This window comes from Arachis stenosperma, chromosome 8, assembly GCF_014773155.1.
Source record: "Arachis stenosperma cultivar V10309 chromosome 8, arast.V10309.gnm1.PFL2, whole genome shotgun sequence".
NCBI classification, from domain to species: Eukaryota; Viridiplantae; Streptophyta; class Magnoliopsida; order Fabales; family Fabaceae; genus Arachis; species Arachis stenosperma.
In genome coordinates, this window is record NC_080384.1 from 32,491,937 (window position 1) to 32,636,115 (window position 144,179).

General features: G+C 32.9%; 10 protein-coding genes across 14 annotated transcripts; 6 read left to right on the forward strand and 4 right to left on the reverse strand.

The window, feature by feature from the left end:
• Positions 1-9,014: 9,014 nt before the first annotated feature.
• On the reverse strand, positions 9,015-10,139 carry LOC130945813 (protein FAR1-RELATED SEQUENCE 5-like). The gene is made up of 2 exons (XM_057874509.1): positions 9,787-10,139; positions 9,015-9,450 (listed from the first exon to the last, which is right to left on the reverse strand). Exons 1-2 carry the CDS (start codon positions 10,137-10,139, stop codon positions 9,015-9,017), a joined length of 789 nt encoding a protein of 262 aa, XP_057730492.1.
• Positions 10,140-20,027: 9,888 nt separating this feature from the next.
• On the forward strand, positions 20,028-27,594 carry LOC130946773 (aconitate hydratase, cytoplasmic-like). The gene is made up of 20 exons (XM_057875616.1): positions 20,028-20,613; positions 21,047-21,151; positions 21,308-21,468; positions 21,575-21,667; positions 22,318-22,503; positions 22,601-22,762; positions 22,941-23,085; positions 23,168-23,310; positions 23,412-23,468; positions 23,566-23,645; positions 23,722-23,797; positions 24,284-24,469; positions 24,597-24,664; positions 24,783-24,901; positions 25,053-25,174; positions 25,713-25,811; positions 25,917-26,396; positions 26,695-26,793; positions 26,914-27,156; positions 27,250-27,594. Exons 1-20 carry the CDS (start codon positions 20,331-20,333, stop codon positions 27,316-27,318), a joined length of 2,976 nt encoding a protein of 991 aa, XP_057731599.1. The 5' UTR covers positions 20,028-20,330; the 3' UTR covers positions 27,319-27,594.
• Positions 27,595-55,594: 28,000 nt separating this feature from the next.
• On the forward strand, positions 55,595-59,910 carry LOC130944188 (protein DETOXIFICATION 40-like). The gene is made up of 5 exons (XM_057872377.1): positions 55,595-56,082; positions 56,168-56,799; positions 58,793-58,849; positions 59,128-59,572; positions 59,673-59,910. Exons 1-5 carry the CDS (start codon positions 55,756-55,758, stop codon positions 59,736-59,738), a joined length of 1,527 nt encoding a protein of 508 aa, XP_057728360.1. The 5' UTR covers positions 55,595-55,755; the 3' UTR covers positions 59,739-59,910.
• A 7,505-nt stretch (positions 59,911-67,415) lies between these two features.
• Positions 67,416-72,118, forward strand: LOC130944291 (glutamate receptor 3.7). Its single transcript, XM_057872557.1, has 6 exons — positions 67,416-68,098; positions 68,634-69,976; positions 70,089-70,366; positions 70,564-70,595; positions 70,800-71,206; positions 71,414-72,118. Exons 1-6 carry the CDS (start codon positions 67,849-67,851, stop codon positions 71,834-71,836), a joined length of 2,733 nt encoding a protein of 910 aa, XP_057728540.1. The 5' UTR covers positions 67,416-67,848; the 3' UTR covers positions 71,837-72,118.
• Positions 72,119-79,831: 7,713 nt separating this feature from the next.
• LOC130946444 (glutamate receptor 3.4-like) lies at positions 79,832-84,718 on the forward strand. 4 transcript variants are annotated; one of them, XM_057875199.1, is made up of 8 exons: positions 79,904-80,015; positions 80,109-80,200; positions 80,755-81,085; positions 81,557-82,893; positions 83,003-83,280; positions 83,381-83,412; positions 83,542-83,951; positions 84,071-84,718. In XM_057875199.1, exons 3-8 carry the CDS (start codon positions 80,767-80,769, stop codon positions 84,512-84,514), a joined length of 2,820 nt encoding a protein of 939 aa, XP_057731182.1. In that variant the 5' UTR covers positions 79,904-80,015; positions 80,109-80,200; positions 80,755-80,766; the 3' UTR covers positions 84,515-84,718. The 4 variants fall into 4 exon arrangements, with proteins under 4 accessions (XP_057731181.1, XP_057731182.1, XP_057731180.1 ...); XM_057875198.1 differs by having other exon boundaries at positions 79,832-80,200; XM_057875197.1 differs by lacking the exons at positions 79,904-80,015; positions 80,109-80,200 and adding an exon at positions 80,227-80,622.
• Positions 84,719-85,828: 1,110 nt separating this feature from the next.
• LOC130943816 (glutamate receptor 3.5-like) lies at positions 85,829-87,818 on the forward strand. Its single transcript, XM_057871844.1, has 2 exons — positions 85,829-86,018; positions 86,539-87,818. Exon 2 carries the CDS (start codon positions 86,550-86,552, stop codon positions 87,666-87,668), a length of 1,119 nt encoding a protein of 372 aa, XP_057727827.1. The 5' UTR covers positions 85,829-86,018; positions 86,539-86,549; the 3' UTR covers positions 87,669-87,818.
• A 2,729-nt stretch (positions 87,819-90,547) lies between these two features.
• LOC130943817 (uncharacterized) lies at positions 90,548-92,116 on the reverse strand. The gene is made up of 3 exons (XM_057871845.1): positions 91,930-92,116; positions 91,329-91,408; positions 90,548-90,995 (listed from the first exon to the last, which is right to left on the reverse strand). Exons 1-3 carry the CDS (start codon positions 92,041-92,043, stop codon positions 90,917-90,919), a joined length of 273 nt encoding a protein of 90 aa, XP_057727828.1. The 5' UTR covers positions 92,044-92,116; the 3' UTR covers positions 90,548-90,916.
• A 4,334-nt stretch (positions 92,117-96,450) lies between these two features.
• Positions 96,451-100,048, reverse strand: LOC130945814 (uncharacterized). The gene is made up of 8 exons (XM_057874510.1): positions 99,962-100,048; positions 99,794-99,892; positions 99,564-99,712; positions 98,702-98,978; positions 98,473-98,576; positions 98,247-98,420; positions 97,269-97,329; positions 96,451-96,579 (listed from the first exon to the last, which is right to left on the reverse strand). The coding sequence occupies exons 1-8, from the start codon at positions 100,046-100,048 to the stop codon at positions 96,451-96,453; spliced, it is 1,080 nt and encodes a 359-aa protein (XP_057730493.1).
• Positions 100,049-113,568: 13,520 nt separating this feature from the next.
• Positions 113,569-119,921, reverse strand: LOC130946372 (homeobox-leucine zipper protein HDG2-like). Of its 2 annotated transcripts, none has more exons than XM_057875098.1 (12): positions 119,571-119,921; positions 118,556-118,885; positions 117,758-118,044; positions 117,567-117,684; positions 117,291-117,479; positions 116,344-116,799; positions 116,160-116,261; positions 115,715-116,090; positions 115,351-115,622; positions 115,170-115,265; positions 114,715-115,092; positions 113,569-114,107 (listed from the first exon to the last, which is right to left on the reverse strand). In XM_057875098.1, the coding sequence occupies exons 2-11, from the start codon at positions 118,679-118,681 to the stop codon at positions 114,727-114,729; spliced, it is 2,388 nt and encodes a 795-aa protein (XP_057731081.1). In that variant the 5' UTR covers positions 118,682-118,885; positions 119,571-119,921; the 3' UTR covers positions 113,569-114,107; positions 114,715-114,726. The 2 variants fall into 2 exon arrangements, with proteins under 2 accessions (XP_057731081.1, XP_057731082.1); XM_057875099.1 differs by having other exon boundaries at positions 118,544-118,885.
• A 13,591-nt stretch (positions 119,922-133,512) lies between these two features.
• Positions 133,513-135,073, forward strand: LOC130945815 (uncharacterized). The gene is made up of 3 exons (XM_057874511.1): positions 133,513-134,291; positions 134,333-134,558; positions 134,858-135,073. Exons 1-3 carry the CDS (start codon positions 133,513-133,515, stop codon positions 135,071-135,073), a joined length of 1,221 nt encoding a protein of 406 aa, XP_057730494.1.
• Positions 135,074-144,179: the final 9,106 nt, after the last annotated feature.

A 144,179-nucleotide genomic window follows, 5' to 3' on the forward strand; every position in this document is an offset into this window, starting at 1 on the left:
TTTTGTTGTGGTGTTCTAGGAGAGGAAAAATTATGCTCAATGCCATTTTCTTCACAAAAAGTTTCAAAAAGATTGTTTTCAAATTCTCCACCATGATCACTTCTAATAGATGATATATGCAAATTCTTTTCATTTTGAATAACTTTGGCTAATCTTTTGAATGCTCGAAATGCATCACTCTTGTTTGCTAGGAACAAGGTCCATGTAAATCGAGAGTAATCATCAACAATAACTAAAGCATAGTAATTGCCACCAAAGCTCATAGTCCTAGAAGGACCAAATAAATCCATGTGCAAAAGTTGTAATGGCCTTGTTGTTGAAACAATGTTTTTGGATTTAAAAGAGGCCTTTACTTGTTTTCCCTTTTGACATGCGTCGCAAAGGACGTCTTTTTCAAAACGTAGCTTTGGTAAGCCAATTACTAACTTTAGAGACCAACTTGCTAAGATGGTCCATGTTAGCATGAGCTACTCTACGATGCCATAACCAAGTTTCATCATTTTTACTAACAAGGCATTTCACATCATTTGAGGAAACTTCATTTAGATTAATCATGTATACATTGTCAACACGGTGCCCAATTAGCACAATTTCATTAATGTCTTGCCTTTTTATCAAACAACATTTTGAATCAAAGGTGACTAAGTTTCCTTTGTCACAAAGTTGGCTAACACTAATGAGATTATGTTTGAGACCTTTGACAAGTATAACATTATCTATGGAGGTAGAAGAATTTTTACCAACTTTTTCAACGCCGATTACTTTGCCGGTGTTGTTGTCTCCATAGATCACGTTTCCTCCGTTTGTAGGCTCTATTGCGGTGAACTTTGATTCATCACCGGTCATGTGTTTGGAGCATCCACTATCAACATACCAATTTGTATCCTTAGCTCCAACACGTACCTACAAAACAATTAAAATTGGGATTTAGGTACCCAAGTGAATTTGGGTCCTTGATGGTTAGTATGAGCATAATGCCCATAAGGTGCCCATCTCGTATCTTGACTACGAAAGTTTATATGTTTAATTCTAGTAAAGCATACGGGTGCTATATGACCTACTTTATTACAATAATGACATATGACATTTGGATTATGCATCCTATGCATGTTTCTAAATGGTTGCCTAGGTTGTTTCCTAATGCAACATCTTTTGATCTATATGCATTGTGATTATAATTTCTAAATGAAGCATGTTGAGGAGGATGTTTAAAGGCTTCATTCCTTTTAGGCATGCTTGCCTTTTGGGCTTGCGGTTGCCTAATAGGAGTTTTAGTATTTTTAAATTTTCCTTTTTCAAAACCTAAACCTTCCTTATTATGAACATGCTTTTGGTTTTTCAACATTTTATCTAAGTTCTTTGAAGATTCATTGAACTTAGCTAAAGTGTTCTTAAGATTTGTAATTTCATTTTCATGCATTTTACAAGATTTGTATGGATCACTACTTGTGCTATACTTATCTTTTCCAAGATTGATATTCTCGTTTTTCAACATCTCATTTTGTTTTAAAAGATCCATATTCTTTTTCTTTAGGAGAGAATAATCTTGGGTAAGTTTTGTGTACACCTCAAGTAAGGCATCATATTCATCTTGTAAATTAAAAGAAGTGGAGTTGTCATCACTAACCTTTTCTTCGCTTGCCATTAAGCAAAGATTTGCAACCTCGTCGTCATCGGAGTCGGATTCATCCTCGTTCTCCCATGATATGTATGCTTTCTCCTTCTTCTTAAATTTCTTGTTTTTGTCCTCCTTTTGAAGTTTTGGACAATTGGGTTTGATGTGTCCAACTTCTCCACACTCATAGCATTTTGGTACCTTTGTTTTGCTCTTGAAGTTTTTCTTCATTGCAAACTTATTGAATCTTTTTAATAAGAGTGCAAATTCTTCATCTCCTTCTTCTTCATTATCATCACTCTCTTCTTGTAGTGATGTTGTTTTAAGGGCGAGACTTTTCTTCTTGCTTTCTTCACCTTTTTGTCTATTTAGCATAGTCATTTCATAGGTGAGAAGATTACCTCGTAGTTGATCAAATGTAAGTTGATCATAGAGCCTTCCTTCCACAATGGCGTTCACTTTGGAGTTCCATTTTGGTGTAAGGCTTGTAAGCACCTTGGTCACAATTTGTTTATCATTGTATTTTGTGCCAAGCATGCTTAGATTGTTGAAGATCTTGGAGAGTCTTTCAAGAGCTTCTTCAATGCTCTCTTCATCTTTCATTTTAAAATTTTCCCATTCATGAACCAACATAAATACCTTTGATTCTTTAACGTGGTCGGTTCCTTCGTAAGTGATTTGGAGTTTATCCCAAATCTCTTTAGCGGTTTCACATGTAGAGATCTTCATATAATCATGCTCGTTAAGTGCACAATGAATGAAGTTGATGGCTTTATCATTCATTGCCACTTTCTTCCAATCATCGTCACTATATTCATCTTCTCCTTTCGGTACTTGCTTTGAGACGGAGACTTCTCCTTCTTTAGCGCTTGTTGTCTTTGTTGGAATGTGATTTCCATTCTCAATCACTTTCCAAATTCTCACATCTTGAGAACGGATCCAAATTCTCATCTTATTTTTCCAATAAGAGTAATTTGTTCCGCTAAAAAGAGGAGGTCTAGCGGTTGAGTTACCTTCACTAGTGTTGTTGTTGTTAAAGCTTATGCTTGCCATGATCTTTTCCCTTAAACGGTTAAGTCTTTCAAAGGGTTAAGCTCTGATGCCACTTGTAGAACCTATGCACAATTACTCAAGAGGGGGGTGAATTGAGTATTGCAACAACAATGAATCTTTTTGCGAAAGTTAAAGACAATATACAAAAGTGTTATTGTACTAGTATTTTTCCAAGAGCTTAACTCAATTGCTAAGCATTTATAAGGAGCTTTTACTTTCCAATAGTCACCAACTCAAATAAATTGATCAAGCTTTTCACCAATCGGACTTAAGCTATTCCTTAAGTACTTACGAAGCTACTTTTCGATCACAATTTATTTGCTCAAAGGTAAAAGACAATAATATTGAAGAGATGAGTTTGGAGAGATGCAAACGCTATTTAGAGTGGTTCGGCACAATCCTTGTCCTACGTCCACTTTCTTTCTCAATCGCTATTGAGAAGTTCCACTATTGCCAAGCTTCAAGGTGCTCGCGCAAAACCTTTTACAATCCGAGTCCTTAGTTTCTAACACCTCACGGTATATGATCACCACTCGTATACTAACCCACTCCACTTAGAGATACCTTCTCTAAGATTTGCCTTGAGTACTTAGTATATCTCTTTGGTATCCTCACCGACTATAGTGTTTATAACTCTTGACTCAACCTTGGAGATCACACTCCAATTTACAAAGTGTACAAGAAAACAATTCTTAAAGAATTGTTGAGACGAAATGAGTACTCTCTAGAAGAGTGTATGATTACAAGTTTAGCACTATTGAACCAATTGATATTGCCCTCTCAAATTGTGTATTATAACACCTTAAAAATGTGTAGAATGAAAGAATATGAACAAGATAGTTTACAAATACTCAAGTATATGAAATAAGGCTTCAATCCATCTATTTATAGACTCCCCAAACCTTAGAAACGTTGGGGAGTTAATGGGATGGAGCCTTTTTGTCAAAACTAGTCGTTTTTTTATGTTTTTGAATCATTTGCATCGATGCATAACACTTTGCATCGATGCAAATGTGTCTTTGAAGCTGAAATTTGAATTTTCAGCTAGGTTGCATCGATGCAAACATCTTTGCATCGATGCAACAAGTCGTCGCATGCTTTGCATCGATGCAAGATGAGTGTGCATCGATGCAAACCTTAAAGAATGGCTTAAAATCACTTCAAAATACTTAGGATTGATCTCAAACTTGTTGGAGTCAATTCCTATGCTTTTGTACCTTTGAAAACAAGTTTTAAACCATTTGGCTAGCATCGAATTGCAAGATGTGCATCAAAACATTTTGTGAGTGTGTGTTGAGAGATTTAGCAATTGGTTCTTAACAAGAAGTTACCTAAGTCCTAAGACACTATACTTGTCTTCAAATGTTGTGGACTTGAGTTTCTTGTTGTTGTTGTGTTGCTTTCAACTCTTCATTCCTCAACGTTGAATGTTGGTTGATCTTTCAACATGCTTGTTCATTCAAGTTGTTTGTTGGTTTGTCTTTCATGTCATTTGTTGGTTTGTCATTCATCAAAACCTACGAATACAAACTTCGCATACAAGCAACATGATTTACAATTGCCCTTTTATTTTTCCTCAAGACATCTAGCAACTTTTCTTCTTGTTGAGGAGTTAGCTCTTTTGCGATTATCACGGGGAGCTTTTGGGCTTCATCAAGATATGAGTACTTTAGGTGGGGTGGTAGTGACTTCAATTCCGTCTTTTTGTCATTATTTGAGGTTTGAGTTTCCGGATGGTTTGTATGGTGTGTGGTGTTTAATTTGCTTGGATCTTCATTTGCTTCTTCAATCATGTACTTCTCATCTAACTTTGCAAGGTGAACTTCGGCAACAATGTTGTCAATTGGGTCACACCGGAATAGAGAGTGATTCTCCGGTGGATGCTTCATTGCTTCTTCTATGCTAAAACTTACGACTCTCCCATCTATCTCAAATGAGTAGGTTCCCGAGTAGGCATCTAGCTTAAATCTAGAAGTTCTCAAAAATGGTCTTCCAAGTAGGATGGATGATGCTCTCTCGGTTTCGCTTGATGGCATTCCAAGGACATAGAAGTCAATCGGAAACACCAACCCTTTGATATTCACCAATACATCTTCCGCGACACCCGTCACGATTATTATGCTTTTATCCGCTAGGACGAATTTTGCCGTCGACCTTTTGAATGGTGGTAACTTCAATACCCGGTAGACGGAGAGAGGCATGATGCTAACACATGCTCCGAGGTCACACATACAATCTATGAATTGAACTCCATTGACGGTGCAAGTAACCATACAAGGGCTCGGATCATCACACTTCTCGGGCAATGCTCCCATTAAAGCGGAAATAGAACTCCCCAATGGGATGGTTTCCAATTCAAGAATTCTATCCTTGTTCATGCATAGATCTTTAAGGAATTTTGCATATCTATGAACTTGATGGATAGCATCAAAGAGGGGGATGGTTACCTCGACTTTCTTGAACATTTCTATCATTTTGGGGTCGAGTTCTACGCGCTTCCTAGCTTTCTTTGCAAGTGTTGGAAATGGGAGTGGTTGAGCAATTTCTTCTTCCAAGGTTCTCTTAGTCTTGGGGGTCTCCTTTGTTGGTTGAGCTTCTTTATTCTCAACTATGACTTGTGGTGTCTCCTCTTCCACTACCTCTTCTACATCTATTCTCTCCTCCTCTTGAGCGATTGTGATGGGATTTGAATCCTTTGCTCCCTTCTCTTTTAATTGTGTTCCGGATCTTAGAGTGATGGCGTTGATGCCTCCCTTAGGATTGGGTTGAGGTTGAGAGGGAATGACGCTTTGGATTGGGGGTTGAGGAGTGGGATTTGATGGTGTATCCATGCGTGCAAGAAGAGCTTGTAGTGTAGAGGTGAGGCCGGTGAGACCGGAAGCAAGTGTGTTTTGTAGTTCCTTTTGGCCTTGGATGATGGTCCGGAGTGTATCATCTTGGTTAGAGGGGGCGGATGAATATGTGAGTTGAGGAGCTTGTGATTGGTTGGGTGGTGGTCTTTGATGTGGTGGTTGGTATGTTTGGTAGTTTTTTTGTGGGTTTTGTTGGTTGTATGGTTGATGTTGTTGGTTGTATGGTGGATTTTGTTGGTTGAATGGTGGCCGGTTTTGTGAGTTGTTGTTCCATCTTTGACCTCCTCCATTGTTGTTGTTGTCCCTATTCCCTTGTTGATGATTGTCTCTCCAATTTTGATTATGATTCCCACTCCCTTGATTATAGCTTCCTCCTTGATAAGGGTTCCCTTAGTTAGGATTGCCTTGGTAGTACCCTTGATTTGGGCGGTCGTAGAAATTATGGGTAGTCGCCAAAGTGTTGTCTTCTTGAAGGCTTGGGCACTCATCCGTGTAGCGGGAATAGTAAGAACAAATGACACACACTTTCTGAGGGACCAATTGTTGATTGTATTGTTGAGGGGGTGGAGAGTGTTGTTGATACGGTTGAGGTTGTTGTGGTTGTTGTTGGCTCAATTGGAGTTGCCTCAAGATGAATGTCATTTCACTCAAGGATTTGGTTAGAGCGGTGGTTTCGCTACTAATTGATACCTCATTCACGATTTTTGGGCGGTTGACTCTTCGTCTCATATGTTAATTGGATTCGGCTAGGTCAATGATAAGTTGCCATGCCTCCTCCGCTGTTTTATATTTAGACAAAGAACCATTGCTAGAGGTGTCCAAAAGAGTTCTATCTTGTTCTCGCATCCCTTGACATATGTATCCAAGCAACACTTGAGTGTCAAGCATGTGATTAAGGCATGCATCTAGTAGCTTACGAAACCGTTCCCAATACTCGTATAGTGGTTCCGTTTCACCTTGTACAATACAAGACATTTCCTTCCTTAGCCTATCCATCTTCTCCGGGGGCAAGAATTTATCCAAGAATCCTCTTCTAAGCAAGTCCCAATCGGAGGTGACTTCGCTAGATAGAGTGTAGAACCATTCTTTAGCCTTGTCCTCAAGAGAGAAAGGGAAAGCAAACAACCATATAGCAACCTCATCGGATCCTTCCTGTCTAGTTGTTGAGCATATACGATGAAAGTCTTTGAGATGTCGAATAGGGTCTTGTGCGGGAAGCCCATGGAATTTGGGTAGGAGGTTGATCAAAGCGGTCTTAAGTTCAAAGTTTGCATTCAAATTGGGGTGAGTTACATGAAGTGGTTGAAGGACATAATCCGGTGCACCCGCTTCCTTGATAGTAACTCTCCTCAGAGCATCCATGGCGTTAGTACCTAAAACAAAAGAAAAGTTGTTAGTGATATTGATGGGAGAATGGTTATTGCCTTCTTTGAGTGACGGTTCAATATTCACTTGTAGTAAGGTGGTTGAGGTGGTGAAAACCTTTTCACCTTTTCCAAACTTTAACCGCTTCCGAGCTTGTCTAATATGAAGCAAAGTTCGTTCTATTTCCGGATCAAAGGGGACTAAGCTCGGATTCGGTTGTGAACGCGTCATGCAATGAAGGAGAAGTAAAACTCATGGTAACGATGAGGGGTTAGTCACTTGAACAAAGAATTACAATGAAATGCAACTATGTACATATACACACATTTACTCTAAACAATAACATGGCACACTAAGCAAATTTCCCCGGCAACGGTGCCATTTTGATAAACGAAATTTATCATGCCGATATAGAATTCAATAATGGATATAATCGTGAGTATAGTCTAATCGACATTCAAACTTCGCATCAAACAATCCTACAATCTATAACCGAGAGTACTAGTCTCCCGAGTCGTCCTCCCTTGGAATTGCTAGAGAATGCATCTTATTGATTAGGAAGCCTTATTATGATTCTTTGAAGGTTTAGCAAAATAGATGACAAACAATCAATCTTTAGAAAGCTTGGCCTAGGGTTGGCATTAGAAATTCTATCCTCATAGTTCCTTCAATGATGACAACAATTAGGCCTTGCTTTATTTAGTTAACCCCTAGGTATAGAGGAAAGTCAAATGAGAGTAACTAACTTGAGTCACAAGTCCTAGTTTTACCTTAGGGAAATCTAGCTTTAGTGTACTCCAAGTCAATTAGCAATTTCTAATTCCAAATCAACAATTGACATAAACTATTCAACTCTTTCTAATGGTCCAAACCCTATGCCAAGTAAGAAACTTTTACTCCATAACTAGTGTTGGCATTTTATCAAACAATTGATGAGCAAGGATGGAAGGCATAGTAAAAATGAGAAAAAAGTAGAATTGAAAGTGCTTCAACACAAGAAAATAGCAACAATTAACAAAGAACAACAATGGAAATGAACTTATCAAGAAATTGATAAAATCCAAAACTACAAAGTTGAATCTAGGATCTATGAGAATTGAGCAATTACAAGCACTAATTGAGATTGGAGAAGAAGATCTATAACATGAACAAAGTAAATTGAGAATTGCAATGGATCTCACCAAAGAGTGATTGAGAATTCATTAGTGAAGAAGATGAACCCTAATGAGAGCTTGGAATCTCCCTCTCTACCCCCAAGAGTGTAACTAACAATAGCAAAAATATCTAGAACAATCTAAAAAATGAGCAAAAGTCCCTTAACCCTTCAACCCCTTGTCTTCTTAAGCTCTTCCCGCCAAGGCACTTCCCCAAAATGAGATCTCCAACTGTCTCCACGCCCAGGTCACGTGACTCTTTAAAAAAAATCATATTCGAGCATCGGCACGCACGCGCAAAGCACGCGTGCGCGCCACTGGGGCATCTTGCAATGCGAGCGGAGGCGCAACGTACGCGCGCGCGCCCATGGGGATTATGGCCTAGCCGCTACGCATGCCGGCTCGTGGCTTGGCTTCTGGCTTTGACTTTTAGCTGCGCAATCCACGCGGGCGCGCCAAGTACGCTCACGCGCCCTTGCTGAAGTTTCCAAAGCTCAATTTCTCATGTTCCTTTCCTTTGCGCCCATTCTCCTTCTCTCTTCCGGTTCATCCCTGCCCTATATTTTGAAACCACTTAACACACAGGTCACGGCATCGAATGGCACCAAGAGAAGATTAGAAATGTATCTAATTTAGTGCAAAATAAGCATGTTTTCATCCATGAGGCAAAAATTAGGAAAGGAACACAAAGTCTTGTATTTTCATATGAAAAGCGTGTGGAATCATTGATAAAACCCCTGAAATTAATACAAGATAAACCCTCAAAATGGGGTTTATCAGCAGCCTCTTCCCTTTTCTTTAATACACAAGATTGCATAAGTTTGCTTACCTCCAAAAGTTGGAGTTCATCAGATGCCTGTCTTAATGAATCTAACACAATCTTGTAATTGTCAAAGACGGAAAGAATATAAATCAGCTTTTGGTATTAAAATGGTTAAAAAATCAAATATATTTAAGCTTATATGTAGAGAGTTACTAGCAAAGGCAAACTTGCATAGCATAGTCAACGTCTTCAAGGGGAGGCATGTCTGCATATGCATCACCAGCATCCTCGTCAATGCTGAGTCCAAGCTTGAGCATCCTGTGAATCCTGTTCTCAAATGTGTTGGGGTCGTCAAGGCTGAACCCTGATGTTAGCAAAGCAGTCTCAAACAATAACAGGACAAGATCCTTCACGGACTTGTCATTCTTGTCAGCATCTGCTCTCTTTTTCAACTCTTCCATGATTGGGTTCTCAGGGTTGATCTCCATCGTCTTCTTGCTCGACATATAACCTCCCATGCAATGAAGCCAACATTGAAATAACCATTTGAATGATTCAATATCTTCATTTTTCATCAAAGCGCATCCAAGAAGTGTTGACTGACCGTGGTGATTCACTCCGACAAAAGAACCACAAACCAAATTATACCTGAAAGAAAAGTACGAGAAAATAGAATTAAAATCATTACATACACCTAAATAATGACTTTATACACCCAAAAACATCCAATCTATACATCTGCAGCAGATTCATAAAACAACACACAAAATAGAATTAAAATCATTAAATACACCCAAATAATGATTTTATACACCCAAAAACATCTCTGCAGCAGATTTATAAAACAACACACAAAACAGAATTAAAATCATTAAATACACCCAAATAATGATTTTATACACCCAAAAACATTCAATATATACCTCTACAGCAGATTCATAAAACAACATTAATTTAGCATCATAAACAAGAACATCATATTACCTATTTGTATTGTAGGTGGTGTCGAATGAAATAACATCTCCGAAATACTCAAAGGTAGCTCTGCTCCTTGCGTCGGCCCAAAAAGCAAGCTTAATCGACTGCTCGTCCTCGAGTTCGAGCTCGTAAAAGAAATTATGATTCTTCTCTTCCATTCTTAATAAGTATTTTCCGAATTCTTTTGCATCTTCTTGTTCCGAAATATTCCGCACTTCTCTCGTGATGTAATTTCTCACGTCTTTTTCGATAAAATTTAACTCGCGGTGACCCCCGACTGCTGCAACAAATGATTGGTAAGTTTTGCTTGGTCTGATACCGGCTTCCTCGTTATTCTCTATTATACGACGGACGGACATGCTTAGTTCCCTGTGCTGTTTGAGCATCTCTGCTTGAGTTGGACAACAAGGATATGAATGATACAACACGACCTTTAAAATGATCCAAGCACCAACATCCTTCAATATGTGTATATAAATTCTTGCAGGACAATTTCAACCAGTTGTGGGATTCGTCTTCTCGGTCGGAGATATTTTTTATTTCCATTTTTTCTCTTTGCTACATGTAATCAATTGATTCTTAATTTCGTTTCCCTTCTTATTTGTGCTCCGAATTCTTGTAAAAAAACCTGCAGCCTTAGCATAGTCCTTGTAGAATTTTGCAGCATCTTCAAGGGTATTAAAAGTCATTCCAACCTTGGAAACAAACTGGTCATCAACAACACAGAGGGGATGCAAAATACACCCAAAAATACACCATGTTAAAAACAAGGATATACTAGAGTTTCTGCACGTCATAAAAAATAACAATTCAACTAAAATACACCCAAATATTCCTAATCTACATCCAAACGACAACAACTCAACTAAAATAATAAGAATAGCCATAAACTGTAAATACACCCAAACTTCCCTAAAATACACCCAAATAGTTCTGATATACATCCAAACGTCTGGTATAAAATGCACAAAATTAATCAAAACTAGTACATTAGATTCAATTCACAGTCAATGTTCACGCATTATTCAGCTAGACAATCATAAACGACTAACTGCATCAAATTCAGATTCAATAATTAACTGAAACTAAATCACACCTCAGGAACTTCATTCGATTCAAATTCAAAATCCACTTCGCTATAGTTTAGCTGATAATATGAAGTTGAATCATCTATTATCTTCAAAACGATTTCAAAGTTTGATTTCAGAAACCATGAAAATTGAAAAAAAAAACAAAGCAAGAAAATAGAGAGAGAAACGCAAGTAATTGACGAAAGAGAAACCAGTAAAAAATGTACGTAAACGACGAATGAAAAGATAAATTAAAAGAAATGAATGAACGAAATCGAACAAAGAAGGCGAGAAATTTTAAAAAGAAAACAAAATATTTTGAAAAAAAGATGTTATATATTCGCGCGTTAATTGATTTAAAAATCTGTTAAAAAAATGCATAAAACACATACCATAAAAAACGCATTTGAGAATAAAAGACTTGTAATACTTGTAAGTATTAATCGCTTGTATGATAAAATTATTGCTAATTTTTTTAATCACTAAATCATTCATAACAACTCTAATTAATATCTCTACAAAGTTCCAGTATAACAAGTTAGCAGCTTATTATTATTTTACTAATTTATAAGCATGCCAACATATGACGTAATTGCGATAAACTCTAACTATAAACTTTGACTATTTTTTTTTTTTTTTGCAATTTGACCAATTTTTACTTGTCAAACAGAATACAATTTTTATAATCTTTTCTCTCATCAATATTGATAAATTCAATTTGTCTTTCTCTTAAACACCTAGTTTGAATATAAATTGTCAAAAAATAATACTCAATTTGGTTCTCAATTTGTATGCGAATTTTAGTTTAATTCATAAAATTTTAATTGTTTTTAAACTTTGTAAATATGATTATGCTAATTTTTTAAATAATTTTTAATATACAAATATTAAAATATTATAAAAGTATCCAAATGAAGTTAAATATTAATTTTATTCTTAGATAAATTTATTAATATTTTAAATTTTTATAAAAAAATAACAATTTACTCATAATAGTATGTATGAAAAAATGAACTAAATTGTACAATTTTTCATTGTACACCAATTTTTCCATTATTTTCCGTTTTTTCATTTACTTAAAGAAAACAGAATCATTAAAAAATCATTTACTTTGAGGGAGCTTTTTTCAGTAGTGAAAGTATCTTAAGAACCTTAAAAGACCAAAATGTAAAATAAATTAGCTAAACTTCAGGGATTAGTTTATGAATATTGATTTTTAGTATATCAGTACAAATTTGGCAGACGTAGATGAGAAATTAAGGTTGAACCAGGACTTAATTATCAATCCAAATAATAATTTATTCATGACATGAGATTTTCCTCGTGAGGCATATGGTAACGGTGTTGAAGGAAGCGTTCACAAGAGAAGACGACGAAGAATCGCTGACATTGAAAGACACGTGCAAACCTCTGTGTAGTGCTTCGACCTCAAGAACTCAACGCTGCTCGTGTTCTCATCAGGCACCGACACGTACGACTGTACGAGTCTCCGAGCTTTGAATTCTGGAAGGTTTGTCGTGCCACATTGGGCACTTCCTAACTAACCCGTTTCCGTTGGAATCTGTTGACGGAAAAATATTTTGCTCCAGCGTCGACGGCAAGCTCATCATGAACAATCCTACTGCCACTGCAGTCACATGCGTGCTTCACAACAAACACGATTTTCTAACGGTTAACAGCGTTTTAGTAATTTTGGGTAGTGTTTAGCTAACACGAATATCAAATTATCTTCGATAAATAAATTTTATTAATTTATGTATGTAAATTTTGATAAATGTGAGTGTAAATTATATTAATTTATATGTCTAAATTTTATTAAATATAAATATAAATTATGTATTTTATGTGTATAAATTTTTATTAATGTAGGTGTTTATAAATTAATTCTAATTAAATACCGTCTCAAAATAATAATATTTACTGGATATATAATATTACTGATTTAATATTATTCTCTTGAGGAATAAAATAAATATTTTATTATGCTCAATTAAATTTCAAATTAAAGTATATTACTAGACTAAATTCTGAAAGTGATCCCCTAAATTTGTCTCGTACACCAATTTTATTCTTGAGTTTTTAATTGCACCAGGTTTGATCTTGAGATTGAACGTTGGACTCTATAAAATCCTCAAACTTATTTCTGGGTTGACTCAACGGCTGAGATAACGAGCTGGTACAGTAGCTAAGATGATGAGCTGGTGTACAGCCACCACCAAGTTAGCGTTAATAACGAGGTGACGTGGAAATGTAGTTATGATGCTCCATAGTAGCACCTGAATGCATTTATAAACCCTAGAACCTCATCTTTTTTTTCTATCTCTGCTTCTTCTACTCCGTTACTTCCTTCTCCTTCTTCTTCTTCTTCCAATTCTAATACCGATTACTATGAAACTTTACCAATCACAATAAAACTTTTGCATACGTGTACTAAATGATGGGGCTAGTCACTCAATAGAGAAGTCAAGCCGCTCGTTTTTAATCGAAAATTGGACAAGAACATCAATGCAGACCAGGTTTGGAAAGGTGCAACTTTAGTACCGATCGTAATAAAATTTTTACAGACGTACACCAAATGATGAGGAATTAGTCGTGCAGCAGAGAGCTCAAGCTGCTCATCTTTAACCGAAAATTAGATAAAAATATTAATGCAGACCAAACTTTAAAAAGTGCTTTGGATGGTTATAAATTGAATACAGAACAACCATATAATCAATAATTAAAACAAACTTCATGGTGGGAATTTATCAAAATACAATAGTGTGCATACTTGAATGTTTCCAAGAATACCAAATGACAAAACAAGCTTAATAACAGGAAGCATATATCAAAAATGGACCTCAATATCACCTTTGCCTATGACCATTTTCACAACAGTTGCTCCATCAATCTTTTTCAAGCTCCCACTGAATTTTTCACACTCTATATCTAAATTTGTTTAGCCTCGTTCTCTACCACTTTCTTCAATAGTATAGATAGTACATTTTTTAAAAATATTTTTGAAAATAAAATAATATTATTGTCTTCATACAAAACCACTTAAAAAAGAAACATAGCAATTTTAATATTTTTTATACTAATACATAAAAAATATATTAGAAATATAATAAACTTGAATTTTCAATTGAAATATTTTTTCTTCCTTTCAATATGTTAACAAAAAACTAAAAAGAAGAAGAAGAAGCCAAGAAGGAACAGAATGTTAGGAATTGTCAGCGTTTGTGCTTTGTTCCGGGCTTCTGGGCTGGACATAGTGCCATTATTGGTCTGCTTCGGTGGCGGAATCCTATTTGGCATTTTGGAACCTTTTTGCTTTTTCAGACTACGGAAACCACAATTATGCTATCCTGCATCGCACCCGCATTCCTCGCCATCGACCTTAGCCTTTGATTTTTTTAGGTGATTATTATTTTTTCTAAAAGAGTTTTGTCTAATTTATTAAAAATAATTAAAAATTAATATTTAATTTAAAATTATAAAAATAAATCATTATTAAATATTTAAAATTTATCATAAAAAATAAATTAAATAAAAACTGAATACTAAATTATAAATATCATAAAATTAAAAAATTCACTTTTTATTATCAGTCTATTAGTAATAATATAAATATTATTATTTTGAATCAATATTAAATAAATAATAGTCTATATTTATATTTATAAAAATTTGTATATATAAAATACATAATTTATATTTATATTTATTAAAATTTATATATATTAATTATTAGAATTTACATTTATATATATTAAAATTTATTTATTAAAAATAATTCAATATTTATGCTAATTAATTATTACTAAAATTACTAAAAATGGTTAACTCCAAAATTTTCTGTTAGTCCATTACTATCCTCTTATTTTATTTTATTCAATCCAATCCATCCCATGTAAATTACTATAAATGGGAATAGTTTGGTTTGGGATCACCAGATCAATGGATAAAGAATTAATTCGCTACCAACATATGAGTGGTGGCATATCAAAGTGGGGATGGTTGAAGAATAAAGCTGAAATTTATCAAATAAAATAAAATAAACTAAAATAAAGAGAAAATAAAATTATGTTGGGTAATTGGTCGATGACTTAAATACAAAAGATACTAGAAAGATTAAAACAAATTGTGTTGATTTTTCTTAATTTTAAAAAGAAAGATAGAAAATAAAATTAAAAATATTTTGACACAACATATTTGTTATATTTGTGTTCTATTTCACTAAATAATTAGTCATAAGAGATTTTATTCTTTTATTTTTAAAAATTAGTGTAAAAAATTAAGAGTTTATACGTTGTTGTAAGCACGAAGTGGCTTTAAAACTATTTAAGTTTAAATAAATTTACAGCACATTTAGAGATTAATTAGTGACTGAGTTGGATAAAATATACTTTGGATAACAAAAATATATGCCATCTCATTACCAGACACATCTAGTGAGTGTACATGTGAATGAGTTGTGGGTGTAACACATTATGTCGTGTCTTAATCCGTGAGGGGGAAGAAATAGTTGAACTATACTACTTGACCACGCCAATTGCGTATTCCTATTCGAATTTGTTCTCTCCAACTCCATGGGATCAAATCCCCTACTGCAGGTTCCTTATTATCAATTTATCACTTTCCATGCCCCCTTTTTTTTTTTATCACTACTGAAATAAAATAGTAATGCTTTGAGCTACTACTTTCCATTACTTTAGATTAATAATTAGAAAATAGATTCTCTTAATTTTTTTCAATTAAAAAATATAATTTTTAATTTTAAATATTTTTTATTTTTTTTAGTCTCACCAATAAGATAAAATGTACAGAAATTAAAACAAAAAATTATTTTAGTACCTTGAATAACAATTTAAAAAAATAATGCGGTGGAGATTAAAGTATTTTTAAATAACTTACTAAAAGATAAAAGATTCTATTCATTTATGCATGCTCATGAAATAAAATAAAAATAAAAAAATCACTTAAATTGGTATAATAGCATTTTAGATATAACGGATATATTTTTATAATTTTATATATGGAAAGTCTCAAATACTAGCAAATATAACAAAACCTAATCGTCATTTAGCCAGCATATATTTTTATATTATTATAATACAAAAAGTTTTACGCGTGTATATGCTATTATAAAAGAATCTCTTTCACGCTCCTCTCTAAAGAACTAGTCGAATATCTCAGTTTTTAGACTCTTTGACAATCGCAGTTTCATTGACAAAGGTTATGAAGCTTCACCTCTCACTCTTGGATAAAAATTCTCTTCTCTATCGCTCATTCCTTCTCAGCTGTAGAACAACTCAGAATTTCACTCTCTCACTCCATATCAATGGTGGAATCAGTGTTAGAAGAACAGAATATTAAAGAAAGCAGTTTCTTTCTCTTCTAATTCCATAATTTTTGTAATGATTTTCATAGTGCATCAATGGACACAATGATGATTATGATTATGAATTTATGAGCTCGCAAATCATGTTATTTTTGTTTTTCTCAATAGAATTTAAATTGAATGTACAGAATCCAAATTATACCTTATTCGATTTTGATTTTTATAATGCAACAATGCACATTTAACGCAAACCAACTGTTTGATGAAATTACTAAGACAGAAAATATAAAAAATATTAGTGTTTCTTGTTTGTTGTTTTGATTTTTTAATGTAATTTAAATTATGTACTGTTGTTGCCTTTCTATATTTCAGTGTAAGGCATCACATTGAAGCATCAAACATACTAAAATTTATTGAACCATAATCTAAAATTTCTATATTAAAAATAAGACATACAATTATGATTTATATATTAACCTTCAAATAATGTTTCATCTAGTTTGGCTTTCTAACAAAATAATAATTTATTAATTTATATGAAATAAGCATAGAAATAATAAGAAAGGAAAATAGATAATAAGACATGATCCATGCTTAATAAAACTGATCTAACCTTAGCTGCTAAGAATTCGAAGTAGAAGTAGAAGCATCAAATTTGTAATTGTTCTATAACAATAAACATGTTTTATAATTTTCTTGAGGTTGGAGTTATATAATTTCCAAGGGTTATAAAAGTGAGGCTAAGTTAGTTTTTTAGGTAGTGTGTGGTCTGCTATTGTAGGGTATTGTTTTGCATTTTCTTTTATACAATTAGTTTCATAAAAGCCTAAAAGTAACCAAAGTAAAAAAGTGCAATTAATAAAGGGATGAATAAACAAAAATTTGGAGAGATATAAAGAGAAAGAGAGAAAAAAAAAGAGATTAATATTTAGTACTTAGTAGTATGACATATTTCTTATGATCTTATGACTCATGATGAATAGTTATGGGATTCAAAAAGGTATGTTATTATTATTTTTTTGACAAAAAGTTATATTCTAATTTTACAAACTAGTTAGTAGTTAGAGAACCTTATAACATTGTATGAACATTAAACAGGGGACACCATCTTTGTAATCTTATAGTTGTGTGTATTGTATTCAACTGAATTAACTTATTTTAATGTGGAGTATTTTGAAGGCACCAAAAAAATTCCAATTAGCAACAATAAAAATAGTAGTTAGTTTTATGTCTCAGCCAATTAGCAACAATTTATTAGAAGTTTGTTAAGGATTTTTATTTATGCAAAAGATTTTTGTTGATTTAATACCTAATACTAATTGAGATATTTTACTCAATACATTTTATATCTATTTTAATGAGATTTTGCACACTTTACTCAAGATACTTTGCATTCATCTGAATGAAATTTTGCATATATGGATCAAACATTTTGTATCCATTTTAATCAGATTTTGTACACCTTACTCAGCATAGTTTGCATCTAATGTAATGTATTTTTTGCACACATGAATCAGACAGTTTGCACCCACTTTAATCAGATTTTGCACACCTCACTTGGCACAATTTACATTCACCTTAATGAGATTTTGCACATATGAATTAGACAGTTTGCATCTACTTTAATGAAATTTTGTTTTACTATTTGATGTATGCTAACTTTTTTACAGGATATGCCCAAAGTTGACATGTGTTTTGGAACCATTGATGATACAAATCAATTTTATCAGAATTATGCCAAGCGCGTTGGTTTTTTTACTAAGATAAGGTTTACTCGAAAAGTTGGTAAAGATAAGGTTCTTAAGAATCAAATGATTACTTGCAATAAGGAGGGAAAACGCAAGTCTAAAATTTCACCAATAAAAAAGACAAATCCTAGAACCAACTACAATTGTTCTGCAATGATTTCTATTAGGTTGAATAAAGAGGGTCTTTGGGTTATATCCAAGGTGTGTTTGGATCATTCACATCCTTGCGATCCGGAGATGGCAAAATTGTTGACACGTAATAGGGAGATGAGTATGCACATGTGTCGAGTCATTGAGAGGAACGATGAAGCAGGCATGAGACCAAGCAAAACATATCAAGTGTTGGGGTGAAGCGGGGGGTTTCTCTAAGATAAACTTAATGAAAAAGATGTTAAGAATTATCTCAGCAGAAAGGTACGCAATGTTATGAAAGAAATGGATGCTAGGAAGATGTTGAAGTATTTTACACGGATGAAGGATATGAACTTTGATTTTTATTTTGATGTTGAACTTGATCACTACCCACTTGATCACTAAATCTCATTAAACTAGGTGTAAACTGTGATGAGTAAAGTGTGCAAAATCTACGACTAACGTGAGTGCAAACTGTCAAATTGATATGTGCAAATTCTGATTAAAGTGGGTGCAAACTGTCTGATTCATGTGTGCAAGAAATTCATTACATTGGGTGCAAATTGTGCTGAATAAGGTATGCAAAATCTCATTTAAGTAGGTACAAACTGTCTGATTCATGTGTACAAAATTTCATCCAGATGGATGCAAAGTGTCCTAAGTAAAGTGTGCAAAATCTCTTTTTAAATGGGTGCATACTCGAGATTCTAGTTTTTCAAGAGTTTTCTAATGCATTTTCTTTCTTGTTCCTGTTTTAGATTTCTTTGTATTTGTACTTCTTTGCGGCATCTTAATATCCAGATCTTTTTCCATTTCAAATAATCATTGCATATTATTAAAAAACATATTATTAACACAAACACAAATAAAAAACCTAATAATCAATTGTATAGTAGCCATTATCAAAATTCTACCACAACAAAGCTCTGTTAACAACTGAGATAATGACATAATGAATTTTTTTAAATATTTATAAATTAAAAGTACCTAAGTTTCATAAACAAGATATGATCAATCAAAATAAAAAAAAAAAATTTTTTTATTATAGAGTGCTTAAAGATTTTTATGAATAGACAAGAAACGTTGAATCATATTTTTGGGTGTCATTATGAGTTTTTCTTTGCATGTTTTGAATGGATACATAATGATGGACACTAAAAAGGAAAGAGTTGCATAAAGTAATAAATGAACAAAAATCAAAACTAATTAACCTTCACATTAACCTTGCAAAAGCATAACGCATTAATAGAAACGAAAAAAAATTATAGAGAGCTGAGAGATGCTGTCGCAGAGAGTAACGCTGCTACTATTGGAGACGCTAACGGGGATAGATAGTAAGCTCAAGAATGCTGATTCGTGTTGAGTGTGCTCCAACGTTGAGAGCAAGAAAGAGGGTGCGCTACAAGAGTGTCAAGAGAGAGAGTGTGTGGGATTTTGGGAAAGAAGAAGAACGTATGGTAAAGAGTGTGTACTCACGCTTTTTATGTGCATTTGGGCTTTTTTTTTTGTTTGGAGCAGAAAAATATTAATGCTGGTTGTTTACTGGTCCAAAAATTTGAAAATTGCTGGTCTCCTAACAGTGTTCTTCGAACTTTATTAGGTACACAATGACTTTTGTGAACAACTGATTCTAAAATTAACCTAATAAAATAAAAATATACTACACTCTTAATAAAATATTGGAATTAATTTTTGTTTGGATATATGAAATTAAAAGGTGATACAAGTGTCTTAAGAAAGAACGTTTTAGAAAAATATTCCATTATTCCCAGTCATGCCCTTTAACGAGACACCCTTTCATTTGAATTCAGAATTATACCAGACAAATCATATACTCATAAAATAAACAAAACACTATCTTGCCGCCTTGAATGGTGGTGATTGAACACGAACATTTCAGACACTAGAGTCATCCACACACAACCCCGGTCCCAACCCATATATATAAATCATCACCAAATTAAAACAATGATGTATAATTGTAATTATTTGTTCATGTTACACTGGTGATTGGTGAGTGCGGTGCCCTGAGAGCACATTCACATGCACATTTACATTCATCGTCATCATCATAACATAAAGTCATAAGATATTAAAAAAAAGCTACACAAACGGTCCACTGCAAAATACATAGAACTTTTTCTAGAAGCAAAGAGACGCAGAAACAGCCCTAGCTAGCTCGCTCACACCACACGCCCTCAAATCTTCTTCTTCTTCTTCCATCATTTCCAATTCAAACTTTCATTGTTTTCTTTTGATGTTTGATGCGTGATCGCCATGTACATGACGGCGTATTCCTCGTCTTCCTCTATGCTCCTCAGAGCAACAAGGACTAAGCTCGTCTCTTCCTCTCTTTCTAGAACCTTCCTTTCTTCTCCTCCTCCTCGCCCTACCGCTTCTTATCGATCCCTTGCCTTCTCATCCTCCGCCACCGCCGCCTTCCGTTCTTCCTCCGTCGCCGCCCGCTGGAGCCACTGGAGGTCTCCCCTCAGCCTCCGCTCTCAGATCAGAGCTGCCGCTCCCGTCCTCGAGCGGTTCCACCGCAAGCTAGCCACCGCGGGTACACACTCTGACTCCGCTCTCCGATCTAACTGATTCGCTCGCAATTCTTCGTTTCCGATTTTTCAATTCTTCTTTCTCTCTCTGCTTTGAATATTATGTTCTGATTATGAATGACGTGAGGAGTATGAGTAGTGTGTTGCACATGTAGGCTCTGCTTTTTTTTTTTCGGTCATCCATTTTTGGCATGAACTGTTTGAGTGACTGGTGTTTCAGCTGCTATTTAAATATTTCGAGTTTCGTTTAACGGCTGCGTGGTTCGTTATATGCGTGTATAATTCAAAGCAGTTTCAAATCAGCTCATTATGTAGGCTTGACAAAATAGCTTTGATATGTAGTTGAATTGCCAATACCTGGTAGTGCTGTCTTCTCTATTCTGACTCTAAGTGCAACACACTGATTCAGCTAGTTGTCTGACATGTTTGCAATTTCAGCTGGTGAAAATCCTTTCAAGGGAAACCTTACCAGTCTTCCTAAGCCTGGAGGTGGCGAGTTCGGAAAGTACTACAGCCTTCCGTCTCTCAAGGACCCAAGGATTGGTAACTTTGCTTCCATGGTCTGGCTGTATTTCGGTTTAGATACATTGTTAAATTGATGTGATTTGGTTAATCAAGTGTTATGAGGAAGGACTAATTTCTCCTTCTGAATATCATTCTCCTTAATGACTGCATCTCAATTTTATGGGTGCCGAACAGATAGGCTACCATACTCTATCAGAATTCTGCTTGAATCTGCCCTCCGTAATTGTGACAATTTCCAAGTGACTAAAGAAGATGTAGAGAAGATTATTGACTGGGAAAACACTGCTGTAAAGCAAGTTGAAATTCCTTTCAAACCTGCTCGAGTCCTTCTGCAGGTACATGCTTGGCCCCTCTATACAGCCAGGGCGTTATTCATATGGATTAGGAAATATTGAGTAGTGGGATTTCTTCTTTTAACCTTTTCTGTTTACCTCTTTGTAGGATTTTACTGGTGTCCCAGCTGTTGTTGATCTGGCTTGCATGCGTGATGCTATGAATAGACTTGGCAGTGATTCTAACAAGATCAATCCTCTGGTACACATCGCTCTTATTTCTTATAACTTTCATGTGCTTTGGTTACATACATACATGTGAAATCATTCCTGGAGGCCACCAAACTGATTTCAATTTTTTAAACACTCATCATGGAGTAACATATGAGCCATGAGCTCATAATTAGTAAGTTACTCTTATTATTTTCTGTGCAATATACAATGTTTTCAATCTTCAATGCACTATTTCTGGTGAAAACAACAAAATTCTGTTTTTCTATTTTAAGTTTTTCCTTCACAAAATTCTAAAAACAGAAAATACTAAAAATGAAAACAACAGATAAAAATCGAAACCAATCTGACACTTAACTTTTACATTGTAATGTTGGCATTTAAATGTTGCATTTTACTGGCTTTACTTCAAAGCTGCTAAAAAGGCTCTGAAATTGGTATAGATGACTAGTGCAGTCATGCATAGCATCTCAAAAGTATTTCCCCATATTTCCCCAGTAATAGGGAGAGTGATTGATTAGATTGAGAACAAATTATGTCTTGGGTTTATTATGAACCTATTTGTTTTATTTGAAAAGTGGTCACCTAGTAACAAACTATTCTAAGTGGTTACAAAATAGAACTTGAAACTAACTCCCTTACCCATTTATTACATTTTTTCTGACTAGTAAGTGTTGGCAGGTTCCTGTTGATCTTGTCATTGATCATTCAGTTCAGGTTGATGTAACAAGGTCAGAGAATGCTGTACAAGCCAATATGGAGCTCGAGTTCAAGAGAAACAAGGAGAGATTTGCTTTTCTTAAATGGGGCTCAACTGCTTTCCGTAATATGCTTGTTGTTCCACCTGGTTCTGGTATAGTACATCAAGTAAGTTTTGAAGCACACATTCAGAATCACTTCATGGAATTTATTTATACATTATTCTGGCTGTTAGTGTTGGGGATTTATGTTGTCTTGATTTCAGGTCAATCTCGAATATCTTGGGCGAGTTGTTTTCAACAATGAGGGCCTACTCTATCCCGACAGTGTGGTTGGGACTGATTCCCATACAACTATGATAGATGGACTTGGAGTTGCTGGATGGGGTGTTGGTGGCATTGAAGCAGAGGCAGCTATGCTTGGACAGGTATATGAATTTCTGAATCCTAACCTACATGTAATGAATGGGTGTTAATTTATCAAAATGAAAAAAAAAAAAAAGAGTATGTTCTTTGAAATTATATGTTTTCTAAAGTCTTATCTCAAATAAGCAAGTGGTTAACCTACGGTGGTGATCCTAATGCTGGGTGCTATGATAATGACAGCCGATGAGCATGGTATTACCTGGAGTTGTTGGGTTCAAGTTATCTGGAAAATTGCGGAATGGTGTTACAGCTACTGATTTGGTTCTTACTGTGACACAAATGCTTAGGAAACATGGTGTTGTTGGAAAATTCGTTGAATTTTATGGTAATAAAATTCTCATTTCTTTCCTTTCCTTTTTTCCAAAGTTGTTTTGGTCTTTCTAATTACCAGTGGCTGTTTTCTATAGGTGATGGTATGGGTGAGTTATCATTGGCTGACAGGGCCACTATTGCCAACATGTCTCCTGAATATGGAGCAACCATGGGTTTCTTCCCCGTAGATCATGTTACATTACAATACCTCAAGTTAACTGGAAGAAGTGACGAGACTGTTAGTATCAACTCATCTGTTATTTGCCTGTGATCTGAATTCTGAAGTGCTTATAGGTGGCAATGTTGTGACTTATTTAACTCCATTTTGGCTGAATATAGGTGGCAATGATAGAGGCTTATCTCAGGGCAAACAAAATGTTTGTTGACTATAATGAGGTAATATAGTTGAATAATTATGCACAATCCTTGCGTTTACCCCCCAGAAGATAAAATGTCCATATTTTGAATGTTAATTTATCTTCTATAAATGCAGCCTCAACAAGATAGAGCTTATTCATCCTATCTTGAATTGAACCTTGATGATGTTGAACCTTGTATTTCTGGGCCAAAGAGGTAAGATGCTACAGTATTTTACATGTTGCCTTGTCTTTCATCATTGATTTGTCATACTAAGTGACACTCTTGACAGACCTCATGATCGAGTGCCTTTGAAAGAAATGAAGTCCGATTGGCGTGCATGTCTTGATAACAAAGTGGGCTTTAAGGTTAGTAGTGCTGTAATATTCATATAATTTTATTACTTTTTGGTTTTATAGGAACCATAGGTTATTTCATTTCTTACAATTTTCATGAAATATCTCTTTGATGTTTGTTTTAAATCAACCTGCTATTATCTTTCCATTTGTTTGTTTACATGATAAATGCTAATTGACTTCTATTCAGTATCACTTTTAAATTTTAATATCCCTGTGCCAACTCATCTTAGATGTAATGTGGTATCCATGACGACCCCATCTAATGGTGGAAGATGGCACGGTGCCGCACCAAAATCAGCACAAGAAACATTTCTATTTTGTTTGTCTTTTGTGTTTTGAACACTGGTCATTTTAACTGTTCAAAGTTGTTGGCCTCAACTTGCAGACACAGAAGCTGCCACAAAACATATTGTAGTGTAATAGTCCATATTTCATGTACTTGTGCTTGATGAGAACCCTAGACAAATTACATCCAAAATATTTCTCTGATTGCAGGGATTTGCAATACCAAAAGAAGCGCAAGGCAAAGTTGCGAAATTTAATTTCCATGGGCAGCCAGCTGAGCTGAAGCATGGCAGTGTTGTGATTGCTGCAATTACAAGCTGTACAAATACATCAAACCCAAGTGTTATGCTTGGGGCTGGTCTTGTAGCCAAAAAGGCCCACGATCTAGGTTTGCAGGTTAGGCACCAATAATAGTAATGTTAGAATCTGCCATGTTTGTGCTTATCAACGTGATGTCCTGGATATGGGCCTCTTTATTTATTCTTTCTTGATATTAATATTGATCTTTGAGTAACTGTGTCAGGTCAAGCCTTGGGTAAAAACGAGTCTTGCTCCTGGCTCTGGAGTTGTTACAAAATACCTACATCAGAGGTTATTTATCCTTTTTAGAATCTTAATTAATTCTTTCATAATGTACTTTGGTATTTGGCTCAATTTGGAAAGAATGTATACTGAATTCAGGTTTGGATGTTTTATACCTTTTTGGCAGTGGTCTGCAAAAGTATCTAAATGAACAGGGTTTCAATATTGTTGGATTTGGCTGTACAACTTGTATTGGCAATTCAGGAGAGCTGGATGAATCAGTTGCTACTGCTATCTCAGAAAATGGTATTTATATCAAATATGATTTCTATTACTGAAGCTAACTTCTGTGAATTCTCTCACAATTATTTCTTTTCTACAACTTTAGGAAAGCTTGTAAACATATATTATGCTTTATATTTCTGTATTTATTTAATTCCTACATTTTCTCATGCAGACGTTGTAGCTGCTGCTGTATTGTCTGGGAACCGTAACTTTGAAGGCCGTGTACATCCTTTGACAAGAGCTAACTACCTTGCCTCCCCTCCTCTAGTTGTTGCTTATGCCCTTGCTGGCACGGTAAGCATGCATAGTTTATATTTCCAGCATGTAGAGAAAAGGTTTTTGGTCCTTGTCTTCCACATTGTCAGATTTTCCATGTCTTGGTAAAGACTAATTCTCATTAGACCCCAGTAACCTAAGATTTATTAAAATGCTAAAGTTGGAAGTAAAAAAACTACAGCAACAACTGAGCCTGTCGCATGCAACAGAACTGACAAGTTAAAATTTTGGAGGCCAATAATAAGTGTATCAATGTGTGTATATTGGTTTTGGTTGACTGTAGTGATATTTTTGCTAGTTAATTAACATTGTGCCTCGTTGCTTTTAACTAGTTGGATACACACTGCCAGATCTTTGGATCTTGATGAACACTGATTGGCTATGCACTATATTTCTGATACATAATGTCATATCTCAGACTATAAGTTTGCGAAGTGGTTTAATGGCCTTTTTTGCTTTAATTAAACCTGGTGTACCCTTTATTTTATTAGGAATTAGATTCCTTTTTCCTCCAGAGTTTAGAAAATATAACATCTGTATTCGTTAAATATTTTAGGTTGACATTGACTTTGAAAAGGAGCCAATAGGGACAGGGAAGGATGGCAAGAATGTCTACCTTAGGGATATTTGGCCATCCACTGAAGAAATTGCACAGGTAAATGTCTTTTTATTTAGTTATTTATTTATTTAATCAGAGATGACACACACTGTAGATGCTTATACTGTGCGTGACAATTAACTTCGATTTTCTTGATTCAAGGCTGTTCAATCTAGTGTGTTGCCTGACATGTTCCGAAGTACATATGAATCTATTACCAAAGGTAACCCTATGTGGAACCAACTACAAGTTCCTGTTGACAAGTTGTATTCGTGGGATCCCAACTCAACATATATTCACGAACCTCCGTACTTCAAGGGTATGACCATGGATCCTCCTGGAGCTCATGGTGTTAAAGATGCCTATTGCCTACTGAATTTTGGTGACAGTATAACTACTGATCACATTTCTCCTGCTGGAAGTATTCACAAAGACAGTCCTGCTGCAAAGTACCTTATGGAGCGGGGAGTGGATCGCAAGGACTTCAATTCTTATGGAAGTCGTCGTGGCAATGATGAGGTGATGGCAAGGGGAACTTTTGCCAACATCCGCATTGTTAACAAGCTATTAAATGGTGAAGTTGGCCCAAAGACAGTTCACATTCCTACAGGAGAGAAGCTTTATGTGTTTGATGCAGCAATGGTGAGTTATGCCCTACCAAAGTATGACATTCTTTTTACTTAACTCTTCTGGTGGCAGCATGATCAAGTTGATATGATGTTATCTGGTATTGATATAATCATTATTTGTTCCTAATTAGCGTCAGCTTACAGTGTCTTGTCAAATGCTTCAGAGCTAATTATTTCACAAATGCTTGCTAATTTGTGAAATCTTTTGGCTCTGTTCTGTGCATTAATCTATCAAGCCTTTCTTATTCAGTTACTTAATGGCAATGTGCTGTTTTGAGTGCTGATCCCTTGGAATGGTTCCCTTATTTCAGAGATACAAGAATGAAGGACATGACACCATTGTGCTGGCTGGAGCTGAATATGGTAGTGGAAGTTCAAGGGATTGGGCTGCCAAGGGTCCCATGCTATTGGTGAGTCCCTCCGTTTAATATTGTGACCTGTGATTTGGCTGGGTTTTCTATTTGATTTTCTAGATTTCTTCAACATGCTGAGACGAATAGTCTTGATGATTTTTCCATGTCAAATGGTAGGGAGTCAAAGCCGTGATAGCCAAGAGTTTTGAGAGAATTCATCGCAGTAACTTGGTAGGAATGGGTATTATTCCTCTCTGCTTCAAAGCTGGTGAGGATGCCGAGACTTTGGGGTTGACTGGCCATGAACGGTACACCATTGACCTTCCAAATAAAATCAGTGACATAAGGCCTGGTCAAGATGTAACTGTCACAACCAACACTGGAAAGTCTTTCACCTGCACAGTTCGATTCGACACCGAGGTAATTCAAACTTTTCATTTTCATGTTTAATTTTCTTTCTTGCTGCACTTATTGATGCAATTGTGATCTATTCTAACACGCTGGTACTTTCAGGTGGAACTGGCTTACTTTGACCACGGAGGCATCCTCCCATATGTCATCAGGAACCTCATTTCACAGTGAAAAACCGTCTGTTGATGGGAAATGTTTAACACTTCTTACCATTCTAGCAGTAGTTGATGTGAGAAATGAGAATAAGTTTTTCAATAAATAGGAAAGAATCCCTTTTTCGAGGGAGGCAATTTTACTTTTTGACATTTCCAGGTGTTTATATATTTAGGCATGTGAAGTGAAACATTATTGAGTACATTGATTCCCGTGATCGGCTTGCCTATTGAACAATGGGAACAATTGTAATTTTTATATAAGCCGGTGCCAATGGCATACGGAATTCGGTCTTTTGAAATTGTTAAGTGGTGGATACTTGATTTATCAATTATTTCATCCACACAAATGCTAAAAAGTAATCATCGTACGTTTAGCTATTCGGCATATAATCGTGTTGGTCAGATACACCTTTCCTTATAACAATGCCCGTTGTAGTAATTTTAATTAAATAAAAATTGAGAGTTGAGACGCATCAACGAGGCTTTCATCCAAAAGAGAACCGTTTCTAAGATAAAGAATAGTAAAAATGAGGTAAATTGTGTCCTAATAGAGACTGAAAACTATGAAGTCGCATGGCAGCTGCATATGTAGCCTCTGATGAGTCTCACGTTGTGCCAGTGGTAGGATTCAATAGAACTAATAAATAATAATGCCTCTTCATATTGGTGGTTTTTTTTAACACAGGAATTTGATAGATATTATTAATGAACCTTCGGAGTTCGGAAGCTGGTCCCTTCGAATGGATATTTGTTAATGACTGAATTTATTAAACATGGGTTTAATAACAGTCATGATGGTGACCGGTTGGGCGGAGCCTCATATAAACACAAGGGGAGAATCCAACCTCCCCCCCCCCCACCAAAAAAAAAATCCCCAATATAACACAATTTTCATTTTTTAAGATTGATATTTTTGTAGTCATGCCAAATCCTCAACAAAGTGTTTTGCCGTTTTTAGCCAAGATCACTCACCATCGTTTTTGTCAGATGATGATGCATCATATACATTAAATTCGAAACATTTTATGAGCAGAAATTTTCATGAACGGCCTAAGTGGTTTTGTTTTATTACGCCAACACATATAGTCTATAGAACCATCCTCCTTACATGATACCTTCATATATATTACATCTCTGAAGTTCTTCTAGTCAAACCGAGACTAATGGGGTTTAAACCTAGAACCTCTGCATACTACTCAAATTACGTCATATTTACAAACCACGTAGAATTCAACAACTTACTCTAATAATAATAAATACGTCAAACAACAACAAAAATAAAAATAAAATACATTCACCGTTTACATAGAACTGTTCATAACACCAAAATTATACCTCTGGAATGCTTTCTAAAGCTGGCCTCCAAGAATTCATGCTTCCATCATGTTCTTCTTTCAACCTCACTCATTCTCTTTTCTCTCATCTTCATATCTTTCAGTAATTGCGCCAAAGAAGCATATTGCTGAGCATCGTTCTCCCTCAGCATCCTTCTCAACTCTTCCTTGTTCACCACCAACCTAATCCTCCTAGTTCCACTTGTACGATCACCATCAGAGGCAGAGCGTCTCTTTACCGGCTCATTCTCATCAGTATCTTCTGCTGATACTTTGCTGTTTCTCATGCAGTTCCACATGATGTTGATTTTAGTAGTAATAATCAAAGGATTAAAGCAAAGTCAACCATATATAGAGAGTGTGGAGAAGAGAAAAGCACATGGAATATCCGATTGTTACGCGTGTCTATTGTAATTAAAAGAAGGGAGATTCTTGAGATGGACTACACTATGAATTATATATTTTTGGATACCCTTTTCGTATTTGTGCTGCATCAATATTTTACTAGTGTTGCCGGCCATTAGTTTTAACTTAACATTTTTTTTTTTAATTTGATGATAGCAGCATTGAAGTTTGCCCTGCCCCTGTTATTATTAGATTATTATAAAATTAGGCACTATATATTTATATTTTTAATATATATTTTATATTCTAATGTGTATTTTATCTAATAGTTGATTTTAGTATTTAATTTTAATGTACACTTATCATGATTATATAATGATAATCACGGAGAGATATGCAACAATATGTTTATCTTGCATTATACTTGAAGTTGTATGCCCTCTAATCAATGCTAAAAATAGTAGTACATTCCCCATGATAGGAAGGCTGATAGCAAATTAGTACTAAGCTATGATTTTGAGTGTCATCCAATTTTTTAAAATTGTTGTTATTATAAATTTTAAATTACAACATTAAATATTAATCTTAAATCCAAAATTTTTCAAAAATAGAGTTTAAAAACTAAATTTCACCTTTTTATTTATTATATTTTATATTAGTGATTTATATTTAGAGTTTAAAATTTAAAATTTATAATATTTATTTTATTTTCTATTTTTTCTTTTTTTAATAGCAAGTTAATTTTTTAAGGAACGCTTCATTCCTTATTTTCTCCTTTAGTATTTTTCTTAAAACTATTGTATAAAACATTCTAACTATACATGTTTTATTAACTTTGATAGTCCTAATTTTCAACCTTTTTTTTGTGAAATTTTACCTAGAATATTTTAATCGTACAGTTTTTAAACCATTAAATGAAAAAATGATATCTCGCATTTGTTTTCATACACTCTTATTTTCTTTCTCAATTTTTTGTATCACTATTTTGTATTTACTTATTTTTATGAAGATGGGAATGGTTTCTTTTTTCCTATTTAAATAGAAATTTTATTTATTTATTAATTTATGTAACAATAAAAAAATATTTCATTATATATCAATTTTGCAGCAGCATAATTACGATAGAAAATAATTTGACATATGAAAAAATATGAGGAAGAAAATGTTATAAGCTAATGAATTTATAAATGAAACGAAATTTTTTTAAAATTCATTCGAAATCATCATTTAATTCATTCACATCTAAGAAATCGGCATTTTTTATGTTTAAAAAGTTAATCTAGGACAGAGTAAGTCTTCCAAAATAGCATAGCTAAAATTTGAATTTTTTTAAGAATTTCAATCACATTAGTAAATTTATATATTTATATTGGGGATATATTGGTAATAATAAGAAATACCGCATATATGTTTTAATTTAGAGATTAGTTCATACATACACAATAAATATATCAAAAACTTAAAATTTTGTTTATTTAATTTAATAGATAATATTTACTCTAGTACATTAAGAGGACTAAATAAATCCTTTAATTTACTAATTTATTAGTATTTTGTTCTATTGTTAAGGTCCACATAGCATGGAACTTACTAAAGCTCAAGTTTAGGGATGACGAAATTTTTTTAAATATGGGGATCTTCGTAGGAATTGTCTTGAATGAAAACTCGAAAATGGAAAATTTTCTCCACATGAATGAGGGCAAAATTTTTCCAAAACAAGCGTGAAGATTTAAGTAGAAATTTTTCTGCTAATTTTTAAATTATTAAATTTATTTAAATATTTTAATAATATATTTTTAATATGAATTTTTTAATAATTTTACATACCATATATATATAATAAAAAATCTAATTCTAATTTTAAAAGTGTATTTTTTTCTCTTCATAATATTAATCCTGCATCATTCCACTCCGATCCACAATCATTCTAAAAGATCAGAATTCTTAAATCCTAATCTCCTAAATTTCACTTTATATTATTGTTCTTTTATATTAAAAGTTATATTTTAAGGTTATTATATTTTATGAATTATGATTATAATGTTATTTTATATTTTTAGATTTATAATTTTAAATAATATTTTATTTATATGTTGTAATAATATTTTTTTATTTTTTATTAAAGTTTTTATATAAATTATCAATATAAAAAAATAAAAAATGGAGTTCTTATTTTTTGCAGGACACGCGTAAAATAGGAATGGGTCCATATTCCTCTATGACAAAAATCAGGAGCGGAGAGGGAGAATAAATCTTGAGACTGAGAGCGAGAATAAGAAGGAGGCATGAGAGGCGGAATTTGAAAAAAATTTTTGAAGGGATCAAAAATTTTAATAAAAAAATTATATAATAGTATTTATATTATAATAAAATTTATAAATATAAGTATTTTATTTTTAAATTTATTATTAATATATAGAATTATATATGGTTAAAATTAATAAAAAATAATTCTGATTTTGATTAAAAAAATTATTTAGAATAATAAGTCAATTTGATTTTAAATAAAAAAATTAATTTAAAAAAAATTAGTTTTTATATAAAAAAAATTAATTTTTGCACATAAAAATTTATTTTAATTTAGAAAATTAATTTTTTTATCTAAAAACTGATTTTTCTTTTTAAAAATTTAATTTTTTATTTAAATTATATAAAATCAATTATAACTTATAAATTATTTTTTAATATTTTAAAAAATTAATTTTACTTTTAATAATATTTATCTCTCAAAAATCTCAAGATTAATTATTTTTATTATAAATTAAATAATATAATACAACAAAACAAAGTCTTAAATTTATAATAAAATAAAAATATCAAAATTTATTAATTTAAACAGTGTTATATTATAATAGTATTAAATTTATAAAGTTGATTTAAAATTAAAATAATAATTTTTTATTAATAACTGATATTACTATTAGTTATATTATAATTTTTATTATTCTAAAAATAAAATAATGTATGAAACTATATAAGAAGCTAAATATAATTTAGCGTTCATTCTATAATAATATTTAATTTGTAACGTTGATTTAAAGATATGTCACTTGTTGTTGATTTAAAAATTTGCTATTTGTTATGTCAAATAGGATTGGATAAAAAATTTGAAAGATTGGTGAAGATGTACATAAAATTCAGATACATAAATTAAAGGAATAAGTACTTTTTTCGTCCCCCAAAGTCTCGGATCGAAATCAAAATCGTCCCGACCTTTTTTTTTTGTTAAAATCATCCTCAACGTTTAAAAACGCTTTAAAATCATCATTTTCCAAATTTTTGAACCAAAATACCCTCATCATCATCATTCTCCTCTTCACCTTCCTCATCCTACCACCTCCACTGCCACCAACATCACCACCACCACCACCACCAAACAGCAACAACACCATACCACCACAACCACCATCAACACCAACACCACCACCACCACCACCAGCATCAAGCCCCTCACCGTAAACCCCCACCCCTCACCCCCTCACCGTAACCCCCCACCCCCTCACCCCACTCCCTCACCGTAACACCCCCTCCCCCCACCCTCACCCCCTCACCGTAACCCCCACCCGCTCACCCCACTCCCTTACCGTAACCCCCCACCTCGTCCTCATTCCCCTCTCTTTATGGTCATCATCATCATCATCAACAGATTTCATCAACAACAACAAATTTCATCAAAAACACAGAAATTCAAATTTCAGCAACAACAAATTTCATCAACAACAACAAATTTCATCAAAAATTCAGTTCACAGAAGAAGAAGAAGAAGCAGTGGTGCGGCGCGGTGCAGTTCGGTGTGGTGCGGCAGGACGGCAAGGCGGCGGTGCAGTGGTGCGGCGGTATGGAGGAAAAGAAGATGGTCGTGCGATGGTGCAGTGCAGTACGGCAGGGCGGCGGTGCGGTGCGGTGCGGCAGGATGGCAGGTCGGCGGTGTGGTGTGGTGCGGCAGGACGGCAAAGTAGCAGGATGGTCCCCCTTCTCTCCCCCCTCCTCCCCCTTTTTCTCGCGGCCTCCCCCAGTTTCTTTCTCTCCCCAGTCCCCACCTCCTTTTCTTCTTTTTTTATTTATTTATTTTATATTTATTTTATTTTATAATTTTTTAATAATGAAGGATAATTTGGTAAAAAATAAAATTGAAGTAAAAAATGACGATTTTATAACGTTTTGTAACGTTGAGGATGATTTTAATAAGAAAAAAAGGTCGGAGACGATTTTGATTTCGACCTCAAATTTTTGGGACGAAAAAAATATTTATCCCTAAATTAAAAGTATATCAATTTAATCAAACAAACTATTTTTTTCTTTAAAGTAAAATTACTAATATTTTTACAAAAATTTTGGGGTCATGGCTCCCTTTACCCACACAAAGTTCCGCCATTCGGCATGCCCCGCCCGGTTGTCATCCTTACTCAAGTTGCTTGAAAAAGGAGAGAGGACTATGGTCTAACTCTAAACCTAGGATGCCTTTTTATTTTTTGGTTAAACAACCAATGATGTCTTTACTCTTCTCCCCATTTTTATCATGGGCTCAGCCCAGAAAAAAAGAATCCGACCCGACCATGAATCCGACTCACCCATATTCTTGTACCCCGCTCACGTACCACCCCTTGAGAAATGTAAGTTTTATTTTGGGCCACTTGATAGCCACATAACGTGGGTGCCACTTTTCTATCCTAGCCCACATCTATTTGCAAGGTGGGTCAATTGAGTCATGTTTACAATAAGTCAAAATTTATACTTTAGGTATAAGGCATGCAGGTCTCCCGAGTAACTTGATGGTAAGGAGCAATAACTCAAACCCAAGTGATCCCGGTTCGAGACCAGCATTGAGAGAGAAGAGAAGAAGAGAGATGGAAGAAGAATATGAGGTATTTCAAAATACCTCTCTTTTTTGCTAGTTTCTATTGTTCCGATAAATATTTAGCTCACTCGTACTTTAAATTATTTAAAAATAAATTTTAATTTTTGTTCATCAAAATTTTCTAGATAATCTAAAATTGAAATCAGTTAGAATCTTATAATTTAAAAGTTTTAAATCTTAATTTAGTCTAACACTTTCCCTCAACTAGAGAAACAAATACTAGTTTCTATTATTCCGATGAATATTTAGCTCACTCGTACTTTAAATTATTTAAAAATAAATTTTAATTTTTGTTCATCAAAATTTTCTAGACAATCTAAAATTGAAATCAGTTAGAATCTTATAATTTAAAAATTTTAAATCTTAATTTAGTCTAACACTTTCCCTCAACTAGAGAAACAAATACTTTAATATTAGTGACGGAGCTTAAACATAATTTTTTAAGAGAGAAAAATTTATATCAAATAATAAATAATATTTTGGTATAGACTTTACTTAAAATAAGTTCGTCTAATCTCATTTAAAATATTATTAAAATATATTTGAAGTCATTTTTCAAAATCTCGTTATAAATAATTAAGATTAAATTTGTTATTAAATGACTCTTTGAACTTTCGAAAATTATATTTCACTTTTTTTCTATAAATTATTAGAGTTATAAAATTATCAAATAAAATTAACATTAGTAAAGTTATATTTTTTTTAAATATTAATCTTTTTCTTAAAAAATACATCAATTTTTTAGTTGTTCATTATTACAATGATAGAAAATTTAAAATATATAAATTATAAAATATTTAAAAAAATTATAGTTAAGATAATAAATATTAAAAATCATAATAATTATTAAATATTTAAATATCTTTTATTAGCGAAAAAATTGGTATATATAATAGGTCAACAATAAAATCTATTGGCCGGTCTTTATACCTGGTTTATTTAAATCTGAAATCTGAAGTTTAATATCTGTTAAAATATTAACAATTTTAAAAAATAAAAAATAGAAAATAAATAAATAAGTAAAAAATTAAAGATATTAAAAATATAAAAATGTATATATATAATTAAAAAATAAATAATTTATTAAATACGAGTACTTAAATATTATAATAAATACAAGTTAAAACTCTAACCGTTACATCTTTATATAAAATAAAATTTTTTGGCCTATTAAAAAACTTATGTTTTTAATTATGTATATTTTAATTTTATCCGATCAAATATTTTTTATTTTTTTTATATAGTCACATCCAAATTTATAATCTTCATTGAGTTTTAGATTTATTATTTATAAGTATCTGAAATTCAAAGTTAGAATACTTAATTGATCATATTCCCAATTAAACCCAATAACTTAATTATATATATAATAAAAAGTTGATGAAATATTGAAAAATGATTATCTATGTAATAACAACTAATCAAGGAAATTTATTTGTATCTACATGCAATGAACATATCCATAATTTAAGTCTTTTTCAAATTGGATTTCCTGTGAATGCAAAGGAGGAGGTTTGCAGTGCAAGGCATCTTTAGATTTAGAAAAAAAAAAATACAATAGGTTTTTAACCTTTTCTCTGTAGATATTTTAGTTTTCGAAGAATGAAAAATACATTCATGTCTCTAATTCCTTTAAAATGTGGACAAATTTATCCTTCTATTGAAGTCATTCTGTTAGGCCCAATAAAAAATGCTGACGTGACTCCTGTAGCGCTAACCTGGTCGTTACGGGATAACACGTGGACTATAACTTCTAAAAACATGACGTATTAGTCCCCACGCACCAAAACGACGTCGTTTCACCTTATTTAATCTCCTTCTGCATTACCCATAAACCCCCTTCTTTCTTGTGTCTAGGGGTGGAAATAGGTCAGGCGGCCTGTCAGGGGCCTACAGCCTGGCCTGTGTTTGGCCTGACCTAGCCTGGCCTGATAAGAAATAGGCCCAGGCTCAGGCTATTAAAAAAGCCTATATTCTTTAAAAGGCCAGACCTAGGCTTTTGAAATAGCCTGTTGGGCCTGTCAGGCTGGCCTGAGCCTGCAAATATATATAGAGAATTTTATTATAATAGTAAAAATGCTATTAGAAGGATTTGAACTTGGGTCTTCTATGTTATAATAATACCTTTATCCACTAAGTCATTTGTCTCTTTAATTATATTTGTGTATTTTGTATCAATATTATTCATAAATTTATTATTTTATATTTTATAATTTTAAAAATTAAATTATATCTTAAATTTAATTATTATTAAAAAAAATAGGCCTATTGACAGGCTTCAGGCCAGGCCAGATTTAACAACAGGTCAGGCTCAGTACTCATTAAAAAGCCTATACCAGGCTACAGGCCAGGCTAAGGCCAATATATTCTATTATAGGCCTGGCCTGTTAAGAGTAAAGCCTGGCCTGCCCTAGCCTGTTTCCACCCCTACTTGTGTCTCCCACGACTCCCACCGACCAAGGAGCACGCCAATTGCCACGATTTCCACCGTCAATGGCACCGTTGATTGCCCTATGCGCACCCTCCAAAACTACTGTATCCCACTACTCTGTTCTAGTCTCATCGTGGCGCTCCTAGGGAAAGACCGCCATCGTTAGTAGTGGTGGCTTGGCCACAATCAAAGAAGCATGATAGAACCAACCTCTACAAGGATCGCTGTCGAAACTCAGTGCTGCCTCCACATGACCGTTCGGTGCTCCTCGCATCGCAACAACGCCATCCTCGCCGCTCTGGATCCAGCCACCTCCATCATGCACGGTGTCCTCTCTTTCCTCCTTTGTGTCGGCGCCACTACCTCGATGTAGAACTGCAGCTTCACCAGTATCGCTTGCTGTCGTCCGACCAATGGCCGCCTTTGTAAACGAGTACGGTGGCTTTGGCTGTGGGAAATTCAACCCCTCCGCTGCTGCTCCGCCGCCCTGGACGGCAACTTCCTCCTCGGCTAGAGCCGTTTCCTCCAAGTGCGCCAAATGTAGATCCTTTGAATTTTGCATATGCAATTTCTGGTAAGTTGCTGATTCTATTTGAGAGCGTATTAATTTTTCTAGAATTATGAGGAGTTCTTACATGTTCTTCATAAATTGCACAATCTGGACCTATTGTGAACTGAGCATGTGAAATTGAATTTGTGCTCTATTGTTGGTGAATATGTCGTTGAATTGCTTGTTGAATATGAATTTGCATAGACTCCTGCCTCTCATTTTTCTTGAAATTTTGCTTATGTTGCTGCGATTTGTTACTCTGTTGATTCTTTGTTTATGTGTTTTGGATGCTTTACTGATGATTCTGGAATTGTTGTTGTTGCATTCCTTAATTCTATATCTTCGTAAACCTAATCTGAATTCTGGAATTGTAGAATTGAAAGTGCTGAATTTATCACTTTTGGATTTGGTGAAGTATTGTTGATTAGTTGAAAATTTGAATCTGGAATCTGGAATATTGGTTGAAAATGCAGAAGGGGATTAAAGTGTGTTTGGAGGGGTGGGGGTAAAATGGCGTCGTTTTAGTGTATGGGGACTAATATGTCTTCTTTTCAAAAGCTATAGGCCACGTGTCATTCTGTAATGGCCAGGTTAGCGCCACGGGAGCCATGTTAGCGTTTTCCATCGAGTCTAACGGAATGACTTCAACAGAGGGGTAAATTTGTCTACATTTTGGAGGGATTAGGAATATGAATGTATTTTCCATTTCTTGGTGACGAAAATATCCGCGGAAAAAAAGATTAGAAACCTATTTGTCCTTTTCTCTTAGATTTAAATTTCGATACTATTTGTTGAACATGTCGCTTACATTTTAATATCAAAGTTGTTGACCAAAACACAAAGGCCTTATTTGTGGAAATACTATAGTAGCTGACGTGTGCCACAAGATAAGATGCATTCACATTTATGAACATCTAAACTATTTGTTTTAGATCGACTAAACCATTATATATATATATATTCGAGGTGATCTGAAACAGAATTGTTTTGGACTTGAACGTGAGGTTCAAATGTTTTTAGATGATCAGTCCAACATCTTTTCTAACAAGGATGAATTCATTCGAGTTGTTTGACGAGAGGTGGGAGTGGTACTTACAAGAGACTCCAATGCTTAAATTAGCAAGGATTTTAAGTAGATTTTTAGAAGATTGGATATGAATATACCTAAGGGTGTCAGTGTATTTATAGTAAGAGTAATAACCATATTTTAGTATTGTTCCACCTTTGGTGGTGGAAGGTCATTCCTCTTATCTAAAAAGTTGTTGAAATCTTCCTTTTAGATAAGAAGAAGATATCTTAGAAATTAGTTGTTGACTTGGATAATTAAGACTGAGTTACCGTTGTTGTGCTCGACCTCTATGAGGTCGGGTAGAAGTAAAAGTAGCCACCTTTCATGGTGGACTTTTATTCTTTTTGGGCCTGGCTTTATGTTTTTGGATTAGGGTATGAATAGTGCTCCTACTTGAATCCGAGCTTGTATGAGATCGGGTTCAAACATTGGTGGATCTCCTTCACGTCGGGTAAAACGCCTTTTAGGGGTAAGTCAGACACTCGACGTATTTTGAAACGTCACGTCTTTTCACACTTTCTTTTTTCGGTTGCCTTGGTAACCGTGCCCGCCATTAATGAGAGGTGTGAAATGACATTTGTGTCCCTAATATCTTATAAATATCCAATTTTATTTCTCTTTTTCTTTTTTCGTTTCTTGAAACATTTGCTCTTACCATTTTTGCTTCCATCTTCATCTCCTCTTTTCCTTTTTTCTGAGTTGTCCGTCCTTTCAGTGAGGTATCTTTCTAGTCGACCTTCTATGACCAACTTTTCTATAACATTCAGATCATAATAGTCGTCAGTAGGATGCCCATATATTTTGTGATACTCGTAATATTCTGTCCGATTTTTGACTTTTTGTGTTTAATGGAGTGAGGAAGTAAAAATTTTCCAGTGTGACAGATCTTCCTGTAAATATCGATAAGAGAAACTCGAAAGGGAGTGTAGTTGTGGTATCTTCAAAACTTCTCTGGGATATACTCCTCGTTTTTCTTTGTCTCCTTCTCCTTGTCCCGAGTTTGATAAGAAAGTTTTGGCTTTGAGACGGGATCTCTAAGTCAGGAGTTTTTCTCCACGTTGATATACTTCTCTACCCGCCCTTTTGCTTCATACAAGGAAGTCGGGTATCGCTTGGATATGGATTGGATCTCTAAGGCCGTTAACCAACCCCGTTATCATTGATTTAGGAGGTAAGTTTTGTATTTTCAAGCAAGCTTTGTTGAATCTTTCCATATAATCTCGGAGTGTTTCACTGACCTCTTGTTTTACTCTTAAGAGACTTGGAGTAAGTTTGACTTTATCCTTCTAAATTAAAAATCTGGTCAGAAACTTTTTTGCCTGGTCATCAAAACAAGTCACCGATCTGGGCGGTAAGTTATGAAACCATTTCATCGCTGCTTTGGTCAGCATTGTCGGAAAGGCCTTACAACGAGTTGCATCGGAGGCATTAGCTTGGTACATCTAACTTTTGAAATTGCTAAGGTGATGTATTGGGTCGGTCGTTCCATCATAGAGATGTATATCGGACTTTTAAATTCCTTGAAACCCGTGCTCGCATGATTTCTTCAATGAATGGGTCCTCCCCTCTAAGAGGACTTTCCTCTCTTTCAGCTCGATTTCTCTGACTTCTTAGATTGACCTCTAATCTCTTGAGAGCTTTTCCTCCAACTCTTTTCGTCGTCGTACTTCTTTTTTCGTAATTTTCTTTCCGTTTCTTGCCGTCGTTCAACTTCTTGCTCGAGTTGTTCTAATTGGCCGCGATGTCCGTGTACGAGTCCCGGTATTTTTGTGGGATGAGGAGGTTCTTCATCTTCAGGTTGGTGGATCTTTGAATGGATCCACCGAGGTGGCGAGTTTCCTAATGTACCTTCCTTGTGGGGGGTACTTGTTCTTTCCTATGGTAGGGGTAACGCAAGTGCTCAATCATCGCTGTGAGGCTCCAGTTCCGATTCAGATGCCGTATGGCCGTCCTTGAATTGATTGTCCGTCATTCGTAGGTATAGACTTCCAGATTCTCCAACAATGGTGTCAATGTTTCGAGGGTTACCTGAAACTGGGTTGCTTTGGACTTGAATGTAAGGTCCAAACGCCTTTGGATGATTTGTCCGACGCCTTCTCCAACAAGGATGAATTTGTCCAAGTTGTTTGACAAAAGGTAGGAGGTGATACCTGCAAGAGACCCCGATGCTTAAGTTAGTAAGGACTTTAAGCAGATTTGTAATAGATTGAGTCTGAATATACTTGAGGGTGTTAATTTATTTATAATAGAAGTAATAACCAGAAGTAATAACCACTTTTTAATGTTGTTTCACCTTTGGTAGTAGAAGGTCGTTTCTCTTGTCTAAAAAGTTATTGAGATATTCCTTCTAAATAAAAAAATATCTTAAAAATTAGTTGTTGACTCAGATAATTAAAGCTGAGTTGTCGTTGTTGTGCCCAACCTCTATAAAATCGAATAAAAATAAAAGAGGCCACTTTTATTGTAAACTTTTATCCTTTCTGAATCTAACTTTATGTTTTTGAATGATGAATATATATATAAAATGACATCAAATTTAGGGTTTAATTTGATGCATTGCGTTAATATTTTTGCACAATCATCTAATCACACTAATGACCAACACAAAGTAGACATATATATTTTTTAGTTTAGCTGAAAATTAACATTAAAAAAATATATATAAAGTTTAATTTTTAATATAATGATTATGTATTTATTAAATTAAAAAATTTAAATCTTTTTACTAATATTAATATTAACTTGTATTTTTAGGATATATATTAACTAAATTTATATTTTATTTAAAAATTGACAATGAATAAATAAATAATTCCGTAATATTACTAAATACTAGTTAAATTATAAAATTTATCTATATTTTTTTTAACAACAAAATATGAACTCAAGATTTTGCTTAAATTAATAGATATCGAGTCTCCTGAACCAACTAAATATTTAAATAACACGGTGATTAATGGTATTAAAAAGCCAATGATTTTTTTTTCTTTTTGGTATTAATTTCATACTTGCATTTAACAATAACACTTTAAACCTGCTGAGGATTTTGCTCTTGCATGGTTTTCATATAGGGGTGGCAGTAGGGCGGGTAGGGGCGGATTTTTGTCCTACTCGATTCCGTCCCGCCGTCCTTTTACTCAAATATTACCCGTTCCGCCACTACCCGCGGGTAGTAAACTGCAGTACCCTAACCGTCTCTGTGGGTACCTGTCCTATCCCTACCCGCCCCTATAAAAATTTAATATCATTTTAATTTTTACATATTCATATATAAATTAAAACAAATAATTAAAATTCATAGATAAATTAAAATACAAACATAAAATTCATACAATGTCATTAGCTCAAATAACTTGAATTTAAAAAAGAAATTAGTATTAGATCACTACAAATTCAACAACATAATAAAAAAATTACAATATTAGATATAAAGTAGTCTTCAATCCTTATTTTTGATCACTTTCCACATCATCATCATTAAAAATTTGCAAATCATGATTTAAACCTGAAAATTAAAAGTGATAACAATTAAACAAAATTAAAGATACTTAATAGAATTAAACAAAATAAAAATACAAACAAACAAAAATAATTCAAGTAATATATAATGACAATAAACATCATATTAGTCTTCTTCACAAAGTTGAAACAAATAATAACACAGCACACCATTGTAAAAGACTAAACAAAGCATATAAATTACAGTATAAGAGAATATAGTATAAGACTTTAAATTATTAGAATGAATAATTGTCAATACTCATTTGTCAATAATAATTTATAGGCATGATTAGGGAGTGATTTAAGATTATTATTCATAAGCACATGACTCAGATGACTCAGATAAACAGAACAATAATAATTCATAAGCACATGATTTGTCAATAATAATTCAGACCTTTTCTTCCTTTGATGCATATCATTCTAGAATGAAAATATGATTGTACAAGAGATAATAAATTTCTGCCAAGACATAATAAACACAAGATAACTATAAAATAAGAACATGATTTGTTGAAATAAGTTTTTCCTTTGATTCTCAATCAATGAAATCATGTTGCCTTAAGAAAGGCTTTGTATTCCACTTGGATTATCATTTTTCCCATTGTCACCTTGGCCATATTTTTCTACAAATTACTTTTTTTTAAACTATGGTTTTGATTAGAAGCCAAATTGAAATACTATCCCATTGACCTTTTAAATTTTAAATTGATTTAAATACTATATGTTAATTGACCACATTGGTTTGTTTTTCTTATTTGATAAGTTAGCTTTTTTATTTTCGATGCTAACAGTTATTAATAAAGAAAAAGTAAAAAAGTTTTTCATCTGTGGGAGTAGAGACATTCTTTTCTCCCTCTGTGTTCTGCAGTCATTACATATATGATTATGAATGTTGCAAATTCCTCTTAACATGATTCAGATAAACAGAACAAAGAGTACCCATCAAATCATCAATATCAAATAGTGGGAAATTAACTCATAGTTACAAAGTTCTAGTTACAGATCTATTGTTCTAGTTCCAGAATTTAGTTGCAGATCATAATAGAAGAGAGAGAGAGAGAGAGAGAGAGAGAGAGAGAGAGAGAGAGAGAGAGAGAGAGACTTACAAATCCAGTGATTCGCAAAACGCAGTGGCGGCGACGGACTCACAACGACAGCGACGACAACAGACTGACGGCGACGGGCTCACGGCAAAAAACAAAGGAGAACGGCGAAGTTCTGCTCTCAGATGGAAGATGGCGGCTAAGCTCTGCACAGATGGAGGATGGCAGCGAAGCCTCTCGGAAGGAGGACGGAGAAGAAGCCCTTCTCTCAGACGGAGAACGATGGCAATCAGCGTATTTGGAGAAGAAGAAGCTGGATGCTCTATTGCTCTCAAGCTCAGTGGCAGCTTCTCACACTCGTCAGTGGTCACTGGAGATTGGAGAAGAAGAATAGAAGATTAGGGTTTCAATTTTCAATCTTAACTTTCTGAAGAGTGAAAGTGAAACAAAAATCCTAGGAGTAAAAGTTTTTTATATATTTTTTATATTTAATAATTTTTATATATTTATATTATATTATATATTTTATATATATATAATATACTCCGGGGCGGGTTCACCCTAACACCGACCCCGCCCCGCCCCGCTAGTGCACCCGCCCCGACAAAATCCGCTCCTCAACCAGGTAGGGGCGAGTCGGGTACCCGCGGATTCGAGTGCTCCTACCACCCCTATGAGCACCTGTAACCTCCACCCCAATAGGGGTGGCAACGGGGCGGGTTTTTGCTCTACCCGACCCCGTCCCGCCGTACAACAACCCGAATAGAATCTGTCTCGCTTCTACCTGCGGGTAGTAAAATGTTGAACCCTAACCCGCCCTTGCAGGTACCCGTCCCGCTCCTACCTGCCCTATAATTATTAAAATCCAATAAATAAAATTAAATTTCAAAATTTATATAACCATCATCACATACATAACATAAATTAAAGTAAAAATTTAAATATGATATATTATTATTAATCATTTACTAATTATTTTACATATATTATATATATTATATATTAAAATTATATATATTATATATGTAGCGGGGTAGGTAGGGGCGGGTATTACCTAAACTCGACCCCACCCCGTCCCTCTCAAGAACCCGCCCCGCTAAAAATCCGTCCCGGTGCGGGGCGGATAATTACCTGTCCCGAGCGGGTAGAGGCGGGGTGGGTATCCGCAGATTCCGGTGGTATTGCCAACAAATGAATGCAAATCTATTGATTTGGGCCCATCTTATCTTATATTCAAGTCTTTGATGGTTGGTTTGGATAAACAATTCAAATAGTTAATTTTTTTAAAAAAAAACTTAAAACATAAAAATTTATATTAAAAATAATTTATAAATAAATTATTTTATATTTAATTTTCTAAATTTGGACAAACAACTTAAGTATTTAAGATATTTTTAAAAAAATTTAAAATTCAAAAATTTATATTAAAAATAATTTATAAATAAATTATATTATGTCTATTTTTTAATCACATAAAAAATTTTACAAAATTTTTTTTTATTTTTATAATTATTTTAAAAAATTACAAATTATTTTAAAAAATATACAAAATATTAATATTTTTTATAATTTAAAAGTTAAAAAAATAACCTCTGAACCTTACCAATACAGGGCCTAACTCTAGCTGGGCTACAATTATTGACCAAAAACATAACTTTGTTCCCAATCAGTGAGTCACATTCTCCGTCCTTCATTGTTCGAAGGTCACCAGTGGAATCCATATATGATTTTAGTTTTGGTACATGGTGGGCCGAGCGCTGAAAAAAGACTCGGACAGAGCGATCACATCGAAACTCTTTTGTTCTGTCAAAGCCTTACGTATATGAAAAAGTTAAAAATAAATTAGTTAATAAGGCCAAGACAAAAAAAAAGGTCATAAGACCAGGCCGTGGATAAAAGTGAAAATTCTCCAGTGTTGGTGTGTGGCCAATGAGCTTTGGCTCTAATGGCATATCTCTCTCTCTTTCTATCTCAAAGGTTTAGGGTTTAAATTCTAAAGAATACAATTGAAAAAAAAAATGTGATAAAATGTGAAGAGTGTGTGGGTGTGTTGGTGTATTTAGGATTTAGAGTTGTCCAATCTATTAGTGTATCTAGGATTGGGGGTTGTCTAATCCACCAGCCAAAACAAAAAGTGTTGGTGTGTGTAAATGTGTAGTACGCATGAGTTTGTAATATTATAATTAGATATGATTGGACAACCCCCAATTCTTAAGTTATACACTCACACACATAATATTTTTTTTTGATCAATTTTATACTACATGAGACTTAAACTCAAGACCTCTTGATAAAAAAGAGAAATACATACCATTTAAATTAAAGTTCATTGACAAATATCCATAGATAGATTAAGATATCCTTCTTCCATCTCCGCTTTTATTTAGAAAAATACTTTGTGTCTCTATTTTATTTTTGTCACAAATTTTTATTTATTTATTTTTATTGAAAAAATAGATATCCATTGATATTTATGTATATTAACCATTATTTTTTTAAATTCAATACAAAACTATAATATAATTTAATCAAATTTATCGTATTAAAACAATTCAAATCACAAATTTAATATAATCTACATACATATTAAATATCCACATATACATATTAAAATAAAATAATAATCTTTTCAATATATATAAGTGAAGATATTTTAGTAACTTTATTTTTTGTGAGAATTTAGTGAATTTTCATGAATGGATATTTTTATCCCTCTTCTCATTTCTATGTATTTGTGTGGGTAGATCCTTGTCTCTCAGAATTTTGACAATTTTTAATAAAATTTTTATCGCATGTAATTTCGGTGGATATCCAATTTTTTTTTTATTTTCAATATAATATCTAGAGATAGAAGCTGTATAACTTGATTTAAAAAAAAAACGGATGTCATCATAAGAGTTTTTTTATATAAATAAAAAAAAATATTAATTACCAAACTATATACAGGTAAAACTTTTTTAAGAATACACATAGTTAATTTATAGATGGCGCATGTAAACTGGAGTTTCACTCTATTATAGGTTTGACGTCTACGAAATAGAACAGACAGCAGCAGAAAGCACGTCAAGGGCGGCGCCCACAAAATAGGGACCATCTAGTGGCTGGCGCTAGCGAATTAGGCATATCAGGGATATCAACAAACACAAAATGATACAACTCAAGTGTACCGCCAACGAAATTGGATCCTTATTGTTATAGTACTCTATAGTATATTATAATTTTTTACTATTATAATAAAAATTAATATTTATTTATAAAATTAAAAATAACATATAAAAATAAACAATTTTATAAGTATTTTTATCATAAAAATTAATATTTATTTATTAAATTAAAATAATATATAAAATAACATATTTTAATATTCTTTTTAAGTATTCTTAATAATCTTATTTTTATTATTATTTTAGATTTTAATTTTTTACTAATTATATTTTTATTATTATTTATAATTAATTTTTTATTTAATTTATTATTTCTAATAGGAAGAATAATATATATTATAAAAAATTAGAATAATAAACAATGCACAAAAATTAGAATAATTTTTTTAATACTCTAAGTATTCTTTTATTTAGAAAAAATTATGGAAAAATCAATAATGACTAGTAACAAACCTAAAGGTACGTTGAGTGAACGCAGAAGCTATAATTTCTTCAAGTGAACGAACTCTTGGGATGCAAAATCACGTATGCAGAAAAAGAGTTGCCAAATATCAAAGAACAGTGTTCAAAACACTTAAACGTAGGGCTGCACATGGATCGGATAATATCCGCATATCTGCGGTAATTATCCACATCCGATCCGAATTTTGCGGATATTATCTGATCCGCAGAGCCATCGGATCGGATCCGATCCGATCCGCACTATGGTCGGATCGGATTGCGGATTCGGCAGTGATATCCGCGGATCCGATCCGTATATTCACACATCACATATAAATAGCATATTTTAAGACTTTAAACCCTAATGTGATGAATTTTAGTGTTATTTTATGAATTTTATGAATTTTATGAATTTCATGATATTTTGTTTTTAATTTTTTATATTGTACTTCAACTTAGAATAATTAAACTTAAATCTTGTGTTATTATTTTGTTTTTGTTATTCAAAAGAACTATTATTAATAATATTCTAGGAGTGAATAGGCTTAAACAGATAAAAAAAAAGAATTTTCTTGATATTTTTTTTTGTAAAAACAGTCAAACAAAATCTTAAAATATTTTTTTTAATTATGCGTATATACCCGATATCCGATCCACAAGTATGCGGATCGGATCCGGCCTAAAAAAATGTGCATATCGTATTCGATCCGATCCGTGTACAGCCCTACTTAAACGCCCTTTTATCATCTTTAACGTATTTGCCAAATACACTCTTAAACTCACATTATGGAACAAATGTGTCGCAATATAAAATTCATCAAACCGATTAAGGTTCTCTTCCACGTTAATCCCACCCCACGAGGTGACCAATTCGCGGAAGCTGCCAACGAGATGGGCCAATTCGTTGCTGCTGCCCCTGAGTTGGACCAACTCGTGTGCGCCGGACCTGACTTGATCTATTTCGTGCTTGCCAGATGCGACGTAGAGATCTGCATGATTTCTGTTACTGTTTACTCCATTTCGTGGACGTCGAACCTATAATGGAGTGAAACTCCACTTAGCATGCGTCATTCATAAATTGGCCATACGTATTATTAGAAGAATTTTGCCTGATGCGTATTTTAGTAATTAATTTTTTTTCTTATTTATTTATATAAAAAAGCCTCATCATAAGAACACCATTTCACTAGTCCTACAATGTAAGTTATTATTATTAAGCCATTAAGGTGTTGCCAGGCCGGTGTAGGATTATTTATGAATATTATAATTTAAAAAAAATAATTAATATATATTTTAAGAGTATATGATAAGACTATTATTAATAAAAGATTTTAAATATTTTATTTAATAAATAAAAAATAAATGTATTAAAAATTTTAATTTTTGAATTTTTAATAAAAAATTTTTTAATTTATAATCTTAATATGTAATCTTACGTTTGAAATAGAAATTAAAATTGAAAAAGACTAAAAAATAAAGATTAAAAGACAGAACTAAACTAAATTTAAATATTGTATTTGATATAAAAAATATATGACTGAATTATATCTTAATATTCTATTTAATTTAATACAAAAATAAATTCTAAAAATATTAAAATTATCAAAATATCCTTATTTATATCTTAGTTAAAATAAAACTCTAGCTAGTGTAATTCAATTTTCACCTGTCCCCTATAATTCACCCTAGCCCCCTTTCTCGTTTACTGGCTAGGTCCTCAAAGTGTGCATAAGGAGTGAAGCCCTCCCCGTTTCAACCCCGCCGTTGGCAATAGCGTTGTGGTCAACGTAGACGACGATCTCGTAAAAAAAAAAATGCGTGAAAGATATTTATAAATTTAATTAATTAATATTATTAATATTATTGATATTATTATTAATATTAATAAATTATTACTAATTGTTTAGTATCATTTGGTTGAAGGGATATAATTTTTTAAGGATTATATAAGTTTAAAATATTGTATTTATTGGTTAAAGGAATACAACTCTTTAAGAATTGTGTATGTTCAAAACATTGTATCTGTTAAAAATAGAAAAGACATAACTATTTATATATGTAACTAATTATAATTACTACGTGTAATATGTATAAATAAGTCATTGTCCATTATTTCAGAAACACAAATACTAAGTGTATATTTAAATCAACTATTAAGAAATTTTCTTTGTTCAAAAGAGTTGAGAATTTTTTATTATTGCTAATTAAAAAATTCTTAGGTTTCATTGTATCCTAGGAGAGTATTGTCATCAACCCTATAGCAACTAAGTATGAAAACAATTAAAGCGATCTAATCGTACATTAAAACCACTACACAAATATAAGATTTTGTCATCTTCTCATACTAATATACCCAACAGTGCATCATAGTCTGTGCAACGCTTTTTAGTTGCAATGCCAGGAATTTTTTAGGATTCGTAATTTCAGCATCACTTCTTCGCATGACATTAGAGTTCGCGACCGTGAAGTTAAAAGGTGTTTGTTGTACGGTTTAGTTCGATTTTTTAGAGAAAAATCATCTAATCTAATCGTTTAACTAAATTGCGATTTGATTTAGTTCGGGTTTTTTTGGAGACTATCCGAACCAAACTAAATAAATTGAAATCGATTTGGTTTGGTTTGGTTTTTTCAATCAATTCAAACAAAAATTTTTCATGTTATTTCACAAAGTCATAACATTGAAATTATAAAATACAATTGCACAATAACTAATAAAAATCTTGATCTAATGAAATTCAACGACAAAAGAAGATAAAATACGATAATTAAAGAAGTTTAAAAATTCAATAATCAACACAACAAAACATAAAAATAAATTTCTAGTAACAGATAGCTACATTTTGGTGTCTTCTCCAACAAAACAACAAAAATTCTTTAAGCAAACCAACCTAAAATCAAAAGACAATTACATAATAATAATAATAATATGGCACCAATAGAAAAATATTCTGATCTAGTTATATATTTTAATATTAAAGAGAATAATTTATACCTTGGTAAGGTGTATTCAATCATATTTAACACCATAATTTTTTTTAATTAGAATCAGAAGAGTGGATGCAATTTTTACAAATTATACAAAATAAGCAACAATCATAACAAGTAATATATATAAAGAAAAACTAAATTAAAAATTATTTAAAGGTAATAAAAAAAAAAGTTATCAGTCTAAACTTGATCATACCTAATTCTAACTTCACCAAATCCTTAATGAGCTCTTCAAAACAAGTTTTGGAGAGTTTTAGGGCTAATTTTGTGTACAAATTAATGCCTCACCTGTAATTGGAATTAGAGAACTCATATAATTATTCAACATCCTATCTTGAGTACTAAATACCGATTTTGAAGCTACTGTAGAAACCAACATGGCTAAGACATCTCTTGCAATCTATCCAAGAATTGGATATTTAATGGAATTCACTTTTCACCAGTTTAAGATGTCAAATTGCACGTCACTCTTTTCTAAAATCTCCATAAGATATAAATCTACCTCATTATTGTTAACACTCTCATTGAATTGCATTTCCTTCTCAAATTTCATAGCAAAAAAATTTTCATTTGCATCAAGCTCTTGTGTGCCAATTTCAAGAGGATCTTGACGAATAAATTTTTGATAGTTACCAATCCCATCAAACAGCGTATAACTATTAAATACCTTGAATAACGTCTCCTTCACCTTTGAAGTCAAGAAATTAACATCTTTTTTTTCATACAACTTCTCAAAACTCCAATTGATCAACTAAAGCTTATACCTAGGATCAAGAACCATTGTAATAAAAATTATCATATTTATATTTTTTATATTTTTTCAATACTTATCATACTTGGACTTCATTTTTTCAACCATGCCTAAAAGTATTAGATATAGGCTTTCCATCCAATACTTAAGTGTAGACAATATTTTACAAAAATCATTAAAATGTTGAGAAGACATAACAAATGTTGAACCAGAAACTTTGTTGGTTACATCATAAAATATTTTTAAAAATTTGACAAAATGTCTTGCATTCTCCTAATTCTCAGACTTAGGAATCCCACCAGCCATCATAGCATATTCTAAGTCTCTCCTCAATCATTTAAATGCATTTTGAAATTTTAAAGCACTTTCAAGCATTAAAAACGTAGAGTTCCATCTAGTAGGACTATCTAAATGCATAGTGCCTTTTTTTTGTAATTCTAGCTTCCTTAATCATAGTCTTGAACCTCCTAGTACAATCTGGTAATGCACGTATATACCTAACTCCATTCTTAATCTTTAAAATTGAATCATGCAGTTCTCACAACCTATCATTCACAACAAGATTTAAAATATGAGCACAACATCTAACATACAAAAATTTTTCCTTCAATGGATGTGAGTTTCAATCATCTATTCTACTTTTCAAGTAAGAAATAGCAACATCATTTGAACTAGCATTACTAACAGTTATAGAAAAAATCTGCGATATCTCCCAGCTCAACAAAGATCTCTCAATCTTTCTACCAATTATTTTTTTTCTTGTGATTCTTGATAGCACAAAAATTCAGGATTCTTTTTTGTAGTTTTCAATTAGCATCAATATAATGAGCAGTAAGGTAATATAGTTCAAGTTTTGCACAAATAACCAGCAATCAGTTGTCAAATAAACATTTTGATTTGGTTGATTGAAAACATACTTCAACTTGATTTTTTTTTCATTCAAATAAAGCTTTCAACAATTCCTAGCAACTATGATCCTTCCAAGAATTGAAAAGTTGAGTTGCAAACGACTCATATAATAACAAAAATCCTTCCCCACAACATGCAAAAAAGGCAATCATCCACAATAATCATTCTAGCAAGGGCTTATCTACGAAGATCAATATCAAAACACACAGTAGAAAATGAACTACCTATTCCTTTCCTATCATCTTTTATTACATATTAAAACAAATAATCTTTTTAGTAAGGATCTAATGTTTCCTTAGAAAATTTTTTGCATTGTGACAACACGTGATTTTTCATGTTACTGGTGTCATTTTTATGCGTATCACAAGCACAACTATCTCCACACCAATTGCATTTAGCTCTAGGGTACTGTGGATTAATAGTTTCATCTTTAGTAAGGTGATCCATGTCCAAGATCTAGGTCTACAAGGCTTTCTCTTACCTTAGCTTCGTCGGTCTCAGTTTCAGTGGTATCATCAACAGGAGCTTTTTCAACAGTCCGTCTCTTTCCTCTACCTCTATTAGCAAGCTTACTTGTGTTTCTACGACGAGCTGGCACAACAGGCAATGCATCGGAGATCTAATACTTGCATATTCATTCGAAAGAGCAACAACAGCTCCTATTGCTCCTTCAGTGTTGTCCATATTCTCACTTGAACTGATATCAAAATGCATAAATAAATTCATTAAACAACAAAACAAAATTATTAGCAATTTCAAAAAATCAATAACAACTACAATGAACAAATATATTGAACAAATAATTTAAAAATCAAAAATAGAAACACAACAAAATAAAATTACTAGCAATTTAAAAAATCAACAACAAATACATTGGACAAATACATTAACTAACAAATAAAATTACTAGCAATTTCAGCACAACAAATACATTGAACAATGAACAACAATCAGCACAACAATACATCAACAACAAAATACTAACAAATACATCAACAACAAAATAAAATTACTAGCAATTTCAGCACAACAAATACATTAAAAATGAACAATAATCAACAACAAGTACATTGAACAAATACACTAAAAAAATACATTGAACAGAAATTGAATACCAGACTTGGAGGCTCCATATCTGACCTGGTGGCTGCTGTGTGCGAAAACGATGGAAGAGACAGCGTGGAGGAGACAATGTTGTGGGTTTTGTCCGAGACGACAAAAACGGTGATGTGGGTGGCTGGGTGCTGTTCGCGAGGGTGCTGTCCGCGAAGGTGCCATCCAGTGAGTCAGCGACGATGCTGTGGTCTGTGGAGGACGACGGTGCTAGGACATGCTAGGGTTCGGTGCTGAGGCTTGAGGTTTCTTCGCAAGAGTGAGGCTACAGCGCAGCGCTAGGTTTAGGACCAGCAACGGTGGAGGATGACGGTGCTGGGGCTCGATGCTGCTGCGCTGCGGCTTTAGGTTTCTTCGAGAGACTGCGAGAGTGAGGCTACGACGCTCCACTAGGGTTAGGAATTTAGGTTAGGTTATCTTATTTGGGAGTTGGTTCAATGGTTTTGTTTGGTTTTTAAGTGAATCGATTCGGTTAGAGTTTTCAATGTCAGAATCGAAAATCGAACCACAAGAAAAACAACCAAACATGGTATTTTCGGTTGTCAATTTTTTCGATTTTTTATTTTTTCGGTTTGGTTGGTTTGTTGTGTTCAATCCAGAATGATTTTGAATACCTATAAATTATTAGTGGGCGTTGGCCAATGCCGTGGTTGGCGAAAAAGAAGATCTCCTCGAATAAAGAGCATCCTAGTGTGTGTAAGGCTTCTCAATAACACCATGAGGTACTCCAGAGGATCGTGATGATTTTGGCGCCGCTTCTGGGAACCACGTTGGAGGTCGTCACTGTGAAGTTAGGGGTTGTTGGCTGACTATTTCTTTTCTGTGTCTCTTTCTATGATTTATTCTGTGAAATAATGATGTCTTTCCGCCATAAATGTTGCATCTCTTTTGTTTATAAAAAATGAATTGCATTGTGTTTTGTGCTTCCATGCAAGTCCGACAACATCAATGTCAAGTCCTTTTCGGCTACGACGATGCCCCTTCCTCTCTACCCTTACCCATTACGATGTGAGATATCCTGGGAGTGAACCACGATTGAAGAGGAGAAAGAAAACAAGGTCACAGAACTTTACCCTAATTAGATTGCACATAGATAATGTTAAAAATTTAAAAATATAACGAAAATATTTTAGAAATAAAATGTTATTAAAATTTTAATTTTTATCTCCAAAAATTTTAATTTTTTATGCTCTTATTTTTTAGAAGTATTGAAGAAATTAAAATTTTGTATCCCAAATTTAAAATTTAGTTCTAATCTCTACCACCAAATACAATACTGTATCCCAATCCCAATCTCAATTCCAATACTAATTACCAAATACTATTTTAGAGCACAAATTAACTAAATTTTAAAAAAAATACATCAAATATGTAGGTCAAATATATTTTTTTAATACATTAAATGTATCGAAAGACAAAAACTTTTATTTTTTCTCATCTCAATTAATAATGTCTTTAAAACACTTTTTAACTAGATATTTATTATTTTTTCTTACCGTAAAAGAGTGTAATTATTTTTTATGTTCACGGTTGAATAATCGTATAAACTAATAAATTAATAAGATGACAATTTTATACAATTTTTAGTCATAATTTTGTTTATACTATTGGAATATTAAAATTAAGGGAAAGTCATTTTATAATTTTCTATATATTATTTTGCTAAGAAGTACTAAAATTTGGATTTGACTTCTCCAAACTAAGCGCGCGCTTAAGGTGATAAAATAATGAATTCACCTCTCTAAATCATTCCACTAAAAACTATTAAATCAAATGATAATCAATTTCTTACCTTCCGTTATACATTCTCTTGCTTTTAGAGAATGAAAAAAGACATCTTTGTACCAAATTTTTGTACATTTTATCCAATGCTTTAAATTTTTATTTTATTTTAGTTTTTGGATTGTATTCATACTTAAAATACAACCTTTTATTTCAAAAAAATATTTTGTGCACATATTATATCATCTCTCCAAACTTCATGTATAGGATTTTTTTTCAGTATAATCCGCTTTGATACCACATATAATAGAACTTATCATATCTATACCAAAAGTTAAATATCTGTAGTTCATAATTATCATATAAGTTAATTGATTGAAAACTAATATTTGTGTGATGATTTAGTATTCGAAGAACCATTAAAGATTTAAATCATAAAGAATTCTACAGCATTATCTTATAAAAAAAATTTCAAGTGTATCAGGAATACTGGTATTCTAATTATTTTAATAGTTGATTTTAATTATTATATATTATATATATTTTTTATAATTCAGATCAACGGTTAAAATAGCTGGAACACCGATATTTTTAATACACTTAAAACTCTTTCTATCTTATATTACCTTATTATTTATACTTATCATTAGAAGATCTCAAAACTAAATAATACATGATAATATTTAATATTTTAAATAAATTACTCAATTATTTCATAGACTTATAAAAGTATCAGACTTAAATATTCAATTTATTTTTACAAAGACAAAAATCAATAATTAATAAAAATCTACCATAGAAAATTCTAAGAATAAATTATCATTTGCATCTATAAAAGATACAAACGTTGATAAATGTATCTATATAAAAATAAAATGACAATTGTATCTGCGAAAGATAGCTTCTGTGTGCCAAGAATATCCTAACAGATCAATTGTGTAACTAACGTCCGGATATTCTTGGCACACAAAAACCATCTTCCATAATTATAATTGTCGTTTTATTCTTATATAAATACATTTGTCAGTATATGTATCTTTTATAGGAACAAATAATAATTTATTCAAAATTCTAACACTAACAAATCCCACTATTATTATATAACACAAAAGGCGCATGGCTTTTTTTCTTTCCCGGCGGTTTCCCCTTACAGTAAAGAAATGCATATGCATGATGTTTCTCTCTCTCTCTCCCTTGGTCCTCAGCAGCCCTCGGCGGCTAAGCCGAGATACGACGAAGCACGTGATTTAGTTATGTATTTTGCTTTTGTTCGATTCAATTATTAGGCCTTTAGGGTATGATTTTAGTTTTATTATATAGATGAATGAATTGGTTTGATGGATACCTTTTATTCTTTAATGGAATACTTAAAAGATGTATACCCTCATCATCACATCGCACCTCATCTCATGCGTAGTCCTTCCTATAAGTTTGACAGGAAATTTATTAGCTAAAAAGTTTAAAGTCTTTGGTTAGAGGTATAGTAAAGAAGTCTTTTTTGAAGGCTTTTCGGTGGTGGTCCTTTAACAATAAACAAGATACATATAAACTCCAAATAAAATTTGGGATATATAAAATATTTACACCATTTTCACATTACATATAGTATAACATATGTAAAACAAGCATATAAGGAAATATAAAAACAAAAAGTTATAAAATCCCTTAAATTTCTTCAATATATTTCGATATGCTATATATTGGGAAGTGATTAATGCTTAAAGAAGCTGACATTCTTTATTCTTATAGTGTAAGGTTTTAGCATTAAATAAAATAATATATACTTTAGAATAATGAGACTCGTTTTTACATTTTCAAATTTTAAAAAGAAAAACAACCATAATATATTATATCTATAGATTTTTGTCAATGAATTGAATGATATTTCTAGAACATTTGTAATTTGTAAAGGAAAACAAAGATTATCACCCTAATAACGTGAAGTAATTAATATTGTAAGAGAAAGAAATTGTTAAAACTAAAAACAAAATGAAAAGAAATGATATCAAATGAAATCACACTTATTGTTTTTCCTTTAAAATATTAGAATCACAAAGTCCACCTACTCCCAACATTTGTTTGTTTTTCTTTTTCTTTTTTTTTTCTTTTTTTTCTTTTTTATTGAATACACATTCATTCATTGACACCAAACCCCTTAGTCCTCTCTGAAGGCTCAAGTTAGACAAGTAGTATTTCTTCAGTCATTGAGCTTCATCCACATCCCACCACAAATGGGTTCTGTAAACAAAGAGTCCCATGAACCACTCCTAGCTCCTCTTCATCACCACCGATCATTCACCGAAGCTGGTGCCGGAGATGGAGAACTTGAAAGGATACTCTCCGACACCTCCCAGCCACTCCTCAAGCGCCTTGGACCCGCCACGTGGATCGAGCTCAAGCTCCTGTTCTTCTTGGCTGCTCCGGCCGTCGTCGTCTACCTCATCAACTACCTGATGTCTATGTCAACGCAAATCTTCTCCGGCCACCTCGGCACCCTGGAGCTGGCTGCCGCTTCCCTTGGCAACACCGGCATCCAAATCTTCGCTTATGGCCTCATGGTGAGAAAATTGATGAAGTGAAAAACTGTTTGATGCTTCAATTCAATTCAAGACTAACTTATTTTGATTATTGATTTTGAATTAGTTGGGAATGGGGAGTGCTGTTGAGACGCTATGCGGGCAAGCATTCGGTGCTCAGAGATTCGAGATGCTTGGGGTGTACCTTCAAAGATCAACGGTGCTGCTTTCACTAGCAGGAGTGGTGTTAACGGTGATCTACGTGTTCAGCGAACCAATCCTGGTGTTCCTGGGAGAATCACCAAGAATCGCATCAGCGGCAGCGCTCTTCGTGTACGGACTAATCCCTCAAATCTTCGCGTATGCGGTGAACTTCCCGATTCAGAAGTTCCTTCAGGCGCAGAGCATCGTGGCGCCGAGCGCCTACATCTCGGCGGCGACGCTGGTTCTGCACCTGATAGTGAGCTGGGTGGTGGTGTACAAGGTGGGGCTGGGGCTTCTTGGAGCGTCGTTGGTTCTGAGCTTGTCGTGGTGGATAATTGTGATAGCGCAGTTTGTGTACATTGTGAAGAGTGAGAGGTGCAAGGACACGTGGCGGGGTTTCAGTACGCAAGCGTTCTCCGGGCTGCCGCAGTTCTTTAAGCTTTCGGCGGCTTCGGCGGTGATGCTCTGCCTTGAGACTTGGTATTTCCAGATTCTCGTCTTGCTTGCTGGCTTGCTCCCTCACCCTGAGCTCGCCCTCGATTCTCTCTCCATCTGGTAATTTCTTTCCCATTAACACTATTTTTTTTATTTATTTATTTCATATTCATATGCTCTTAAGTAATGAAATGTGTTACACCTATTATATACATTAGTGTACTACATGTTTCTATTTTGGAGAATGACAAGTGCCAATACATTTAGTAAATATCAATTATTAATTATTATTTGATATTTATTTCTTTGAAGGAAATAATGAAAAGAATTTATAATATTTACTGATTTCAAAATTTATTTGCATAATAATGTTCACTTAACCAATTTAATATATTCGTGTGTATCGGCTGTGGTTGGTGAGATGCACTGTTGAGTGGTGAATGAACATGCAAAAGTAGGCAGTGTTATTATAAAATTGATAAAAAATAATTGATTTTTTATTTGAATGTTTAGTTTACACTTTACAGTTTACACATGTGTGCGTGTATGTGGTAAATTGGAGTATTATATTTTGCTGTGTATGTACTGGTAATAAATATATATTAATATTTTATGAATGAATGATGATTGTTACTGCATCATTTAGATCAGATGCCACTGTAAAAGACAGCTAATGATTTGTCAACATGTACCCTTTAATTAATTAATGTTTAGATTTAAATAACAGCACACTTATCAAGGTATATATTAAATTCATATATTAAAATTAATTATTTAAATTAATAATCAGTATAAAATATATATTAAAAATAAATTAAGTTATACATATATTTATATATAAATATATCATAATTAATTTTAGTAACTAAATTTAGTATATAAATAATTTTAATAAATAATAATTCAAATGACATAATTTTTTTATATTTATTTAAAAATTATGGTTTAAATTTTTTTATTTTTGGTAAAAAAAAATGTGTATAAATAGTATTTTTAATATTCAACATGCCAATATGGTAATTTTTGACCGTTGTTGGTTAATTCTTTTTTATTATTAAATATTTTTGATGTCCAGAAAGTACCTTTCTACGTTTTTGAGTTAAATTTTGCCTTTTCTTCCCTCACATTGGAGTTCTTTAAATTCTTTTTAGCCTATTTAGGTAGGTAGCATTTAGAATACGAAACACGAGGCCCTCAACTTTGTTATTTTTCTAGTGATAATTTTGTTCTCTTCTTTGTTTTTTCCTCTATATAGTTTCTTGTTTTTATCGTGTGAAAGCTGATGATTCAAACCTATATACTTAAATTTGGATTGAAACTTGCATATAATAGAAGATTCTAATAAATACTCGATGACAAAGATGTTCGTCGGATAGAACATGTGAGGGTAGTAGCGAGCAACGTGCTTGTGAAAGAGAAAGCTTGAGAAACCCCATTGAATAAATAATTCATTCTAATTCTAATTTAACGAGATTTCTTCCTCGGAATATCAATTTAATAAGATTAAATTAGAATGAATATTCCCATATTGATTCTGAACATCCCACACCCCCTCCGAAACCCACAAAAAAAAAAAAGTCTGACAAGTGAGCATTAGTCATTCTTTTGTGGGGTAGATTAGGGTGGGGGTTGGGGATTGCATTAATATGAGGAAGACAAACTATGGTGCACATCATTATGGTGGTTAGTGAATAGTGATGCATGATTTGACTATTATCCTCTTAAAAATAAAATTACTAACAACATATTCTAAAACCACACATGTTACTAGATAATTAATAATTTTTTTAAACAATATAAATAATTACTAATTAAATTAAAATATATTATATCTCTAAATTATTTATCTAAATTTTAATATTAGAATAACCATTTACGTACTTAATAAAATAAACATTCGATATATTCATTATTCACATTATTTAATATTTTTATTGTATATTTATATTTTTTCTTATATCATTAATTATTACAAAAAGCAAATATTATCTCAGGTGTTAATTTGCTCTTCAAGTTAGTAAAGCAGCCACCATTTTTGACTTTTGACTAGTACGTAGCTAGGTCAATGGCCCATTAGTTTATTCACATGTTTCTTGAAATGATTAAACTGCAGTACCACAATATCCGGGTGGGTGTTCATGATATCTGTTGGATTCAACGCAGCTGCCAGGTTTGTTATTTAGATCCATATACTACTACTCATTTTCACATTCGAAAAATTATAATTTTGACAAAATAAATTTTAATTTTTGTTTTTGGGAGAATAATTCTTAAATATTAGCTCTTTTTGACAAAATGGACTAAATTAAGGATTAACTCATTTTGTCAAAGGAAGTTCACACTTGAGATTCATTGTGTTAAAGTTCGTTTTGTGAAAATCAGATCCTTTGGAGTTCTAAAATAGCTATGTATTCATTTTAGAAATGTAATGAATTAATGTTTAAGCAGCGTGAGGGTGAGCAATGAACTGGGAGCATCAAATCCAAGATCAGCATCATTCTCAGTGGTGGTTGTGACAATTATTTCATTCATAATATCAGTGATTGCGGGACTTGTGATACTTGCACTGAGGGATGTGATTAGCTATGCCTTCACTGAAGGGGAAGAGGTGGCTGCTGCTGTATCTGATCTTTGCCCTCTCCTCTCATTTGCCATTGTCTTGAATGGCATTCAGCCCGTACTCTCAGGGGTGGCTGTTGGATGTGGATGGCAAACTTTTGTGGCATATGTCAATGTTGGTTGCTACTATGGAGTTGGTATCCCATTGGGTGCCCTTCTCGGCTTCTATTTCAATTTTGGTGCTAAGGGAATATGGCTGGGAATGTTAGGTGGAACCGCAATGCAAACAATTATTTTGGTGTGGGTCACATTTCGAACCAATTGGCATAAAGAGGTAATCAGATACCACTACTACCTCTGCAATAATTCTTATCCTTCCCTTATAGTGGTAATAATAATAATACTATTATTATTTGGCTAATTGTGATTTGTAGGTAGAAGAAGCAGCTAAGAGGTTGAGCAAATGGGAGGTGGAGAAGAATAAGCCAATTCTTGACTGAAATAATTTTAAAGCACTTAACTTCTTTCTCATGGATTTAAGTGGGGCTAGACTCTCTAGTGACCTTAATTTTATATCCTTTAATTAATTTTTTTGGGCTGGACTCTAGTGAGCCTAATTGTATGCCCTTTAATTATTTTTCTTTCTACAATAAATATGCCAATTAAAAATAATTAGTGATATGTATAGACTATTATATATATGTCTTTTTATTGCTGCGTTTGGTTCTGAAAAACAGAATAGGACAAAACACTGAAAACAAGACACAAAGAATAAAGATACAAAAATTAGTGTTCTTGTATCTTGTTTGGTGATAAACCGAAACAAATTACGTAAATTTAATTTATTTTTATTTTTTTAAAGATATAATAATAAAAAAATATAAATATGAAAAATTAAAAAACATAATGAAAGAAAAAATAAAAAATAATTTGTATATTTCTAAATACAAAGTCTCTATCTATGTTTTATTTACCAAACATAATTTTGTAACTCTGTGTCCTATTGTATATCTTATTAGTGTCTCAATGTCTTTTCTATTAGAATAAACACAAAATACAGTAATTTAGTATAAGGTTTTTATCTATATCTCATTTGCCAAACATAATTTTATTTCTTTATGTCCTATCCTTCTAAAATCTAAACAAACGCAACCTTAGCTATTTCATAATTTATAATGAAGTCTATAAAGCAAGGTAGAAAAAGAATAAATAAAGGATCATACGTTTCCCCTTTTTTTTTTCCTTTGATTGGGCTATATTGGGCTTTTGGGTCGATATTTGGGCTTTTATTATTGTGTTTTCAGTGTGAAGTTTAATGTCGTTACTTGAGATTGTCTCCTGCTCCGGTTCAAAAAAAAAGATTGTCTTCTGTTTGATACCATAAAACAATATTCTTAACCTATGTGGGCTAGTTGTTGGTTGGTCCTTTTTTTATCAAAAAAAAGTCTCGATTTAATCTCTTTTTTTTTTTTTTGGGACAATGCCAGGCTCACAAAGGAGGCGAACCACCTATAACCCACCCTACCAAATCTCTTTTCATTCATATACGCTAGATGATGATTGTAGAGGGGCTTTCATACCCCGTTTTATTTTTGATATGTCATTTTTTGTTAGGTTTTTAAGTCCCGTTTTAACTACAAAAAAAAAACAAAAAAATAAATACAAAAATCTTTGTATATTAAAATTAGTTATTATATATTATAAATATATATTGTTTAACTTAATTTTAATACATATTTTATATTTTAATATTAATTTTGCACTAATGATTAATTTTGGTATACACCTAACATAATTAAAATAAAAGGTTCCATAATTTGCAAATTAAAAAACTAGTTGGGTAATTTTAGTTATTTTTTCTTTTGGGGGGTTCTATTAGGTGGTGTCCCGTTTATATATCAGGCAACTAATTTCTAGCTCCGAAATCCACTATAGATAAGCATAAGACATTTTAAAAGTGAGAAGAGAGTTTTATGTTTCTTTATGTACTATCATTCACCGAGTTGATACTAGATAGATTTTTTTTTTATTTTTTTATTTTTTTATTTTTTTGAGATAAGGCGATAAGAAGTTATAACAGGACCTAATTAAATATTTATAAAAAATAAATTGACAATGCATAGAAATTAAAAGCTTCATAATAAATACATTCAAACTCAGTGTCTTTGTCTGGTGGGTCTAAATTCTGATTTTGTCAGCATATTATTACAATAGTGAGTGGTCAGTTTCAGTTTAATATAGTGCAATAGTACATATACATGTATGCGGTGGTCATGGTCTTACAAATATGAATGAGAAGGTAACCACTAATTAATTAATATATTTACTAGGGTTGTTGAAGGAAGATTCGTGGCAGTGAGGCCAGTGGAGAGTGAATGAATGTGAAGTATGGGTACGTAGCAGTGGAAGATGGAATTGAAGGTATGAAAGAGAAGGGTGACAGTGATGGAAATTGGAACCAATAAGAAGGTGATGAGACAAAATTTATATAGGTGGTTGATATATAAAGAAAAGTACAGGTAAGTGAAATAAGGATCGTAAAATAAACAACAATTTTTTTAATTTGAAATAAAAATTGGCAATATTCATGCAACCTATGGAGAATATAATGGTAACCATTTTAGTCTTCACGAGGTTTAATTAAATGAAGCGAGGAATTCATTATTTTTAGGACAATTTACTATAATAAATAATATAGCTTCTAATATTATCAGAATGCATAAAATAAAAAACAAATTTTAAAATGTATTTTTTTTTTATAATTTATATAAACTGCGATAGGAGTACCGCGATTTACAAATGCACGTAATCTGCTATAGGAATGTCGCAGATTATATTCGAAAAAAACATCACATAATCTGCTGTAGGAGTATCGCAGTTTATGTGTGTTTTGGATTTCGTGCATAAACCGTTACAGAGGTGTCACGGTTTATGCTTTAATATGGACTTAGTTCATTTTTCATGGAGGATTAGATTCTGGTTGAAAGTTTGTCTTGCAATTTTTATGTATAGCGCAACATAGATTCCTGCTTGGATTTAATTGACGTTAGTCTGTTGTACTCATAGAATTACCAACAAAATTAAAAGATGTTAACTCGAGAGAATGACAACTACACAGCAAGTACAGCTTTACTTAACAGTAAGTACAACTAAAACAAAACAAGAAGACAAATAAGGAAAGAAAAATATAAGCTAATCATGATGACCTAATGACACCTATGCCTCGGCACTGGGGGCGGATCCTTGCTGAGAGCAAGTCCTGCGAGTGTGTCCTGTCTGTCTGCATAGCCCACATTGCTTCGGCCGACTAGTATCGGCCTCATCCATGGTGTTACGGATTCTTGTTGACATCGGTCGCCTTTCTCTGGCACGTCTCATGTTAGGATCAGGGATGATAGTAGGACCTCTGGAATATGGAACAAAAACCCCATCCGGTATACGCTGAACACCTTACTCATGGTATAAATCTCATGGACGTACGTAGCCCAGTCTAACCGGGACTGAGCACAGCATGCAATCACATGGTAGCATGAGTAATGGAGAGTTTGAAAGTACCCGTAGTCACAAGTGCGATCTCTGAGAGAAATCCGATACGTCCCAAGCGAGAAGTTGCCGGTAGGAGTCGTCTCAACCACGGTATACTCAGACTGATGTTTGTCGAATAGAGTAACCGTGATGCACCTTGCATCTTTCAAGTTGCGCTCTATCACCTTTACCAGCGCCTGGCAAAACCGTTGGCCTGATCATAACTGCGCCTCTGCTGTCAGCCCTCGGACGACAAAAAGCTCTGCTAGCCTCCCATATGTGGATTTGACAAGTGCAGTAACCGGCAGATTCCGTGTCCCCTTCAGTACATAATTAACACACTCATATATGTTCGTCGTCATGTGACCGAACCGTCTGCCTCCATCCTGGTGTTGGGTCCACTTATCGTACTCCAGTCGGTTGGCCCAGTCACACATGGCCGTATTCTCAGTCCTCATAATGTCAAACCAGTAGTCAAACTCGGCCTCATGCATACACCGCATTCACGAGCATCCGCCTTGCATCCTGACCTTTGAAACTGAGAGCAAAATTAGCTGCAACGTGTCGAATGCAATACGCTCGGTATGTATGAGGCGGTTTCCAACCACTGTCTGGTGCCTCCAGTGCAGCCTTAATGCTATTATGTCTGTCAGAGATCACCATAATCCCTTCCTGTGGGGTCACATGTTGACGCAAGTGGGACGAGAAAAAATCTCACGACTCAGCATTCTCCCCCTCAACAAGTACAAATGCAACTGGTAATATGTTCGAGTTACCATGTTGCGCAATAGCCAGAAGCAAAGTCCTGCCATACTTCCCATACAGATGCGTTCCGTCAATGCTAATTAGTGGCTTGCAATGTTTGAAAGCCTCAACGCATGGAGGAAATGTCCAAAAAAGTCGGTGAAAGTACTCTGTAAACTCATTAACCTCACCACCTATACGCACTGGAGAAGTCTTCAACAAAGCTACGGTTTCGTCCATTGTTGCTTGCATCCCAAGGATCCACCGGGGCAACTCCGCATACGACTCTTCCCAATTCTCGTAAATCTGGGTGATTGCCTTCTACTTTGCCTTCCACACCTTCCTGTAACTAGGCCTGAATCCGTAGGTTGACTCAGTAGCTTCTTGCAACACCTTTATGGTAACTGCTGCATCCGCCCTAACCAACGGATAGATCCTCGCACAAATTACGTGGTAATCGAGCTGTCGGTGGTCGCTTGAAATCGATGTGGTCAGGCAAGTGTGAGTTCCGTTGTACCTTCTAACCTCCCAGGTACCCTTGCACTGTCGAAGTGCCACACGGATCATCCAGGTGCAGCCGTTTCTGAACTCCTTGCATCTCCCAACATACTTCAGATGATCAGATTCCATAACCCGATACTGAACTCCACGACAAATGTTATAATCCTTAACACTCATCACAGCTTCCTCCTTAGTCTGGAAAGATTGGCCAATCTAAAATTCACCAGAAGCATTACCGTCGTGTAATCCTTGGTATCCGAAGGTGTGTGCATCATCCGGTTGTTGACTCATTGCTTCCAGGTTAAGCATTGAGAAATGCGGTGGTTGTTGGTGGGACCCAGAACTGGACGGCCCCTGAGGTGTAGGTGGGGGCACTGGAGTGTCCTCCTCACTATCTCCAGATATGTGATCCGGCTCATCATCCGGATCATCGTCCCACATCGCGTCCTCAATGTGATCCGGCTCACCACCACCAACAAGACCAGTAATTAAACCAGGTGACCTAAATGCCGGTGCTAAAGCAAGTGAAGGTGCAGCTAGGAGACAACCAGGTACAACGACAGGCATCGAGGTGGAAGCACCCCCCACCGTCGTCGACTGAGGATTTGGTGCTGAAACCCGGAACTGTTCACTCGGTCTTCCAACTTGGCAAATAACTCGTGTATTCTCACCTCCGGAAAACTCCGCCGACAATGAAACAAGACCCCCATGTCTTCATCCGATCCTATGACAAATGTTTCATACTGCACACCACTTGACACAACCGCCATCGGAATCTTGTAGAACACTTTCTTCACCAACTTGGCCCCACACAACCCTGCCTTCTGCAATATGTTCCTCTTCAGATCCGACAAAGTATCCGTCGAACGGATAAAAATGCTCAGCGGTTCTTTATTCGTGAACTTAACACCATGCCTATTACTTTTTTTAATTTTACCAGAGCAGTGGACTAGAACCAACAAGCTCTCCTCACTATCCATTTGTGAAAGAATGAAAATGACTCTTCTCAAATTACCCGCTCTCTATCTTGTTTGGTATTTACAGGCAAAGTTGACAAAGCATAAATCGCGATACTCTTGTAGCGATTTATGCACGAAATCCAAAACACACATAAACTGCGACACCTACTACAAATTATGTGATGTTTTTTCTAACGTAATCTGCAGCACTCCTGTAACAAATTACGTGCATTTATAAACCACGATACTCTTATTACAATTTACATAAATTATGAAAAAATATATTTTAATATCTATTTTCTATTTTATATATTTTTCTAATATTAGAGGCTACATTATAGTAAATTGCCTTATTTTTTATGTGCGGTTATGATTATTAGGAGGCAGCTCTCTTTGCTGCACTAAGAATTCCGAGGTCATATATTTTATATTATATTAGTTATATATTATAGTATGGTATTGCTTTAGTAATCGATTTCACTTGGTGTCCAACTCACCTTAAAACAATTAGAAATAAATAAAAAAAATGTCTACAAAGGTTGTTTATATTTAAATATTAAAGAGAAGGGGGGAGGGGGGTATTTTTTAATTTAAAATTTCTGAACTGTCGATCTGTATCAAGATAGCGTTTATTAGATTTTGGTTAATCTAGTTTGTCTTGGATTTATTACTATGACAAAGAGAATCTATCAATACTAAATCTTTTTCAATATAAAATAATTACTTTCCCTTTTTTTTTCTTTGAGAATCAGTTCAATTAACTTCTATGGCAAGCATGTGTTAAAGAATGTGTTCTGTACATTATTTGTCGATAATATAGTTCACGATTGCCATCAATTTTGTAGCTTTTATCAGTACTATTATACTTTTGTTTAAATTATTTATAATTACCAATAATTTATCTAATGACCATTAAATATTTAATAATCTCACTTTTATTAAGAGAGTGATGTCCAATAAGTTACAAAGTAAACTAATGACCACTCTACATACTTTAAAGACATGAGATGACTAAGATGAGAGATAGATATTTTTTTGTATTGTCATTTGATAGTGTGAGATTTATTTGTGTAAACTCTACATCATATCTTCTAAAATGTGCTCCTTAATTTTCTCTTTTGTGCACCACTCCATTTCATCCTGCCCAGTGCCCACTGCATTCCATTCCCACTTGTGCAAGCATTTTATTCTAAGCGGATATTTTAACTGATAACGTCTTCACATAAAAATAATATTACCAATAATTAGATAAAACAATGTGTTTGATTAAATTATCTAATAGTTTATAATGTTATTTTTTATAATTATTTTACAAATATTTCATCTATTAATACATAATTTGCATATTTATTGTGTTTATGTTTTTTTGATGATTTTCACCAATATAAGGAATTACTGAATTAGAGACATTCTGTTAAAAATGAATTCATTTAGAAAATTTAAAAAAAATTGTTGGATTTTTTTTGAAAGATATATTTAGAGAGACAAACTAATAAAATATTTAAGCATTTTTTTAAGAAAAAAGTTCAAAGGTTAGTTGCTGATAAAAAATAATAACCTCTAATATTTTTCATTCTTTAATTATAAATTTGGCTTATAATTCATTCTCTGAGTATTGTAATTAGAAAAAAATAAATTTACTCTAAAAGATTTAATTTTTGAAAAATTAAATAAAAAAATTCACCCAACAAATTTATTTTTTAAAATTAAAATAAATAGAATTTGTCTCTGACAATTTTTAGTTATTCTCATATTTTTACAAGTCATTTATATATTTATGGTTAATACTAAGAAGATAATAATTAAAATTATCTTATATAATATAATATCTACAATTTTATATATATATAACATTCATAATTATATATTTATTATATTTAAAATTTTATAAGTATTTTAATAATAATTAATAAATATTAAATAAAATAATTTTAGACTATTTTATTATCTTCTAAATATTATTGTATAGTTATATTGCTTTTTCTTTTTTTACATTTCACATAATTTTGTACTGCATACAAATTTTTTACCCTAACACTATATTGTATATTATATTCGGCGTATGCTTAAATTGTCATAGTATCATTATAAATCATTATAATTGGTAAGAAAAGTCTTAAAAGATAAATGTTAATTTTTTTTTTCAAAACTACGTTTTCAAATAAAATATATAAAACTTTGAAGATTCCAATACATCAAATATATAAAAAAATTTAAAATCTTATGACCCGTATAAATATAATTGTGAAAATTTTTTATTTCTACTATCTTTCATGTTTAAAAGTTAAAACTTTGTGCAAGCAAAAAACCAAAACAATTATTATTATTTTATGTAAAACTTAAACTCATACGTATCCTAATACCTATTACTAACTATGTTGACTTGGTTGACTTCTAATTTGAACTGTTGCTGTTACCTCTTCAGTCTTCATAGCCACCAAAATAATCTCTTTGCAGATGGCAACCCTCACCATGCCCACGAGTCTCATTCTTTTCACATTGTCCATATTTTTTCCATCACAAAGCCATTAATATTTGATTCAAAGCTTTGACTTGTCACATATTCTTTCCTTTTTTAAAGTTTTCCTTCTTCAAGTGAACATATTCTGTCCAATTTAGCACCCCCTTTTAATTTTCCTTTCTTGTACCACCATTTCTGGGTTGGAACCATGCTCATTCATGAACCTGGGTTTCTTCTTTTGCTCTTACTTCATTTCTAGTTCCTTTACCAGCTAAATTCATCTGGGAACCCATCAAAATGTGATTTTTCTTCCATCCCTATGAGTTTTCTGGTATTTTCAGATTCTGGGTGACCACAAGTTTGAGTCTTTATGGTGAAAAGTTTGGTGGGGTTGGCTTGAATTTTTGTGTGCTACAAAATATGAAGTCGTTTGTTGTTTCCCACCTTGTGATTTGGACCATCTTTTGTGGTGGTATTTTCTGCAGTAGGCCTGCAAGTGTGAACATTGGTGCAGTCTTCACCTTCGATTCGGTCATAGGTAGAGCTGCAAAGGTGGCCATGAAAATGGCCGTTGATGATGTCAATGCTGACCCTAGAGTCCTCAATGGCACGCAACTCAACTTGATAATGAAGGATGCTGCCTGCAGTGTCTTTCTGGGAGCTATTGGAGGTGGCAAGCTTGATCCTTGAGCACCTTGTTTATAGTATTTCTATTTTTGTTTTGAATTTAAATGATTCGTCAAGTAGTTTGGTTTTCTAGCATATGTCATGTAACAATTAATTGCTTAGGAAATATTTCACATGATTAAGTGATGTCCCTTTTAGACAATTCTAAGTTTGAATGCCGTGAGGTTCTTAATGTTGTTGACTTCTGCTTCTAAAATTCTCAGTCAATATCCAAGGTTTATTGTTCTGTTTTATGATGTTTCATGATGCATATTACTACCTTCTTGCATACTTGGTTATAGCCTTATAGGTATTTGTGACATTATCACATTCATTTTTACCTTAATTAATATAATTTGCTTTTTAACAGCAGCTTATTACTTAATGAGGTAGTTCTTGTTGATTTCTCATTTTGCTTCACTGGTATTTTAATTACTCAGACTTCAGTTTATAGACATTGTTCACTGGATGCATATGGATCAACTTTAACAGGAAGTTCTTGTAAATTTACATTACCTGAATTGAACCTCTGTATACAGCTTTTCAGGCACTCGAGGAAGGGATCGTAGCAATGGTTGGTCCACAGTCGTCTTCTATAGCTCATATGGTATCTCAAATTGCTGATGCTCTCCATGTGCCTCTTGTCTCATATGGTGCCACTGATCCTACCCTGTCCTCCCTTCAGTTCCCTTACTTTTTTCGTACTATACAAAGCGACTTGGAGCAGATGATTGCGGTAGCTGATCTAATTGAATTCAATGAATGGAAGGAGGTCATTGCTGTATACTTGGATGATGATTATGGAAGAAATGGAATGTCGGCTTTGAGGGATGAACTTGAAAATAGGAGGTTGAAAATTGCTCATAAGCTACCTTTGAGTATTCAGTTTGATCCAAATGAAATCACCACTTTGCTGAACCAATCCAAATTGTTTGGTCCTCGTGTGTATGTTGTTCATATCAACCTGGATCCAAAACTGAGATTTTTTAACATTGCCAACAAACTTAAAATGATGACCAAAGACTATGTTTGGCTAGTCACTGATTGGCTCTTTGCTACCTTAGATTCTTTCTCCCCAGTGAATCAGACCTCTCTCAGTGTTCTCCAAGGGGTTGTTGGTTTTCGTCAGCATATTCCAGATTCCCGAAAGAAGAGAGGTTTCGTTTCAAAATGGAGAAATGCACATAAAGGTATGCCAAATGGTAGTTTGAATGCCTATGGATACTATGCTTATGATACAATATGGGCAGTTGCGCGATCAATTGACAGATTCATTAGATTGCATAATAATATTACCTTTGTAGTTAATCATGAGAATAAGCCATCTCACACACAAGGAAATGATCTTCAGCTTGACAAGCTCAAAATCCTTGCTAGTGGATCTGATCTGGGCAGTATATTATTACAGTCAAATTTTACTGGTGTGAGTGGTCGAGTTCAGTTTAATTCAAACAGGAATATCATAAGTGGTGGTTATGATGTTATAAATATCAATCAGAGTGCAATGACTACGGTTGGTTATTGGTCTAATTGCTCAGGATTTTCGGTCATCCCCGCTGAAAATCTTAAGACTAAGAAATGTAAAAGGTTAACTCAAGATCATAAGCTTGGCAATATTACTTGGCCTGGTGGAGGGACAGAAAGACCGCGCGGCTGGGTGATTGCTGATAATGGAAGACCACTGAGAATTGGAGTACCACGTAGAGCAAGTTTTGTTGAATTTGTGACTGTGAAGGATCATCAAATTCTAGGGTACTGCATTGATGTCTTCAACAAGACCCTGGAATTTATTCCATATGATGTTCCTTACCGTTTCATACCTGTTGGGAATGGTAAATCAAATCCAAGCTATGATGAACTTGTGAAAAATGTTGCTGACAATGTAAGATAAGTTGCATATTTCCTTTATATAGGCAGTGATTTTGGTTTTCCTGGTTATAAAGAATGTTTTGATGTTTTCTATATCCTTGTTTATGATTGGAAGTTTGTTTCAGGTATATGATGCAGTTGTCGGCGACATTGCAATTGTGACGAACCGTACACAATATGTGGATTTTTCTCAGCCTTATGCAACAACTGGCCTTGTTATAGTGGCTCCTGTCGACAATGCAAGATCAAATGCTTGGGTGTTTCTCCAACCATTCACAGCAGATATGTGGTGTGCTACGGCTGCTTCATTCGTGATGATTGGAGTGGTTATATGGATTCTTGAGCACCGAGTCAATGATGACTTCCGTGGTCCTCCTAAGAGACAACTGGTGACAGCGTTTATGTAAGCCTTTAAACTAAAATTGTTTCTGAATTTCCCCCCCATTGATTTGCTATGTTTACACCTACAAGTGTTAGTTCAGTGTGATTCAATTAACTTTTAAGACTTTGTTTATGAAATTTGATGCAGCAATTTATATATTCCACTATTCACCTTGTGTTTTAGATTCTAATAACTCCTTGTTGTTATTTGTTTTTCAGGTTCAGCCTCTCAACACTGTTTAAGACAAACCGTAAGAAAATCTCTCTCTTTCAGTTTTGTATATCCAATTCTGTGATCCTGTATAGACTGTGTAGTTTCGAAATAAAAAACCACAGAAAAGATAAACAGTTATGAATATTTTCTGAGGCTTTCTTGCTATAATGGTAAAATGATATTTAAGGTATATGAATTACACTTTGATCTTGATGGTCTTTTAAAATTTTCATGAAATCAGAGGAACGGACGATAAGCTCGCTATCCAAAATGGTGATGATAGTCTGGCTTTTCCTATTGATGGTGATCACTGCTAGCTATACAGCAAGCTTGACTTCAATTCTTACAGTGGAGCAGCTCTCATCGCCCATCACAGGAATTGATAGCTTGATTGCGAGCAATTGGCCCATTGGATACCAAGTAGGATCTTTCGCTTACAGCTATCTCACGGATAGTCTTTATATATCAAAATCAAGACTTGTTCAGCTAGGCTCTCCGGAGGAATATGCTAAAGCTCTGAAGAAGGGGCCGTCTAATGGAGGGGTGGCGGCTATCATCGATGAGCTTCCTTACGTGGAGTTATTTCTGTCAAAAGAAACCGGGTTTGGTATCATTGGACAGCCATTTACCAAAAGCAGTTGGGGATTTGTAAGTTCAAAATGATTATATGCATGGTAGAACCAAACATTCTATCATGAAACCTTTTTGTCCAACACATAATGTTCAAATTCTTAAACTCTAGTTTGAAGCAGAGACTTGTAGGACTATACAGAACTGCATTTTAGTCATTTGGTTCTTTGAAAATCTGTTATGACTATTTGTGTCATTTCCTGACATATTTTAACATTGAATCAGGCTTTCCAAAAAGAGTCTCCCCTCGCCCTCGACATGTCCACAGCTATTCTAAAACTCGCCGAGAGCGGAGAGCTCCAGAAGATACATGACAAGTGGCTCTGTCAGATGGGTTGCTCTGAAAAAACAACAAGCAACTCCAAGCCTGACCAACTTCACTTGATTAGTTTTTGGGGTCTGTATCTGTCATGTGGTGTTGTCACACTCGCCTCGCTTTTGGTGTTTCTTCTGCGAGCGATTCGCCAATACGCTCGCTTCAAACGACGGGAAAAGGACATTGCTGTCGCCTCATCATCGAAACCATCAAAGACCAGCAGCCATTGTTCCCAGGTTCTCCTTAACTTCTTCGACTTCATTGATGAAAAAGAAGAGGCCATAAAGAAAATGTTCACTCAATGTGACAATCCTGAACCTCAAGTCAGATAAGAGAGTATTGGTTCATGGTTCTGCTGCTAAAAGTGATTCATAAAATTTGTAGGTTTTAGTAAACTCATACACTCAGAAGCTTTCTAATCTATGTATAGTAACAATAATCTGTTCCAAAGAATAAAATAAAATAATATAATGTTGGCCATGTATACTAGTACTAAGAAGTGTTACTCTACTAACATGTGATTTTTCTTTTCAAGTAATAATGATGTCAACACATGAATCAAATGCAATTGTTATAATCTTGTAGTAGTTTCATCAAAACATAGACTTTTCTTTCATAATTTCTTAGAATAAGATTTTCTCCATTTTTTATAACCAATTCTAGTATGATTATGTTATGATGACTATGTTAGTTATATAAATATTAAAATTAAAGTAATATTTTGTATATTTTAATAATGTTTTTTTAAAATACCATAACTATCAAAATTACCGTCACGTAGTCGTACTAAAATCTAGCTTATATTATATGATATGATTAGGTTCATTTATGTACCAAAAATAATCAAGCAATTATTAATATGAAAAAGCCAAGGGTCCTACAGGCATGTGCTCATAAAAATTAGAGTGGAGCAAGTAAATCAAACTGTGAATATGTAATGCGGGAACCAATCAGACAACTCTATATACAGTGTCGCATTTTGTGTCAAAATGACAAAAATATGGTTCATGTGTTGTCTTTATCCCTTTTCCCTCAATTTGGACCCACTTGTCTGAGGTGAATAAATTTTGTGGTGCTAAAGCTAACACCCAATTTGTAATTATTGGTAAGTTCACGCTTTATATTTTGTGTCAACTAAATTTTCTTCTTGTTTTTAAAATGTTACTCCCCTCTTTTTTTTTTTTTTTTTGTCTCTTTTGTTGTAAATTAAATATCGCTTTTTAATTTCAAAAAGTTATGAATTAATTTTATCTATTATACTCTCTATTATCAATTACAAAATTAAAAAATAGAAAAATTGATAATTAATGAAGATAAAGAATAATACTAATATACTATAATTTCTTTCTTTTGATTATTTATATTTTTAATAAATTTAATAATTATTTAAATAACCATGCACAACTAAAGAAATAGTTAATTTGAAAAAAAAAAGAATTATGTTGTGTTAATCCTAATTTTATCACACTAATCTTAATTCAAAATCTTAATTTTTTAAAAAATTGTTCAAGTTAACTGACATTATAGTTAATTATTTATTCTTTTTCTTTCCCATTTAGTTAGCCCCTTTTAAATGCCTATTTATTGAAGAACATGGATCCATATCAGAATGATTTAAAGTTTATTTATTAAGAAATGTATAAATCAACTTTAATTAAAAAGCAGGGAGAAAGAAATACGCAATTATTTTCCAAGATCCTGAAAAAGAAAAAGCAAAGAAAAGAAGACATAAAAGAAGAAAAGAAAATAATGAAAGATACCATCATTAACAATCTATTGGCAAGAGTAAAGATCAGTATCATACTATCGGAAAATTTTCAGGTGTTCCATTTACTTTATTGGAATTTTAATGTTTCATGTAAGATTAAGTTGCAAGTTGATTTTGTCTTGTAGCTATTTATGAAAAGACAAAAATAGCCCTTTAATCATAAAAAAAAAACAAAAGATAACACATGTGACTTGAAAAAACGCTGCACAGTAAAATAATATATAAAAATTTTATTTCTTTATTTATTATAAATTATATTATTTATGAAGTCTCATAAAAAAAAGAAAATTTTGTTTAAAAAATACTTAAAAATAAAATTATTTCCAATAATGTGAGATAAACTTATAAATATAACAAATTTATTAAAAGAAATAACACTTTTTTATATTTCAAAAATTATATATATCATGTTATTTTATATTGATTAAATAATTATGTATCTATTTTATATATTTTTTCTTAATTTAAGAAGTTATGATTTATAAAATTGGCATATTGATTTTAATTGAAAAAAAATTAAAATCATAAATTTTAATCTTATCTTGTACATGATACATGACAAATTATTAAATTTAATATTTGCAAATATGATAATATTATGTTGTTACAATTTATTTTTTCATTGCTCAAATAAAATTATTCAATTTGAGTAATTTATTTTTATTTTTAAAGGTATAAATGGTAATTATTAATTATGATAAATGATATGTCTAGTAAAAAAAATAATTAAAACTTATTTTACTTCTACTTTTTTAAAATCAGAGTATTATTGATTTTTTAAAAAATCAAATAATTTAATTTTTTAGTAAAAATTTTTGTTTTAAATACATCTAAATATGTTTAAAATTTAATAAAAATACTTTATTATTTTAAAAAGTGTTTTTCACCAAAAAAAAAATTAATCCAAATAAATACTTTTTTGAGTAATACTACACATCTAAATCTTTTTATGAACCAACCCTAACCAAATTAAATTATAAGAATTGGAATATATTAGCTAGAACTAATTTTTGTTAAGTTAAACTAACTTGGTTATACTTGATTAATAAAAATATTTGGATGTATAGTATTATTTTATTTTTTTCTTTAGGTTATTCAATGTATTTAATGTTAATATTATTTCTCTTTAATAAGTATAGATAAACTAAAAAAACAATCTTACTTGCCTTACATATAATAATTTTTTTAGTTTTTTCTTATATAATAGTATTTAAATACAGCATGAATATTTCGCTTTAAAAATATTTTTATATTATATGATTGAAATTTGTCTTTTACTATATTATTTTATTTAAAAAAACAAAAAAAAAATAAAAGAAAAAAATTGGTGATAAATATTAAATATATCTCTATAATTAAAAATATTTTTTCTTTTTATTTTTTTTATTCTTTTTAAATTTTCTGTTTCTTTGCATTTGTTTATCTACTTATTTATAATATATTAAAGGTGAAACTAAATATTATTTATTCTATATTAAAAATAAAACTAAATATTATTATCTTAAAAATTTAACACATAATATAAGTAAAAAATATTGCACATGCATCTTAATAGTGAAGTTGACATATTTTTTCTATTCAATATTTTTTTCATCCTACTAATATTAAAATCTTTTTTGTTTCGTTTACTTTTCTTAATCATCATACGGTATGAAAAAAATATTAATAATAATATTTATTAAAATCTAAATTAAAAGATGATTATTCTAAATAGATTCTAAAAAATCACAACAAAAAAGTTCATATATGCTCATTTATTTCTTTGATAAGAATTATCATTATTTTTTAAAATGTTAAACTAAATTTTATCATAAAACAAATAGGAGAAAAGACTTAAACAAAATAATATTAATTTAGCACAATTATGATTCTAAAATTTTTTATTTAATCAATTATAAACAGTATAAGTAGATATCTTTAACTTTTAACTTATAAGTGTAAGCAATTAGTTAATATAATTTAACAAAAATAGATTTAATATTTTTCATATCCTGACCCAACACTATGACCCAGGTCCAAACACATGCTAAAAGGCCCATTCCAAAGAATGACCTTCGCCACCCACCGACCTCCCAAAGAAGTCGGGCTCGATGGATAGCTGTCAGATAACACTTATTCAAATAAGTAACTATCTCTGAAATCTCTCAATCTACTTTCAAGAGCCATATCACAACTACCCTAAGATAAAGGGACGGTTATCCACCTTCAAAAGTGGAACTACTCCAACGGTGGTTATTGGATCACCATTATAAATACACTGACACCCCTCAGGTATCTCTAAGTTGCAATACTCTCTAAACCTGCTTACCCCCTTGTTAACTTAAGCATCGGAGTGTCTTTGCAGGTACCACCCCCCATTCTTTCACACATACAACTCAGACGGCGGCTCTCAGACGTGAACCAAGTTGGAGACCACCTTCCATTGACGTTTGGGCTAATCTTTCAAGCCCAATCCACCTATTTCAGATTACCCACGTAACAATATTAATTTTAAATTTTTTTATTAAATAGTTTCTTATATACAAAAAAAATTAATTCATTATAGCTTGACAAAATTCACGAGTCTATAATTCTAGCTTTTTTTTTTTAATTTGACTATAGATGTCTTTCACTTAAAGATGTTCATTAATGACTTAATATTTTAATTTTTTAATAAATATTTTTCACCAATAATATTAATTATGCACAAAATTTATTATTTATTTTTTCTATCAATCCCTTATTATTTATTTATTGTTAATTTTTAAGTTATTTTTTGCCAAGTCTTACCCATAAAACTATCCATACCACTATCTTATATCATAATTTAATTAACAAGAATGATGAGATTAGTTTTTTTTCTAAGGCTTATAATTAATTAATTAATTAATAATATTTTAATAAATTCATTTCTTTAATTAACGAATATCAGATAAAATTAATTTATTGTGAAATTCTATATTATCCTTAAAAATTTAGCACAATAAATTTAATACTTATACTTTAAAATGAGTTTAATTGATAAAATTAAAATATAAGTAATATTATTCTTGCACAAATTTTTACTAATATTATTATAATAATACTTACTTGAGCAATTAAATTTAACTTATACTAATATTAAAATGGTCGTTTTATCCTTTTTTTATTTTTTCTCTTTTTTAAATAACTTAATAAAAATAGATTAATATTTAAAACAATTCATATTTAAAATTTTGAAAAATAATATGCATTTAATAAAATAATATGTATTTAATATAATAGAGAAAATTGAATTAAGTAAGTACTATATATGTAGAAGAGAAACAAACTAAATTACAAAATAGTATTATCTCATATAATAATAATAATATCCTTGTAAAATAAATAGATAAATAAAGTACATCGTGCCAAAGGAAGTCATTTGTTTTAAAGAAACGAAAAGGAGGAAAAAAAACTAACAGAGAGATAAAATGATCAATGAAAATTGGTTAGGAAAAAGAAAAGAAAAGTAAAGAGTGTATCAAAAGGAAACAACACAACACAAGTACAAGATAGTAATTTCTTCATTCTTTTATGTGGGTTAAGGGAACAACTTGTCTTTGTTGTATGGTGCTATTTAAAAAAGCAAAACTACTCAATATATATCTATTTAATCTTAGCCTTCTAATTATTTTATTATATATCTTAATGCTAAAAAAGATTGGAATATCAATGTACCAAAAAAGTACTGTGGTATATGTGAAAACCTTCCCATACTATCATCTATCTATTTATCTATTTTGTTTTGTTATATAAAAATTAATACTAATTTTTTATATATTAGATTTAAATTAATATTTTTTCTAATAATGCTACATCATCAATTTTAATTATTTCAAAAATTAACGAATCAACTTTTAGTAAAATAATAAAATTTACCTTAAAGTATAATAATATTTGATCTACTTATATATCATACATAAGATTTTTAAGTTTTAACTCTATTACTTCATTTTACAATTCATAATTCGCCTATAAAAAATATTTACACTAATAAATAAAATTTTTTTTATCTACTTAAAAATATTCTATTAGATGTTTACAAAAATAAAAATATTTATTATTATTTTAAAACAAATTTACGAAAAAAAATTCTTATTACTTTTATTATTTATATTTTTTTAAGATCCTTATAGTTATACTTATTTTAATATGCTATTTAAATCAAAAAATTAATTTTGATATTTTTTAATACTATTTTGAGTTTGTATCACTCAAGATATTATCTAATAAAATAAATTTTAAAAAAATATTAATAGATATTTTTATTTTATTCTATTTAAATTATTCTTATTAAAGTATATATATAAAAGCCAATAAATATTCTAAAAATTTTTATTCTTACTATTATAGATGTTATCTGTATGCACTAAGAGAAGAAAAACAAATAAATATAAAAAAAATCTACAAAAAATACGAAAAATAAAATTTGTCGTGCTACAACATAAAGAATTATTATAAATTCAAATTATAAAAAATTCTATTATTCTTATTATTATAGATGTCAATAAAAATTTGTATACACTAAAAGAAGAAAAATAAGTAGATATAAAAAAATCTACAAAAAAATATGAAAAATAAAGTTTTGTGTTACAATATAAAAAATTATTACATATTAAAATTATAAAAAATTCTATCAAATTCTATCAAATTATACTTATCATACAAAATTTTATCAAATTATAAATTACTAACTCAATAATTATTACATATTCAAAATTAAATTAAAAGTTACAAATCAAAGTGCTACAATAACTTTTGTACTATTTGATAAAAAAAATATTAAACACAACTGTCTCAAATCTAATTATACTCTAAGTCACCAATGACACTAAAGCATCATCTCAATTGAAAAATTTATACAGCCTCATATTTATATTAGAAGTCAAAGTAAATGATTTTAACTTTAAAAAAGATACTTAACAATAAACTGTTACTAAAATATTTGTCTTAACAAAAAATACTGAAACTCAACTCCTATTACAACAAATCTAATAGGTAATACTAAAAAAGATTTCATTTATTCAAAACATCATTTATATTGCTCGTTTATATTCTTTATTAATTATAGGAACCAACTTCACCAACACTAATATCATTTGATCTAAGATAACATACATACCAATTAAGAGATTAAAAAGAAAGAAAAGTAAACGAATCCAAAACATATCTTCAAATGAAAATCATACATACAAAGATGGAACAAAAAAGACAATAAAAAAATGTATACAAGTTAACAGTTTAAAAAGAATATATCTTCACGGAAACATATGAAAAAAAAGACAAATCTAACATCAATCAAAAATAAAAAAAATAAACATCACATAAAAAGACTGAATCCGTCAATTAAAATAAATACAAAAATAAAAACAAAAAATAAAAATATAACTTTATACAATTTTAATATACAAAATTTTTGTATTATAAAATATTAAATAAAAATACATCAAATTTAATATTAATTTATGTATAATTTAATTAATTTTTAAATAATATAATATTTATTAAAATATATTTTATACTATCATTAATTTATCATATTGCGCATTGTACGGATGTCAATCTAAATCTAGTTAATTATTAAACTTTAAACGACCATACATAAACTATTAATATCGATGTGTGACCAACCGGTATCACTAGTTTGGAATCAATTCCTTACTTTGAAATAAATATAATAACATAACAAAAATTGTATATTGTATGGTTGTTACAAGAAGGTGCATGTAAAATTCATTCAAATTCGGTGATACGTTATTTGCAATCCTAACTTTAGCTGTCAGGAATTTTTTTTCCTTTTAAAAAAAAAATTTAGTACGAAATATAAATATTTGAATTAATGAATCTCGAACAATTAGATTGAATCAGCTGATGATAAGAATAAAGCAGTTTAAACACTTTTTTTAATTTTATTTTACTTTAATGTTGACAGAACTGAACTAATATTTTAACTTTTAATTATCGTTTCATACTTCAATTAAGGGCTATAACTACGACATTTGGGTTTATAATGACGTGTTATTGTTTGACTTATTTCAATTCAGCAATACAAACCTTAACAAATATGCTTGAGGTAATAAAAATTAATTTTCTATATAACCATATGTTATACATGATTCATAAAATATATGCCACGTTACCTTGCAAGGACTAATGAGTAAACTCACATTCACGTATATATATATATATATATATATATATATATATATATATATATATATATATATATATAAAATCAAATAAGAATTTATATATTGTTTTACATTTTATGATTGTAATAACATGGTATTTTACTGAAATCATTATCTTGCATCATTTTCTAAAATTCTCTTTTTGTGAACTTTGGATAATGGCCACAGTGTATATATATACATATTAAAACTACTTTGAACATGTGTTACATGAAAATTATTACCATATAAAGTGACGTTCATGAATCTGACCAAGAAATGTTTGTTCTTTGTGACCAAGAATTTGATCAACTTAGAAAAGGACAAATTTTGGAGTGTTTATATCCTATACAATATTTTGGACAAATAATGAAAGGGCATGGGATATTTTTTGGGAACCAAAAGATAATCTACTGTGACTGTTACAAATTCAAGATATTACAGATAAAGACACTTTTGGTTGGGGTATCTAGTACCTACCAACGATGTCTGAATCTGAATGATATTTTTTTAACATTTTGTACTTTGTTAAATTGCTCTAGTCATTTGATTCTTTCATGTGCATAATATGAGGTAAAACTGAAGTGATAATTAAGGCACTGGTTGATGCCTGAAACTTTGAAAGCTTTGTGAATGATTCTTTGCTTTGATCTTGGAACATTGTAGCTTCTTTCAGTGATGTAATGAGTTCATAACTCTTGCAAGTTGCAACTAGCTAGCTACAAAGCTCTTTATCTTCTGTTAAGTGTGGTATTGAGGTAATCTCAGATACCCTATATCTTCTTTAACTTGTTCTCAAGGTTTTCTGTTATGTTGCATATTATATTGTTTCTTTTCTCAAATTGACAATTATATATACTAGGCATGTGGGTCTCCACTTTACAAACACACCCCAATATTTTATGTATGGTTTTTCTGCCTTTTAAATGTTTGTTTTATTGTCTGAATAACTGAGCTTGATTGAGTTATTATTACTTGTGATAGTAACATATATATTTAAATAAGGCTTGAAGTCCGGATATGCTGAATATCATATCTTTTTCATCTGGGTAAGGGTGTATCTTATTTTTTTAACTTCAAATTGCTGATACAATGTTTTTTCTTCTCTTGAGTGATGAATCTTGTTTTCCTTGCTGCAAATGTGGAAGTTCTTAAATTCCTCTGAAGTTGTTGGTTCTAGGTAAATATATCGTTGTGTTTGCCTCATTCTGGTTATGATTATTCTTGTCATGTGTTGATGTTCCTCTTTGTGCTGCTCCTGAAACTGGTTGGCACATGACATGTGCTTTGTTTTGATGCTGGTTGATAACAGGTTCTCTCAAAAATGGAGGTGCACTTATTTACAAGGCATGGCAGCATGGTGATGGTGTTGTTCCTCTTTGTTTTCTGCTTCTGGATTCCAGTAGAAGTGGTGGGGAGGACAGGAGCTACCATTGGAAACGCTACCGTTTCTTCTTCGAGTCCAAGAGTTTTGAAAATTGGGGTGCTGTTTACTTTGAATTCTGTCATTGGAAGATCTGCTAAAGCTGGTGTATTGGCTGCTATTGATGATGTTAATGCTAACAAAAGCATCCTTCGTTCGACTAAACTTGAAATTATGTTGCATGATACAAATTGCAGCGGGTTTCTTGGAACCGTGGAAGGTATTTTCCGAAACTTCTCAGTAGCTTCAAGCCGCATTTCTTTTGTTGAAACTGTAATTGTCTTGTTATGGACCCTGGCAATCAAATAAAACATGTTCTATAGCTTCTTATTCGGGTTTTGTAACTTTATGAATTACCATATCAAAAAAGGAAAAAAAAATCGTATTACAGTGAATTTGCCTAAATGTCTATGCTTGTTAATTCACATTATGCTATGCAGTAGTATGTGTTTCATTGCATGTTAAATGTATATTCTTCCAAAAAATAGTGTATGCATAATCAATCGTTTCCCCATTTGTGTGGCCATCTTTGTGGATAAGAATCAATTTATAACATCTTAGTATTTCATTGTTCTCATAGGACAGAAACCAGAGAGGAGTTTCTGTGGACTATATATGTTTAGATAGTACACGTTCTCTTGCATTTTGGGTGTGTGAAAAGGGAATTTGATTGATTTTGTTGATCATGTAGCTCTGCAGTTGATGGAGAATGAAGTGGTTGCTGCAATTGGTCCACAATCATCTGGAATAGCTCATGTCATCTCTCATGTGGCTAATGAACTCCACGTGCCTCTTCTTTCATTCGCGACAGACCCTGCTCTAGTGTCACTCCAGTATCCATATTTCATCCGCACCACGCCAGATGACTATTTCCAGATGTATGCAATTGCAGACTTGGTTGATCACTATAGGTGGAGGGAGGTAATAGCTATCTTTGTAGATGATGACAATGGAAGAAATGGAATTTCAGTGTTGGGCGATGCGCTTGCTAAGAAACGTGCCAAGATATCTTACAAGGCTGCATTCCCTCCTGGAGCCCCCATAAGTAATATCAGTGACTTGTTGAATCAGGTGAACCTGATGGAATCACGTGTTTATGTGCTGCATGTTAATCCTGATTCTGGCTTGTCAATTTTTGCACTTGCCAAGAAGATTGGGATGATGACTAGTGGCTATGTGTGGATTGCAACAGATTGGCTTCCTTCTGTGCTGGATTCTATGGAGCAGGTTAACACTGACACCCTTAATATACTACAAGGAGTTGTTGCTCTGCGGCATCACACGCCTGACACTGATCTTAAGAAGAGTTTCATCTCAAATCTGAAGAGCAGAAAGAACAATGAGACTGCAGGCTTCAATTCTTATGCATTCTATGCATATGATTCTGTTTGGTTAGCGGCGCGTGCTCTGGATACTTTTCTCAATGAAGGTGGAAACATATCTTTCTCCTCGGATCCTAAGTTGCAAGACACAAATTCAAGCATGCTGCATTTTTCAGCACTCCGTGTGTTTGATGGCGGCGATAAGTTTCTTCAGACAATTCTGAAAACAAACTTCACTGGTGTGAGTGGCCCAGTTCAGTTTGGTATGGATAAGAATTTGATTCATCCAGCTTATGATGTCATGAATATCGGCGGGTTTGGAACTCGTAGGATTGGTTATTGGTCTAATTATTCTGGTCTCTCAGTTATAGCTCCTGAAATTTTGTATCTGAAACCACCTAACGCTTCGGCAAGCAACCAACACCTATATAGTGTTATATGGCCTGGAGAAACAACAGTTACACCAAGGGGATGGGTATTCCCAAACAATGGGAAACCATTGAGAATCGCAGTGCCTAATCGAGTAAGCTATTTGGAGTTTGTTGGTAAGGACAAGAACCCTCCTGGGGTAAAAGGCTATTGCATTGATGTCTTTGAAGCAGCCATAAAGTTGTTGCCTTATCCTGTCCCAACAGAATATATATTATATGGTCATGGTGATAGAAATCCCAGCTATGATGACCTTGCATATCAGGTTGCACAAAATGTAAGTTTCTTAGTCTAATTTTCGGCTTAATTTATTAATCATATTTCTTAATCTAAGTAGCTATCTTGAGGTTGTAGTTATGTTAACTTAGTACTTTCCTTTTTTTCAGAACTTTGATGCAGTTGTTGGAGATATTACAATTGTCACCAACAGGACAAGGATTGTGGATTTTACTCAGCCTTACATGGAATCAGGGCTGGTGGTTGTTGTTCCTGTTAAGGAAATCAAGTCAAGCCCTTGGTCCTTTCTAAAGCCATTCACCACTAAAATGTGGTTAGTTACTGGTGCATTCTTTCTCTTTGTGGGAGCCGTCGTGTGGATTCTCGAGCACCGGCACAATGAAGAATTCCGCGGTCCTCCAAGGAAACAAATTATAACAGTGTGTTGGTTAGTATGTTTTGATCATTTTAAAGCCTTTTCAGATAAATCTTGCATCTTATTTAGGCTCAAATCTTCTCTTCTGCTGAGATCAGTTCCTCTTTTGCAGGTTTAGTTTCTCAACAATGTTTTTCTCACATAGTATGTTCCTCAAATTTCTCACTTTTATTTTTTTTTCCCATTTTCTGTTGTAACACTCCTTATATGTTTTGTATCATACATGGTATGAGAACTCTGACTTCTATCTTCTCTGCTTTTCACCTTGCACAGGAGAGAACACTGTGAGTGCACTCGGTCGATTGGTTCTACTCATATGGCTTTGGGTAGTTTTAATCATCAATTCAAGCTACACAGCTAGCTTAACATCCATCCTCACAGTGCAGCAACTTTCATCACAGATTGAAGGAATTGACAGCTTGATCTCAGGTACTCAACCAATTGGAATCCAAGAAGGATCTTTTGCGAAAAAGTATCTGACAGATGAACTCAACATAGCACCATCTAGGATAGTTACACTGAAAAATATGGAGGCATATGTTGATGCCCTTGAACGCGGACCAAGGAATGGAGGGGTTGTGGCCATTGTTGATGAGCTTCCTTATATTCAGCTCTTCATGTCCAATACCAACTGTAAGTTCAGAACAGTTGGACAGGAGTTCACTAAAAGTGGTTGGGGATTTGTAAGTATCCTCAATTCTTCACATGCATGTCTATAGTTTTTTACACTCCTTAAATTTATGCCAAGTTTTCTTGTAAGATTATCTTTTTCTGATGTCATTATTTTCAAATGGGATCACAGGCATTCCAAAGGGATTCACCGCTTGCTGTTGATTTGTCAACTGCCATCCTTCAACTTTCAGAGAACGGGGAACTGCAAAAGATCCATGACAAATGGCTTTTGAAGCGAGACTGCACTGCGCAACTCAACGTTGAAGACTCAAATAAACTGTCTCTGAGTAGCTTCTGGGGCCTCTTTCTCATATGTGGCATTGCATGCTTCCTTTCTTTGGTTGTATTCTTTGTTAGAGTGTTCTGTCAATACACCAGATTTAGCCCTGAGCCTGAACAAGTTGATGTGGAAATTCAACCAAGGCCTGTTAGAAGGAACCTCAAAAGTACTAGTTTCAAGGACTTGATGGAATTTGTGGATACGAAAGAAAAAGAAATCAAAGAGAGACTTAGGAATAGTAAAAGGAGAAGAAGCCAGAGTCTAGATGAGCAATCTAGTTCATCACCCTCCTAAGTTAACCATGTACATTTATTTTTGGTTGGTAACTCCTTTTAACCATCCTATTTTTGTTATACCATAGCAACTATTAGTGACACAAATTTGTCTACACTGAAATATATAAAAAGTTTAGCTTTTCCTTTTTGCTCAGGAAATTATAGCTCTAAGTGTTAATAATTTTGTTTGTTTATGCATGCAAACCCTTAATATGTAGCAAACTGTTTCCTCTTGAAAATAAGATGCAGCAACTGCATTCAACTTTTCTATATAATATCACACACTACTATTATTAAATTCTGCAAGACTCCTTAAACCGTTAAATAATTTCAACTTGTACTCTTAAAACTGAAAAAAATTAATCTAAAAAATATGGCTATTTCACATGTTTTCTATCGTAACATGCTGAACTATGCATGATATTGTCTTGTTTTTCAGCTGCAAACATGATTTGTTTATCCTTTTTCCGGTAAAAGCAAAGTGTATTCTTTAAACATTATTTTGGATCCATATAGGGATGTGTTAGGCCTGCGACAACTAATATAAAACAATGTCGCATCTCAATGCATGACACAATACAATGACGTCTTTGATCTATGTAGCCGACCCTACTTAGTAGGATAAGGCTTTGTTAAGTAAGTATTTTTGTATATATTTTTCATCAGCATACAACACTATTAGTTAGTTAGAGTCTACAATTTCTCCTAGAATATAAAATTTGCACAAGACAATATCAAATTTCATATCAGCATTATTATTCCAAAAAAAAGTGAGAAACTTCAGAAATCTTATTTTGGTACTTCTGCAGAGTAATGACAGTTTCTTGAAGACTATCCAATTCTTATGTTAATTAATAATTCTGTTTTTATTTTCATCGATTATTATCCACTATAATATAAAGCAAGGAAGATTAGTGTTACTATTTTCTGTGCTCAATGCTCATTCATTCTTGAAGTTGGCAAGGAATGCTTGATGATGCTTGAAACTTGAAAGCTGAGTGAGAGAGTGATGATTGCTATTACATGCATATACATATATGAATTGATGATGAGTTCATAATAGTTCTTACATACTATGAAGTGTGGTCAGTTAGAGATAATCTCGGATAACCTATTCTTATCTCTAAAACTGATAGTTAAAGGCACGTAATTGGTTATATATCTAACACATGCAATGATGATTCTTGCTTTGTGATTTTTCAGAGATTCTTCTCTAGAAAATGGAGCTGCTTTCAATCACAAGGCATGGCAACATGATGGTTCTGTTGCTTTTGGTTTTATGGTCCTGCAAGTTTCGGGTAGAAAAGGAAGTACCTTTGCAGATTCTACTGTTGATCCTAAACCAAATGTTTTGAGAATTGGAGCACTCTTTACTGTGAATTCTGTCATTGGAAGAACAGCTAGACCTGCAATACTTGATGCTATTGATGATGTTAATGGCAACACAAGCATTCTCCCTCACACTAAACTTGAACTTATCTTGCATGATACAGATTGCAGCAGGTTTCTTGGAATAGCAGATGGTATTTCCCAACCTTTTAGAAACCAAGTTATAGGAGTAGTTACTTATTTGTTATTTCTTTGTACATTTTTTTTTTCCCTTCAATTAGTTGCGATTGAAGCTATATATGTGTTCCACCTTGCACCATATTCTTCACAGAAAATATATGATTCATTGCATAATCAGGTTCAGTTTTTGCGTATGAATTACCATATATGTATACAAACAAGAGAAAGTAGATACCAACAAACGCATGGTTTAGCTGAAGGAGTGCACTGTGCTTGCTTAACAAGAGATCTTGAATTCAAGGCATTGATTTGGTTAACAGAAACTTGAAGCTAGAAAATATTCCCAATTTATCATTAACATGTTAGTATCTCATTTCAATAGAATCTAATGTAACAGCAGTGATGAAAGCGTTTGAGTGGATCATGTTTACATAGTACTAATTGTCAACTCTGTTGCACTTTTTAATTTTATTTTTTTTGGTGTATGAAAAAGAAGTGAACAAGCTTTGTTTGTTGATTTTGTTGATGATGTAGCTTTGCAGTTGATGGAGAATGATGTAGTTGCTGTAATTGGTCCACAATCATCTGGAATAGCTCATCTCATCTCTAATGTGGTTAATGAACTCCATGTTCCTCTGCTCTCATTCGCGACAGACCCTTCTCTATCATCACTCCAGTATCCATATTTCATCCGCACCATGCCAAGTGACTGTTTCCAGTTGGTTGATTATTATCAGTGGAGGGAGGTAATAGCTATTTATGTAGATGATGACAATGGAAGAAATGGAATTTCAGTGTTAGGCAATGCGCTTGCTAAGAAGCGTGCCAAGATATCTTATAAGGCTGCATTTCCTCCTGGAGCTGCAATGAGTGACATCAGTGACTTGTTGAATCATGTGAACTTGATGGAATCTCGCATCTATGTGCTGCATGTTAATCCTGATTCTGGCTTGTCAATTTTTTATACTGCCAACAAGCTTGGAATGATTAGTAGTGGCTATGTGTGGATTGCAACGGATTGGCTTCCTTCTGTGCTGGATTCTATGGAGCTGGCAGTTAATGATGACACAACCAATCTCCTGCAAGGTGTTGTTGCTTTGAGGCATCACACACCTGATACTGATTTTAAGAAGAGTTTCATCTCCCAGTTGAAGAGCCGATACAAAAATTTAACTGCAGGCATAAACTCTTATGCATTATATGGATATGATTCTGTTTGCTTAGCAGCACATTCTCTTGATGCTTTTCTCAATGAAGGTGGAAACATATCTTTCTCCTGTGACACTCAGTTGCATGGCACAAATGCAAGCATGTTCAACTTTTCTTTGCTTCGCATGTTTGATCAAGGTGATAAGTTTCTACAGACAATTTTGAGAATGAACTTCACCGGTGTGAGTGGACTATTTAAGTTTGATACAGATAAAAATCTGATTCACCCGGCATATGATATCATCAGACGAAGAATCGGTTATTGGTCTAATTACTCTAGTCTATCAGTTATAGCTCCTGAAATCTTGTATTTGAAACCACCTAACACTTCGACAAGCAGCCGGCGCCTTTACAGTGTTATATGGCCTGGAGAGACTACAGATACACCAAAAGGATGGGTATTTCCAAAGTTTTTTGTGTATCAACATTTTCTTAGTATTAGAACTTTTCTATAACTCCAATTGAAGGAAGGTTGTTAATAGGGCGCCACCGGTTTCTGTTTTATACTTTCAAGATTTTGTGAAGGAAAAAAGTGATCAGAGGCTAGCGAATATTACTTGCGTGTTAAGTAAGTATCTTATTCTCATGATTGTTAATTTAATCACAGGCATTTCAGAGGGATTCATTCTCCTTTTGTTGATGATTTATCAGCAACAATTCTTTGACTCTCGGAAAATGGGGAGCTGGAAAAGATCCATGACAAATGGCTGTCGAACCAGGATTGCGCTATGCAACTCGATGAGAACTCGAATCAACTCTTACTGAGAAGTTTCTGGGGCCTCTTCCTTGTATGTGGCATTGCATGCTTCCTTGCTTTGATTGTATTCTTTTGTCAGTACTCCAAATTCAGACCAAAGGCTAAGCAATCAGATGATGAAGAAATTCAATCAACAAGGCCTAAAATCAAAATTGCTAGTTTCAAGGACTTGATTGAATTTGTGGATAAGAGAGAAGCAGAAATTAAAGAGATACTTAAGCACAAGAGTGATAAAAGTGTAAGTTTAGTGGTGAATCAATCTAACTCCTAGCCCTCTTAATCAACCTTGAAAATTTTTCTATTCTACTTTGTATTACTTCTCTTACTTTTGTTATACAATTATAAAAATGGTCACAAAAAGAATTTCTCTTAGTTTTATTTTTCGTCTGCTTCTATTCTGAGGAATATAATAGATGCTAAGATATAGATTAGGGTAAAAAATATTTTTTATCGTTGAAATTTGTCAAAAATTTTAAAAATATTTGTAAATTTTATTTTATTTTAATTTTGTTCCAAAAAATTTTTATTTATATTAAATATATTTTTGACAATTAATTTTAAAAAATTTTAAGACCAATTTAGTAATAATATTTGATAACTAAAAGCTAATTGCTCATGTTAAAGGACACTGAATTCGATAGTCTCAAATATATTTGGACTATTAAATGGTCCCATAACAAAATATACTTTTTAAATTTTTTAACAATTATTAAATAGTCCTTATTTAATTTTAATTACAAATATTTTTGTAACATTGTTAATGAAGTAGTAATTAAGGGATATATTTAATGCAAATCAAAACTTCTGATACAAAATTAAAATAAAATAAAATTTAAAAATATTTTTAAAATTTTACAAAAAATATATTTTCCCTACAAAACACCACTTTTATATTATTATAAGGAACATTATTCAAAGGGCTAAACCTTTTGGATATAATTTGGTTTATCCAAGAGTATTAGCCCTTAATCGGTAACAAATTATTCTCTCTTGCAATATGAATATATAATACAGCAAATTAAGTTTAATGATCTTATCCTATAGATGTAGACCCTCAGGCCTCAGCTACCATCAAAGCTAGTAATTTTTAGAGGAATCTTTGTATCTCATCAACCACATTCACATTATTAAGATTTTTTATTGGTTAATGAGTTCTGTATTATAATTAAGTTTAGCTAATAGGTGTTCTCATACATGTTAACACGTTTTTATATAAAAAAATATATATATAAAATTTAAATTTTTAATGTATTTATTTATATGTTTATTAAAATAAATTTGCATTTTTTTATTAATAATAATATTAATATAAGTTCTTAAGATACTGATTAACTAAACCTAAATAATTATCCTATAGAGATGCCGCCAGTTTGCTCCTTATTTTTTAAAGATATTTTTTCTTTGTTGTTTAAAGGAAGATAATTACAATCATTGTTAGATACACAAATCTGCAAAAATAAATATATAATTATGCATTATTAAAGAATTTCGCATAGGTCTTATCCGCCAATAATTATAAAAGTTACTTAAAATTATTCATCTAAATAAACAATATGGCCAGTCGCCAACTAAATCCCCATTTTGGTCCTGAGATTTACGCGATTATTCATTTTGGTCTCTGAAATTTAAAATTACCTATGTTGGTCCTCTAGATTCAAATCCGAGCACTAATATGGTCCCTCAATTCTTTCCGACGATGACTAGACAAACGAAGGGCTGAGATTACACCCTCCCTACCACGCTAAATGATAAGTAAACGACATCGTTTACCTTTAGCGTCTAAACAAGTTAGAAATGAAGAATAGTAGAGGTAGAGAAGAAGACGAATACTTTATTTTGGGTCTCCATCGTTTCTTCTCCCTTCATATACAAAACGACGACATTTCTGACTTGTTTGGGTGCCAAGGATAAACGACGTCGTTTACCCATCATCCAACGTGGCAGGAAGGGTGTTATCTGAGCACTCTGTTTGCTTAGTCATCATCGGAAAGAGTCGATGGACTACATTAGTGCCTAAACTTGAATCTGAAAGACCAATATAGGTAATTTTAAATTTTAGAGACCAAAATAGGTAATCGTGTGGATCTTAGGGACCAAAATGGGGATTTACACGCCAGTCGCCCATTCCACATGTTTTTTATGGGAACATGCTTACAACCTATGCATGATACTGTCTTGTTTTTCAGCTGCAAAGCTTATTTGTTTATCCTTTCTGGGTAAAGCATAAGCTTATTTTTTAAAAATTATAAGAAAAAGGACCCTGTACTTCCCTTAATTATTTCATATATGCTTTGTATTTGGTATTACATTTTATTTATATTTATAACTGGCAATACATTTTTCTCATACAATCATATGAGTTAGCTAGACTAGTCTATAATTCTCTTAGAATTTAAATTTGGCCTAAGGGAAAGTGCAAGATATAGTTTATTAATATTATTGCCAGCTTAATTGAACTGCCAATAATATAACAAAATTATACATACATTAATCCAAAATATCCACTTCTTTTTGTTCTATTCCAAACATTTCAAAATTAACTCAATGTTCTAATCGAATAAAAAGGAAACTTAGAAGTTTGAAAGACAACATTATCATTCCTTAGAAAAGAGGTTTGTTTTATCATTTTAATTTTACAGCAAATGGTAGAGCAAGGAGTGGCAAACACTAGGAATTTACATTCTATGTAACAGACATGCAATTTGTGGCGATTATAACAATAAACATGTGATCAAGAAATTATTGTAAAAGTTATTTCAACAATGCAAGTGGCCATGTTTTTTATTGGACAAGCAACATGCCAACATATACTGCAGAACAAGATGCACAGGATACCCATTTTGCATAGCAAAATAACAAACATAGGTTTAGTTACATACGATCTGCATAAAAACCATCCATGTTGAGGAATGAAGTTGAAAACCAAAGGGATTTGTAGGAGTGGAATTACTCAACTTTTACAGGTTTCTCCTCTCTCTTTGGAGGTTCCAAATCCAGATAGGTAAATGGCTCTGTTGGTTCCTCGCTGCAAAATCCAAAACAGTCATAAGCAACATGACAGAATACTCACAAAAATGTAACTGGAAAACTTTTCGGGCTATTTAAGAATTAGGAAAACTCCTGCCCGCAATAAAATTGCCAGCTTCATTGTATGAGTAATCAAGAAATAGTTGATATGATTCTAATAATGACTAATTCTCTAGGTTTCAAGAACTTATGGCGTAACAAATGTAATATAGTAATAGTATATACCACATAGACATGTATATGTTGAAATTGAATGTTGAACTAATTCACAACATTCAGTAGTAAAGATATTCATATTCCAGCATAGATAGATGATGATAATAATACTCACCCAGGTTTAGAACGCATGCATTTCCAGAAGAGCTTGAAAGGCCCTGGAACTGTCTTAAATGGGTTCCCCTCAAAACAAGCCTGCACAATTTGTGAAATAATAACAGCAAGTTTATACCAACTAAATAAAGATAACAAGTGAAATAACCAAAGACCTGAAAACTTAAATCCCATGAGTCATTCCATCATGACCATTCTAATAGGTTATATATATATATATATATATAATTTGCATATTTCTCTCCTCTATCTTGTGTTCTAATGAGATTTCCACAGATTTTACTAATTGAGACACAATTTAGAAAGTTTCATGTTAGTGGCAAGAATGCTTCCATTGTCACTATTAAAACTATGAAACTTAGGGATCAATTACAATTTTCTCAGGGCAAAATTCCACGAAATGAAACTAAACAACCATGACTAAAAAAAAATCACACGCCCTCATTGGAACCTTATCACAAGAATACAATCAACATGTCCAAAACACCAAATTACGAAATGTTCCTCACAAAAAAAGAAACTTTGGAACACAAATGAAGCGACTTTCAAAGAAAAGAAGACAATTGGAAAAATGGAGTTGAAATTGATGAAGGGGGTTTCACCTGAACGACATCTTCAACACGGTCGTTACATCGGTGAGCTTTGGGTTCACGATGACCCTCTCCGGTGATTCCCCATGGACTCTCTCTCCTCGGCACTGGCCTCGGCTCGCTCATCTTCTTCTTCTGTGCAATTCAACTGAACCTGTCCTTGGAGCTACTCTCTACTGGTTCATTCTGCTCCTTGATTTGGACTAATGGGCCTACTTTTTCAACTTGGCCCCAATAAGTTTTTAAAACAAAAAATACTAAGTGGGCCAGGCCCATCTTGAAGGAAGAGCACACCAAAAAATAATAAATATTTTAAATAAGTGTCAAGGTTCGAATTTCATTCTATGCATGTAATAATTTATTGGCTAATAGCACACTTTTAAATAAAACTATCCGTGACGAATTAGTCATTAACATTTTAGGTTGAAAAATATCATAGAAAATAAAAAAATGTGATATTATTCATACATCAAATATTTTTAATATTTATATAAAAATATAGTTATTATTAATTAATTATATATTTAAGTTATTTTTAATTAATAAAATGAACACATATATTAACTATTAAAAAATACTAGTGTTAAAATAATATCTATTATAAAATTTTAAACTTAGTAGGATAAAAAAATCCAAAAAATGAATTACTTCTTTAGAGGTAAACAATACAAGTATATTCTATGACCTAAACAAATAAAAGAAGAATAAAATAAAATCGACATGTAAATGAATTGAGGTATCTAAACAATTCTTCACTTTTTATGTTATTTTGTCCTTAAAAATGATGTGTGTGATATTTTGAGTAAAATTAATTTAAATATACACACCAAGTACTTAATTAAGAGATTCAATTATTGTCCCTATAGTGTACATGAAAAACAAAAAAGGTTATTATTTATGTAAATAAATAAAATTAATTATTTACTCAATTAAATAGAATTTTAATTTTTTTTATTGTTTTAAATATTTAAACATGATTTCACTGGTACAAAGAGCAAAATCAAGGAATATATGGATTACCTCGTTACTATCAGTGAATGACGCAAGCATTGAATTCAATAAATTTCACTGGTAGCAAAATCACAAAAGAAAATCTTGTTTATCACAAAAGAAAATCAGTGATATTTATGAAGCAAATTTCGCTGTCAGTAATAACGCGATCAATGTAATCCTTAATTTTGTTTTTTGTACCAGCAAAATTATGCTTAAATATTTAAAATAATAAAAATCTAAAAATCTCTTTAATTTAATAAATAATTAATTTTTTTATTTAAATAACAAAATATTATTATTTATTACAATCAAATCATTATTATTCATATTAACATTATATTGATTTATCATTTTTTTAATGAAAAAAATGAGATAAGACCCCAAAATAATAAGACGAGAAAAATAAAATTAATCAACACTTCTCAACTATAGAGTGTCATTACAATCAAATAACAAGGCATAATAAAATCGAAGGCTTTTCATTGTTGCTTCTCGAGATCCTTTATTCTAACAAGCATATCCATCTCCATCTCCCGCATGTATGGATTCTTGAGTTTTAGAGAAGAGTTTTTATTTACGTTTTGGGGTTTACATTTAAGATAGATACCTTTTTGAATTCTTCTATTTGGACTTGAAACCCCTTCTTGAGCATGATAGGCCCAATCTTTATAGAAAAGATCTTTTACAATTCATGAAATCTTTTTCGTAGCAGACCACAAATTTTTTTCTAACCTCAAGTTTACTTGTTTGATTTTTTATTTGGACTTATTTTAGGAGCTGCCCATCTTGCATGGTTTCAACATGAGAACCTTATACACGTACGTTCTCGTTACTATCAGATTTACCCCTTAGATCTCTTCGTTCAAGATATCAATAGACCATGTCTAGACCTAAGCTTATAAACCTATATATGCTAACCAAAATTTTAATGTATTATTATTCTCTTTTTCCTAACCATTTTGTGTATTCAAATGGGATTTGACTCAGACAAGAGAGCAATAAGTGGCTAAAAGAAAAAAAAAATACTAAACTTTAGAATATAAGTAATGCGATTTTTCCTCTTTATTATTGATAGAATTTTCTTTAGCACTTGTCTTATTCGAGTGTCATTCTTTTTTTAAATTAGTCTTTATTTTCAGTCAAAATTTTTTCTTGTTTCTTCCTAATTGGTTGTTTGACCATTATCCAAAGTTAAAAAATACTAATGTTAAAATAATATCTATTATAAAATACTAGAGTTAATAGGATAAAAAGAAATCTAAAGAAGGAACCCCTTCTGAAAATGTCAATAATACAAGTATATTCGTTGACCTAAACAAATAAAAGAAGAATAAAGTAAAATCGATATATAAATACGTTGACGTATCTAAACAACTCTTCACTTTTTATGTTATTTTAAGCTTAAAAATCATGTTTGTGCCATTTTAAGTAAAATTAACCTAAAAATGGACACCTAATATTTAATTAAGAGATTTAATTCTTTACCCTATAGGTACATGGAAAATAAAAAGGGTTATTATTTTACTTTTTTATTTAAATAAATAAAATTAATTATTTACTGAATTAAATAAATTTTTAATTTTTTTACCGTTTTAAATATTTAAACATGATTTCGCGAACAAAAAGAGCGAAATCAAGGATTATATGGATTATACTGTTACTATCAGTGAATTTCGCGAGAATTGAATTTAATAAATATCGCTGATACTAGCAGCGAAATCGCGAAAGAAAATCCTGTTCATCGCAAACAGAAAATCAGCGATATTTATAGGGCAAATTTTATACGAGTAACAGTGCAGTCAATTAGTCTTTGATTTTGCTCTTTGTGGCAGCAAAATTATGCTTAAATATTTAAAATAATAAAAATTAAAAAATCTATTTAGTTGAATAAATAATTAATTTTGTTTATTTAAATAAAAAATCGTTATTATTTATTACAATCAAATCATTATTATTCATATTAGCATTATATTATTTTATTTTTTTTAATGAAAAAAGCGGGACAAGACTTTGAAAATAACAAAATAAAAAAAATAAAATTAATCAGTACTTCTCAATTATAGAGTGCAATTATATTCAATTAATAAGGCATAATAAAGTCGAACGCTTTTCATTGTTGCTTCTAAAGATCCCTCATTCTAGCAAGCATCTCCATCTCCATCTCCATCTCCATCTCCTTCACATATGGATTCTTGAATTTTAGAAAGGAGTTCTCATTCATTTTTTTGGGTGTAACATTTGATATAAATACCTTTTCTAGATTCTTCTGTATGGACTTGAATCCCTTCTTAAACATGATAGGCCTAATCTTTATGGAAGAAGCCTTTTTGGATCCTTGAGATCTTTTTTCATAGTAGGCCGCAAGATTTTTCTAACCTCAAACTTAATTGTTTGGTCTTTTATTTGTGCTTATTTTAGATGCGGTCCGTCTTGCATAATTTCAATATGAGTACTTTGTACATGTAGGTCCTCGTTACTATCAGATTCACTCTTCAGCTCTCTTTATTCAAGATATCAAAACGCGATCCCCCTCTTTAATATTGATAGAATTTTTTTTAGTACTCGCCTTATTTGAGCGTCATTTTTTTTTGAAATTGTTCTTTATTTTTATGGGAAAAGCAGGGCAAAGCCCTGAAAACAACAGAATACAAAAAATAAAATTAACCAGCACTTTTCAATCATAGAATGTCATTACTGGCAATCAAATAACAAGTCATAATTAAGATGAATCCCATTATTGCTTCGAGATCCTTGATTCTAGCAAGCATATTCATCTCCATCTTCTTCGCGTATGGGTTCTTGAGTTTTAGATAAGAGTTCTCATTCATTTTTGAGGAGTGTTAGGGACCAGTACTTTTGTTAAATTCTGGCCAGCACTTAACCATCAAAAGAAAATTGAATGATTCAACACCATTAGATGCAATCTCACACCGTTAAAAATATCATTGATGACTAATTGATGGCTAAAAATCAAAAAATCTGTTGGCCCCTAGACTTTCTCTTTATTTTTTGGAGTTTAGCATTTTGAGATAGATACCTTCTTCAGATTCTTCTATTTGGACTTGAACTCCTTCTTCAGCATAATAGGCCCAATCTTTATGGAAGAGGCCTTTTTGGACATTTGGAAATTTTTTTCTGTAGTAGGCTACAAGGTTTTCCTAATCTCAAGCTTACTTGTTTGGTCTTCTATTTGGGCTTGATTTGGTGTGGTCCATCTTGCATGGTTTCAACATGAATACCTTGTACACGTACTTTCTCGTTGATTCACCCCTCAACTCTCTTCGTTCAGGATATCAAAACACGATCTCCCCTCTTTACTATTGATAGGATTTTCTTTAGCACTCGCCTTATTTGAGTGTCATTCTTTTTTCAAATTGTTCTTTATTTTCAATCAAAATATTTTCTTGCTTCTTTCTAATTGGTCATTTGACCATCATCCAAAACCCAAAATGGGAGGACTTTGCTCGGCCTTAACTTTCTCTCCCGAATTGGGACTTTCCTGAATAATAGTTTCCATCAAAGAGCTGGTCCCTCCCTTCACTAGTCCATCCCCTCCTTAGCTGGATGCAGTAACCAAATTCGATTGCTGGGTCTTAGTGACGGCAAATTTAGAGCACTGATCCGTCTTGTGGTCATATTTGTCACATGAGAAGCATATAAAGTGCAAACCTTCATATTCAATATTAAGATTGTTGCTTAGAATAGAGATTTTAGGAACTAACTTTCTTGTCAGAAGGATTTCGCAATGCGAATCCATACGAGCCTTCTTTTAGAGTGATTGAACGTAGTTTGATAAATCTTCAGCATATGACTAATAACTGATCCAACCCTCCATAGAAAATGGTGGTTATACGACTCAATCGGCAGATTAGAAATTCTGACCTATACTGCAACATTCTTCTCCATACTTTCTGAGGATAGGAAAAAGGCCTTCAACATTGAACGATCAGGTAATGCCCAAGAATTATCCATGGACTTCCAAGAAGAGCATGAAGTTAATCTTCTTATTTTGAAAAATGCACCAGAAAGTAGTCGCAATCTATATCTATAACTTTTATTGTTTTCTTATTCACCCAATCCCTATGATAAAGACGTTGCTCCATGAATGCAAAAGTGACTCTCTTTCCAAAGAGTTTTCACCATTAAAGCCGCCTTCCATGGCTTATACCATTCGTCATTCATTCTTAGACACAGGAATTAATGGACACGGATCGAAGGGTTTACTCCATTCCTCCTCTTTATTGTACTAGCAATCTTTCGAGTTGGAAAAGTCTTCCTCCATCACAACTTTCTCTCCTAGGATACTTCCAACCATCATAATTAGAGAAGATAAAACCGAGTCCTTGTACAAGACTTACCTCTTTTTCGTTGATACTTCCAACCATCATACTCATCTGGAAGCATTCTTGCCTGTAATACCTGCACAAAAGAGTTAGTAGAAAATCCTGTCAAACTTTCAAACAACTCTAAAAGCTAGTTTAACCGGCCTCAAAGTATCGTGTAATTGATTCACAAGTTCCAACTCCCATTGGAATACCTCACGCCTCCATTGGAAGTTCCAAATCCACTCTAACTCATCCTATAACCCATAAACCCCCTATGACAAATTCTTTTTGGATTGAAACCGAGTAGAGCCTTGGAAACTTGTCCTTTAGAGGACCACAACTTAGCCAGACATCTTTTCAGAAATGAGTTCTTCTGCCATCACCAATCTCCATGGACAAGCCAATTATCATCTTGTCTCTTATATGTTGCTCCTTTATCTGTAGCTGACAAATATCCTTCCATGGACCAACTCTAGTAGCTAATGTCGAGGTGGATAATAGTTCATTAGAGGGAGAGATTATTACAAGAGCATACCACCTTCTTCCACAACGAGCACTCCTCCTTTGAAAACCTCTACCACCACTCCTAACCCATTTAGCTTTTTTGGAGCTTGGACCACTTTTCATCTAACCAAAGCCATACCATTCCTTCCATCATCTTTACTCCACAAGAACCTTCTCTATAATGAAATCAGTTTCTCCGCAACAGCCTTCAACATCTTATATAAGCTTAAATAATATACCGACTGGCTATTTAATACTGCTTTGATGAGCACCAACTTTCCCGCTTTATTGAGTACCTTAGATTTTCATAAGCTGAGCTTCTCCTCTACTTTGTCTATAATTGGCTTCCAAGTCTTGACCAACCTTGGGTTAGCTCCTAAAGGAATTCCAAGGTATTTGATCAGAAGAGTAGCTTCCTTGCACCCCAACAAACTGCAAATACTTCAAACCCACTGTTGTTCACAATTGATTAGGATCAAATTGAATTTGTCAAAATTGATACTTAACCTCAACATCAACTCAAAGCATCGTAGAAGCCTCTTGTAGTTCTTAATAATCTCCTCCTTTGGTAGACAAAATAACACAGTCTCATCGATAAACTGAAGATGTGACAATTCTATATTGTCTCTCTCAATGAATAATGGGGATATCCAGCCGTTTCTAACTGACTCTCCAATCATTCTATGTAGGATATTAACAATAAGTACAAACAAGAATGGAGATAGAGGATCACCTTATCTCAGACCTATTTCCATCTTGAACGGCTTCGTTGGTGAACCATTTATCAACATTGACATAGAAGTTGTGCCGACACACTCTATAACCCACCCCCTTCACCTTCGCCCAAAACCCATTTTCTGCATAACAATGTCTACAAAACTCCACTTGACCATATCATATGCCTTTTAAAAATCCAGCTTAATTATTCCCGCTTCTTTTTTTCTCATTTTAGGCCAATGTACAGTTTCACAAGCAATAAGAGCCTCATCATGTATTTTCCGACCCTTGACAAATGCACTCTGAGTTTCTTCAACCAAGCCTGGCATAACTGATCTCATCCTCCTAACCAATACCTTAAAAATCACCTTATACACACAACCAACCATGCTAATTGGTCCAAGGTCCTTAATCTCCTTAACCCCAATGAACTTTGGTGCCAATGCAACCCATGTGATATTAGAATCTGTCGGTAACCTAGATGTCTGAAAGAATCCCAACACAGTTACCGTGAACTCAACCCTAATCTCATATAAGGGTGGCAATGGGTATAGTAGGATAGAGTTTGGAGCCAACCCTAACCCTACCTGTGGGTTGAGATTTTTATATAACTCAACTCTACCCTACCGACAGATTGAGAATATCTCAACCCTAATCCTACCCGTTCTTAACCTGCGAGTACCGACCCTACCTGCGGGTTACAAAAAAGATGCAACATTATTATATAAGTTGATGATAATTTAAAATAGAACTAATTTTTATGTAAAAAAAGTATTAAATTATCAATTAATGGCCTTTTTTTTAGTGGCTAACGATCTTTTGCATTTAGTGAGAGGTTTTGGTTCAACATCCCCTTGAAACATATTTTTATATAAGTATATAACATATACATATATAGGGTGCGGGTTGATCAGGTAGGGTTGAAGCTTAACCCGCACCCTACCCGACCCGTACGAGAACCCTACCCGCACCCTATCCTACTGCTGCAGATCAGGTTGGCAACCCTATCCGACCGAGTGGGGCCAGGTTGGGTACCCGCGGATAGGGTGCATATTGCCACTCTTAAATTTCTCATCCTAGCACTTCTTAATGAAGTTCATGTTGTACCCATCACTTCCTGGGGCCCTAGATGATTCACAGTCCCACACTACATCTCTATACTCCTCAATCGACGGCAACACCTCCAAAGCCGCAGAATCCTCTTCAGCTATCATATCCACCAGTCCATCCCTAAAACCCACCATAAGAGACTCTTCCTGATGATATAATTTTTTGTAAAACTCTCTGATAGCAATTTTTATTCTTGCTTGATTTCTTACTAACCTTCCATTAATTACCAGCGCATCAATCATGTTATTCATCCTTCTTGTTAAAGCTATGTTGTGGAAGTACCTGGTGTTTTTCTCCATGTCCTTCGCAAGTCGGGATCGCGACATCTGTTTCCAATGCAATTCTTTTCTCACAAACTACTTCTCATAACAAGTCACTAACGCCTGTCTTCTTACCTCCACTATTCCATCATATACCACATTGCTTACCATGTCATCTATCTTCTTGATCTCTTCCTCAAACTTCATAATTTTCTTATCCATGTCGCCAAAATTGTCTCTGTGCCATCTCCCCAGAGGAATCGTCAAGGTCTTCAATTTAGCTATGAAATGTATCTCCCATAATCTCCCTTCATTCCTCTTTAACCATTCTTAGAAAATCTTCATGTATAAACCATGAGTTTAAGCTCCGGAACGGTCTAAGTCCACATCTTAACCTTGTACCTTCCACTATCATCGAGCAATGATCTGACAAGCCTCTTGGTCCTCCTTTTAAGCACATTTTTAGGAACTCTTCAACCCATTCCAGAATAACCAGAATTCTATCAATCCGACTGCAGGAACAACTTCTGAACCAAGTAAACTTACAGTCATTAAGTGGTAAGTCCACTAAGCGCATATCTTGTATCCAATTCTTGACTTCTTTAGCAGATACTATTAAGCTAGCAACACCTTTTCTTTCCTCTACTTCTACAATCTCATTAAAGTCTCCCATGAAGCAACAAGGAACCTAGCATAATCCAGTTGTATAGCTCAACTCTTCCCACGCAACAAGTTTCTCATCTCTAGTATGAACACCATAAACCAAGAAAAAAGCACAGTTGAAATTATTCTTTAATATGATCCCTTCCACACACAACCATCTCTCCCCTTTATAACGATTACTCATTTTAAAAATTATTTCATCCCATATTAACAACAACCCACCCGATACACCATCAGACTCAATATATTCCCACCCAGCACCATCATACTCCCAAAAACTTGTTACATCAAACTTCGTCACTACATGCCTTTTAATCTCAATCAAACCTAACATATTCAGTCTATATTTTTTCTTTAGGTCATTTATCATTCTAAACTTTTCATCCCTTCTCAACCCACTAACATTCCACAAACTAAAGATTATTTTAAAAGGCTATTACACACCTTATTTTTATTCTTAAGTCTGCACCATCTTGCTTTCGCCTTTTGTTTTGTCAATTTTCATTTTTTAGTAATTTTTTCATTTTGAACTTAGAGAATAGCCATAATATCATCTTCTTCGTTGTACAATATTACACCAGACTCCACTGCTACTTCACATGTCCTCTTGTTTTCCAATATCTGCTCCTCCAAAGTTGAACTCTGATTATCACCAATTTTCTCATCATTTTTATCCCCGTCTTCCCTCCTTTGAGTATCTACAACTCCATCCCTACCCTGCACCAACATCCTCCGATCTACCTTCGATCCACTACGTCCATTTACAACATCAATAACATCAACTTTCTTATTTGCCCAGCTTCTGTCTTCAGCTTCACTTACAAACTTGTTCTCCCCATCTAAACCGTTTTTCCCATAAATATCCCCAAAGTTTCCATCGTCACTAACCTCCCCGATTCCACCATTTTTACCTTCGACAGCTCCATCATCTCCATAGCCTCTATCCGCCGGGAGCTCAGCATTATCATCCGTCTCAATTCCTCTAATCCTTTCATCCTCCAACTCAGCTGGTACCACCATGACTTCCTCGTTCCCAAACGCCTCTACACCGCCACTTCCATCATTCACAACCTTCTCAACCACAGGCCCATCATTCACCACAACAATACGGTTCTCGAAGCCATGACTCCCACGTTTCAACCCTCGTCCTTTTCCAGCTCGTCGTGCTTGTGTGTCTTGGGTCAATTTAGCGCCTCCACCTCCATGAATCCTTCCTCTAGCTGTTGCGCTATGAACGGGTCGGCTCTCCCTTAGGTTATTGCGCTCCACACGACCCGGTTTCACCAGACCCGGAACACTCAACTTGCCTGTCCCAGCGCCCCTCAAGGTTGAGCCTGAGGAATTAGTTGGGCCAAATGAATTGCATAGCCCATATTGTAATTACTAGTATTTTTGGTCTAGCTTTTTTTAATGCTAGTGTTTATTATTTTTACCCTTATGGCACTCCCTTGCGGCCCACAATTCAAGTTGTCAAAAATTTAAGATACAGTTTTATCTGAATCTTCTTTATTACTCATAATGGCACCCCCCACAAAATCAGCACTCCCTTCAATAACATCATTATTTGATTTGTACGTTAAAATGATTCTCTTTTAAATTTTCATTAACCTACTCGTTTAAAATACTTTCTGAAATTACCATTCTATCCTTAGCTTCTTCACTCTCCCGCGTCACTGCCATTAGCAGTTCTGCCGCCTAGTCTACGCATTTCGGTAAGTTTGATTGCCCCACTAACCTAACAGCCGCATCTGTATAGTTACCTGTAGTATTTTTTTGTTGTTGTTCACAACTTGTGTCTCCATCAGTCATTATCCAACTTACAACTTATTCCATATATCTCGCGTCCCACCTCTTTTACCAAAATATCAAAGCTATTGATGCCTATTGTAATATGTATTCATTCATTGATCACGTCCATAACACATGCATCAATTTGTACTCGTCCAACATTAAAGCAATTACACAATTCTGTCATCGTATCGCACCCAACTACTTCACCCCATTGACCTCCTATGGTTTTAAACATTTTCACAGACCAAGCATGCAACAGAACTCCAAAATATTCTAACCACACTTTTCTAATTTCACTTTGCTCCGACTCTTCCCATCTCCATACACTATGAAAAAATTGTAGAATACTATTCATTTTAAAAGTGTATGTCTCTTTAATGCTTAACACACTATCAAAAGTCAGTAAAACTTTGTATGCGCCTAATTCTCGTACTTGGATGACTTGAGGCAGGTTTTTCGCAATCTAATCTTTCAAAGAGTTAAAATTAATAGCAATCATTGTTCTTCCCACGAGACTTTTCTGTAACCAGTCCAAATTTTTTTTACCACAACTACTTCCACATTTTTTGTCCACCTGTTTTCATGTAGATTTAGATCTTTCATCTCCTTTCTTGGTTCTTTTGTATTCATCCGGCCCTCTATCTAAACCTCCTCTCGTTGTGGCCGGTGAAGAGTAGTATTTTGATCACCTTCTTTTCTCGGAGTTCTCTTCATTTCATTCGTACCCGATATTCTCCTATACTTTGCTTCCCCCACAAAAATAACATTTTCTCTCAACCTCATTCGATTCATTTCCCTTATAGCCATCAAGGCCCCCTTCGTGGTGTAACGTATGAATGCAAAAATATATATATTATCACTTTTTTATTTTCGTGATAAATATATATCATTTATACATCCCGTCAAGTTGAATAACTGAAACAACTCTCTATTCGATATATTTTCAGAAAAGTTATCCATGAAGATTGAAAAAGATCCATTCTCTAATTTTTTGTGCTTTTTTCGGTTCTAAACTCTCATCTTTCTCTTATTTTCTATGCCTACTCCTCCCTGTTTTCCACCCACACTCCCTCTTATTTTTTAAAAACCTAATTAGTTGATTGTTACCCTACCTGTTAAGGATTGACTGCATTAATAAATGTTTTTACTCAATGTTATTTGTTAGTATATATTATCCATATAATATCATTGAAAGTGTTCAATAATCCTTCCGAAAAAAATGTCAACAAACTATTCCCCTAAATTGTTTTACGTAAGGTTTGTTGTGTTTAGTATATGATAAAATATATAGAGTAAAATTTTATAGATGAAATCTATGTAATGTTGATACCAATTATTGAAAACAGATAGGTACCGCAACAATCCTTTGAGGTGATGCATCTTTTTCAAGAATCTTAGCAAACAAAGTAGTTGAGATGTTTTAGTCGCAACTATATGTGATCATGTAGAGATTCTTTAACAAGGATGGATAAAGTTCTACAACATTAACACTGTATTTGGTTCTAAGAATAAGATAAAATAAGATATTAAAAATAAGATAAAAAAATATAAAAATAAAAATTAATATTTTTATATTTTATTTGATAATAAATTAAAACAAATTATAAAAATTTAATTTATTTTTATTTTGTTATTTCAAAAGTTTAAAAAAATTATAACAATAAAAAATAAAATTATAAAAAATTAATAAGAATAATAAAAAAAAGGGCCCCGCTACACATACAAGCAAATAACGCATACAATCCTTACAAGTTGGCCCAACTCAGGTTTAATCCACGCGCACTCTCTCTCTTTAAATGGAGCGTCAATTTCACGCGCGTCACTCGAACGATTACGCTTCGAAAAAACCGCTCGTTATGGCTCACTCTTCCTCTTCTCCTTTAAAGATAACACAAATCCTCAAGTTTCGAGCAACATTCCAAACTGAAGAGACATTTGAACTCGTCGCGAATAATAGCAGAAACCATCAACAAAATATTATTCAAGGTACGTTATTGTTTTACTCATCTTGTACATTTTCCACATTTCTGTTTCTGATTTCGAAATCGAAGAACTATGTTTTACTGTTCTTCTATGTTCTTCTAGGTTTTATTGATCTTCTTGTTCTAAGAAATTGAACACATGGTGTAAATATATTTGATCCAATTATAAGTAAATTTTTTTCCATAATTAAACTCTCTCTGGTGTATTCAAAATGTCTGATTTACAGGTACTATAATATGAAGTGGTGATCCAGATAGATTGGAACCCATATATGACGGTCTGCATAGAGATCTGCATAATACACCCAAACACAGACTATAAATACACCCGATAAAAAATTAAATTTACACCACTGCTGCAGATTTTAACCCAACACTACCTGAAAGCCACTTGTTGTCCACAAGACCAAAATTAATTAAACTCTCTCTAGTGTATTCAAAATTTCTGATTTACAGGTACTATAATATGAAGTGGTGATCCAGATAGATTGGAACCCATATATGACGGTCTGCATAGAGATCTGCATAATACACCCAAACACAGACTATAAATACACCCGATAAAAAATTAAATTTACACCTCTGCTGCAGATTTTAACCCAACACTACCTGAAAGCCACTTGTTGTCCACAAGACCAAAATTAATTAAACTCTCTCTGGTGTATTCAAAATGTCTGATTTACAGGTACTATAATATGAAGTGGTGATCCAGATAGATTGGAACCCATATATGACGGTCTGCATAGAGATCTGCATAATACACCCAAACACAGACTATAAATACACCCGATAAAAAATTAAATTTACACCCCTGCTGCAGATTTTAACCCAACACTACCTGAAAGCCACTTGTTGTCCACAAGTCCAAAATTAATTAAACTCTCTCTGGTGTATTCAAAATTTCTAATTTACAGGTACTATAATATGAAGTGGTGATCAGATAGATTGAAACCCATATATGACGGTCTGCATAGAGATCTGCATAATACACCCAAACACAGACTATAAATACACCTGATAAAAAATTAAATTTACACCTCTACTGCAGATTTTAACCCAACACTACATGAAAGCCACTTGTTGTCCACAAGACCAAAGTTTAGCAGAAAATCATTCCAATTCCTATCAAATGAGTCTTTGCTATGAGAGTTTCATTTTCCCTCTCTGCTACATGTAATCAATTGATTCTTAATCTCGTTTTCCTTTCTATTTGTGCTCCGAACTCTTGTAAAAAAACCTGCAACCTTGGTATAGTTCCTGTAAAATTTTCCAGCATCTTCAAGGGTGATAAAGGTCATTCCAATCTTCGGAATAAACTGGTCATCAACAACAGAGAGGTTACAGAATACACCATGTCAAAAACTATAAATACACCATGTCAAAACGAAGCTGGAGTTACAGAGAGAAAAACTAACGTCAATGACGAAGAACAAACCAATGAGAAAGGAGAGGAAAAGAACGATCGAAAAATCAGGGGAAGACGCGCGAGAAGAAGAACGATGAAATTTGAAAAGAAAGAAAACAAAGAAGGAAACAAATCTTTTAAATTTGGTAGTTATACAAACGCGAGATCTTTGTATAGCGCGTGTAAGTGACGTAGAAGTTGCAGCGCGTTTTAGTGGATTAGGCGTTAATGAACTTGTAATAGTTACAAGACCTAATCGCTTGTATACTAAGCTTTTCTCTAAAAAAAATACAAAATAAATTGTATCTTTCGTTAATATTTCATTACACTAATTTAATTTTTTAAATATATTATTTCTGCCTATATTTCATCCGCTAAACGTAATTTTATATCTTTATATTTTTATTTCAGTGTCTTATCCTTATAAATAAATTCAACCTAAATTCTCGATCAAATCAAAGTACCTTGCTTAAAGAAATTAATCATATAAGTAATATATGTTTGATTATTGCGACATATATAGAAAAATAATAAAGTAATTCAATTCCCTATTACTGGATAACAATAATCAATTTTGACAAAATTAGACGTAGTTTTCGAGCGATAAAAAAAAAGAAGAAAAAAGAAACATTATTCATTTCCCTTGATGTAAAATCTATGGTCAAAGCTAGGATCATACTACATTTTAGGAGCAAATATCAGTCTTATATATGAAGCAGAGACCACTCAATTTGAACATTTGATATTTTGATGTTGAAATTGATAACCAACCCATACTTTCATATTTATGGGAGCTTGCTCCTTTTACTGCTGTTACGTTAGAGAGATTGACACTACAAGTAAACACTTTAAACATTTTCTTTTGTGCGTCTAAATCAACACCTAGATGTGGGATATGATATTAAACATGTTTATATGTCATATATGCATAGTGTTGGGCCAACCATGGGGAGCTCTTGACAATCGGGGAGATTCGGAGAGGAATCAAGTGAGAGAACATAAGATGAGATGACGCCACATCCAACTCAAAACCTTAAGGTGTCAAGTTAATGGGTCTCTCATCTTATAAACTCCTCACTCTTCCATGCTTTCTTTGATGTGGGACTAACTTCAACACTCCTCACACTTGCAATACTAACAATCTCCCCCTCAAGTGTGAGCCTCCACATCAAGCATCAACTCCCCTCTAGCTCCTCCACCACCATGAGTATTCGTCCATCACACCGCCGCAAAACACCGCGGGACACGCCGCCCGGACCACCTTTGCCGGGAAGACTTTCGATGCTTCACCTTGAATACCCCTTAAAACCACTAGACCGATTAACCATCGGCTCTGATACCACTTGTTGGGAATAAGACACCATTCCCCCTTGAGAAAACACCTTTGACAGAGAAATAAAATAGACACAATCACAACACAAGAATTTAACGTGGAAACTCCAATTACCGGAGAAAAAACCACGACCGTTGTCAAATGACAACCAGAGAATATCACTATGTGAAAATTGTTACAACACATAGACTTCTTTCTCTCACCGGCACCCCAGTACACCCACACTCTCTCAAAGCAAATATCTAACTACACCTCACAACACTCTCTAATCAAAGAGTACAGAGGAAAAGAAAAATCAGATACAAGCTTAAAGTGTTTCTGACTGGTGCAAAAACAAATGGAGAACTTAGCCTCATATTTATAGCCTAGGCCACCCACTCCATTTGCTATCCTAAGCAATGTGGGACTAATTCAACCAAATTCTAACAATCTCCACCTTGATTGAAATAGTCACACATCTTCAGCTTCCATTGTCAACACCGACAATTCTTTGCTGCCATTGTCTATACCGACAATCATAGTTCAGAGAACTATCATACTCCACCATGAAAGTATACTCACTTGGAATTTGACCACTCCAAGCATTTCGCCTTGGTACAGATCGAAACCTTGCTGAAAATTCATGGTGCAACTTCCAAATTGGCTTTTCCTGAAAGTTCTTCAGCCATCGACATAACTCCGCCACACACCTTGCATCTCAACGCCAACCAATGCCCGTGTGCAATTGTGGACCCGATTGCCACAACTTATCCTTATCCATGGCACTGCGGCAATACCATGAGGATACTTCTCGTTTTCTAGAGAACATCATCTTCATACCAGAGATCTTCTCCTTCAACGCCTTGTGCAAACCTGATTGTATCAACACATCCTTGACTTGTATTTGCCACAAGCCAAAATTGATTCTTCCATCAAATTTCTCTATTTCAAGCTTCACAGCACTTGAATATCCTGACATTGTTGCAACCGTATACTGGAATAGTATAACTCAACTGTAGACCGTGCACTAGGAAGGGTCCCCAGGAAAGAGAGGTGGGTCACAATGGACACACTTAAATACCAAGTCTTTCCTTAGCCAGAACCTTTCCAAACTGCACTCTCACAGAGTCACACTGCCTTCCAGCAACAACAACAGCAACCAAAGGTCAATCTCAAGCCACAGGACAAAATTCTTTTCTGATGTGGAAGGTCAGACTAGGCTGCAACCACAGAGCATACTAAGAATAAATCCCACCGAACTGAAGCTCTGATACCAGTATGAAAGAGCCCAACAGCGGAAACGACACAAATGTCCAACACAAGAACAATATGGAAGCACTCACAACGCAATATGGCAGCAACTATAACAAGCAAATATAGCAAGTAAAGCAATAACAAGAACACACCGAGATTTTAACGTGGAAAACCCCCTCAATGTGAGAGGTAAAAACCACGGGTCGTCCAGACCAATGAAATAGCTCCACTATAATCAAATGAGGTACAAGAGAGTCTCAAACAAAGTACAAAAATGTGCATATAACCAGCCAAAACATCAATGCACCAAAGCTCACAAATAATAGGCAAGAAGATGAAATATACCCAAAAAAACAGAGCAGATGTCGAAGCCAATTTCTCCCTCTGCAGACCTCCAATTAAAATCTCCACCGTTCAGAATGAAGACCAAAATGTGAAGAATCTACAGTTTAAATTTCACGTCGATCCAACGGTGAAAGAATGAGAAACTGCCGTTCCAAGATTGCTGCTCTGTGTAAAAACGGGAAACCTAATTTCTCTCTTGCGAAACCAATTTCTCCTACTGCAAACCTCCAATCAACATCTCCACCGATCAGAATGAAGAACAAGATGATAGGAACACGCACTTTAAATTTCAAGCCGATCCAACGGTGAACAACTGAGAAACTGCCATTTGAAATTTGCTGCTTTGGACAAAAACGAAAATTCTGTTTTTCCCTTTCTTTCTCTCTTTTGTGGCTACTCTCTATCACTCTCAATGACACTCAAAAACTGATTAGGGTTGTCGCACAATGGGTGCAAGAGACACCCTCAAAATGTTGGGCTTGGGCCTCACAAAGGAGAGAAAAAACCCAACAAATCTCCCCCTTCTCGACTAGGTGGAGGCCCTCGCCATTCCGGCGATCAAACAACATGTTTCAAACTTTTCTCTTGACAATGCTTTTGTCATCATATCAGCACCATTGTCATCAGTATGAACTTTCTCAAGTTCCAACAACTTGGAATCTAACACATCCCGTATCCAATGATACCTAACATCGATATGTTTAGATCTTGGATGAAAAGTAGAATTCTTGGCAAGATGAATAGCACTTTGGCTATCACACAACAAGACATAACAGTCTTGCTTAAAACCAAGTGCTGCAAGAAACTTCTTCATCCACAACAACTCTTTACATGCTTCAGTTGCTGCAATAAACTCTGCCTCTGTGGTAGAAAGTGCAACACACTTCTGTAGCCTTGACTGCCATGAAATAGCTCCCCCTGCAAACTTGACCAAATAACCTGAAGTAGACTTTCGAGAATCAATATCTCCTGCCATGTCTGCATCAGTAAAGCCAACTAGCAAAGGTTTCTCACCACCAAAACTCAAACTCAAGTTAGTTGTACCTTTGAGATATCTCATAATCCATTTAACAGCATTCCAATGTTCTTTACCTGGATTAGAGAGAAAACGACTCACAGTACCAACCGCATGAGCAATGTCTGGTCTAGTACACACCATAGCATACATCAAGCTTCCAACAGCTGAGGCATAAGGAATTTCATCCATTGCTTGTTTCTCCTCATCAGTGGTTGGACACTGCTTGGTACTCAACTTAAAATGAGGAGCAAAAGAACTAGCAACACATTTGGCATCATTCATGCCAAACCTTTGAAGCACTTTCTTTATGTACTTCTCCTGTGACAAATAAAGCTTCTTGGAATCTCTATAACGAGTAATAGTCATGCCCAAAATTTGTTTGGCAGGACCCAAGTCCTTCATAGCAAAGAACTTGCTCAACTGTTTCTTCAACTCATTAATCCTCAAAGCATTCTTGCCCACAATCAAAATATCATCCACATAAAGCAAAAGAATGATAAAATCATCATCAGAAAATTTTTGCACAAATACACAATGATCTGAAGTTGTCTTACGGTAACCATGCTTCTCCATAACAGATTCAAACTTCTTGTACCACTGTCTTGGAGCTTGCTTCAACCCATAAAGACTCTTCTTAAGCTTGCACACAAAATCTTCCTTTCCTTTAACAACAAAGCCCTCCGGTTGCTCCATGTAGATCTCCTTATCTAAATCACCATGAAGAAAAGCGGTCTTCACATCCATTTGCTCAATCTCCAAATCAAGAGATGCTGCTAATCCAAGCACAGCACGAATGGATGACATCCTCACAACAGGAGAAAAGATCTCCTCATAATCAACACCTTTTCTCTGGCTAAAACCTCTAACAACCAATCTAGCCTTATACCGAGGCTTAGAATTGCGTTCTTCATTCTTGATTCTGAATACCCATTTGTTCTTCAAAACTCGCATACCCTTCGGTAGCTTCACCAACTCATAGGTATCATTCTCAAGCAAGGACTTCATTTCTTCTTGCATAGCTTCAAGCCATTGAGCTTTACTTTCATCTTCAACAGCCTCTCCAAAGCATTCAGGTTCTCCCCCGTCAGTCAACAAAACAAACTCATGTGGAGAATATCTTGACGAAGGCTTTCTCTCTCTTGTAGACCTTCTAAGTGCATTTGCAGGAATTTCTAAAGCTGGTTCTTCATCTTGATCATCATCACCAACTTCATCAAGTATCGGATCAACTGTTCCATCTTCACCTGCACTTGTATCATGCTCATTATTTTGAGCTTCAATTCTACCATCTTCTACCATAGGCATAGAGGGAGTAATATCCAAGTCAGAAAAATCATCACTAGGCTGAACCATTGGCTTCTCCGCATGATCAACATCCTTCAATGTTTGGTCTTCAACAAAGACAACATCTCTACTCCGAATCACCTTCTTGTTAACAGGATCATAAAACCTGTAACCAAACTCATCCATGCCATAGCCAATAAAATACACTGCCTAGTCTTTACATCAAGCTTAGATCTCTCATCTTTGGGAATATGAACAAAAGCTTTACATCCAAAGACTCTTAAATGATCATAAGAAACATCTTTACCTGACCATACCTTCTCTGGCACTTCAAATTGCAAGGGAACACATGGTGTCCGGTTCAAGACATGAACAACAGTGCTCAAAGCTTCACCCCAAAAGGATTTTGCCAATCCAGATTGTGACAACAAGCACCTAACTCTTTCAACCAATGTTCTGTTCATCCTTTCAGCCAAGCCATTCAACTGAGGAGTCTTCGGAGGAGTCTTCTGATGTCTTATACCATACTCTTTACAATAAGCATCAAATGGACCTGAGTACTCACCACCATTGTCAGTACGAATGCATTTCAACTTCTTCCCAGTTTCTCTTTCAACAGAAGCTTGAAATTGCTTGAACACATTCAAAACTTGATCTTTGGTCTTCAAAGTGTAAACCCATAATTTTCTAGAATGATCATCAATAAAGGTTACAAAATAGATAGACCCTCCAAGTGTTCTTGTCTTCATCGGCCCACATACATCAGAATGCACCAAGTCAAGTATCTCCGGCTTTCTTGAAGGTGGATGGCTCTTAAAAGAGACCCTGTTTTGTTTTCCAGCAAAACAATGATTGCACTTTTGCAAAGCAACCTTACAACCAGATAAAAGATTCCTCTTGGATAACATATTCATGCCTTTCTCACTCATATGACATAATCTCTTATGCCATAAATCAGTTTCATCAACAAACTCAGCAGCATTAACAACATCTTTCATAATCTTTGCTTGAGTTAAATAAAGAGTAGAGTGTCTTGTACCTCTAGCAACAACCATGGAACCCTTGGTGAGCTTCCAGCTATCACGAGAAAATGAGCTATTCAAGTCTTCATCACACAACTTACCAACAGAAAGTAAGTTCAAACGAATATCTGGAACATGCTTCACACGCTTCAAAGTCAACTTGGTACCGTTGGAGGTTTCTAAACAAACTTGTCCAACACCAACACATTTTGCAACACCTTGATGAGCCATTTTCACATCACCAAAATCACCAGGAGTATAGGACGTAAACAAATCCCTCCTAGATGTAACATGAATAGAAGCACCGCTATCAATCACCCAACTAGTGCTATTATCAACAAGGTTAACAGATTCAAACTCCTCAACAACAAGAAAATCATCATGAGTTACATTAACCTTGTCTTCCTTGTTACCATCATCTTTATTTTTGCTCTTTTCTTTACTTGCCTTGGCTTTCTCCTTCTTTAGCTGCCAACAAAATCTCTTCACATGTCCCTTTTGACCGCAATGATGACACTCAATATTCTTATACTTTCCTCGAGACTTGCTTCTGCTTTGATCTCTACCTTTAGGACCTCGACTTTTGCTTCTCCCCCTAGACTCAGAAACAAGAACATCTGAATGTGTAGTCGATGTACCTTGTGACTTTCTTCTCATCTCTTCATTCAAAACACTGCTCTTGGCAAGATCCATAGAGATTACACCATCAGGAGCAGAATTGGACAATGACATTCTGAGAATTTCCCACGAGTCTGGTAAGGAGCCAAGAAGTAACAATCCTTGAACCTCTTCATCAAACTTGATACCCATGGAAGATAACTGATTCATAATTCCTTGGAAATTGTTCAAGTGATCTGTCACAAAAACATCTTGTTATTCCCAGTTTTTCGAGCATACAACTGTTCAAGTTTAATCCAAAGGGTTCGAGCATGTGTCTCTCCAATAATATGGTTCAACACATTATCGTCAACCCACTGCCTAATATATCCACAACAAAGTCCAATCATCATCAGACTTATCATTAGGCTTCTCTGTACCAAAAACTGGTTGATGAATGCCAGTATGTTGGGCCAACCATGGGGAGCTCTCGACAATCGGGGAGATTCGGGGAGGAATCAAGTGAGAGAACATAAGATGAGATGACGCCACATCCAACTCAAAACCTTAAGGTGTCAAGTTAATGGGTCTCTCATCTTATAAACTCCTCACTCTTCCATGCTTTCTTTGATGTGGGACTAACTTCAACACTCCTCACACTTGCAACACTAACACATAGGATTAAAAAATTAAATAGATAAATAAGTCATGATGAAATTTTTTATTTATCCACCTAAACTTCTAGAAAAAATGGTATCATCAAGACATAAAAATTTTATATCCAAAAGATTTAGAATTTAATTCTTGGTAAACACTAAAAATAAAAAAAATAGCATAAAACAAAGAAAAAAGACTTATCCAAAAGTTAAACAAACAAAAAAAAACTCTTACTTAATTATATATGTTGTCTGCTTTTATTAGTTTATATTTTTTAAGAAATTAATATCATGACACCAGGAAAATTAATGAAAGCAACAATGCAACATACATCTCAAAATCCATATATATAAAATAAAAAAAAATATGAATGAGGTGAAGAAATTGATGTGAGAAATTAAATTAGCCACCGTTTAGTAGTGGTGCAAGCTTTCCATTAAACTTGCAAGTGCTAAAACACAAATAACAACAACAATAATAATATTAATTGATTAGCACAAGTGAAGAAGGAAGAACATAAGAGGGGGTACGTTAAAGCTAGACGCCAGTTACATATCCAAAAAAGCTAAGAACAACGATAAAAATTAAACCCTAGCTAAGAATAAAATATTAATTATGTTGTTTTGTCTTGAGAAGGTGATGAACGAAGAAGAGAATGAAGTAGTAATTAAGGTCTTAATCGAAGCCTCTTAGCTCGATATATAGCTTGTTTGGTATAATAATATTCAAGGGAAGTCAATTCCCGAACCTTAATCCTCTAAGCACTGATCATATAAAGTTGGTGATGATCGATGTGCAAAGAAGGGTTCATGCAATAAGGTGCGCTCTTGACTTCTCCCCCATTTCCTTAGCAACTTGTTTTGTGTATAAGCCGAACTTCCCAAACATACACCTTCCTCCATCATTTCTCCAAAATGCAATGCACCCCCCATTTTCCTTCTTCTAATACAACTGCATATCAAGGTTTAAACCAAAGACATTAATTCACGCTTCCAATTTGATAGATCATGTACATTATTAGAAAACGTAAGTGTTTATTATTATAGGAAAAGTATATGTAGAGAATGAAAATATTAAACGAACAATGGATATTTTGGATGTTCAATTCATTAGAAGTGCATATGTTTATTCTAATATTAAGATTTAGGTGAGTAATTTGAGAATATAGTGTGTTTTATTTGAATTGGACTAATTTTAGGACCCGTTATTCATGTTGTTCAAAAAAATCATTGGTTATCTAACATAATCCTTTATTATATTATATACACACAGACCTTAAATTTAGCATATGAGCATAATATATCTCACACAAACCCTAGTTTCCAGCACCAAAAAGGGACAATAACACTAAGAATGAACTGTATAAATCATGAATTAGGTTTCATCAATGTTTTGTTGATCATATTAGTGGAGAATTTAGAAAATAGGACAAAAATGATATAAGAAATAACATGGATCAGAAATGGTCAAATTATGTACGAAAAAGTCTAGAAAAGATTGTGATTTTATTTGTATTATGTAGCGTCAATTAGGTGAGAAATATAATGCAAGTTCATACCATAGGTTTTCTTTATGAAGGAGCTTCTCCAGATAAAGAAGCCTTAATTCTCTCAACAGTGCAAGCAATAAGGTTGTTAACAGTGGCAACAGAACCAAGAGACAGCTTGGCGGTTGGAACGGAATCAACCAGTATTTGAAACGCAACAGTTAAGAGAGAACCACCATGTCCACCGGCTTCGCTACCTCCGTCGGGCGTTGTCCCGTCCGGAAGAATAGCGAAGCCAGAAGGAAGAAGCGCCACATAGTCAGGATCTCCTCCATTCAGAACCACATTCATGGCAACAATGTCCACTGGAGCATAGATCACAAATGACCCAGTTGAATCCGTGCAACTCTCTTGCAATATCAACATGTTACTCTGGCTTGAATTCGCACTCTGAAACAAAGAAAATGATTTTTCAATATATATATATACTAAATAAAGTAAATTGAAGGTCAAAGTACGTAACATACATTGACTCGAAGGAGAGAGACACAATTTCCAGTATCTCTTCCATTAGCAATATGTGCCATTTCTTGAACAACTCCACCATTGGAAAGGATGTCCCACTGTTTGATTTTTCCAAAGCTAGTTAGACAAACATGGAGAGTAGAAGAAAGATTTTAACTCAATTTGATAGTTAAAAAGGGTGACCTCGCTTCTGGAATTCTCGTCACGGAGGAATTCAAAGACCCTTTTAGGAGGAACTGGGAGCCAGAAAGAAGTAGCAGCACTGAGAACAATGCCAGGTGGCCTTCCAGGGTCATCCACACTCTTACGTGTCATGACTCTGACGTCATCCGCACCCGTTCCAGAAAGCGTTGTCCACGTGTGCGCCGTTGAAGCACTCACCCCAGCACAAAAGCTTATCACCATTCTCTCCGCCAGTTTCAGCATGCTCTTCCTCCCTTCTTGGTTTGTTATCACTGTTAATCATCTCATCAAAATAAAGAAAGATAGAAAGTTATTTATTAATAGCAGATCTAAGCTTAATTATTGTAATTAGTTATTTGCGTACCTCCAACATCAACGGTGGGAATGTTAGTTGCCATGGCACTAGCGAGCCTTTCACACTGGCGATCCAAGGTTGCAATCCAGCGTTTGGCACCGAAGGCGTGACCAGAGCTAACAAGCTGCTTATAGAGACTATGAACGCCTCTGTCATCAACTTCAACGTGCTCAACCCATATGACCTTGGAGTAGCCGTTGGGCATTTCTTGAATCAAGCAACCAGAAGGCCTTCTCCTGCACCTGGCCGAAGGACTAGGCCGCAAATTGTCCAACGACACGTCCACCACTGCCCACGTGCCGTCCGCGTGCTGTTTACAATACCTTACGAAATAGCTCTCTCTTGTTGGCACCAGCGGCGAAGGCACTTGTAACTCCGCCGTCATCTGCATCAGTACATATTAATTAACAATATGCATTCATGCTCCTCTCAATCCATGTATATATACACATACCACTTGCAAGGCACCGTTATAGTTTCCTGCTACCCCTGTTGATAGAACTTCTAGAGTCACCGCTCTTGAAACTATTCCAGAGAAAACCGTCGACCATTGGTTCTGATCAAACAAAAACAAATATTTTTTTTATTATCATGCATCTTGACAGAAATCTCAACATGCAATTGATTAGTATTATTACCACATCCATGAGAATCTCAACAAGGTTAACATGGTTCATGATGACAACAGCGGTTTCTCGTGAAGCCTCACATTTGAATCCATTAGGTTTGGGTCCGATTCCACGGGGGAAAGATCTGACATATTCATCCTCGTTAAGCACAGTGGTGGCACCATCAAGTGTGGTCAACCAAAGAGGCTCACCCATCTGTGCCATCCCAATCAGCTCCTCCATGGCCGCTACGGCCAGCTCTATTATCATTGGCTTGTCTGCTTCAGTGGGCCCACTTATTGGCCTCAGAAGATCTCCGGCTCCACCTCCTCCGTACATGTCGCCGCCACCCATGCCCGCTTGCCCACCGAAACCACCAATGCCGAGTTCTAGCGGACGTGCTGGAACTGAGGATGATGAAAGGAGTGGGTAGTTCACCACTGGCTTCCCCACGTACTTTGCAGCAATGGCAGAAATCCGATCAATCTGAACATCAAAAGTAACAAACACAAATCAAACACTTCAAGGCTCATCAACTTCAACTACATATATTCTTGAATCTAGGGTTTGTCGGATAGAGGGGGGAAAGTGTTGTTTTGTTACGAATATATACTGTAATTGCAAGTGTTTAAATTTACTAACAATTTATTTAATTTAAAGTATAAATTTACATGCAATTATGTACAGCTGTATTCATCTAAGATTGATAGTAAAAAATATTGTTAGATAATTAATGTGTTCTTTTAACCATTCTAAACGAGTTTATAACTTTGTGCTTGTGGCTAGTGTAGTATATATTTAGAGCAAGGCACTTATTCCCGTGTCAGACTAATTTAACACGATAAATTAGTGGGAAACTGTTGGTTTCAACTTTGATTACACGTTTTTCACAATTATTATTTGTCAAATAATAAGTAGCAAGAAACAGAGAGAGAAGATTGTTATTGTTGGTAAGGTGCATATTGTATGTAGTATACCTCTTCCCTTAGCCTGGCATTTTCAAGCCTCAAGTGATGTTCATCAAAAGACATTTCTCCAATGGCGGTTGGTCCACCACAGTTGGGGCAAGAGGCATTGCTAAGAGCCTCCCTATACCTCATGTTATCCGCTCTCAGCTTCTCGTTCTCTGTCCTTAGCTGAGTGTTCTCGTGCCTCTCATGTTGCGTCTGCACGGATATTAACATGTATATTTATTTGCGTGTCTTTACCCAACAGTTTAAGCTTTTGAAAGAAAGTGCGTGGTTAGTGGTTACCTTCATTTGAGTGCGCTTGTTCTGGAACCAAAACTTCACTTGCAATGGCTCTAACCCTAACTCACGGCTCAGTTCCTTCCTTTGCTTGTCATCTGGGTGCGGACACTCCTTAAAGAATCTAAAGGAACCAAAATAAATAAATAAATCCAAAAATGTGAATATAAAATTGATTATCGTTTATAGCTGCTTACGCTTCCATTTCCTGGATCTGGTGCTGAGTGTGGCGGTGGTAACGCTTCTTCTTGTTAGGGCGGGGGTCTTGGTCCTCGCCGGAGGCGCCACCTTCTTGGTTCTCGCTGCCGGACTTGGTGGCGCTGTCGAACTCGTCCTCTCGGATTCTAGGGACGTCGCTCTCCGGCGTGTTCTGACCCATCTCGAGGCCGTGGTGGTGCAATTGACCACCTTCCATCATGTTGGCTTGAAACATATCCATGGATCTTTGGTGATGTGTCTCCGAACCCTTGTTGTGGTTCTCAATCTAACATCAACAGAATACGAGGTTTATAGTACAAGTACACTAAGTCATTATTCTTTTATTAATTTCTTTTTTAATGTTACTATTTTTCTTTATCTATTTTGTTAGTGTTGAAAAATGGTGAAAAAGGGTTTATGTTTGTGCTGAAAACTTGGGTGGTGAGTGGGGTTTGACTAGAGTACTAGATTTATGTTTTTGAGGTAAACAACTGAGCTTCCAAACAGTGAAAATCGAAAAGGATAACGCGCTTTACGAATATCGAGAAGGATGTTTATTTTCCAAAAGGTAAAAAAAAATTAAAAAAGAAAATAAAATGGCGCTATAGAGACTGTGATGAATCCAGACATAATAGATAGACAAGTAGCTAGTCAAATTAGCATCAAATATGGGAAACAAGAACAAGAAAATTGTTACGAAAATTTTGAATAAGGATGTTGAAATTAATAATTAAGCGACTAATTAATTAATTAATTAATTAAATTAATTTAAAAGTGAAGCGCACCAATTAATTAACCTGGCCAAGAGAGAGTCCAGAGGAAGACGAAGATCCAAACCCACCCCCAAGGCTGTTTCCATTGTTGGTCCTTCCGATCATCGATGACATCATGTTTCTCGCCGGAATCATAATACCGGCTGGCATATTTCTCCACAACCCCCAAAACAACACACAACAACAATAATAATAGTAATAACAACTTTGTTATTGGGTTAGAGAGTTAGATTTTCTTAGACCCTTTTACTAATTCGATGAATTCGGCTTCCGATCCAAGTTTGGATCCTTTAATTTCTCTTTAGATTCTTGAAGCTGGTACGGCGGTGTGGCAAGGCTAATGTGCGTACGTCACTACAGATAAAAATGAAGTTAACATAATAACATATTAACATGTATAACATATACTATATAATAAGCAACGTGATCAAATAAAATAAAATTTAGGCAAATTAGAAAACGTTGACGTATTAATTAAGGGCTTCTTATTATACTATTTTTTCAGAGTGAGAGAATTATGTGTAAGGAAGAAAAATTAATGATAGTAGAGGAGGGTTGGACTAAAATTTTTTCTGAGTGTTTCTAAGGATTTCCGAAAGAAATGTGATGTAATATATGACATATATATAAGTGACTGAAAATGCAGAGAAGAAAAGTGTACTATTGTTGACAATTTTCTGAAACTACCAAAATCAACTCACAAAGGATCATATCAGGATATGAAAATACAGTAATAATTTCTTTTTGTTTAAGAAAACAAGAAAAAAAAAGGGGGGAATATATAAGGCCAACGAAGATCTAGGGGAAAAAAATTAAAAAAATCCAACGATAGTTTTTGCTTTCCTTTATATTTAAGCAAACCTACCGTTTCCTTTTCACATTCTAGCAACCCTAGCTATATATGCAAGAGTGAAACCAACTCACTCAAAAAAAAAAAAAAAGAAATTAAAAAAAAATCAAAAGGAAGATTTCAAACACAGCAGCACCGATTTGGTTTAGAAGAAAAAATAATAATGAATGATCTGAAACTCTCACTTACCAGTGAGGTGTGGTAGTTGCTGGGGAAGCTATAGCTATATATGTATAATTAGAAGATAAAGGCAGTTAATTTAGATCTGCTTTTGGGGTATAAGCAGAAGCTTGTTGCCTTAAAAGGGAGCCTTTTGAGGGATAACAAAGGTTGTTTTGAGGAGAGTTATGGAAAAGGGTTGGTTATAGGGTAAGCAGTGAAGAAAGGTTGAAGGTAGGAAGAAAAAGAAGAAGAAAAAAAAGATGATGTTCACATGGAGGAAGGAGAAGAGAGAAAGAGTGAGGACAAAGGAATTGAATTGAAGGATGGAAGAAAGAGAGGAGAAAGAGGGGGATGGAGAAAAATGTGGCAGCGATGAGTTATTGCTGAGCGTATTGAGATGGTGCAATTGCATTAAATGGTGGTGCGAAAGAGGTGTGTAGTAATTTGCTAGTGACTAGTGAGAGAAAGTGAAAGAGAGAGAGAGAGAGAGCCCATATTTTTTTTATTTTTTTATTTTTATGTATTTGGGCATTGGGAGAGAGTTGATAGAGCAACCAATGACGGCTACCAAACCAGTTAGTTTTTTTTTTTTTACTCAGCTTCCATTCTATATTGAATTCACTTTTTCGCATGATCTACTATATGATATGATATATGTTTTCTCCATGTTGTTGGGGGTTATTTTTTTTTAATAAATCTCTACATATAAGTTAATTAATCTAAATAAATTTAACAAGCCTTTAATATTTATTAACCTCACTACCTCCTCTTTTTCTTTTTCCTTTTTTTATTGAAAATTTTTTTCTTCTTTCATTTTTCTTCTTTTCCTCTATCATCTTCATTATCATGATCATCATCGTTATAGTCATCATCGTCATTTTCTTTTTATACGTATCGTTGTTATCGTTATTATTATCATTATCGTAAAATTTTTACCATATTGATGATATTGTCTGATCCAAAATTGATTTCGATACATTTCTGTTGATAATTCAGTTATTTTTGTGTGATGTTTTGTGTCGTAATTGTTAAAAAAATATTTCGGTGTATTTGTAACAGAATTTCAGTATAAAAACTAAGAAATTTATGTGTTATTATTAAAAAATTTCGGTGTATTTTTATTCTGATAAGTTCTACATAATTTAAAACTCTTCATCTTCTCTCTCCTCATCTTATACTGCTCCTTCTTCTTCTTTTTCATCATCATCATCATCTTCTTCTTCTTTTTCTTATTCATCTTTTTCTTTTACCTTATCAAGTTTCTTCTTGTTTTACTCTCTCAACAAGAATAACAACAAAAAATCAAACAAAGAAGAAGAAGAAACATATAATGCTATAAAATTACTTGAAAGAAGATGAACCTACATTCATTCAACTAAGAAAAAGAAAGATATAAAAAAAAAGAAGAAAAAAATGCATTAAAAAATTTTTTTTGTGTATTTGTAGCAAAATTGGTGTAAAAGTTCTGAATTTGGATTATTATTGTGATGAATCTGTTTCATTCTCGTTTTGGTGTATTTTAAAAAACTTTTGGTGTATTTTAAAAATCTTTCGGTATATTTTAAAAATTGTTTGGTGTATTTGTATTCTGATAAGTTTTGCATAATTCAAAATTTTTCTGCTTCCACTTCTCTCCTGCTGCTTCTTCTTCTTTTTCATCATCATCATCATCATCTTCTTCTTCTTTTTTCTTATTCATCTTTTCCTTCTTGTTTTACCTTCTCAAGTTTCTTTTTGTTTTACTCTCTTAACAAGAATAAAAACAAAAAAATTAAATAAAAAAAATAAGAAATACATAATGTTACAAAATTAATTGAAAAATAATGAACTTACATTCATTGAACTAAAAAAAAAGAAAGAAATAAGAAAAAAAGAAAAAAATGCATTTAAAAAAATATTTTTATGCATTGTAGCAAAATTTTAGTGTAGGAGTTTTGAATTTGAATTATTATTGTGATGAATCTATTCCATTCTCGTTTTGGTGTATTTTGGAAAACATTTTGTGTATTTTAAAAAAAATTTGGTATATTTTGAAATTTTTTCAGTGTATTTGTATTTTGATAAGTTCTACATAATTTAAAATCCTTTCTCTTTTTTCCTCCTCATCTTCTACTACTACTTTTTTTTTTTATCTTTTTATTTTATTTTTTCATAATTAAATCAAACAAAGGAAAAAATACATAATGTTGCAAAATCAATAGAAAAAGAATGAAAAAAAATGTAGCAATAACAACAGCAATAAAAAAAATGACGATAAAGATGAAACACGCAAAGAAAAAAGAACACAAAAAAATGAGGAGGAACGCAAAAAAAAAAGAAAATAAGAAGGAGGAGGGGGAGGAAAAGGTATGCAAAGAAAAATGGCTCACACGTGCATTATGTAAGTGAATTTTGTTAAATTAGAATTAATTTATTTGAACTTATTTGCTAAAAAAATTGTATGTATAGCGAGACTATATTTTTTTTTACCTTGAAATTCCTAAAACTTATTTAAGCATATAAATAAATAATTTATGATTATTTGACTAATTTAAATTAGTCTGATAGATGACTTAACTATAAAAAATAAATTTAGAGTGATATATTTTATTTATTATATATTAATTAACCGCATTATATATATATATATATATATATATATATATATATATATATATATCATTTTTAAAATAATAAATAAATGGTAATTATTGGAATAATCTTTTATTATTTATTTATTAATTATTTTCTCAATATTTAAATAAGTATATATATATATATTATTTTTAAAAAAACATCAAAAGATATATATTTCTTTCTTTCAAATTTATAAGATAATTGATTTCTTGACATGGAATAAATATACATAAATAATTAGTAATTAATTTAATGATTAATTTTAATTATATATATATATATAATTTTTTTATCTAAAATAATGGTTATGTTGAGATAAAAATATCAAAGATTATTATCGAATCTTTTTTTTATGTGAGTATGAAAACCATAACTTTGTATGTGAAATATTTTTACTTTTTATTTGCGCTATGCTAATTTTTCTTTTAAATTAATAAAAATCGAATTCTAAACTTTTTAATCATAAATATTAGGATATGAAATTATTTATCTCAAAAATTATTTATCAAACTATGAATAATTAATTATATTTTTAATATTAAATATATATAATTTTAATTTAAAATTACTTTTACTGTAAAATTAAAGTTCATTATATATATAACAGACCAAACACTATAAGTAACCCAATAGAAGAAAGTCTCAGCAAATACAAAGGTCCAAACAAATTAGATTTTTCTTCTTCTTTCTCTTACTGTATTTCTTCTATTTTACATACATTTAAGGTGGTCAAACTCATGTGTCTAAATAAATTTGTGAAATTGGCCTAGACTCATAAATTCATAATTGTTATGAATTTTTTAATATATATATATATATATATATATATATATATATATATATATCTAAATTTAACTATTTTAATCTCAAAACATATAATAATTAAAATGGTACATTAATGCAACAATTATAATAAGTATTTTAGAACATATATTTAAATTTTTTATAATAATGCGTCTAGTTCAATATAAAACACATATAAATAAGCCCTTCATATAATACAACCGAAAAAAATAAAAAAATAATAAAGTAATAATTAAATATTCTAATAAACTAAAAATTTAACACTAAAATCTTATATTCTAATAAACTAAAAATCTAAAACTAAAATCCTCCGATATCTTCATTTTTCATGGCATTAACATCATCATATTCACCATAAAATTACAATAAAATATCATTAACAATTAATAACTACAAAATTATAATTCTCAAACTTTAAAACATCAGAAAAACTATGAAATTACAGTAATATAGATTAACAACTAAAAAATACAGCAACTCAATACACAACTATAATTTTTTTTTTAAATACCTTAATAGAATAGAGAAGCCAGGCATAGTTGTGCAGACAAACAACCGGCGGTTGTGCGTAAACAAACGACGACAACGCGATAGGATAAAAGACACGGTGAATGGTGGCAATGCGATAAACGACGACAGCGCAGCATACGACAGATACTCCACCTCCACGTGCATCAAAGCATAACATAACAGAGAGTGAAAGTAAGGAGAAGCAGAGCAAACTCAGGCAGAGAGTAGAGAACAACATGGGCACATTGGAAATGCAGGCGATTGGTGACGAACGACGGACAGAAGTCGCGACAATAAAAGAGATAGATAGAGAGAGTGAGAGTGAGAGAACGACGGAGAGGGAGAGAAATCTAAGTGACGAGCCAATTAGGATTGGATTGTTATTCTTTTTTTATTTTAGGCCAAAACGACACCTTTTTAAACAAAACAGACACCCAAAGCAAACTCGCTAACTCAAGTTCAAACTCGTAATTTTTGACTGAGTTTATGCGAATCCAGCCAAGTCTACCCGAATTTATATTTAAAAAAGGTTTGTATCCGAATTAATTCGATTTTGCTACCTAAACTCATAAAAACCTAAATTTATAAACTTGTACGAAAGTTCTCACAAATTTAACAACAATGCATAAATTCTTTTTTTATTCTTCGAGAAATGATGGTTCACCACACAATTTTTTTTCTATTGGTTTTAGAAATTTTTTGTGGATTTGAAATAGTTAGGATATATTTGGGGATCTGTGCACTTGCATGTGTTTAATTTTTCTAATCATTGGAAGTATAACGAAAAACACAATATAGTTATTTCACACAAATTAAAGTTGCTATCCCTCATAGTAAAATCAACTAATACAAATAATCAATTCTCACCTTCATTTTCTGTTTCTATCACCATAAAAGATTTTTCACACAAAATTATTCAAGATTCTACTGGTCCTTTTTATATCCATCTAATTAAGAGTCCAATTTTAATCTCTATCACACCTCCACCTTCTCTTGATGATCCTCTGTTCTATGCTTGGAATCAGTATAATAATTTTGTCCTCCCCTAATTATTCCACTCTCTTTTTTTAATCTGTCTCTTAGGTAGTGTTTGGTGGAGAGACAGATACTGAAAAACTGAGACTGCGAGACAGAGACTAAGAGACAGAAATTAAAATAAGTTTTAGTATTTTATTTGGTGCCAAGTGAGAGACAAAAATTGAAATAAGAATAAAACTCTAATTTAATTGCACAAAGGATAAAATTAGAATTAATTAATTAAAATAAGAGTATTTTAGATATAAAATGTTATTAAAGTTTCAATCTCTGTTTTTTAAAATATCAGTCTCCTGTGTCTCTACATTTTGGAGGCACTGAAATACTGAAATTTTGGGACAAAGACAGAAATTTTAATACCGATCTCTGAGCCAACAAACATAATACTGTGTCTCAGTCTCTCAGTTTCTGTCCCAATACTGCAAAACAAACGCTACTTTAAGTGTTATTATTTACCTTACTATCACTTTTTTTGTTTGACTAGACCTCCATGAGAGTTTCTCCCAATTTAGCTTTGTACACATATCTTAGATGCATGAAAAAGTTTATGTATTGAAACATTACAATTTTTCTGTCACATAATAGTATACATCCTTGAAAAGTTTATTTTCATTTTATCTTATCAGTTTAAATCAGGTTAATTAGTACTGCTACATTTTTATGGAAGATGGAATTTCTTTTGTATTACTGTATATTAAATATTTTTTATTTTGTTTAGCTATCTTTGAATCCGACATGTTAAAGACTAATTCGTTGCAGATCTGAATTTTATTTAAAAATTTGTCGTTGGCCAATGAATTGTTATATACACAAAACTAAATTTGAACTCTCAACATTTATTTAAACGGACGAATGTAAGTTAGTTATATTAAAGGAATCTTTATTTTGCATAGTATCAGCCATCTTTTAATTTGCGCGGTAAAATTGAATTTATTTGCATGTGAACGTAATAATATAATTAAGCATTGACCCCTTTACTTTGAACACGCACAGTGATGAGTCATGTATGAATGCATGACACACCGTCGGAAACTTTATTTGATTGAAGAACTTTTTAATCATCCTTAATATTAACTAGTAGTTACTCTTCTCATTCTTTCTTAATTGTTGTCCCAATTATTTTTCCGAACTTTTTTTTTTCTATATTCAGCCTCATTTAGATAGATATTATATGTAATGGTTAATTTTTTGGATCTAGTGATTTAGCTTGAAATGACCTAAAAGTTGTTAGCATAAAATTGCCCTAACATTCCCGAGTCTCAAACTCATAACATTTTTATCGAATAAGGGAAAAAATATTAAAAAGTAATACTGTTTAAATTTTTTAAATAAAAAAAATATTTGTGAAAAGGTAAAATTTTGAAAATGAATAATCATTTAATTTCCCAAAAATATATATATATATATATATATATATATATATATATATATATATATATATATATATATAACCTTTAATCTAAACATTATTATGAATAAAAAATAACTAAAATTATTTTCTTAAATACACATTATTAAAGGATGTTTAATTTCAAGTAAATATCCAAGTATTGTACAATGCATTCTTGTGGCCAATTTCCAAGGATACATTTAGTTTGCATTTTTATTTTTTATTTTGATTCTAGTATTTTTTGTTTTTATAATTTGTAAAAAAATAAGAAATAAAAATATAAAATATAATTTTATTATTTTTACTGTATTTTTTCACAATATTTTATAAAATTTTAAAAACATAAAATATTAAAAATAAAAATAAAATATATAAATATAAACCAAACATACCCTATGTTTTCAATAATTTACTCTTTGCTTGTATGATGAGTGATAACAAACAATGAAAGAAAAAGAAAGAGAAAACTCTTTTTTTTTCTAATATTTATATAAAGAGAAAATAAAAAGACTCAAGAGTCTATAAAATAGGAAAATAATAAAGCTAACGGGACCTCAGCAAGCTAACCATATGTCACCTCATCTTCACTACTTTTTATAATATTTAATGCTTTCATTATTTACTTCATAAAAATGTTTTTAAAAAATATGAACATGATAGAAAATAAAAACAGAAATAAAGTAATCTATAACTTTTTGTTATTATCAACATCACTATCTTATTTATTAAATTTGGAAAAGAAGAAATGTAAAAAGGAAATCAACAACGGATAAAACATGCATTTATGATAGAGTGATTAAAACTATTTTAGAATTCAGAAATGTTTGGTAACAAAAAAAAATCGGTCAAAAAACAGTCATAACTTATCTTATTTAACATTTATTAATTATTGTGATAATTAATAAATACTAAATAAAACAAATTTTAGTTTTTTTTTTGTTTCCTAGCATTACCGTTAGAATTAGACATGTTGCCCATCATGTTCATTGTCCTGCACATTCTATGTGGAAAAAAATGACCCCTTATATATAGTAGCATTTCACCTTTCTTTCATTCTTGTTGAGTACTTATCCCTTGAAATATGACATGAAAGAGTAATGTTTAGGAGATCAGTTAATACTAGTTAATTTTTTAAAAATTATTTTATTTATTTTAAATTTTCAATTATAAATCTTAAACCTTAGATGTTCGATAAACCGATGAGAACTCTTAGAATTAAAAAAATTAATTAATATTAATTAAGTTAATTCTCTATACTTTCTCGACATATGAAAAATAAAAAAATGGTGGCAATTAACCTCTCCAACTATCCTTCTATACACGTTTTTTCAAAGGATAACAATATTGGGAAATTTAATTAGTAATGACAATGAGGAATTTTTTGACTCGGACATATCCAAAAGAAAATAGATGAGAGTTTTCCTAGGGCCAATGTCCATGACTTAACAATATGCTAATGTGTTATATTTGCATTACATCATAAATGTCGTCAATCCGCCATTGAAGATGATACTTTTACATTTATTATTGTGACCAAATTTAAGACAAGAATTAGATATAATAAAATGTACATCATGTTGTGTCTGATCTTATATGAGTATAATGTATCATACGTATAATTATAGACATATATTTGGTGAAATAAATGAGCCAAACATTCAAAGTTGGCCATAAATAATAATGATTTTGGTATTAAATTACAACTATATATGTCAATATATAATATCGTTTTCAATTTAAAAACAAAGAGGAAACGCATTTGTAGTGTATGTATATATAGAGCTTAACACATAGTAATTGCTTAACACGTACATGTATATATAATGCATTTATTAGAAATAAGAAAGTTGAAATGCATTCAAGATAAATATAATAAATCCAAGGAAAACATACATGACACCCAACTAGGGTGCAAATCAGTGTTAGCATCTCCAACTTTATGAATGTTGTTCGAGCTAATTCTCAATATATATGAATCTACCTACTGATATTGAAGCATTGTTATTAATATAGAATATAGTAATGATATGCATGTTGTGTATAACTTAACTTTATGATTCATTGTGTATATAAAACAACAAGTTAAACATTTTTAATGATTTGCTAATATACTAGATAAACTAATGAATTAATTGATAATATAATACATATCCTAATTGCTATATATATGACATAAGATTTTCGATCTTTTTGCTTTAAGTCAGCGTCTTCACGATGATGAAAGGTATATCTATCATCATGTATTATATTTAATTTGAGAGAATATGTATTAGTATAACGTCTAAATTAGAACGTATGTTAATAAAACTAGAACGTATATTACTTAAGAAAACTCATACACACAGTGACACAGATAAGAAAAGTAAAAAGTAAATAAAAAATGCGATCGGATAAAAAAGTTTGGAAACAAAAATGATATATGATAATTAGTTGATTTATTTTGTTAACATAGTAGTTGTTCTGAAGTGTTACATAAAATAGAGATGCAAATATTGGGCTTGGATTATATATGATCCAAACGTCTGAAGTTGTTCCTCCTATGTCTTTGGACGGTAGTTGAAAATATTTGTTAAAAATTTTGATATCAAAGTCAGTAAATATTTTAGAGTTTGTTTGTGTGAGTTTATAAAACAAAATTTTTTTTGAGTTACTTTTTTTTTTTTAAATTATCAACTAGAAGCAGAGGCTTAGCAAAAAAATAACAACAATAACAATAAAATAATATAATCAACCAAAAACAGAAGAAACAACCAGAAGCAACAATATAAAAAAATCATAATTAGAAATCAACAATATAATAGAAACAGAAATAGAAGAATAATGAAATTAAAATTAACAACATAATAAAAACAGAAGCAGAAGCAGAAGAACAATAACACCAGCGAGTGACCAACGAGGAGGACAAAGAGCAGCGGCGACTGGTGAGAAGCAGCGACGACCGACGACCGAGCGAGGAGGAGAAGCAGAAACGGCGAGCGGCGCACGACGTCCACGCTTGCGGATCTATTGGTGTCGATGTTGAGGAGCAGCGACAAGGACCAAATGACGAGGAGTAGCAGCAAAGACCGAATGACGAGGAGCAGCGACGGTGGATTCCCTTCCCCACCTTCCCTTACCCCTCTTCTTTCCTAAAAACCCCCTTCCCAGCGTGATTTTCTTCCCGAGCCCTTTAATCCGTTTTCTTTTTCTTTTTTTTATTTTTTTTTAATTAGGAATAATTTGACAATAAAAATTAAAATTTTGATAAAAATGACGATTTTAAAACCAAGTTAAACTTTAGGAATGATTTTGTAAACAAAAAATTTTTTCAATTTCTCTATCTTAAAAACCAAAATCATAGTTAACCCAAATTTTAACTAATTGAAATAGTTATATTCTATAATACAGATCTACTAATTTGTTTATATAAAGTTTAGAAGAGCTAAGATTTTCATTGTTCAAAAGTATTTTAATTTGTTATTAATATAAGAAATAATGAATAATTATTTACTTGCTTTTTAAGTTAGGTCAAAAAATTCGAATTAATATCCAATTAGATAAAATAATTTACTTTATTTATTGAGTCAGATCAAACAGAAACAGCCTTAATTTATCGTTGATTTTTTTTATATATCATTATAGACTTTAATATTTTGGATTATTCATATAAAAATAGTAGTATTAGTATTAGTATATATAATTATATTAGATATACATTAAAATTAATTATTAAAATTTATTATTAATATAAAATATATATTAAAATATAAATATCTATTATTTAAAAATAAATTAAATAATATATTTATACTCGCATAAATACATTAACAGTTAATTTTAGTATATAAATAATATTCCTCTAATACATATGGTATGATAGAATATGCATGTAAAATTTACAACGTGATCCTAATCATCATAAGATTCCCATTGATATTGAGAGGCAAGAGAGACATGGAAATGAAATCACACAGCACACGCTCTTTGCCTGCAAAATTGCTTCCTTATATTAATGCCTCTGAGCCACGCAAGCTGGCTCTGCCATGCCAAACTCAAACCCCCCATTTACTACGTTCATGTTTATCCTGCACCTCTTCACCATCTATTCTCTATTTTTAATTCCGGATTCTATGTTTTACTTTTTTCTTTTTAAATTACAAAGAAGAAATATCCGAACCCACATATACCGTTAAAAGGGACTAGAAAATAGAAAAGGAAGGTTTTTATTGAAGAGAGTGAAACGGTGTGGGGTCTAGGCGTAGGTTTGATCTTGTGATGAAATGGTCCCTCCTTGGCTACAATGGTCGTAATACATGGATATATAAAATTAAAGATACCAATATGATAGTATATTTGTATTTTATTTTTTATGTTAATTAATTTGATATGTATATTCCAAATTTCCAATAGTCCATTAAAAAGAGTAGAGTGTAGATGGAAATAAATGCTTTTGATATTTGAAGTGGTAAGCAAGGTTTACTTAGGAAATAATAAAAAGAAAAGGTTTTACTTGAGAGAAAGTCAAAGGGTGCGTTTAGTTGGGTAAATAAATGTGAACGCAGAGAGAGGGCAGGACGCAGTCCCAATGGGAAATGTGGGTCCTCCAACTTAATGGCGTTGGCCTAACTGTTAGCTGCACCACTCTGCTCTCTTCACACTTCACACTTGATCATGCTTGCCACTTGGGACCCTACAAAATGCTGCTTAGGACTTAGGTCAAACCCCCTTCACCAAAATTAATATTTTCTTTTTTTATTTAAATAAAATGATAAATAAATTTCTGGTAATTTACTTTTATAATATATTAGTCTCTAAAAAAATATTAATAATTTTTTAAAAAATAATAAATATAAATAAATAATTTAAATTAAAATTTTTTATTTTAATTATAAAAATTAATTTAAATATAATATATTTATATTTATTATTTTATAACACTTTTTTTAAAAAAATTAATTTATTTAAATATAAACTTTTAGAAATTTATTTGTCTATTTTACTCTTTTTTTTTTCCCTCATGTAACAATCATAGCAAAATTGTTACTATTATACTTATTAAATCAAATTTTGGATTTTAGAAAATAAATCTTATGCAGTGAGAAAGACAAACATAAAATGTTCTAGAATGACAGGCCTTCTTTCGATTATTAAGGGAACTTGAGTTCGGGATATTTTTTTTTTAAATAGTATATTTCCTCAATTATGTATTTTTAGATTGTGTTTGTTAGTTCGTTTGCCTTGTTCAAAGTCATTATGGTATCTCTTTCATTTACAATACCAACAAAATAAATAACAAAATCATAGGAATCGAAAAATATTGATTGCTAAATTTTCTTAGAAATCGATTTAACGATCAGTGCAACATCAAAATCATATTATGCTGTCCTTTAAATAAGAAAACATCTGATTCAGCAACCAAAAAAATTATAAAGAAGTTAGATGGTAGGAAAAATATTTTTTGTCATTTAAATTGATTTTCAGTCCCTAATTATAATTACTAGTGACCGATGATTTTCAATTAAGGGCGAGTTGGCGGTCATATTTAAAAACGGACAAATTAAATTTTATAAACTTTTTTAGAATAGTATTTAGTTAAAGGAATGTCAAAAATAAAGTCTAATTCTATATTTAATAAAGGTATCTAATTAACCATAGTCAATGATCTAGTGATGGCCAATGTCGAATATTTCGCTGGTGAACCAATTACTTTCTTAATCAGTCATTAATTATGATATTGGTGACCGATTTAGAGCCAAAAGTTTCATATTATAATTTTTGCGTTGGTCGTTTTATATCCAATTTGAGAGTTAAACATTAAAGTAGTACTTGAGATTCATAAAATGCACTGATTTAGTCTTAACTTTTCAATTGCATTATTTATATCTTCGATTTTAAAAAAATGTATCTAATTAGTCTCTTCCTCCTTTTCTGTCAAAATTTCTTCCCGACGACAGTGATATGCGGCAATTTTTTGTTATGCTGGACTATGAAAAACGGCATCGTATTAAGATTTGGCGCTAAAAAATAAAAACGACGCCGCTTTAAGAAGGAAGGAGTTACGAAAAGTTAAAACCCCATATTCAAAGAGATCACTTCGCCACTTCATCTTCTTCATCACGTTCGAACTGAAAGCTCCATACCCTGAGTTCCGCTAGTCCTGCTGAGGTTTTTTGTAGTGACGCAAATTGGAGAGGGTGGAAACCTGCTCATTAGTCATTCAAAATCGGGGAAGGAAGGAGCAAAGCTTCCTTGTGAACCCCCTGACATAGAGGTAGGCATGCAGTGAATAAAATATTTTTTATTTATCTTTTATAGTGTTAAGGTATCCATTGTTGTGAGTTTGAGTTGGAAATTTTTGTGTTGGTTGATGAAAAATCATGGAATGCTATATTATTAGGTAGGGTTTTTTGCACTAGGTGGTGTGGGTTTGGATTTTGCGGATACTTTATTTTTACACAGAGAATGAGGGTGTTTCTATGATGGTAATGTGATGAAGTATCTATTTTTAAACAATATTGGATTATTTTGTACTGTGATTTGTTGATTATGTTATCAATAGCATACATTAGGTAAATTGTTATACCCGTTTTTCACTGTAGATAAAAAAATTGCTGGATATCATGTTCCACCATGATGGGACGTTTAAGAAGAATGATGATGAAAAATTGGTTTACTCACCTGACAATAGAAGTTGCTTAGGAGATTTAGATGAAGATACCCTAGATGTTTTTTTCGTGAGAAACTATTTCAAGGAGCTGGGGTATGATAAGGTAGTTGAATGCTGGTGGCTGATTCCTGGCAGGAGCTTGGAGGTGACACTGAGAGCTCTGACCAGTGATAATGAACTAAGAGAGATGTGCTTCCATGTAGAGAGGAATGATGGAGTAGTTGATGTGTATTTTGAACATGGAGTTTCCACACCTGAACTGATGGAAGGGAAAGGGGCTGTGATGTTACTTGATTATGAAGCAGAAGAGGTTTGCCATGGTGACCTACAGACTAATACGGAAACACCTGTGGATAGCTCAAATTAAACCCTAGATGACAAATCAACTACAAATCCAATTCCAAACCAATCAACTGCAAATCCAATTCCTTCTACTGCAACTCCCATTCCAAACCATCCTGCTGCTGACCCCCTCACTAAAAATCCTACCAATGAAGAGCCCAACACCATGAATAAACCTGATAACCCCAAACCCAAATATAGACCCAACCCAAAATTCAGTAGAAAATCCAACGCAGCTCTCATTGTGAAACATAATCACAACCCAACTCCAAAGCCCAAGCACCTTCTGAAGCCCAACAAAACTCAATCAAAGCCCAAGTTCAAGTTCACTTCCAAACCCAAACCCAAATTTAACCCACCTAAAAGAATTTCAAGATCTCAGACAAAGGGATGGAGTACTAACAAAGGCAAGCAACCTCTTCATTTGGATTTAACTATAAATGAATCAATAAGTGATGATGGCAGCTCAGAGAATACATCTTATGTTCTAGTGCAAGAGGCCAGCTATAGCAATGATGAAAAATTGGTTCTGAGAAATTTGAAACCAATTAGAAAAGATGTCAAAAAGGTTCAAAAGAAGGCAGGCATGGCTAAAGAGAAGGAGAAGATAGGAAAAAGATAATATTATGCAAGATGATGATACAATTGTTGAGGATTTATCAGATGTAGAGGTAGACCTAGGTTTTGTAGGAATTCCAGGGGAAGGAATTTGGTATGAAGCGCTCGACCCTGGTGCAGAATCTGATGGAGCCAACTCGTGGCACTCAGAGGAGATGAAAACTCCTCCTAACTCTGAGGATGAGCTGGAATCCGATGGGGATTCAGATGAATTTCCCATCCTCCAAGGGGGCCAGAGGTTTGGTGAGCTGAGACTTCAAGTAGGCATAAAGTTCAATACCAAACAAGAATTCAGCGATGCTATGCGAGAGTTTACCATACAGGAGGGTAGGGGGATTAAGTTCATTAAGAATGATAATATCAGGTGTAAGGCAGTTTGCCAAGTGGAAGAGTGCTCATGGGTTGTGTATGCTTCAAGAGATCATGAAGACTGTTGCTGGCAGATCAAGACATTTTATGATGATCATATATGTCCAAGAGAAAATTCAAATAGGGCTGCAAACAGAGCATGGTTGGCTAGTAAGTTAGTTAAAAAGGTTAGAAAGTATCCTAATTTCATGCAATGTGAGGCTGCAGTGTACTTTAGGTCAAAATGTGATCTGATTCTGCATAGAAATTCATTAGCTAGAGCCTTGGCCGATGTAAGGAATATTGTGTATGGCGATGAGAAGGCACAGTATGCCTTGTTAAGGGATTATGTTGAAACGCTTCTGAAAACCAATCCCAGATCCACTGTGAAGATTGGGGTGATTCTATTGCCTGATGGACAAGTCATGTTTGAGAAAATGTACGTTTGCTTAAGTGGTTGCAAGAACGGGTTCATATCAGGGTGCCGGCCATTAATTGGACTCGATGGTGCATTTCTAAAGACATAGATTGGAGGCCGATATTATCAGCTGTAGCCCAAGATACAAATCATCACATATATGTGATTGCTTGGGCTATAGTCAATGTTGAAAACAAGGAGAACTGGAAGTGGTTTCTTGAGCTACTCCACGATGATTTAGGAGACTATAAGGCTAACAAATGGTGTTTCATTTTTGACATGCAGAAGGTAACCAACTCCTACATATAACTTGTTGGTTATTCAAGTAGTTACACATTTGTTTAATTCTTCATTTTCTGGATTATATTATATTGTATGAGATTGGTTCATTCTATTACAAGTATTTGTTGATTCCTGGATATTGCTTGATTGTGTGAATATTTCGTAATGCTGTAATCCTATTTGGACTTTATAAACTATATGATTCTCCATTTAACATAAATTAATTGAAATTTGCATAAATATGTGGAAATGGTTGATCCTACTTAAGTAGTTTGGTTTCTGCTACATGTGTTTGTCATACACAGGGATTGATTTCTGCGGTAGAAGAGGTCATGCCACAGGTCCATCATCGTTTCTGTGTATGGCACCTATGGCGAAATTTCAACAAACATTGGAAGGATCTTGAGCTGAGGAGATTCCTCTTGGATACTGTTAGGTCAACCACATTTCAAGACTTTATTGATAACATGGACAAAATAAAGAGGGTCAGTGAGGAGGCATGGACATACCTGAACAAGTAGCCAAGGCATTCATGGACAAAGTCTCAATTTAGCCACAGGCCAAAGCTGGATAATATTTACAACAATGCATGTGAGGTATTCAATGCACGAATCAAAGAGGCTAGGAGCAAGCCAATAATCACATTACTTGAAGAGGTAAGGATGTTTGTTATGTGATCGATTGCAAAAAATAAAGTAAAGTTGAACAACCATGTGGGGAAACTACCTCCTGTTATTCAGAGTCGATTGGAAAAGGTTCGTAAAGAATCAAAGAATTGGGTTCCTATATGAACTGGAGATGAAGAATATGAAAAATTTGAGGTCCATGGACACCCAACTAACATGGTTGTTGATTTAGGCAAGAGACTTTGCACCTGCCAGTTCTGGATGTTAACGGGTGATATTATTAGCCTTTACACCTACTTTATTCTCTTCTTCATTATAAATCGCTTTACTTCATTAATTATATTGGCTAGTATGGAGTTGATCATTCCTTGGTTTATTCACTATAGGCATTCCTTGTATTCATGCTTGTGCTACTCTTGCATGGGTGAACAAGAGATCAAAAGACTTCTGTCATCCCTTGGTCACCATGGACTCATACAAGAAGACATATGAACATCACATCAATCCTCTCCCAGGCCAATCCTGACGATCGGATTTCTGTCAGTTTTGCATGCTTCCTTTCCATCCTCTAAGCCATTCCTGCCCTATAAAGCCTGAAACACTTAACACACGGATCACGGCATCGAATGGTATAAAGGGGGATTAAAATACACAATAAAAAGATCTCTAGGAAGCAAGTTTTCAACCATAGAACAACTTTAGGAAAGAATTATAATATCATGCTAATCATATGAATAAGTGGGTAAAGACTTGATAAAACCACTCAATTAAACACAATATAAATTATAAAATAATGGTTTATCAACCTCCACACACTTAAACATTAGCATGTCCTCATGCTTAGCTTTAAGGAGATAAAATAAATGAGTAGGGAAAAGCAAGACTCATGCAATGCAACCTATAAATGTGAATGCAACTATATGCTAAGACATTTTTTATCTACTTGGTTAAAAGCAAACAAGTTCTCAAAGACAAATACAAACCATATTCCACTAATTCAAATCGTACAATAAAAAGCAAGTAAACTTGTAAGAAGATAGCTCATGAAAGCAGGGAACATAGAATTAAGCATTGAATCCTCACTGATGATGTATATGCACTCCAGTCACTTTAGTGTATAGGGTAATCACTCTATCCTTCTCTAATCATGCTTTCTAAATTTTGTTCTTCTCCTAACCAATCAACAAATATTTAGCATACCAATGCAAACATCATGAGGTTTTTTCAGGATTGTAATGGGGCTGAGGTAAAGGTAAGGATACATGTATGGCCAAGTGAGCTATAATATGAATCTTTGACTAACCTAAGCTCTTACCTAACACACACACATACTCTATGTAATTCTAAAATCACACCTAGCTACCCATAATTTCCACTTTTGTATCACATACTCATTTACCAAATTTTTTATATTTCTTTACTTTTATCACATGTGCATTGATCTTTCTATTAAAGCTTAACATTGGGGTAATTTTGTCCCCTTGTTTATTTACTTATTTATTGAATATTTTTAGAATTTTTTTAAATAGAGAAATAAACTTAACTTATCAATGCACATGGATTTTTCATTATTTAATTATTTTGGTTTTTCATGAGTAGGTTCCCAAATTTCCAATATTCAAATAAATTAGAAACATGATACATTCCCTTATTAATCCATGTTCTCACAATTTTCCCATACTTAATTAACACACAATCTCTATTTTAAGCTAACCAAAGATTCTATTTGGGATAATTAATTTGTTTTTTTTTCTTAAGGCTAGTGATGTGGTAAAATATAGAACAAATGAGATTTAAAAGGCTCAAAGTGACTGACAAGGGTGATTTAAATAATAGGCTTATTTGGGATCAGTGAGTTAAACAAGTAATGGCATCAATCATATGCAAGCATGTAAATACACTAAATAATGGACATATAGAATGGAACAAAGTAAAGATTGCAATCATAGGGAAGAAAACACACAAGAATAAAAGTTTATGGTTAAATAATGTAACCATGTAAATAAGCTCACAATCTCACAGGTCGTGTGTTCTTTGGCTCAAAAACCAAATTCCAAATACAACTTCAAACAAATTTAACACATGAAAAATTTTAATTTTTAATTTAATTAGTGAAATAATTTTAATTTTTTAATTTAAATTAGTGAAATTTTTCAAAAATAGAGTCCTAGAAAAAAACTTATTATTTTTCAACCAAGTAGTACTTAAATGCAAACAATCAACTACATATGCAATCTATTATGCAATGCAATAATGAACTAATAAAGAAAATAAGACATTGGTGTTGGGAAGAGAATAACTAACCCATGGAGATCGGTATCGACCTCCCTACACTTAAAGATTGCACCGTCCTCGGTGCATGCTAAGATGTGCAAGTGGACGGGCTGCTACAACTGATGTTTTTCTCCAAAAATTGTGCAGATGAACTTGTTTGTTGCCCCATATAGAAGTTTCTCCCTTTTTCCTTCTTCGGTGGCCAGCCTGAAAGAAGAAAAAAAAGAAGAAAAGTAACCCAGAAATAAAGATAAGAAAATAAATAAAGTATGGTTGGGTTAATGCCAAATAATGAGGGTCTCATTTACATGTCAGCTACAACATGCAAGTGAGAAAACACTATAAGTACATGGCATACCAGTGGTACAAAATTTGCAACAATGGGGAAGAAAGTGGGTAAGAAAAGACAATATAAATTCATGTCAATGCAAAAGGAATATAGGTATCATAAAAAATTGGCATTGACAGATAAATAATGTCACCCAATAGTGTAAAATAAGTCACTAAGCACCAAAATAATACCAGAAAAGATACAACAGTTGAATAAGAACATTTAACACCAATAGTAAAATAACAAATTTAGAAAAGAAAATAAAAATATGCACAAAATTAAAATGCAATGAATGAAAATATGCAAATAAATTAAGTAAAATAGAATGAGAGTGAAGAAGGATGAGAAGTTAAAGAGATAAAGAAGTAGAAAGTAAGAAAGGATGAAGAAAGAAGTAGAAAGGAGAGAAGAGAGAAGTAAGAATTTAGAAACCCTAATATAATCGCTATTATTTGCATTGAGTCGACCCACTGTCTCCTTGAAACGATCCTTTGATTCTTGTTCTGCTTGGATAGCATAATTAGGATCATATGGCTCATAGGGTGGTTGGCATGATGGATATGGGTTAGGATCATACTGAGGTGTTTGGTTGTAGGGGGCTTGTGAGTATGGTGGTTTAAAGGTGTGTTGGGGAGGCGGTTCATAAGCATATAGTGGGCCTTGTTGGTAACTACAAGGGGGTCCAATATATTCATCATCTGGGTACGCTCCCTGGAATGGCTCTTGACTATAGTAATTAGGTGGGTGTTGGTTGTCACGAAATGGTCCACCATAACTATTGTCTTGGCATGCATTGTGGAATGGTCTTTGTCTGTGGTATTGTGGAAGGTGTCGCTGCCGAAAGGGTTGATCAGATCCTCGTGACTCCTTCCATCTCTGATTGTTTTGACCTTGATGCATGTTTCTGTTATAATTTCCATTCCTTACAATAGCATTGGAACCAAACTCAAAGCGATAGGGGTGAGAACTCATAGTAGCTAATAAAAATTAAAAACAAAAACAAATAAACAAGCAAAAGAAAATAGAATAAAACAAGATAAGAGAAAAAGTTTGAAAAAGATTTGATTTAGGATTAGAAAAGATAATATAAGTTAGGTAAGAGAAGATAAGTTTTTAAATTAAAAGCTTTTGAAATTTAAATTTTGAATTTGAAAATTAAATTTTGAATTTTAAAATTTGAAATTTGAATTTTGAATTTTGGAATTTAAATATTAAAATTTGAAATTTGATTTTGAAATAAGATAAGATAATATTTTGAAAAAGATATAATTTTTTAAAAAGATTTGAATTTTGAAATTTAAAACTAAGATAAGATAAGATAAAAATTTTAAAATAAATATCTAAATTTTTTTTTGTAATTTTCGAAAAAAAATCAATTAAAATAAAGAGAAAAGATATTTTTGAAATTAATGAGGAAAGAGAAAAACAATAAAATGACACCAAACTTAGAATTTTTAGATCAAAGCAAAGAAAACAAACAAGAAAAAATATTTACAATAACCAATAATAAGGCACACGTTTGCAATTCCCCGGCAACGGCGCCATTTTGACGAACTGATTTCTGCCAATTTTGCATGCTTCCTTTCCATCCTCTAAGTCATTCCTGCCCTATAAAGCCTGAAACACTTAACACACGGATCACGGCATCGAATGGTATAAAAGGAGATTAAAATACACAATAAAAAGATATCTAGGAAGCAAGTTTTCAGCCATAGAACAACTTTGGGAAGGAATTGTAATATCATGCTAATCATATGAATAAGTGGGTAAAGACTTGATAAAACCACTCAATTAAACACAATATAAATCATAAAATAATGGTTTATCAAATTCGTATGAGAAAAATCAGTCTACAATCAGCCCCAAGCTCCTAACATTAAACGTAAACTGAAAAAACTGACAACCAAAAAGTGAAAGGATGCTGATAAGGGTACTAGTGGAAACAAGAAACCTAAGGCAACCGTTACTCTAAAGAGACAGCTGAAACCGTTCACATGCACATACTGCGGAGTAAAGGGCCACACCAAGAGGGGATGTAAAAAAAAGAGCTGATGAGCTTGCTGTGCTACGCTTGCAGCTGTAGCAGCTGCTGTGGCGGCAGCCAAGTCCAAAACTACTCCCACTGGAAGTACACCTACAGCTGAAGCAACCAACACCACCAATGTGGCACCACAAGCAGATGAAGTTCCTCCTGGTGTAGCTGTCCAGAATCATGCTCAAGTGGAGATTACAGACAACCTTCCACCACCAGCGGCTGCTACCGAGATTGACTTATCCCAACCAAATTATGGTGGAACACAAGATGAGGTACATATATGTTATATACTATTTTCTGAAATTTTTTAATTGCCCATTTTTCACACTAGTTTTCTAACTTTTCTCAGGTCCCACCACCACCACCACCAACAAAAAGGCCAGATAAATTACTAACCAAAAGGAGGAACTCACCACCACCAGTAATTACTTCTGTTGATCCCATACAAGGAGCAAGTGCAGCAACGTCTTCTGGGTTAGCAAATTTTTTGAAGTTTGTTCCAACTCCAGGGTTCAAACCACCAAGAAAGAAAAACACTAAGTAATTGGATGTTGTGGCTGCTGAAGTCTAATTGATTACATATAGAATTTGGTCACTAGTTGTTTCCTTATTTTTGTTATTTTCATTTTGGAGTAGCACATAACCAAACTGTAATGGTTAACTTTTATTATTGGTAGTTATAAACCTTTAAACTTGGAGCTCTTATTGTATTCCTTTTTGGTGCTGTATTATGGTGTTTATCAGGTGCTACTCCATTGACAGTGTTTGACATTATGTTAGTTATAATCAAAATATGGTTTTATCAATTTACTTGTTCTGTTTTATTTATTCAGTTTCATTATTATCTTTGTAAACTATTTTCACAAACCACACCAATAATCCAAAGAGTGCCCATTCATTCATAAACAACACACACTTGTTACATTTTTACAATCACAACTACTATAACAACTAACAAGAAAAAAACCAACAATCCTAACATTTGTATTACATATTTCTGGCTCTTTAATTCAGCCTCCAAATTGCCAATCCTCAATGCAAGACTCACGCTCATTTCTTCATTGTTATATGCTGCAGCTTCTTCAAAATTGCCATTATCATCTTCTACAACGTCTGCCCATTGAAAAAATCCACACCATCGTTTTCCATTACACTGTTAGCAGTAAATTTAGGGATTTAGGAGTTGACATTAAAAACCATAAACAACATCTCTTAGAGGTCAAACTCACATTGTAATTCAGACATCCGAAGAACGACTTGTCTGGGTGGGTATCCATTCCAAACCATCGGAGCACGGGGCGTTTCCCACACCCACATCGCTCTGGCACTTGTGAGGCTCTGCTGCGACTAGGCGTCCTTGTCGTCGATCGAATAGAACTCCCGTCTCCCTCATTTGCACGTCTAACCATCTTTCAACCCAGCACAGCAACGATGAATGAAACGAACAGGAAAGAAGAAGAAGAAGTCGTACGCTACTTCATTAGCAGTTAAGATTAAAAAAGGGCTTAAGAACCACATTAGGTTACAAAATTTTGATGGCTACGTCATGTAACCGTTAGACAGTCCAACCTAGCAAAAAATTGCCACATTACTACCGCCGGGAAGGAGCTTCGACGGAAAAGGGGGAAGGGACTAACTAGGTGCATTTTTTCCAAAATCGAGGACGTAAATAGTGCAATTGGAAAGTTAGGTACTAAATCGGTGCATTTTATGAATATCAGAAACTACTTTGGTGTTTAACTCCCAATTTGACGACCAATAATTTTTATATCTTAATTTTTATATTAATCATTAAATTAATTGCTAATAATAAAATCAATGACTGATTTTATGATCAATAAGTTTCGTAGTCTACTTTTTGTAGTGGCCGCTAAATTGATTATTGCTAAATTGATTATTGATAGTAAAATTAGTAACTGATTTACCAACAAACAATTTTTATACCATGATTTTTCTGTTAGTAGTACCTATATTGCTACTAATAAAATCAACAACTAATTTAATGACCAACAACTTTCATAGCTTAATTTTTTTTATTATTAGTTGTTAAATCGACCATTAAAATTAAAATTAGCTGATAAATTCAACAACAATTTTTATAATCTAATTTTTTTATTGGTCTCTAAATCGATCACAAATAAATTAGCCATCGATTTAGCAACATCAAATTTTTCGGTGTCTAACTTTTTTTTTATCGCCAAATTTGTTACTATTTTCTTATTTAATAACCGATTTAGCATTTGAATAAGATGATTTTGATTTTGGTTGCTAAATCAATTGTTAAATAAATTTAGTGATTTATTTAGCGATTAATTTTTTGTAGGTCACGTAAAATTTTAGTCAATCACAAAATTAGTTGCTATTAGCTACTAATAACAAGTCATCACTAGTTAAAATTAATTGTTATTTTAAAGGTTTTCTATAGTGCAATCCATTTTTGTCGTCGAGATGTGATAGTGGATGATGATGATCGTAAAAGTAGTAGGTCAATTTGTCTTTTGGTCTTTTACTAAATCTGCTTTTTTTATTGATAACGTAAATTTTTTAAGAAATACAAGAGATATAAAAAAAATAAAGATATAAAGTCTTTGCAATTTTAGATTTTCATTGGATTTGTGTGAAGAAAATGAGGTGAAGATGAAGACGAGAAGGAGAAAATAATGGAAAATGAGAAAGAAAATAATCAGATGCTAAGGTGAGGAGGATTTTATTACAGTAGTATTGAGGAAAGAATGTTGTAGATGAAAAATTTGTGGTTTAAATTCTTTTAAAAAAAAGTGATTCAAAGATTTAGGTTGAATTTAGAAAAATTTAAAAGGGTAAAATTAGCATTATAAAAACTTTTTAAAGGTAACTTTAAAATTAAAACTCAATATTTCTATGACAATGCTCCAATACACAAAATTATCGGCCAAACAATTTTTTGTAATACTATATGTCTGTATGTTATTGTAAGTATAATACCTATATTATATTGATTTCATAATCACTCACTCACGTAAATAACGCTATTATATTTTTTTTATCTCTCAGAGTTACTAACACTCATATAATAAAAAATCAAGGAGCATTTTTCAATTTTCATAACACATTTTTCATTAGCTTCTTGATATACAGAATTTAGCTTTAACTATTCAAATAAGTAATTTTTACATCTTTATTAGTTGGCATCTTGTAATTTCTAACACAACTACTATAAACATCTTAAAATTCTTTAAGCTTAGTCATCAATTTGAAACTTCCAATGCAATTCATGATTCTTCTAGTATGGAGGTGATGAGTATAACTTGTTAATATATAGATGCTTTATGATTCCTCCAACTTGATTTATAACCTCTAATTTTGACTAGGAGATAAAGTTTGACTTGTGATTTCTCAAATGGGTAGACATCAAAGTCTCATAATAATTATAATCAAGTTTTTCATCTAATTTGAGACCAGACCACACAATATTAAAAGTGTTTGCCATACTGACTTTCTGAATAAATAACTATGTGAGAACTCTCTCTATATTATCTCGGGGATTACTCACACACATAAATAATGGTATCATATTTTTTTTATCTTTCAGACTCACTAACACTCAGTTCTCATAACATATTTTTCCTTGTTTTTGAACACACAAAATACATAAGGCATATGTGCTTTTATATAGACAATGCTTCATACTAATAATTCATTATTCTACTAGCTTCCTAATACACATACATTCTTATTCAACTTTGTTTTTAACTTTGACTATTTAAATAAGTAACTTTTATATATCTTTATTAGTTGGCATCTTAAAATTTTTAGCGTAATTATTATGAACATCTTAAAATTTCTTTAAGCCATCAACTTGAAGCTTCTAAATTTCAATGTAATTCATGATTCTTCTAGTATGAAGGTGATGAGTGCAACTTGTTATATATATAGATGCTTCATAATTTTTTCAACTTAATTTATAACCTCTAATTTTAATTTGAAAATAAAATTTGACTTGTAATTTTTATAGCTTCTAATTTTATCACTTATAATTTTTGTAACTTTTAATTTTATAATAATTCTAGTATGGTATAAGTTGATTTAGTTTTTACTAACAATTATACCTAATTGAAGGAATTATGCAGAGAAAGAGAAATGGAATTGCATGAGAAGAATTGAAAATCTGAAAGTGTTATTGAATGTTACTTGTTCACTTAATTAGTTAACCATACAATAATAAGGGTATATATATACACTTATTAGTAGTAGCTCAATTGATCAAGATTTACAATCTTAGTTAACTTGTAACAGAAGAAACAGATTCTATTACTACCCTATTACTGTCTATACTAATGTAATAAGATTTTCAAAAAAAAAAATCTGGGTTAAAGTTTGGG

Coding starts and splice junctions, on each gene's coding strand:
- LOC130945813 (XM_057874509.1), bottom strand. CDS start 10,139: ATGTCCGTCCGTCGTATAATAGAGAATAACGAGGAAGCCGGTATCAGA. Junction 9,451..9,786: donor ACCACCTACAATACAAATAG/GTAATATGATGT, acceptor CTTTTCTTTCAG/GTATAATTTGGTTTGTGGTT.
- LOC130946773 (XM_057875616.1), top strand. CDS start 20,331: ATGTACATGACGGCGTATTCCTCGTCTTCCTCTATGCTCCTCAGAGCA. Junction 23,646..23,721: donor TGTATTTCTGGGCCAAAGAG/GTAAGATGCTAC, acceptor CACTCTTGACAG/ACCTCATGATCGAGTGCCTT. Junction 23,798..24,283: donor ATAACAAAGTGGGCTTTAAG/GTTAGTAGTGCT, acceptor CTCTGATTGCAG/GGATTTGCAATACCAAAAGA.
- LOC130944188 (XM_057872377.1), top strand. CDS start 55,756: ATGGGTTCTGTAAACAAAGAGTCCCATGAACCACTCCTAGCTCCTCTT. Junction 58,850..59,127: donor GGATTCAACGCAGCTGCCAG/GTTTGTTATTTA, acceptor ATGTTTAAGCAG/CGTGAGGGTGAGCAATGAAC. Junction 59,573..59,672: donor GAACCAATTGGCATAAAGAG/GTAATCAGATAC, acceptor TGTGATTTGTAG/GTAGAAGAAGCAGCTAAGAG.
- LOC130944291 (XM_057872557.1), top strand. CDS start 67,849: ATGAAGTCGTTTGTTGTTTCCCACCTTGTGATTTGGACCATCTTTTGT. Junction 70,367..70,563: donor CAACTGGTGACAGCGTTTAT/GTAAGCCTTTAA, acceptor TTTGTTTTTCAG/GTTCAGCCTCTCAACACTGT. Junction 71,207..71,413: donor CCAAAAGCAGTTGGGGATTT/GTAAGTTCAAAA, acceptor ACATTGAATCAG/GCTTTCCAAAAAGAGTCTCC.
- LOC130946444 (XM_057875198.1), top strand. CDS start 80,767: ATGGAGGTGCACTTATTTACAAGGCATGGCAGCATGGTGATGGTGTTG. Junction 82,894..83,002: donor CATATCAGGTTGCACAAAAT/GTAAGTTTCTTA, acceptor CCTTTTTTTCAG/AACTTTGATGCAGTTGTTGG. Junction 83,413..83,541: donor AACAATGTTTTTCTCACATA/GTATGTTCCTCA, acceptor CACCTTGCACAG/GAGAGAACACTGTGAGTGCA.
- LOC130943816 (XM_057871844.1), top strand. CDS start 86,550: ATGGAGAATGATGTAGTTGCTGTAATTGGTCCACAATCATCTGGAATA.
- LOC130943817 (XM_057871845.1), bottom strand. CDS start 92,043: ATGAGCGAGCCGAGGCCAGTGCCGAGGAGAGAGAGTCCATGGGGAATC. Junction 91,409..91,929: donor GTGTTGAAGATGTCGTTCAG/GTGAAACCCCCT, acceptor CAAATTGTGCAG/GCTTGTTTTGAGGGGAACCC. Junction 90,996..91,328: donor TGCATGCGTTCTAAACCTGG/GTGAGTATTATT, acceptor TGGATTTTGCAG/CGAGGAACCAACAGAGCCAT.
- LOC130945814 (XM_057874510.1), bottom strand. CDS start 100,048: ATGGATAAGAAAATTATGAAGTTTGAGGAAGAGATCAAGAAGATAGAT. Junction 99,713..99,793: donor ATAACATGATTGATGCGCTG/GTAATTAATGGA, acceptor TTATATCATCAG/GAAGAGTCTCTTATGGTGGG. Junction 98,577..98,701: donor CTCTTATTGCTTGTGAAACT/GTACATTGGCCT, acceptor TTTTGGGCGAAG/GTGAAGGGGGTGGGTTATAG.
- LOC130946372 (XM_057875098.1), bottom strand. CDS start 118,681: ATGCCAGCCGGTATTATGATTCCGGCGAGAAACATGATGTCATCGATG. Junction 116,262..116,343: donor TTGAGATTCTCATGGATGTG/GTAATAATACTA, acceptor TTGTTTGATCAG/AACCAATGGTCGACGGTTTT. Junction 115,093..115,169: donor TCTCTCTCCTTCGAGTCAAT/GTATGTTACGTA, acceptor TCTTTGTTTCAG/AGTGCGAATTCAAGCCAGAG.
- LOC130945815 (XM_057874511.1), top strand. CDS start 133,513: ATGCAAGATGATGATACAATTGTTGAGGATTTATCAGATGTAGAGGTA. Junction 134,292..134,332: donor CAAGTCATGTTTGAGAAAAT/GTACGTTTGCTT, acceptor GGTTCATATCAG/GGTGCCGGCCATTAATTGGA. Junction 134,559..134,857: donor TCATTTTTGACATGCAGAAG/GTAACCAACTCC, acceptor TGTCATACACAG/GGATTGATTTCTGCGGTAGA.